This window comes from Phyllostomus discolor, chromosome 3 (genome assembly GCF_004126475.2).
Source record: "Phyllostomus discolor isolate MPI-MPIP mPhyDis1 chromosome 3, mPhyDis1.pri.v3, whole genome shotgun sequence".
Taxonomy (NCBI): Eukaryota; Metazoa; Chordata; class Mammalia; order Chiroptera; family Phyllostomidae; genus Phyllostomus; species Phyllostomus discolor.
The window spans coordinates 121,470,319-121,580,226 of NC_040905.2; the positions used below are offsets into that span (position 1 = coordinate 121,470,319).

The 109,908-nt window shown below is 42.4% G+C and overlaps 1 protein-coding gene and 3 pseudogenes across 5 annotated transcripts; 3 read left to right on the top strand and 1 right to left on the bottom strand.

Moving 5' to 3' along the window:
• The first annotated feature begins 17,418 nt into the window (after positions 1-17,418).
• Positions 17,419-19,011, top strand: LOC114508740 (annotated as a pseudogene).
• Positions 19,012-19,423: 412 nt separating this feature from the next.
• On the top strand, positions 19,424-108,109 carry ARHGAP17 (Rho GTPase activating protein 17). Of its 5 annotated transcripts, XR_004902126.1 has the most exons (22): positions 19,424-19,593; positions 57,456-57,495; positions 61,082-61,186; positions 65,444-65,517; positions 65,681-65,792; positions 66,013-66,089; positions 67,827-67,938; positions 70,839-70,907; positions 71,069-71,150; positions 75,993-76,120; positions 77,468-77,579; positions 78,296-78,377; positions 80,301-80,381; positions 84,253-84,366; positions 86,867-86,958; positions 88,471-88,627; positions 90,275-90,508; positions 92,585-92,760; positions 97,759-98,358; positions 100,694-100,741; positions 102,451-102,499; positions 107,196-107,332. XR_004902126.1 is itself a non-coding variant. In XM_036021370.1 (21 exons), the coding sequence occupies exons 1-20, from the start codon at positions 19,541-19,543 to the stop codon at positions 102,456-102,458; spliced, it is 2,508 nt and encodes an 835-aa protein (XP_035877263.1). In that variant the 5' UTR covers positions 19,424-19,540; the 3' UTR covers positions 102,459-102,499; positions 107,196-107,332. The 5 variants fall into 5 exon arrangements, 4 of the variants coding, with proteins under 4 accessions (XP_035877263.1, XP_035877261.1, XP_028365962.2 ...); XM_036021370.1 differs by lacking the exon at positions 100,694-100,741; XM_036021368.1 differs by lacking the exon at positions 102,451-102,499 and having other exon boundaries at positions 107,196-107,331.
• LOC114513496 lies at positions 45,180-45,389 on the top strand (annotated as a pseudogene).
• Positions 54,288-54,387, bottom strand: LOC114513939 (annotated as a pseudogene).
• Positions 108,110-109,908: the final 1,799 nt, after the last annotated feature.

The following is a 109,908-nucleotide window of genomic DNA, read 5'->3' on the forward strand; positions in this document are numbered from 1 at the left end:
AACAACAACAAAAACCCAATACACATGTCTGGGGCAAGATCAGGTATCAAGTGCTCGCTTTGTATTCAATGGAGGAATAAGAGCTCATTAATACCCAAAGTAGAAATGACAATGGGGAAGGCTGATGTTAGAGAGTTTTGTCAACGGGACTGGTGATACAATGACATACACCACTTTCTTAGAGTGGTCCTCTGCCAAGAGGGTAGTGCAGACCTCTGAACAAACACAGTTTCCTAGCTTGGCAGTGTACAAATTCCATGGATGTAATAAGTGTCAACAGCAAGTTGAATAAGTTGTGGATACAATAGGTGTGGATAGGGAGGATGAGGGTGATTGGAAGAGGATGACAGAAACTCTGACACACCTGTGGTGTTTGGCAAGCAAAGAACACTTCTGTTCCCTGCTGAGCCTTCAACTCAGAAAAAAAAGATGGTGATTCAGAGGACTTTTGTCAGTGTTTCACTCAGGGCCACTCCCAAAGGCTCCCCTTAGGCAGAGCCAGCTCATTGCATTTAAGCTCCTGGTCAAAGGGCTAAAACTTTATGGCACAGGGGTGGAGTCTAGAAAGGGCAAGCTTAGCCATCTAAGGTTGTCAGATGTCTCCAAAATGAGACTACTGAGTGGTTTTGAACAATGTCCCACCCAGAGAGAAGTCACTACCAACTAGTCTCCATCCTTTGACAAGTCAAGAAGAAAGAAACTGGACTTTAAAACCATTGTGCATATTAATATTGTGAGCAAAAAGCTGGGCATTAATGATGAAACTTCTTCCTGAGAGGTTAGAGTGGGCATTTGTTGCTTTGGCTCTCTTGTATTTCTTTTTTTCTGTAACAACAGCTGGAGTTTATTATGGGGAACTATACTCTCCTTTTAGCCCACATGGATCAGGTGAGGTTCCACACCTAATGAGTAGAACCTTACAAAGACCTGGCCAATCACACACAAAATCACATTAGCTACACTCGAGGGTATGTGGGAGTGGTGGTGGTGGTGGTGGCAGGGGTGACCAGGTTGGTCCAATAGGCATGAATCCTAGGGGTTGAATAGGAGTTGCTAAGGCTGGAATAGCTTTCTCTTCTGCTAGACTTGAACCTAGAAGGAGGTCTCTTTGGAAATACTGAGAACCATCTTGCTACCTCATACAGTCTGAGAGTAATGCTAATGGCAAGGCCAATGGAGTCTGGAACACTGTATGCTCACTTAGCAGTGACCTGAGTTTGCAGTATGGAAGCTGATGGGAAAATCACCAGATCCTATGGAGCTGGACAATTAGAAACAGCTGAACTCAGAAAGATGGAAGAAAGTGTCATATAGAGCTTGCAACTTTCATCCTGAGCTGAGCTCAAACTAACCCTACCTCCCATCACCACTTTGTAGTACCTCATTCAAATCACGATCTTCTTTCTTTGCTGGTCCCATTTGCTAAGTTTTTGGCCTGTGACTTCCTCACAAGCTTTAAGTAGCTATATTCCGTTGGAAAAGCTATCTTTCCTCCATTGAATTGGTTTTGCACCTTTGTCAAAAATCAGATATGCATTATTGTTAGGACTATTTCTGGGTTCTTTGTTCTGTTTCATTGATATGTGTCTATCCCTCTGCAGATATTACAGTCTTGGTTTCTGTTGCTCTATGGGTTTTGAAATTGAGTATACTGATTGCTGCAACTTTATCATTATTTTTCAAATTTTTTAGCTGTTGTAATTCATTTGTCTTTCCACATAAATTTTAGAATCTGGTGTACGTCTACAACAGTATCTTACTGGATTTTGGTAGGAATTGCATTAAATCCCCATATCAATTTGGGGAGAATTGACATCTTTACTATGGTGAGTCTTCCAATCCATGAACATAGTATACCTCTCCGTTTATTTAGATAGTTTTATCAGTGGAGTGGAGTTTTCAGCATACAAGTCTTGGCCATGTTTTGTTGGATTAATACTAAATTTTTATTTTTATTAGTGATCATAAATATTTTTGGTGTCCATATGTTCACTGCTAGTATAAAGAAACATAACTAACTTTTATAGGTTCATTTACATCCTGTGACATTGTTAAATTCAATTACTAGTTCCAGAAAGAATTGCTTTTTAATAACTTTCTGTAGTATAAAGCCCAAAATTAAGAATCATTATTGAAAGCTATCGTGACATCTGGCAAAATCAAGGGTGCTTCAAATGGCCTAACAACATGTTCCCCACTCCCTCTCCTTTCAGAGATGACTCCTTCTCACCAAACAACTCTTTCTACCACAGGGACCAGACACAGTGCCTGTTGATTCCCAAGTACCAGGCTTCAGTTCCCTAGCAGCCCACAGAAGTATTAAAGCAAGCCCATCACACCCTCATGTAGAAACTAGGGCTCACCCCATCGTCTTCTTACTACAAAGCTTGCCCCCTACAGCCCCTGCTTGTTCATTCTGTTCCTGAGTGCCAACTCCATATGGCCCTGTCTGGTGTATAGTGTCCTCCCCTGGGTTGTGAGTATATGTGACTAATAAACTGCCATCGATCCCATCTGTCTAATGTCCTGTGTTCAGCCATCCTCGTAAGGATAGATGGGAACCTCTCTCTCACCAGTGGAGAGAAAAGGAGGTGGTATTATAAACAATGGCTTAATCTCAACTGAGGACACCTGGTCAGCTTTAACTAACTGCTTCTTTTTTTTTATTGTACCCATTTTTAATTTTTTTTATTTTAATTGTTGTTCAAGTACAGTTTTCTGTCTTTTACTCCCATGCTTCTTTGATAATTAACTAGTTTCATAAAGTAGCACTTAGTCTCTGGAATGTAACTGCCAATCACTAGCCAGCTTGGGCTTTAGCTCATGTTCTGTTATGTCAAATGGATGTTGCCATCAACCCCCACCCCAGTTCCTCTTTCTTATCAACAAAATGTGAACTGTCATTGATTTATAGATTATCCCAAAGCGAGGTGCCATCGGGTGTAACTGGTGTCTGATAGGTGGTCTCCCAGGCTCCCACCTGAGGGCAGTGACAATGCAACATCTTAATTGACGGGTGCTTGAGTTCCACTTAGTGGGTGAGGGACTAGTGCTTTGGTCACTGTGTCCAACCTGATGACCATCTCAGGCTGTTTTGGAAACTGCACTTCCAGTACAGTTCTGGGGATGACCTGTTGTGTTGATTGTGAAAAGAAAGTGATAGGGGAACTCAAAGGTTATTTTAGCTTTAGTTGATAGGTTTAAGTGATTGATGCATGTGAAAAGCTGTTATTTCAGGAACAGGAATACATGACCTATGTGACTTTAGGAGGTCAACAAGCAATTCAAACTTTGTGCCCCAAGGGTCTGCAAACAATGGAGATGGTGTCTGAGTTTTTGAACAACAGATAAAGTACTCAAAAAAGCACCCCCAGACTGCAACTCTTATCTGATTAACCTTTTCCCCAAAAACCTTATCTACCCTTTCTTCTCCTTATAAAAATATCAGCTTGAGATGAGATGTTAAGATGGTTTTTGAGGGTACATAACCTGCCATCTTCTCAGATCACTGGCATCTGAATAAAGTGCCATAAAGATTCAATCCCTGTCTCTGCTAATTGGTTCTGGTGGTGACAGGCAGCACAGTTGCCAACTTTTCCAGTTTCATATTCTGGCAGCTCTGGTGGGATACCTTCTGGACTCTGGTAAGTCTGGGTTTCTGGCAGGGAGTCCCATTGACAGCCTGGACGGGGGCCCTGGGGTGTGGATTTAGAGACTGCTCAGCAGATGCCAAGTGATTTCACTTAGGGACTCTACTCCTCCAATTCTCAGCATTCCCTAATCCCCTTCACTTTTAATTAAGTCACTGTGCTTTCTGGTTCAGGGTTGCTGTCCCATGTTAATTATAGCACCTTCTGGTTTGTGTGACATTACAGAGCTCTGTCTGGTAGAATTGCAGTCTCAGGTTACAGATTAGAATGGTCATCAGGAATTAAGGTGCCTTCTGGTTTGTCTGATGTTACAGAGCTCTGTGTGGTAGAATCGAGGTGGCAGGGAGCCTCAGTTCCAGGGAACAGCCTGTTGGGGTGAATTCTAGCTGATTGATCAACCTATGCTTATAAGCCTAAGAAAATTGTTTCTTACTGTAACACTGCTCAGTTTATATATAATCTGGACTCAGGAGAATGCTGATCTCTGAACAGGTCTTTAAACTACTATACTATATTGCAATTAGAGTTGTTTTGTCAAAGATCAGGGAAATGGGAAAATGGTCTGGAGAAAAAGAAATTTGCCTGTGGCAGATAGCAGAAGCTCAGAAGAGAGGGACCAGGAAGATGAGGATGGTTGCTGTGGGCATGGTCAGGGTTCCCATGGCCCTTCCAGCCCTGTGCCACCCTCCTCCTTGCTCAGCTGAGGGAGCTGAAGGAGGTGAGCCTGAACTAGTCTCTCCTTCCTGAACCCATCAGGGAGCCAGATTCAGTGGAGGACAAGTCCCTACCAGGACAGCGAAATCATATTGCAAGGGAAAAGGGCACTGGAAAAGTGAGTGCCCCAAGCAAGGGAAAAGGAGGTCAGAGGCTGAGAACTTGGGGAAAACTAAGAGTGAGGAGGCAAGTTGCAGAACTTTTTGGTTGATACTAGAGTGACATATCCCATGGTCTGTAGACCTCTAACTGAACTATAACTGGGTTTTTCTGAAACTCCTGAAAGCAAATTTTTCTTGAAGGTGTTAGAATATACTGTGGGAGATACGGTTTTCCTCTTCTGAGAAGGGACTTGTTGAAAGGACCATTCTCTAGAAGAGGCAGACTGGACTCTATATGCAGCTAGGAGCAGTTACAGGGACAAAAAAAAAAAAAAAAAGCAGAAAGGATGGGTATGCAGTTGTGACTCTTGAAGGAATAGTAAAGGAACAGCCTTACCACCAGAAACCTCTACTCAGAAAACTTACTGCATTGACAAAGGCAGTGGAATTGTTGCATGAAAAGACACTGAATGTATATACCAACTCGAGGTATATTGTCCTAATTTTTCATGCACATGGTGCAGCCTGGAAGGAAAGGGGACATTTAACTTCCAATTAAAAGGAAATTAAGCAGGCAATAGAAATTTTAAAATTATTAGAAACTAGTCAGGTACCTTTACAGGTGGCACTTACACACTGCCCCCAACATCAGAAGGAGGACACTGAAGTGGCTAGAGGAAACAACCTGGCCAATTGAGCAGCGAAAGAGGCTGCTAAAGAAACATTTATAATGTCTTTGCTACCTGTTCTAGATCTGGCACAATTTGAACCTGAATGTTCAACTGCAGACTTAGAGAAAGCTTAAAGCTGGGGTTTTGAACACCTATATGAAACCATGGCTCACATGTCCTGGAGTTTCTAAAGCCATGTGTGCCAGAAGAACAGTCCTAAGGCAGATCCCCATCAGAAAAAAAAAAAAACAAAAACGAAAACAAACAAACAAACAAAAACAGAGAAAATACCTAGGGCAGTGCCTGTTTGAGAACTGGCAAATAGACTTTACCCAGATGCCAAGGGTCCAAGGATGGAAATATTTGTCTTTGTTGATACCTTTTCAGGATGGGTGGAGGCCTATCCCACTAGAATTGAGAAATACTCAGAGGTAATGAAAGCCCTAGTGAAGGAAATACTTCCTCGCTTTGGCCCACCCAGCAGCATCCAGAGTGATAATGGAGCTGATTTTGTTTTAGCAATTACATGGAAGGTTAGTAAATTTTTAGGAATCAAGTGGAGGTTCCACACGGCATGGAGACCTTGGGCTTCTGGGAAGATAGAGAAGATAAATCATACCTTGAAGAAAAATGTAGCTGAACTGTATCAAGACACTCAATCTCCATTGGGATCAAGCTTTACCTATTGCCCTGCCCAGGATAAGGGTGGCTCCTCAAAGTGGGATTCAACTGAGTCTTTATAAAATTGTGTGCAGGTGACCATTTCAGGCTATGATTGGGGTGGGAGACATGTCTATAGATCAAGAAGCGAAGGTAAAGAACTATGTACAACATTTAAGTCCAAAATTAGCTGTGATCAATGACCTTGCTTGTATTAGAGATCTCTCCCCCACAGGTTCACTATATCCCTTTGAGCCTGGAGATAGGTGGTACTCAAGACTTGGAAGACAGGATCCCCAGGAAGCCAACTAGAAGAAAAGTGGACTGGAACCTATGTCGAACAAACTTTCATTTCATGGTAGGCATTTTGTACGCCCCTGGAAAGATAATTGGGGACTTATGGTAATTCTAAAGGACAGAGAAATGTTTTCTTTAAAAACATGAATGTAGCCCCAGCTGGAAAATGTGCAACTTTTGTCAATTGTACTAAAAACCTGTTTTAAATGAATTGCAACACCATCACTAATGCATCTTATGTCTTTAGTCACATCAATTGCCTGCAGGATGATTTCTAATATGAGGAAGGACTATTTATTCAACAGAAAAATGATTATTTCCATATGAAACTGGTCTTATAAAAATAAGATAATTAAAACTAACATTGGGGGAATGATAAGGGAAACTCAAGAATTAAAGATTTTAGCTTTAGTTGATAGGCTTAAGTGATTAATGCATGTGGAAAGCTATTATTCCAAGAACTGGAATTCATGACTCCAGGAGTTTGACAAACAATTCAACCTTTGTGCCCCAGGGGGGTCTCCAAACGATGGAGATGGTATCTGAGTTTTTGATCAACAGATAAAGAAGTACTAGGAAAATTGCTATTCACTTCAGCTCTTACCTGATTACCTACCCTTTCTTCTCCTTATAAAAAGGCCAGCTTGAGATGAGCTGCTAAGATGGTTTTTAAGGGTACATAACCCACTGTCTTCTTGGATAGCTGGCATCTGAATAAATTGTCCATAAAGATTTGATACATGTCTCTCCTTATTGGTTCTGGTAGTGACAGACAGCATGAATGCCAACTTTTCCGGTTTCAAAAGGAGGCCATGACCCCAGAAAGATTTAAAAATGGCTCTGCGGTTGCCTCCTGAATCAGTGTTGTTAAGGCAAAGGTTGTGAGTGACCTTGCTCATTTACTGTGTTGCTGCTTCCCTTGCTGTTGCTACATGCTCTCTTAACCCCTAATGGTTTCAAGGTGCACATCCCTGGGAGCCCATGGTGCAGGCACCAATGAAAAAAAAAAGTAGGGGAGGAACATTTGATATTTAACATCTCTCCTAATGCAAAACTCCTCACCAACGTGCTTGGGCTTTGCTTACTCTTATTGCTTACCAGCAGAACAAAGGACTTATTTTGTGATCAAAGGCCTTGAGACCCTCACCCCAGCCATAGACAAAATAATCTCAGTGGAAGGGGACTCCAACACTGGGAGATTTACTGACATTCCCTGGAGAAAGGGAGAGTCATCAATGGGGCCTACCATGCAAGCTCCCTTTCCCCATGACCACCCTGAAGATCTCATCAGATGTTGATTGGATAGAGACAGAAACAAAACCCCATGACTTTACATGGCTAGAAAACAAATGTATCCTGAGGGGATTTGTAGAGAGGAAAGATGGGGAGGGAAAGCTGTCACACAGGGAAAATGTGGGGCTACAGCAGAAGACAGCTTGATCCATCAGCTTCTGGGTGTAGGCCTACGCTCTCCCACCACAGTACTCTGCAGCCAATAGCTCTGTGCCACAAAATCCTAATCTTTGAACTTATGGGGAAACACCATGACAGCACTGTGGCACTGTGATGGTGTTCATTTAAACCTGCTTGAGCCTGGTGTCTCTAAACCATTCAACCCTTTCCATGAGAGAAGCCCTAACCCTGAAAATACTGATTTGATACTCTCTATGGGGGGAAAAAAACAGATAAATATGAGCAGGGTAAAAAGACACTCCCCCACCCCCATGTATATCCAGTGATAAACAAACCTAGAAAAGGCACGAAAGAAAGAAACTGATACAGGGAGAGGAAACAAAATAATTAAACAAAAATTCACAATTTGACCCAATTAAATGTTCACAACTTGCTAAAGTACTTTATGTGGCAAAAACAAAACAAAACAAAACCCCACAAACTTTGCTGACTGGGTTTTGTGCCTCTACAATGTAGATTTTGAATTAACTTATATATTTATTTACTTATTTATTTTTAGAGAAAGGGAGGGGGAAAGAGAGGAAAAGAGACATTAATGTGCGAAAGAAACATCGATTGGTTGCCTCTCACATGCATGTTCCCAAACATGGACCTGGCCCAAGCATGTGCCCTGACCAGGAATCAAACCAGTGACCTTTTGGTTCACAGGATGATGCTCAATCCACTAAGCCACACCAGCCACGGCTGAATTAACTTTAATACCCACTAAAATGCACCAGTTGGACATGCGTTCCCTTTAAGATTGGGAACAAGAAAGGGATATCTGCTTTTACCTCTCTTGTTCAATATAGTACTGGAAGTCCTAGCCACAGCAATCAGACAAGAAGAAGAAATAAAAGGCATCCAAATTGGAAAGGAAGAAATAACACTGTCATTATTTGCAGATGACACTATACTGTACATAAAGAACCCTAACGATTCTGCCAAGGAACTTCAAGAACTGATAAATGAATTCAGTAAAGTAGCAGGATACAAAATTAATATCCAGAAATCAGTTGCATTTTTATATTTCAATAATGAACTATAACTATCAGAAAGGAAAATTAAGAAAACAAGCCTGTTTATCATACAATTGCTTCAAAAAGAATAAAATATCTAGGAATAAATTTAACCAAGAATGTAAAAAACCTGTACTCAGAAAATTATATGATGCTGAAGATAGAAACTGAAGAAGATACAAGTAAGTGGAAGCATGTACTGTGTTCATGGATCAGAAGAATTAATATCATTAAAATGTCCATACTACCCAAACAACCTACAGATTTAAAGCAATTCCTATCAAGATTCCAATGACATATTTCACAGAGCTAGAACAAATATTCCAAAAATCTATATAGAACCACAAAAGATCCTGAATAGCAATAGTGATCTTGAGAAAAAATAACAAATTTAGAGAAATCACGCTATCTAATGTCGAGCTGTACTATAAGGCCAGAGTAGTCAAACAGCCTGGTACTGGCATAAAAACAGACACATAGATCCATAGAACAGAACAGAGAACCCAGAAATAAACTCACACCCTTATAGTCAATTAATACTTGACAGAGGAAGCAAGCACATACAATGGGCTAAAGGTACTTTATTCAATAAATGGTGTTGGGAAAAATTGGACAGATATACATAGAAAAATGAAAGTAGACCACTTTATTTTGCCACATGCAAGAATGAATTTAAAATGTATTAAAGACTTAAATGTTAGACTCTAAATCATAAAAAGCTGAGAAGAAAACACAGGCATTAAAATCTCAGACATTGCTTGTAAGTTTTTTTCTGATATATATCGTCAGGCCAGGGGAACAAAAGAAAAGATAAATAAATGGAACTACATCACACTAAAAAGTTTTTGCACAGCAAAGGGAATCATCAACAAAATCAAAGACAACCCATTGAATGGGAGAACATATTCACCAATACATCTGATAAAAGGTTATATCAAAAATTTATAAAGAACGTATAATACTCAACACCAAAAAACCAAACAACTCAGTTAAAAAATGGGCAACAGACCTGTATAAACACTTCTCTAAAGAGGACATACAGATGGCCAACAGACATATGAAAGGTGCTCAATGTCACTAATCATCAGAGAGATGCACACTAGAACCACAATTAGATATCACCTCACACCAGTCAGAATGGCCATCATCAATAAATCAACAAACAACAAATTCTGGCAAGGATGTGAAGAGAGGGGAACCCTTTTGCCTGTTGATGGGAATGCAGATTGGTGCAGCCACTGTGGAAAGCAGTACGGAGTTACCTTAAAAAATTAAAAATAGAACTGCCTTATAACTCAGTGATTCTACTTCTAGGAACATATCTAAAGAAACCCAAAACACTAATTCAAAAGAATATAAACACCCCTATGTTTATTGCAGCATTACTTACAATAGCCAAGATTTGGAAGCAGCCCAAGTGTCCATAAGTAGATGAGTGGCTAAAACAACTACGGACATTTACACAGTGGAATTCTACTCAGCTGTAAACAAGCAGAAAATATTACCTTTTCCTAAAGCATGGATGGACCTGAAGAACATTATGGTGAGTGAAGTAAGCCAGTCAGAGAAAGAGAAATACCATTGATTTCACTCATATGTAGAATCTAATGAACAAACCAAACTAACAAGTAAAATAGAGAAAGACTCAGAGAGCAGGATGACAGCTGGTGGGGAGAGGTGGAGAGGAGGGTATTGAACAAGAAGGAAAAAGGACTCATGGACACAGACAACAATGTAGTGATTACAGGAGTGGGGAAGAGGTGGTGGAGGTGCAAGGAGGTGTAAGGGGGATAAATGGTAATGGCAAAAATACAATAAAAATAAACTATTAAAAAGACTGCACCAGCTGGCAAAACCTTCATGGACTTAATACAAGGGTTCACATTATGGTTATACCTAATGTAATAACTGTGTTTTCCAGTTTTTATATTTAATGCTCTGACATCTGAAGCCTTGCTACCTTGGAAGGACTGCCCATGCCAGGATTAGCTAACTTAATTCCTAGAAGTAGTGAACAGCTCACCTGTAAGTATACCTTTCAGACATAGGCTAACCAGTCCAGAGCCCATATCCCCAACCACCTCCTCTATCTGTCTCTTAAACTCTAGGTCACTATTCCCCAGGGACAGGTACCAAATAAGGGACACTATGCCCCAGTTCCCACTGAAACATTTCACATTAGCCAATCCTAAGCCTGTTTACCCTGCTACACAGGCTTGTTCCTTTTCATGGAAACCACAATGAAGGCACTTGCCCACATTTTCCCCCTCACTCCCTCTACCTCCTGACTGACCCTCATGCTTCCCCATGCTATGCCTCCTGTTTCCTGGTATCTGTGGTATAAAAAATTTCTTTCTTCATGACATTTATGTCTACATTTTTGTGTCTTACATAGCTGATTAAAACAAATCCCAGGCACCCTTAAAATATCTGGGATCTCACTAAATTTAAATATGGTAAATAATTTGCTATTATAGTTTTGGCATATATGTTCTATTTAGTGCCTATTTTAACATCAAATTTTACTTAAGTCCATTTATGCTGTAATGTGTAAATTAGCCCACCTTGATAGGGCCTCCCTTCCACAAAAGGCTCTAGAATCTTTTCACATTTAAATCAATAAGCACTCACTCTGGTTAGTGTCCTTAGATTCCTTCAGTGAGGAGACATCAGCAACTTCTCATGCTTCCCGCAGTCTCTGGATCACCTATGAAGTCCGTAAGTTGTCCATGGGCTTCTGATCCATGAGACTGCCCTTCTTGGCCCCGCATTATATACACCATTAACACAGCAACTACTGGACATGCAGTGGGCTCTTTTGGAAATATAGTCTTTCATAGACCCTGAGCCCATTATTTCTTGGGTCAAGGACGCAGTATATCAGAAGTTATGTATGGCTACCAAGGCCTCCTAGGTACACAATAAAGCCAAACTTGAGCCCACTGGCATGTCCCATCTGCACGTTGAGGGGGCTTTACCTGTTATTAGTCCACTCTCTGATGCCTTGGCATTGGAGAAATGTCACCCCTGCCTCCAGCCCCTGGGTGACCTGAGGATTCCCTTAGGATCAACTGAGTGAACATTAATAAGAGTTTATATAACTTTCTTTTTTTTGGTGAGCACCTCTCCCTCCTGGTCTAGTACCAACTTCACCTCCTAAAGAAGTACTTTTCCTATTTCCTAAAAGTCTTGGTCATCACCACGGTTAAAATGGATGTCAGGCCATCAAAAAGTAAGTGTGGTATAAGGCCTGAAATTACGATTCAGCATTAAGTGTTACCTTGATATCTGGTAAAATTGGAGGGACTCAAATGGCCTGCCTGAAACTTGTCTTCCCCCTCTGCTCCCATGGATAAGGTCCCCCAGCCAAACAACCCTCCTCATCACAGGGAGCAGGCACAGTTTATCCATAAGTATCAGGGTCCAGTTTCCTGCTAGCCTGTGAAACTATTCAAGCAAGCCAAGGACATCCTCCTTCAGGAACCAGTGCTCACCCACCCTCTTCTTACTAAAAAGTCTGCTCCCTACAGTCCCTGCCTGTTCACTCTGCTCCCAAGTGTAACCCCCAAGTGGCCCTGCTTGGTGTGTGGTATCCTCCCCTGGGCTGTGAGTATACATGCTAATAAACGTCTGTCGAGCTCATCTGTTCAGCATTTGGCCATCCCTATAACTTGGGTGAAGAGGAGGCAAATTAAATACCTCTGGTCTGCACTTTTTTTTAAGGCATTATCCTGCTATGGTTAGACTCATAGCCTTAAAATTTGGGGGGTTTGCAAGAAGTCACATGTGGCTGGAAGGTGGCCAGTGTGTGCATGACAAATAGCAAAAGCAAGACCTTGGATAGTCTGTTAAAGTTTGGACCTCAGGTAATGGGGAAGCCTAAAGTAATTTAAAGGAGGAAGTACTTTAAGATCTTCTAAGAAAGTTCACTCTTACAGCAGTGTGGAAAATAGATTCAAAGGAGTAAAATCAGCAAGATCAGTAAATAGTCTACAGTACTGGTCCGTGCAAGAAACAGGAAGGGATGGACCAGAGCAGTGGAACAGAAAGGAAGGGAGGAATTAAGATATATGTAGTAGTTAATTAGATATGGAATGCATTTACATTTGCAAAGGTCTCCAAAGGTATAATTTTTTTTAAAAAAAAGCAAGTCAGAGAATAATATACTTCCATCTACACATATTATTTCTAAAGGCCCGAGAGAATACAAATTACCAACAGAGTGGTTTCCTAGGCAATGGAAATAGGCATGAGACTTAATCAGGAAAACTGAACTTTCACTTTTTAAATGTTATGCATTTTGTACTGTTGCACTATTGATCTTTTTTCTTACACAAGAAGTGTGCACCTGTGTATTTGATCTAATTTTTGAACATTAACACAAGTTTGTTTTAATGACCCAAGGTATACATAAATACCTTCTCCATCCATTCAGCTAACACTAACTTCAGGTTAGCTAGTATGTGAGCATACTGCTTTCCTTGTTCCCTAGAGGCAGGAAGCTGTAACACAGTTTCCTGCTTCTCCTGGGTGACAACCTTCAGTTGTTCCTGCAGTATCTCTACCTGCAAACTGGGGTTGATGGCTTGCCTTTTCCATTGCACCAGAAGATGAACATAGTTTTTCCTCCAATACTGCAACTTTCATTTTTAGCTTAGCTGCTCTATATTTTGCAGCCAAAACTTTGTGGACATGAAACACTTCTGATTCTAAAGCATGGTTACAAGATGTCTTCAGCTCCTGGTTTAAAAGTAATTCTGTCAAGGAAATGTTGAACCTCATTCTGTAAGGCACAGTTTTCCATTTGTTTCTGTGACAACATGACTTTTATCTCTCTCCTGTTGAAACATAACTGTCTTTTCCTGCATTGACATAACTGCATTTTTAAAAAGACTTTCCTTATTTACTTTTAGAGAGAGGGGAAAGGAAGAAGAGAAGGAGGAAAAAATCAATATGTGAAATACATTGATCAGTTGCCTCCCACACACCTCCAACTGGGGACCTGGCCCCAGGCCAGGCATCCAACCTGTGACCTGTCAATTTGCAGACCAGCACTCAATCCACTGAGCCACACCAGCCAGGGTGATGTAACTGCATTTAAAAGCTGATTTAAGCCCTGGCTGGCATGGCTAAATTTATTGGGGCATCATTCCATAATCCCTGGTCTACATAGTCCGAGTGTGATCTCCAGGCCTGGTGCTTATGGGAGGCACCCAATCGATGTTTTTCTCGCACACTGATGTTTCTCTGCCTTCCTGTCTCTCTAAAGCAATAATAAAAAAAATGCCCTTGGGTGAGGAGTGAAAAAAAGAAAGGCCTATTTAATTCCCAGTCTTGCCCTATTCTTTTTCTTTCAAAGCAAGAGCCTTCTTCTTCATTGCAACATACTCCAATTCTTTCTCTTTTCTCATCACAGAAAGTTGCATACTTGTGTCTTACAACGATCGCTTTTCTGTTTCTTTTTCCCTAGATATTTCTACTATCTTTTCATTTTCTTGTTTTAGTTTACACATATCCATTTCAAAATTAAATAGCCTGTCTTTCAGGTTTGACTGCCTGCCTCAAAAGTTCATTTTCACTCACTTCATTAATAAAATTCTCACTTAAAGAATGTGATTTATAACCTTTTGCTTTGAGTAAGAGCTCCTTTTACTATAAGTGAGTTTTGGAAAACATCTCATTTCTCCTTTAGCTGCTAATTTCTGAATCACTTTGTTGATGTTGTTTTTTTTTTTTTAGTTCCGGGGTGGCAGCAATAGAGTCAGACATCTCTCATTATCATTCTGGGGAGTTTGTATCTTTTTCTTGACTTGATTTTGTGATCTCGTCTACCTCTTCTTGGAGCAATTTAGAAGATGCACTCGGATCATCAGATTCAATTGTCTTAAAAGAGCCTTCAGACTCTGAAGTAAATGAGCCAGTGGAGGCTTGTAGTGAGAAAAAGTCAAGATCACCTAAAGGAGCATCCTTGGCATTGCAAATGTGTCCTATGCTGAGCTGAATTTGTGCTAAGTCCTCCTTCAAATTTTTGAGCTTGATTTCATTTCCTTTAGAGTTTTGAATCAGGTCAGTAGAGTTCACCTGTAGTTTAGAGTTGTTATCATTGTCAATTAAAACCTGGATCTGAAGTTGTTGAAGTTGTTTCTGAAATTGGGTTGCCTTGCTCTGTGTATTTGGTGCAGTGGTTATCACATGCTTTTTCTTCTCTTCCATGATCTTAACTTGTTGTTTGAATGTATCATGCTCTTGCAGAAGGTCCTTGAGCTGATTCATATTAATGTCTCTAACATCATTACCAGTGCTGAATGTTTGCAAAATTGTCCATAAAGTATGACATTCTGCCCTAATGCATCAATCTTTTTCTTGAATGATACATTATAAACAGAATGGTTTTCTAAACATATCCTGATCAGTACTTTCAAATCTAGGAGACGGGTTTTTTTATTTTCATCTTGCAGTTTCATTGTTGGCATCAATGTATCCATCATTTTGGAATATTCTTTTTAGATTACTATCTTCCATAGTCTTCTTGCTTAAAACAGCCAGTACTTGTTTGCTTTCTAAACCATACACTTGCAATCGCTGCTGGATGTAGGAAGCTAAAGATATTCTAGTATGAAGACCTTGTATCTCTAAATCTTTTTGCTGGAAAAATCTAAGTTAGTTTATCAGTCTCATGTTTGGACAGCTGATCAATCTGTTCAGTCAAAGAGATATTAAGTCAGAAGTTTAATCTCCAGTACTTGTTATTTTTTTCTGTAATTTCTCAGTTTTGGCTTGAGATTAACTCATGCTTTTCACTTCTTTTTTTCTGTATTAAGACTCCAAACTTTTACTTGAAAATGATAAGAATGTTCTGCTTGGAAGTGCTGGGGTGTTGTTTTTTTCCCATGCAGCAACTGGGTTTTGATTTGTTCTATTGTGTTTTGCATATTCTTAATTTCCTCATCCTTCACAGAAAAGAGCTGAGTGTGTTTAATATTCATTTGCTCATGCTGGTATTGAAGATCATCCATTTCCTGTTTCTGCGTTTGTAAAGACTGAGGTAGTTGCTGCTTACTCTGCTTTTGAATTTTAATGATCTTTTAAAAAACATTTTATTTATTTATTTTAGAGAGAGGGGAAGGGAAGGAGAAAGAAAGGGAGAGAAACATCAATACGCAAAAGAAATATCAATTGGTTGCTCTTGCACACCCCCAACTGGAGACCAGGCCCACAACCCAGGCATGTGTCCTGACTGGGAATCGAACTGGTGAACTTTTGGTTTGTGGGATGACATCCAACCCACTGAGCCACACCAATCAGGGCTGAATTTCAATTATCTTTTGATGATGTTTTCTTTCCACCTTGAGACTACCTTTTAAAATTACATTCGGTTGAGTAACAGTATTTAGTAATAGTGTCTGGTGTCTTAGGGTCCTCCATAGGTGCAGTTGGACTCTGTTGTTCTCTCACTTGCTGCAGTTCTTCTTCGACATGACTCTCTTCTTCTTTCATGGATTTTTTGTGTCTTTTTCCTCTATGGTTAGCTGAAAATTTTTATTTTTCCTTAATGCTTGAGCATATTCCTCCTGGAGTCCTAAACTTCCTTTAAGTTTTTCAATAAAAATTTGCTTATTTCTCTAGTCTAGTTCTCTCCTTAAAACATCTCTCTCATTTTCTGCAGACAATTTTTTATTGATATATATAATTCTAACCTCAAGTTCTTCCATCTTATCAGTGGATTCTTCTTTTTCAGTCTGTAGAACTTAAGTAGTTTTTGCAGTCATCAGTTGTTCACATTCCTGAGCCACACTGCTGGAACAGATTTTCCAGTTCTTCAATCCTTTCTTCATAGTCACTTATTTTTTTCTTGCTGCCTACAACTTACTTGTTTTCGAACATTCTACAGTACTGCCACTTCAAATGGATTTGACTCTGTCGAAGTTCCTCGATGGTATTTTGTGGTTTGCAGATTTCATTGTGATCAAAGCTGCTTGTTTCTCATGCTGCCAAAGTCTGAACAAAATGCTTCCAATGGCCAACTTCAGCCTCAAGTCTTAAAACTTCATTGGACAACCTGTTTTTTTTGTGATGAAATAAGGTCAACAGAGTCCATGTCATCTCCCTCACAAGCTGAAGCATGCATGTTGATGTCATAAGCCAATGAAGGTGATGCAGGGGTCAATGGAACAAGGGCAGCTCCAGGATTTACTAAGGGGCTAACTGCAGCTTCAGCAACTGATCCTTTAGCATGACCTGTCTTCCTTTCAGAATTTGGTTTCTGTATCTTTCTGTTGTAGTTGATGTTGGTAATCAGCAGTTGGCTTCTTTATTTAAAGCTCTGATGTCTTATACTTCTAAATCACTACAAAGAGTTTTATGTCTTTCATTCTCTGATCTTAAGTTTGCTTAAACGGCTTCAACATCCTTTCTCTTAGAGTCGGGTGACTCTTCCCCATTTTTGTTCTCCTTTATCAGTGCATCTTTTATGAAATTAGAGATGTGGTCATTGAAGGAAGCTATAATGACACCCAGCCCTAGGCAGTGACCTAAGCCAGAGCCAAGGCCACCAAGCCAGGAGGTCATTGATGAGGGTCACAAGACTGGCCTGGTCTGCTGGCCAAAAGTAGCCAGCCCCTTGTGGGACAACCACCGCCTCCCTTGGAACTGCTGCTCAAGGGACTAAATCACAATGAGGTCTTGCTAGACAACAGTTTGACCCAGGGGGTGGGGGTCCTGGGAACCCTGAGGCCTGGCCTGGGCCCAACACAGGACCCTTGTCCAATGATGTGGCCTATGAGCCTTTGCTGTCCCCTCTGTCTCTGTGACTCTTTCTGCATTGCCCTGCCCCTGCCACCTCCATGCTACTACCATGACAGCTGATGAGGAGGCACTACCTCCAACACTGTTCTTGGGTGTGGGCTAATAGAAAACACATATTGCTTTTGGCTTTCTTGTCACACGGTCCATGTTGTCCTGCAGCTTGGGATATCCATGCCACTATTTTTTACAAAAATTTGAGAAAAAATTCTGAGTTACATGCATTCACTTAAGAGCACCAGTGAGTACATTTGGACAAGTGTCAGCCTGTGCACCAGTGTGACCTGGGGAGAACGGTGAACAGTTCTTCACCTACATCCCCCCCCCCCCCCCCAGGTGTCAGTCAGTCAAGAATCACTGAGTTTAAAGAGAAGGGGGGAGGGGAGCCACGGTGGCCCTGGTATTGCCTGTCGCCAGCCTGTTTCATATTCACTCAGGAGTGAGTGCATGAAAGCGTGAAATATAAAATGACTAAAGGAAAGTGATTTGGGTGGTGAGTGCTCGACAGAGCACATGGCCACCAAGTTACAATGTCCACTTGAAACCTACATATTATTAACCAGTGTCACTGGCAGTACATTTAATGAAAACCCTCAATGGCCACAGCTCAGAAGTAGGGAGGCACTGACCCAGATGTTCATTCCTGGGCACTGTGAAAAGTGGAAGTGCCAGCCCCTGATGCTGGGGAGACAGCCACATATGCTGGCACCAACACTGTGAGTCATCAACACCTTGGACTTAATGAGGCACTTACTTTCACAGCAAATCAAGGAAAACCTCAGCAACCTGATGGACTTTGTCCCCAGTTGGGGTGAACATCTCCTGTCTTCTGTTGACCAGCCACTGAAAATTGCCAGAGACAGGTGGTGGGAAAGGATTACCTTCTGTGTGACTACAGCAGTCACAAGAACTCCTATAGGTCATCATGGAGTAACAAGCATGACCCTCCCTTGGAAGATGGGGTCATGCCTTCTGCTTGGCTGAGAAAGCTGGAGGTGGCAGCCAACAACAATTCCTTTGACCAGGATGGAGACCAGTTATTTTGAAGGCCTCACCTTTCTACCTCTGGCATTGGGATCATGGCTTTGCTGGAGTGATCCTCATAAAGAAGGTTGGAGACAGATCAAAGAAGATCAAAGGCTGCTGGGATTCCATTCACGTGGTGGAAGTACAGGAGAAATGCCCAGGATGATGCTGTGGCTACAAACCAACAAATCCGGCTCTGGCACCATGAACTTCTGAGACAGCCATAGCAGTCAGATGGAGAACGACGAAACTGTGAGCTGCAGCTCACCACACATAGCCAATATAGGCTGTCTGCTTGAGGACCAGGAAAACAAAATGAGAAGTAAGCTGATGAGACCTACTTTGGAAAAATAAAAAATATCCTCAAAGGCTGAGGTCTGTATAGACGTATGCAGACAAATCGAAACACGAAGCTCTTAAGAACGATCTGGTGGAGGCGTTGAAGAGAAAGCAGCAATGTTAAACCTCTGCTTCACACTAACCGGACATGCCATGCACTAACTAGATTCCTTTCTTAGAAAATTCGTTTACTGCTCCCTTCCCTGTTCCTTCCCTCCCAGACAGGTTACACAACAACTTGTGTTACTGACCTGCACAGCACCGTCTCTCCTTGAGAATAAAGGCGCTCAACAACCTTCTAGGCTCCAAAGACCTGCTTCCCACCACATTTTGCTATCAAAACTGTTTCCATAAAGGTCATGTTTGCCGCAGTGCCCTCTCCCCGCTCCCCACAACCATTCATAGGCAGAAAATATACTGTCTGCCTCCCCTCCCCTCCAACCTTTTTGTTACATGGGTACCAAAAAGAAGTGAAACAAAATTTTATGACAAAACTGTGGTGAAAGATAAAAGAAAAACTAAAAAAAATAATAATCAATGGGCGACCCTGGGCGCACGGAGGACACAGCGGCCTCGTGGGCTCGGGGCCCGCCCTGCACGCGTCGGCCTTCCCCGCGGGGCGGAAGAAATCAGCGGCGCTGGCCTGGCTGCCGAGCGCTCCTACCCCTTGGCCTGCGGGCGGCGCCGCTGGAAGTGACGCGCGGGGGCGGGCCCAGGCCGGAGCCGCCGCCGCCCGGCCGGGAAGCGATGTAGGAGCCGCAGCCCGTCTCCTCGAGTCTCGCCGGCAGAGCCCGGGCCCCGCCGCCGCCATGAAGAAGCAGTTCAACCGCATGAAGCAGCTGGCCAACCAGACCGTGGGCAGGCGAGTGCGCTGGGCCGGGGTCAGCGGGGTGGGCCATGCGGGCGGGCGGGCGGGCGGGCCGGCAGCTCCCTGGGCCCGGCCGCGCCTCCCTGTCGGGCCCTGCCGGCTCTCTGCCCGGGGGTCTGGGCCGGCCCGGCGGTCTCTGTCCTCCCCTGAGGCCCGGCCGTCGGGCACCCTACCTGAGACGAGGTCCCAGCCTTCCGAAGACCCGGCTGGGACAACCCTTCACTACATTGCACGGTGGCCCTCAGTAGGAACACGGTCACTGACGCTCGTCGCACTCGCTGAGCAATCTTCACTACGCCCTTTGGGGCACTCAGGGTGCTGCTGGTCTCCAAACCGGAGCGAACGGGCACCAGAGCCTGGCCGCACCTTCTTGACATTAACATGGTGGGAGAAAAGGCTATGGAAACGCCTTGCCCCAATTAAAAAAAAAAGTTGTAAAAAACACTTTCTCACTTTGGATTTGGAAGCATATACTTCTCTATGTGTCTTTGGTTCTGCTTTAATGACAGGCAAGCATTGATTCTTTACAAAATCTAGTCTTTGGAAAAAAGAAAGTGTAACACTTATGCATTTATTTTTTAATTACAGTTGGCATAATTTATATTAGTTTCAGGTGTACAGCATAGTGGTTAGACACTTACAGACCTTAGCAGGTGATTCCCCACCAGAGACCATACATAGTGATTACAGTTATTCTGAAATGACAGAATAGACCAGCAGGCAGTTGGGACAGGAATGGTTTGGTTTGTGGAGCTTCTCCAGGTGATTGTCATGTCCGGCATTTTCTGGGGCAACTATTTCAAGGTCTTCCAGGGCAGTTGCTGTACTGTCCAGATTTACTGTTTATTCTGCGATGAGGTATGAAAGTGTAAAGTTTTCACAGTTTTCACTTTTTTTCAACAGTTAAGCAAAAAGGGGGAGTTCAGTTTGGCCAAAACACATGGGACACTTCTTTCTTTTGTGTGTATGAAAATACTCTTACTTCCTCTTGAATTTTCCAAATTTGCTTTTCACTGTTTCATTTCCCTCAATTTTCTGCTTAGTTTTGTTGCTCAGTTTTTTTGGTACTCCACCCTGTTATCTTGGTGTGTATTTTTCCTATTTCCAAAATTAATCTCTGTCTCATTGATGTGCCTGCTTTCCTGTTGTTTGTAGGAAAGTGATAGATATGAGAGGAAGGTAGACAAAGTAGTAGAGAAGGGTAATGTTTCAACCAAGAATCTGTAAACAAATTGAAAAGTAATTCCTTGCAAGTTTTCTAGCCCCCCCCCTTAGTGTTTTCAGTAACATGCATTGTAAAATTGATATTTAGTGAGGGTCAAGATACATTGATCAGATTTTCATCATGGCCTTTCGGTATATTGTATAAGGCAAACTATGTTTGCTCTTCTTCAGTAAAGTTCTTTTTAGTGCTGCAAAGCCTTCTGGGTCTTTTTGGCCCCCTGCTTCCTCTGTGGCAGCTTCCCTCTTCACACTTGTAAATTCCAACTATACTTGCCTACTTACAGTTTCTACAGGAGGCCTTGCTTTCTCACTAATTAGCCTCTACCTGGAACTCTCTTCAGGAGTCTTTTCAACACACCTGTCCTATAGCTGCCACCTCCTATTCCCTCCTATTCAGTCTTTAGGTCTCCGGGTAAAGGTCTCTGCCCCTGACCTGCCTTCCCTGATGCTCCAACATAGACTGGCTGACCCTGGGTGCTTTCATAACTCCATGTAGCGCCTGCTCTTCTGTAATGTAATTGCTTCTTTACTTGCCCATGTTCTTCATTACACTAAATACTTTGAGAAGCCTTGCTGTGTCTTTCTACTTGGATTCTAGAGTTGGCTGTGCTCCCTACTACACAGTAGATACTCAACAAAATTGTTAATCTATTGTAAATTTAGTTCTTACCTGATTGCCTTGGTGGTGTGGGCCCAAGTATGGGAAAATGAAAACTGGATAGAGTCAATGGTGAGTCATATGAGGACTATAATTCTGGCCCTGACCTTTGACTATTTGAAAATCTTAATTGCTAGATGCCAGTGGAAGCTGCAGCTATTACAGAGCAATTAAGGGTGTGGCAATTTTGCACCCAAAGTCAAAACTTTTTTACAGGGGAACCTGTTGTTTTACTGCTATTGACTTCCTAGATATATTTGTATTTTTTTCCACTTACGTAATGATAAAGGACTAGGGAGGAAAAAAGTGAAGGAAGGGGAGAACCTAGACTTGTTATTGTTTGGAAGCAGATGGTGGGTAGCCATTGAGTCTGGATTCTGGGTATTTTGGGGGCAAGGAGGAGATCAGGAAGCAAAGGAGGTTACCCCCATCCCCAAGAGTGAACTTATAGGTGTGACTGGCATGCCCACTGGGGGGTTATGAATTCATAGAATTCTAGGTGGTATCTGGAAGTAAAGTATTCTCTTCCCAGAATTAGGACCTTGTGAGTAACCCACAGTGAGGTTCCATGGGATGGACATGTGGGAGAATTAGTAATGGCTGGAAGGAGTGAGTTCTCGTGATGCAACTTGTTTATAATGGGAGGATGAGTCTGTTTTAGAAGATGGTTTGTGTATCACAGGGGCAAGGCTTCTGAGGTGGTCTCATGATAGGGACATCCCGAAGTAAAGAATTAGGATGGTTCCTTTGTTCATCTGCCTTTTGTTGATCCATCCATTCAGACACTGTTGAGCTCAAACTATGTGCCACTGGACAAGGTATTAAAGAATCAAGAGTGAAAACTACACAGTTTCTGCCCTTGGGGAGCTCAGTAGATTTGTGAAAGAAAAGAGATTGGCGAGTGAAAAATAATTACATACTATTAGATAAAAGCTTACAGAGGCATGGCTACTTCACAGTGTAAAACCCAGCTCTTATTGGATGGAGGGGAGGTAACAAAAATGGGGGGAAATTTTTTAAAAGACTTTATTTATTTATTTTTAGGGAAAGGGGAAGGGAGGGAGAAAGAGAGGGGGAGAGAGACATCATTGTGGTTGCCTCTTGTGCGCTCTAACTGGGGACCCGGCCTGCAACCCAGACACGTGCCCTGACTGGTAATTGAACCAGTGACCCCTTGGTTAGCAGGCCAGTGTTGAACACTGAGCCACACCAGCCAGGGCTGAAAAAATGGGAGAAAATTTGAGCAGAGCCTTTTTTTTTTTTCCATTTAAAAATTTTCAAGTACTTTTAAAAAATTTCCCGTATTGATTACTTGTCTCTTTTGATTTTAAAACAACCTAGTGTAAATGTCCTTAAGCAAAGATGAGAATTAATTGGCTTATATGTGACCAGAGTCCAAAAATAGTACAGCCGTCCACTGGGCTGGTTCCAGAGGGTCCTGTCTTTATACAGGCTATGTCCACAAGGAGACCCCTGATCTTTTGTCATCCTCCGTTCAAGTCCCAGGGGGAACAGAGAGTACTTGACTCCTAGTCACTGTGCCCAGAAGTCCCAGGACTGATGCTGAGTGTTTCTGACTGGGTCACAGGCCTTTCCCTGGAAATGGGAGTGGAGTGTCAGCCCCATGCATACCGTATGGACTGAGAGTTGGGGAGTGCTGTTCCCCAGGAAAACTACAATGCTGTTACCAGCAGAAAGGGAAGAGGCGTGCTGGTCAGGCTAACAATAGCCATCATGTCATGTCTTTTGTAGTTGTGCTAAAAAAGAAAAGTATTTTGGTTTTGAAAATGCTTCAGGCAGGTACCAGTGGACAGGGTGGTGATACGGGGAGGCGATATCCCGCATTAAGGAAGGTGTACACCAGGATAAGGAACCTGAGCAATGGCTAGTGATGAGGTAGAAATGTCAATGAGAAAAGGATTTCAAGTGACTACATAATTGGGAGACTTTATTATCTAAGGTGAGCTTCTGGATGGGAGTGTCTCAGTGAGTGTTGGCTCCTGCTGTAATGAAGTGCTCTTTGGAGATCCGGAATGCTTTCCCAGAAGTTGTCTTTAGATAAGCCAAGGTCGAAAATGCTGAGAGGGGGCAGGCTAGTGAAATCAGTGAGTGACTTAGGCCAGGGGAGGGCTGGTTGGGGAAGGGAGGACCTGACAGGTACTTCCTATCTCACTAAAAGTTTGTGTGGGAGTATGGGTCCTGTGTGCCCCGATTTGGGGAGTTTTGAGAAAAGCCTACAATTTGGATTTTAATGAAAATCAAATTGAGATGGGATAGTAAGAAGCCGGGAAAATTCCTTGGCAAGTGGAATACGGAAACAGAGACAGTGGCAGAACAATTTACAGCCACATGCAGATTGTCACCAGGGGTGGAAGGCCCCGAGTGCCTGGCAGGGTGCAAAATTGGGAAAACAAGAACCTCACCCACAGGATAACCTTTTCTTCCCAGGCCTTTCCTCCCTGGGGAGAACATCTAGGCCTCAGTTGTAGTTCAGCTCCAGGCCCAGAAGCAGCAAAACCTGGTGCTCTACACCAGGAACAATCGCAAGGACTAAAGAACCCCTGCCAATCAGTGGAGACCATGACCCTGAAAGGGCACACCTAGAGAACTGATTAATATTCTACTGAAACCCTCTCCTGAGACATCCCCTAAGATTCCTGCCTACAAGAGAGAGGTAAAAGTCTCAATCAAGACAAAGGACCCAGCTCACATGCTCACCCTCTGGGGAGCAGCCCCCACCATTCCCTTTTCCTTCTTCCCCACAGGCATGCATCTCCTAAACTGTATGGAAATGGGTAGCTGGCAGCTTGCCCTGGGCTGATCCCCTGAACCTGCCTCCCAAGGCCCCCTGTTCCCTGAATTCCCAGTGAGCTCAGGCAGCTCAGCCTAGGCTCTCCTGTTGCTTCTTCTATGCTAAGCCCTTCCTTGTTTCACTGTCCCCACCTTTAATAAATGTATCCTCATAGTCATCTGAATTCGTGTTGTGAAATCTTTCCTACACAAAGTCAAAAACCCACACACTGCATCGCAGCTGGTCCTAGGCGGACCCACTCAGGTCCAGGCCCCTGTCTGGGAACAAATGGCATTAATGCAAATTAAACAACCAGCATGACACCATATGGGACTAAGCAAAATATCCAGGGCCAGATTTGGCAATTGCTTATGTAGAAGGACCTGGAAGTTAATGATCCCTGTTATTATTTATTGTCTTATACCTTATCCCTTGATAATACTACATTCTCAGTTCTTTGAATTTTTTAAAGAATTGTACTTTCCTTTACAGAAATCTTTAAAAAGATCTGATAAGAAAAATCATCAACATTTCTTCAGTGGTTTAGTTCATACCAGGCGCTATGCCAAACCACCTGGCTTGGTCCTCGCCTGCAGTGGTTGTCACTTCTGTTTTATAAAGAAGGAAGGCTGCCCTGTTAACTTCCCACAACTCCTAAGTGATCGAGGCAGGACGTGGGCTGGTCCAGGGCTTCTGACTGGATCCCATTCCAACTACAGACTCCAGGCTGCCTTTTTCCCAGGAAAGGATTAATGTTTGCTAACGGTCTTTGGTCCATATTAAGCTGCTGGGCTAGGTGCTTTGCATAAATTTTCTCTCTGTATTCTTAAAGCAGCTCTAAGGAGTAATGTTATTTGTTCCTGATTTAATGATGAGGAAGCCACATTAAGAGGTTAATACATGACAGAGCTGGGGGTTTAGTCCCAGGTGTCTGATTCCGAGGCAGCTATAAATCCAGACTTTATGTGGGCCACTCTTACATGAGACACCCCTTGTTCGAGTTATGAGTAACATTTTTATAAAATCCTGGAGGCTAAGAGTTGGGTGTTGTTCTAGTCCAGTGGCTCTGATCAGGCGTGGTTTTGCCCCCCATCAGCAAGGTCTGGAGACATTTTTGACTGTCATGACTTGGTTTTTGGGAGGTGCGCTCTGGCATCTAGTGGGTGAAGGCCAGGATGCCGATGGACATTTTTCAAGGAAAAGGAACCCCCAACCTCCCAACATGGAATGATCTGGTCCCAAATGTCAGAGGTGCTGAGATTGAGATTCCTGGAAGGACCCTGGTCTGGTCCTCCCAGGTTCTGTATATGTTAGTTTTCAAAATCAAAGGTTCACACTGTTTGCTTGCAGGACATAGCTGTGTCCTATTTGGTATGTATATGTATGTATTTTTTACTATCATTTGCCCATATTTTAAAATTTGGAGTTTTCACACAAGAGCCTGGATTTCCAGTTTCTTCTAAAATCTTGGAAGACCTGGCAATACCTAGCATTCTCTACTAGCTGAACAGCAGCTGGCCCACCTGGCTGGGGCACCAGCCACCCAGCTTGTCCCAGGCCCAACCTGGCTTGTTTTAACTCTGTTACTTCCCTTGCCATCCCCTCCCTGATCACAGAAATCAGATAACCTTCTGCAGGAGTAGAAAAAGCAGTTCTTCCTGAGATAGTCTGTTTCATAGGGGCAGCAGGAATCCGCAGATGTGGAGTCAAAATGCATCTCTACCTGCACACCCCAGAGCACCCTTCTGGAGCCAGGATGAACCAACCTTGACTCCTTCATGACAGCCCTTCCAGTATCTAACATCACAAGCCATCTCCTGACTCTAGTAGCATTGAACATCCCTCACCTACTTCTCTGTTTCATCTTATGCCTGAGGATTTCCTCTGCCATTTTTAGAGGAGCTCTGAACAGTGCTTCTGAGAAAGAGGGCAGCTGTGGTTGTCCTCAGTCTGAGTGGATTCCATCCAGCTTCTTCATAGAGCAGGGGTGGAAAGAAACCTGCTGTCTTGCAGTTTCTGAATCTGATCTTCCGTGGTCTTGTTATGCACTTTACGTATTGTGAATCCTAGAGTATAACAAGTGCTAGAACAGTCTATCGTTCACTGAAGAAAAATGAACCTCGAAATGATGTGGTCATATAGCATCACTTTTATATGTGAAGGCAGCATGCTATTCTAATATGGGATTACTTTTGTAGCTGCTGTTCTCTGTGTGTGCACAGCAGACCCCCCCAGAGATTTAACGTTCTGGTGTGAGGCCCTAGAGTCAGCATGTGCACCACACATTCTTCTCAGACTTTGGAGGTTTTGCATATATCATTCTATTTCTGTTTCTCAAATGTAGGTAGATTAAGTAAGTGTAGGCATAGTAATTAGTGAAGTATACATTTGTTAAAAATATCTTTACACTCCTGCTTTGTGTATATACATATATTTTCTTACATGTAGATTTCAAAATGGTAGATAAGGAAGTATGGACCTGTCTTACTCTTGGTAATGTCCCTATTTAGAGTCTGTGAACTCTTTTTTTTTTTTACTTTAAATAATGTTTTCCATACTCTAAAAAGCTGGAAACCATGAATATGTTCTATAAGCAGGGGTCACAAACTCAAGTAAAATTAGTAAGTTGGGTGGGAGACAAGTGCCAGACCACAGGGAGTGGTGAGAACTGTGGAAAGTTAGTGAGTACATGTTCATTGAAAGGGGACAGTACTCTCAGCTGCAGCCACTTGTTGCCATAGTATCATTTAATGACACTCCAGAATGTTGATTTCCAGGTGAAGTTTCTTGATATTTAAACATTGTCAACAAAAAAGGGGAAAAAAACCCTATCGTGTAGGTTAAAGAAAACACATTTGCAAGCTTTATCTGACGTTAGGCTTCCTGCTTTGACTTCTAGTTTAGAGACTAATTCTTGTGGTATGTAAAATTGGGCATTAGTGTTTGGTAATGAACTTCTCCTTGGGATGGGGATGGAGATGGGATGTCTGTTTTATCATCATTCATCCTACTTTCTATGTATATCATATATTTTTTGAGTGTGAAATATCTCATAATTAAAAATAGAACATTAAAAGAGTTGATAGATACTTGAGTTTAGAATTGCTTTATTTTCTAGCCTTTTTTTCTTTTTTACTTTCCTGAAACTAGCGGGAAAGGTTTTTTTCTTTTTCTTTTTTTTTTTATCTATGAATTTGAAACTTTAAAGTTATTTATTTTGGAAAAGGGAATGAAAGCTCCAAGTTAAAATAGGAACCTCTTTTTAAAAAGATTGAGTTAAGGTAGGTTTGATTATAATTCTCCTACCCTTCAGGGCTGTAATGATTCCCAGTGACATTGCATGTCTGCCCTGTATTCAGATGGGGAGGTGTCCTTCTGTCTTCTCAGACCATTCCCCTGGGTGATCTCAGCCTCTTAATACCACCTCGTGACTGATGATTCCCAACTTGATGCCTCTAGCCCTGCCATCTCTTCATCTCTAGATCCTTATCCTGAATGTCTACACTTTAAATGTCCTGTTGAAATTCAATTCATGAACTACATCCTCAAATTGGCCCTTCTTCCCTAGTCTATGGCCTTCAGGCCAAATCCTGCTCACCGCCTGTTTGCAGACAGGGTTTATGGCACATGGCCATGCACTGCGACTGTGGAGTTGAGTATTTGTAGCAGTGACTGTCAGGTCTGCAGAGCCTGTGCTAGTATTGCTGTCTGGCCCTTTACAGAAAGAGTTTGCCACCACATCTGCCCAGGCATGGAATCTAGAGCGGGACAGATTTATGACTTGGTGCAGGTTTGATGCAAGTTTCAGAAGATAAAGCACATTCTGTTGAAAATCTGACCCTGTGATTTATATGAGAAACATTCTTGACTAGGTAGAGTCTACTTGTAGCAAATTATATGAAAACAATACTCAGTTAATGTCAGCCCTCCTTGTTTCCTATGTCTTGATATTTCACTTAATTACAGCTTATTGATTATTTGCATTGGCTACTTCTTTTTGATTAATCAGTTCTAAGATGTTTCTCCCTTCCATCCCCTTCCCACAATTCTTTTTAGGTGTCTTCCTTATCAGAGATACCTTCAGGTCTAATAGTCAACTTGATCTCTCTTTTAATGTTTCATTAGCATTTCTTCTCTGGTTTCTCAGTGTTCTTCCACATTGGTTAGCCAAATTTATGCCTCCAGAGCATTTAAGTCATAAATTATAGACTAAACAGGTACGCAAATGAATGCAAATATTTAAGTAAGTAAATAAATATTTAGAATGGCACAGAAATTTTTCTCAGCCACTACCAGCTACCTGTCACCTGTCAGTATGAACATTTATAAATCTACCCGCTTGAATTTCATGTGGTCATTGGATCCTTTCAGAGACATGGGCTGGAGTGGCCACTTGAACTCATGCCCAGCTGTACCTTGGGGAAAAAGATCAAAGTATTTCTACTTCATGAGATACGGTGAGTGCTCGGATGAAGGGAGCATGGGTATAGGCCTAGGGTTTCTGAGATGTTTGGGGTCCGGGGAAGGCTTCCCTGATGTGTGACACTTGAGCAGTCTTGATAACAGGCAGGTAGAAATGTGGGTAATGGAGAATTCTGTGAGGGAAGAAAAATGCTTAGGGGAAACCTAACACACTGAAAATTTCCTCTTTTAACTTAATATTTTTTGGTTAATAAATTGGGAAGAGACAGCTGTATCTGATTCTTAACTGCAGAAAAACTATCCAGCACTTATTTTTAAATTCATTAGGTAGCGAGTGGGTGTGTGTAGATCCATATGTTCTCAAGTTCAGGCTGAGTGTGGTATTTAAAGTCACAAGCCCCTGGATGCATTTCTATCCAATAGAAGGAGGAAGTCATCCTTCAAAGCTTTAAAAAGTTTTAAAACCAGCATATTCAGTTTTCTTTGCCTGATATAAACTGATGGCCATCTTTCCTGAAAGCAGTTTTATTGTACATTGACAATTTATTGAGGCATCATTTCTCACAGTGTAGCTTTTAGTTTTTATTGTACTTGTTCATCTCCTCTTATAGCCTCTCAGTATTCTCACTGCTTTTTCATTTTTGGACATGGTAGAATTAATAATATTGCCCGTACAACTGCACGATGGCAGGACTCAAATACATGACCACCACTGACGGTGAATACCAACTTTTGGAGATAGGGAGTATTGATGGGGTTTTGCTGTCATCCATGGGAGACCATTGTTAAAAAAGCTTCTGTTCCAGTTTTGGGGGGATCATGGTTTCAAAATCATTGAAGTAGGATTTAGGGGATCCTTATATGCAGAAGGTTGAGAAAATTAAGTTAATACTTTAGGAAGACAACTTTGGTGGTAGGTGGAGTTGGAATTATGGAGGAAGGGAAAGAGGAGAAGGTGAAAGGAACCTGGTGAGAGGCTGTTGCAGCTGAGTAAGGAAGCTCAGACGATGGCACTGCAGATTAGGTTGGGGAATATTTAACACCATAGTGTTTGGGACGAAGAAAAGGGAAAGGGAAGAGCTGAGGAGATTCAGATTATGGTTGGATGTTATTTACTGAAATAGGTAACAGTAATTCTACTGTCTTCCATTGTTTTGTAATGCTTCTCATTTTTTAAACTTATAATTCTTGTATCTACTTTGTTGGTTTTTTTTCTCCCACAGATGAATGGCTTGGAATCTGTGTGTGTATACCAATACTACACTGTTCATCTGAAATATGTTTTCAATCTGGTAGAACTGGTCTCCTTCAGCTTTTCTTTTTGTTATTTTCTCCTATTTTTGTAAAAAAAAAAAAAAAAGAATTTTGGTATCATTTTTCTAGTTCCTAGAAAAAATCACTTAGGAATTTGATTGGTTTGGAGCTCATTCATTCAAATAATATGTTGGGTGCCTGCTATGAGTTAGGCCTGAGGATATAAAAATATTGTAACTAAAACTGAGCAATTATGGTCTGGTAATTTGTACTAAACCATACTCTCCCTACTAAACCATAGGGAGAGTGATACCTTTGCAACATGAACACAGCACATCTCCTTATGTGTGCTTTTATGTGTCTCCAAAGTACTTTGTTTTTGTTGTTGAGAATTGTGCCTAATTAGTTTAGTGGGTAAATATGGGTGATATTAATGTTTATGAATAGACTCATTTATGCTATACCCTATTTAGCTACGATTAATCATTTTGTTACTTCTTGGCTTTTCTGTGTATACGTTATCTATATTTTCCTTCATTTTCTTCTTCCCTGTTATTTACTTCAATGATTTCTTTTTCACCCCTTATTTAATTGGTTAGACTCTCCAATATGTGTAGCTGTATGAAACACCATGAGGAATGTTTGTCCAGTTAAAATGCAAATGTCCTAATCTTAATGGTTCCCAGTTGGAATCCACAAGCATTTTTCTTCACGTTTTGGGATCATACACCTTTTAGTTCATCTGATGTTTGAGTTTTATTGTGTGTTAGTCATAAGATTGGCAGGTGACCTTCAAGGCGGAGTGCTGAATTTGTAGTAGTCTAACGATATGGAGAAAACAGTTGCATTGCACTCGACTGAGAAAGGAATTGGAAGAGAAAGTGGAGAAATGGTGAGAGAATGGCAGTAGTTACACAACCTCTGAAGAAGTGGTTAGCAGTCATCAGGTGATGGACTTATTTACATGCAGTCTGTGAGTCCTAGAGCAGTCTTCAGGAATAGAAACCTTGCTACCATAGATTTAGATGGAGGTTCTAGTAGTCCTCTCCTTAAAAAAATCATCCACACATGCACATTTGCATATAATCTCATGGACTTTTCAGACATCCTCAAGACTATGCCTAAGAAGCATAGGATTAAAGAAAACACACCTATGGTTGGCCGCTCAACAAGTCTAGTTAGTGGGCAGATGCTTAGCTATGATTCACAAGCTGTGAACTGTTCTCTAAAGAAAAAATATTTATAGATGTGCCTCACATGTATGCTTGTGTGTGTCGTTCTGCTGGTCTCCAAAGCCCATATGAGAACCTTCCTCCAAAAAGCAGAAATCTGCTTCTTTCAAAGATGATATTTGGTGATCACATGAGATTGTTTTCCCTTAACAGCTTCAGGGCGGGCAGGGGCGGTGGGGTTGGATGGGGTGGGTGGGCAAAGTAGTTAATTCAGTTGCGGTTTTTAAAACTTTTAGATATGAGCTTAACAAAAAACTGAAACAGCTTTAAGACAGGATAAAGGGTGTACTGAGCTTGAGTCTGAAGACCTGAGACACTCCCCCCCTGGCCCGTGCTGTTGGCTAGCCTTCTCTCTGACCTTCACCAAATCAGCCTCCCTGCTATGTTTCCACACCAGTACATCAGCTCTTGGTACCACATGGAACAAGCCTGGTATGTCGAAGAAGTTGGTGTGTGATAAGGAGGCATCATAAGAGTTGGGAAAATCATCAGGTTAGATACCACCTTACCACTGTAGGCCAAAAGAAATTCCAGACAGATTAAAAGTTTTGTGTAAAAAATAAACCTGTAAAATAAGCAGAAGAAAATATGGAAAGTATTTCATGCTCTGGCATGAAAGTACAGAGAATGAACATTAAAAGATAACCTATAGATTTAACTACATAATAATTTAACTACATAAATAATTAAATGATTAACTGGAAACAGTTGACAATGGCCACAACAGAGGATTAGTATTCTTAATGCATAAAGAAAGCTCTGTCATCAGTTTGAAGAACTCTACAAAGCAGATACCATGAGCAGAAAGATCACAGATGAAAGACAGATGATTAGTAAATATATGAGACACTTCAAAATGACAAACAGTTGAAGAAGCACATAGCTTTGAGACTGCTTTTTACTCACCAAACTAACAAAGTTTAAAATAATGATAACCCTGGCATATGTGGCTCAGTGGATTGAGCACCGGCTTGCAAACTGAGAGGTTGCTAGTTTGATTCCCAGTAAGGACATGTGCCCGGTTTGTGGGTCAGTCCTCAGTTGGGAGTGAGCAAGAGGCAACTGATCCATGTATCTCTCACACATAGATGTTTCTCTCCCTCCTTTTTTCCTTCTCTCTAAAAGTAAATAAAAGTCTTTTTAAAAACTCACATTTAAAATAATGATATGTTACTTCCGGCAAGATGGAGGAATAGGTGGACGCACCGTGCCTCCTCGCACAACCAAGATTACAACAACAATGATTTGCAGACAGAATATCTCTCAGAACTGACAGAGGATTTATCTGAATGGAAGTCGGTGAATGGAAGTCGGACAGCCAAGAAGTTGAAATAGACCCATTTATCCAGACCAGTAGCAGGGGCGGAGACAAGCAGCCGGGCCGGGTCGAGTGGGGGGTCGCGGAATGGAGAACAGGGAGCGTTGGGCGCATAAGGCAACCAGGAGCTCGTAAGGCATCTGGGGTGCACAAGATCGCAGCGGATGGACCCTGAGTAGGCAAGCAGCAGCTGGCAGATGCAGTGAGGTGGCGATTCTGGAGCAGGGAAGAGCGCACAATCAAGGATCCCAGGGAAGGGACCGAAGTCCCACGGGGAATGGAGCTACCGCCATTGTTCCCTCTCGACCCTGCCCTCACATACAACATCACAATCTAGCGACTCGTGTGCCCAGCGCTGGTGAACACCTAAGACTCCACCCCTCACCTTAATGGGAGCTACCAGACCAAAAAAAGAGAGAGAGAGATGGCTCAAACAGAAGAACAAATCAGTGCCCCAGAACTCATCCTTTTGAGCAACCAAGAGATAGCTAACCTATCAGATGCACAGTTCAAAACACTGGTGATCAGGAAGCTCACAGAATTGGTTGATTTTGGTCACAAATTAGATCAAGAAATGCAGGTTACCATAAGAGAAATGAAGGAAAATGAACAGGGAGCCAATAGTGATGGGAAGGAAACAGACTCAAAACAATACAGTGGAACAAAAGTAGAAAGAAACAACCAAACAGGAAAGAATGGAGAAATAAGAATTCAAAAAAACTAGGAGAAGCTTAGGAACCTCCAAGGCATTTTGAAACGTTCCAACATCTGAATTATAGAGGTACCAGAAGGGGAAGAGGTAGAGCAACAGATTGAGCATGTATTTGAACAAATAATAAAGGAGAATTTCCCCATTCTGACAAAGGAAATAGACTTCCAAGAAGTCCACGAAGCTCAGAGAGTCCCAAAGAAGTTGGACCCAAGAAGAAACACACCAAGACACATCATAATTACATTACCCAAGATTAAAAGGAAGGAGAGAACCCTGGAAGCAGCAAGAGCTAGAGAGACACTAACCTACAAAGGAGTTCCCATCAGACTGTCAGCTGATTTCTCAAAAGAGACCTTGCAGGCAAGAAGGGGCTGGAAAGAAGTATTCCAAGTCATGAAAGACAAGGACCTATATCCCAGACTACTCTATCCAGCAAAGCTTTCATTTAGAATGGAAGGGCAGATCAGGTGCTTCTCAGATTAGGTCAAGTTAAAGGAGTTCATCATCACTAAGCCCTTATTTTATGAAATGTTAAAGGGACTTATCTAAGAAAAGGAAGACAATAAAATGTATAGTAAAATGACAACAAACTCACAATTATGAACAACCACACCTAAAGCAAAACCAAAAGAAACTAAGCAAACAACTAGAACAGGAACAGAACCACAGAAATGGAGATCCCATGGAGGGCTAGCAGCAGGGGGGTGGGAGGAGGAGAGGGGGAGAAAAGGTATAGAGAATAAGTAGCACAGAATGTAGGTTGAAAATAGATAGGGGGAGGGCAAGAATAGTACGGGAAATGTAGAAGCTAAAGAACTCATAAGTATGACACATGGACATGAACTAAAGGGGGGGAACATGGGTGGGAGAGGGGGTACAGGGTGGAGGGGAGAGAAGGGGGGAAATGGGACAACTGTAATAGCATAATCAATAAAATGCATTAAAAAATAAAATAATGATATGTTGCTGCCTTGGAAGAGGTGAGGAATGTTGTGTCATATACTGCTGTTGGGAGTATGCACTAGCATTCTTTATTGACCACTATATTTTAGGGACCATTTCTAAAATTAGAGCCCTAATTCTTTGTCCACCATCTCTTACCCTTTTGGATTCCTTTTTTCCCAGTTTCTCCTGACCTTTATTCAGTCCCCTTCCATCTGTGACCTCAGTCAGTCTCCGGTTGACATCACTCTCAGAACTCTGTCCAGCTGACCTTTTTTTTTTTTTCCACCTGTTCTGCAGGGTGTGACCCAGAGAGCATCCAATTTTTCAGGCTACCACTGCCAAAATTTTACAGACTCCAAACTCAGCTGGCCTTTTATTACTGCCTTCTAGTCCTTGGCTGGTATCCCATCCCATTTTCCTAAGTACTTTTCCCAGACTTCTACTTTTCTTAGACCTACTCCACCCTACTCCAGACATACCCACTCTCCTCAGGTGACCTGCCTCATTTCCCAAGAAAAATGGACACAGCCACATTTCCCAGTCCCTGATGCTCCAGTGCACACAATCTTCACAGTCATCATAGCTTCCCATTTGTCACCCCCATTCCCACTTGTGCCACTGTCCCAGGGTTCTCCTTCCCATTTGTCACCCCTCACCCCTGTGCCACTGTCCCGGGGCTCTCCTTCCCATTTGTCATTCCCATTCCCACTTGTGCCACTGTCCCGGGGCTCTCCTTCCCATTTGTCACCCCTCACCCCTGTGCCACTGTCCCGGGGCTCTCCTTCCCATTTGTCACCCCTCACCCCTGTGCCACTGTCCTGGGGCTCTCCTTCATTACTTTCCTGTCTGCTCTCTCCATTGGCTCTTTCTGCTCAGCTGCTAATCAGGTCAGGTTTTTTGTTTTTTTTTTCAGCTTTCTTCTCTCCTCACGTGCCTTTGCGTCTCACTCTCTGCCTATGCCTTGTGTCTTGGTTCCAATAACCATTCTCCTTACAGTTTCCTGTCCTCTCTGCCATGGTTCGCATTTTTTACCAGTCACTGGTTTTTGCTTCACTGACACCACACTCCCAGTTCTTCCCTTCCTGGTGCTCCCTGGGGACTCCTTCTTCATTCCTAGAAGAGCTTTGGCTTTTCATCCATGTGTTCCCAAAGCTCTGCCTTTAGTCTTTATCTTTCCTGCAGTGCCTGCATTCCGAGTGAACTCCCCCAAGTTTGTGTCTGCTGCTGCTACTCACACTCCAAGTGTCCTGCCCAGGTGTCTCTGCGATGTCTCAGAGCCACATAGCCAAACACACACACTGGGCATCTCCATCCTAGTGTCAGCATGTCTGGAGCTTCTCTCATGGACTCACAGATCTTTTCTCCAGGTGAAGAGCCTTATTGTCCAGTTAGTCATTCATGTTGGAAATGTGATCCTGCTAGACTCTTCTTCTCACTGCCCACCCATAGCATGTCCCTAAGTGCTCCTGTTCATTGTACGTTAGTATTGGGTTGGCTGAAAAGCCTGTTAATGTCTTCTTCTGTAGGCTGGCTCTAGTAGTGCTTAGTTATCTGCATCTTTAACTGCATCTGAAACAGTTTCGTTGAGTTGCATTGTGACAGCTGTCATATCAGTGCGTATTTAAGAAGAGCTTATCAAAATTGGTGAATTTTTTCGTAAGTTCTTTATTTTATTTTTTCCATTATCATTTAGTCCCCTTATACCCTCTAAACCTCCCCATGGTGAATTTTTGTGGAGCCATTTTAATATTAAAATGGAAGAAGATACACAACATTTTCAGCATGTTATGCTTTATTACTTCAAGAAAGGTAAAAATGCAACTGGAATACAAAAAATATTTGTGCAGTGTATGGAGAAGGTGCTGTGACTGGGGTGGGGTACCTTCTGAACTTGAATATTTGTGGTTACTTTCTGTTCTGCTTTTAGGATTGTGTATGGTAAAAGGGATGTGCCTGTATGAAATGTTCTTGCTAGTAAGAGCACTTGTGATGATAAGAAAAGACTAGCATCCTATTTGAATCATTTCCAGATGTGATAAAATGCTAGGTTTGCCCACTAATACAGTAGAAATTCCTATAACTGTTTAAAATGCTCCATTTCGACTACTTCCCCTCCTGCCATTGTATTAATTTATTTTATAATTTGAATTTTTGGTAAGTTCTTAGGAACACAGCTATCATAACAACATGTTACAGCACAAGGTTGCACTGTTGTCTTGTCTCCACCATAAGTTCATGAGATTTTTCATGGTAGGAAAATTCTCTGTGAGGGAGGAACTGAAGACATTATGGGAGATAGTTTAATTTAAGAGGCTTAACCAGACACATGGGCTTATTTCTTCTCCCCCATTAAAATTCATTTAAATATTAGGAAAAATATTTTTAAAAAATTTTTGTAAATTAAAAAATGTGATGCTGAAAGTCATTCAGAAAAAGTCTTATTATGTAGTAACTCTATGAATGACTAAAGCAAGTGCAGTTTTATTTGTTCATTTATTGTCAAAGGTAGGACAATAGGATGTAAAAAAATCTTCAGAAAAGCTATTACATCCACTTAACAAAATTTTAAAAAAGCAGTCTACTAGGAAAAAGATAGAGTTCTTGGAAATTAAAAAATATATAATACTGTTACCAATTAACAAAAAGTTTCAAAAAGACTAAAAAGAAAGTCTTTAGAAAGGAAGTAAACTATGTTTTTATTTTCCAGGATATAAGAACCCCCCTTTCCCTCAATTTACATCATCAGGAATAGCACTAATAAAACAAAGAAGAGTCGTTTATCAGGTCATTACAGAATCAGAGGAGGATCCTCCCCTCTTGTTCCAGATCTCCTCTCCATTAACGTGAACACATCATGTCAGTGATTTTCAACCAGTGTGCCACAGGAATGTTTGAAATATGCAGTACCTGACTGTTTCATCAGGAGCACTGCACTGGCCCTTAGATTTGCAAATAAAAAAATGGCAACAGCCAACACAACAATAGCCATGGGTGTGAATGCATTAAAAGTATACCTATTGTCTTGGTCAGATTGGCAAAAAATGTATTTTTGGTGTGTGTGTGCCACAGAATTTTAGTAATTAGTGTGTGTGTGTCTTGAGGTGAAAAGGGTTGAAAATCTCTGCGTTAACGACTGCCATCTTTGTGCCTTTCTGGGACTCATAACGTCCTTTCCATTAACCAGATGGTTCTGAACTGGGGGCAGTTTTGAAGCTCTCCCCCAACCACCACCATTTGATTTGCCAGTATATCCAGACATTTTTTGTTGTCATCACTGGGGTGACCAAAATGTCAATATACAGTGCCAAGGCTGAGAAGTAGTTAACTCTAAATTGCATAGCAGACTTGCAACCCAGACTTTTCCTTTGTGTCCCAACACTTCGGAGACATAGAAGTTAAATTGGAATGCTGAAACTTGGCCATCATCTTTATGTTAAACTGCCTTAATACTTTACTAGAAAGTAGATAAAATCTCCAATTCTTTATTGTGCCCAATCTACCTGCACAATGAAATTTAAGGTGTGACATCAAGAATGACACTTAGTAGGGAAAAAATGTCCACAGTTAGAATGTTTGGGACATCCTTCTGCAGCTTTCTGTCTGGTTCTTTCCCAGGGACTTTGGTGCAGTCTCACCATCCTTTGGCCAAGTTGTGGCTGCCCTGACTAATTGGAGGTGGCATGGGAAGTTAAGCTCTTTGCCACCATTCCCTAAGAGGTCTCCCCACCCCAAACTGTTTCAGTGTAAATGTCATATGCCTCCATGTTTTCCCGCTTCCCTTCCACTCCCTACCACAATATTGCAGTGAGATCTTCAAGAGGTGAAATTCCTTTCAACTTTGTCTCCTCCAAAATGTCTTCATTTTGCCTTTCTTTTTGAGGAATATTGTCATTTGATGTAGATTTGTAGGTTGGCTGTTTTTTCTTTCAGCACATTAAACATCCATTTCCATTGTCATCTGGCCTCGTGTTTTGATGACAAGTCAGCCATCGTTAGTATTGTTCTCCCCTGTATGTGAAATACTCTTTCTCTTCATCTGTCTGCTTTCCATATTTTCTTTTTATGTTTGTTTTTTATCAGTTTGATATTGTATCTTTTTAGATGTGTGTGTGTTTGTGTGTTTGTCCTGCATAGAGTTCTCAGCTTGGATCAGTGGGTTGATATTGTTCATTAATTTTGGAAACTTCTCAGCCATTGCTTTTTCAATATTTCTCCTGCCCAAGTTCTCTCTCTCTCTTTTTTCTGGCACTCTGATTACCTTACATGTATGATATTGACTGCTTGATAGTATCCCATGAATGCTGGAACCTTTGTTTCAGCTTTTTTCTTTTTTGTATTTTAGTCAGGATAATTTATTTCAGTTCTCAAAACTCTGATGAAATCCCTCATCTATTCATGCATTCAGTCCACATTTTTCACTAGGTCCTTGAGCATATTTTATTGTAGTTGTTTTAAAGTCCCCGCAAGATCATTTCAATGTCTTGCCTATCTTTGGATCTAGTTCCACTGACTGCATTCTGTCTTGATGAGGCATCACATTTTCTATTTTTTTCTTGTGGTAAGTTTTGAATGAATGTGAACTGTGTGTAGAAACTGAGTAACGTACTTCTTCTCTTCCAGTATGAGCACTCAAGTCATTCAAGTCTGTCCTTGTGTGAGTCTGGGCTTTGTTGTTACCTTTGACATGTTCAGTTCACCACTGGTTTCAATTTCTTTGAGGTGGAATTAATTAAAACTTTCCTTTTTGCAGGTCTGTTTACCTCAGTTCTCTTGCCTTACCCCCAGACTTCTTCTTTTTAAAAATATTTTATTTATTTATTTTTAGAGAGAGGGGAAGGAAGGGAGAAACACATCAATGCATGGTTGCTTCTTGCACAGCCCCCACTGGGGACCTGGCCTGCAATCCAGGCATGTGCTCTGACTGGGAACCAAACCAGTGACCCTTTGTTTTGCAGGCCGGTACTCAATCCACTGAGCCACACCAGCCGGGGTGCTCCTTCTTTTTTTAGACTGAATAAATATATCTTTATTTAAACAAACAAACAAACAAACAAACCTAGAGAGCACAGTGGAAGGAGAAAAAATTATTTTCCTTTTCTCCCTGGTATTTATTTATTTATTTATTTATTTATTTAAGTTATTATTGACCCTTATAGATGTAGACTTCTTTTTTTTTTTTTTAAGATTTTGTTGATTTTTAGAGAGAGGGGAAAGGAGGGGGAAAGGCACAAAGGAGGGAGCAACATTGGGGAGGAAGGCACAAAGGAGGGAGCAACATTGATGTATGAGAGATAACCTTCAACCCAGGCTTGTGCCCTGACTGGGAATTGAACTATTGACCCTTTGGCTTGCAGGCCACACTTAATTCATTGAGCTACAACAGCCAGGGCTAGATGTAGAGTTCTTAATAGGACTTGTCTAACTGCATCAAGAGACCTTGTCTCAGTCTCCTTGCCCTCCCTATGGTAGAGGACCACTGCCTAATATGCCCAGAGTCCTGCAGGGTTGCCCTCAATTTCTCTGCGCTGCCCTCGGACTTCAGTAGACCCCATGCACCTGAGCTGGGGTGAGGGACAAGGGTTCTCCCTAAGGCATATTACTTTGTGTCCATTCTTATGCTCTGTCTCTCACCTTTGCCCTCACTGCCTTAATGTCCCTTCTGCTAGCCAACACCCACAGTTCTAACTCAACTCATCTATTGGCTCTCAAAAGCCATCACCAGTTTCAGAAAACCTTTCTGGTATCCTGGATCTGCATTAGATGCCCTCCCATCGTCTCTATAACCTTTGGCAAGTTAACTTCTTTGTGCCTAGGTTTCTCATCTCTCAAAGGGGTATAGTAATAGTATTGATCTCCTAGTTATCTTTAGGATTAAATGAGTCAATATGCATAAAGGACCTGAACTCAGAAGTTAACAGGATCTCTGGAGCAAAATTCCCCAGATTGAGAGCCTAGCTGTGCAGCTCTGGGCAAGTCACTTAACTTCTTTGTGCCTCAGTTTTCTCATCTGTAACATGGAGATAATAATGCATAGCCCATGAAGTTACTGCTAACTTTAAAGGAATTTATTTTTGCAAAGCCCCTGGAACACTGCCAAGCACATAGTATGAACTTAGCAAATGTTAGCTATGATGCTGATGATGCCAGCCCACTCCTCAGAGGGCCCTGTGTTCCTCCTGCCAGAGCTCTCACTGCACTAGAGAAGAATCCCTCATTTCCCTCAACAGTCCTTGAGCTCTGTCAGAGCAGGGCCATATCTCTTGTTTATGATGGTTCATGGAAGGGAACCCTGTAGATATTTCCTTAGTGACTAACTGAGTGAAAAGGTTAGTGGCGTAGTCTGCACGACAGCAGCCTGTGGTTCGGGCTGCATAGCTGCATTCAGTTTTTCCATTATTCTGAATTCCTTTTGAGTAAAAGCCTCCTTTAAAAAGGGTTAATTTTCTGTTTTGAATCATCTGCAGTGTCCTTTCATCCGTCAAGCTGTGGTGTTGGAATGCCCCTTTCTTTAACCTTCAGCAAAGGGCAAGTGAAGATTTATGGTGTTCTCCCCCCAGAATTTACCCATCATCTCTTAAAACAGCCTTACCCCAGTTTCCTACATGAATATTTTTTCCCTTGATTTTGTGCACCACTCTAATTATGGAACTTTCTACCCTACATCTGTGACATGTATTCCTTATAGAAACCAAGGGTCCACACTTCTTAGTTTCTCAGCATTATATGCTTTTTAAGAATTGGTAATATTTCTTAGAGATATATGCTTTTGAATATTGGTAATATTTCTTAGGTTATTTATAGAGATACAGCCCTACATTTGCAGGCACAGCTTTGAAGGTTTCAATATATTCTCATTTGCTCTTTTATTGTGGTCTTTTAAAAGTTGCATGAGATTGTTGATGCAAATAGAAATTGAGGTGCAGAGAGGTCAAGGATTACATTTTTAGATCGTACGATTAATTTGTGGTGGAGCTAGGGCCAGCATCGGGCGTGAAAATTAACTAAGAGAGACTCAACCTTGGTCATTAATCTTGAAATCCCTCTCATTCTGAGGGTCCAAAGACTGTGTAATTTATTTAATGGGAGCCTACCTGAGTTTCCACACCCATGAAACAGGGATAAGAAGAATTGCCCCATAAGAGTACATGTAGTAAAATAAAATATGTGAAAGTACTTTCATAAAAGAAAAGAATATACAAATGCAAAGTAATACTTAAGTTTCTTTTCAATGTAGTGTTGGAAATTTGGTGATTAAGTTGGTTATGATTCATGAATTCCAGTTTTTATGATTTATCTTTTGACCAGAGAGCTCCTTATTTTATAATTTTTTTAACTTTCAAAAGTGTTTTTTAAGTTGATAGTTTACAGCCAGTGATTCCGCTACATTCTGTTAAAACAGCAGCATGTAATTATTGACCAGGATTGGACAGTTTGGATTATGAGTCTGTCTGTCCCCTGGATAACTGCAGAGGCCCTCCAGGTATTCTCCCTATCTCCGTCCTATACTCTGCTACCAAAACTGTTATTTTCAAGTTTAAATCTGAGTTTTAGATTTGCCACTCCATTGTCAAGAGACCATCAGTGAGTGGCTCTCCTGTTGCCCACTAGTCCATAGCATGCAAAGCCTTTCTTCTCAGCCAGGTCCCACACTCCCTATTCAGTGCTCCAGTGCAGGGCTCTCTCCAGATCCCCTCTTCTGTGCTCTTTGTGTGTGTCTGTCTTATCTAAGATCTGCTTAGACTGCTTCCCTGTGAAGCTTTTCCTTACACACAGTCTGTCATTCTTGCCTCTGTGCTCCCAGAACTCTGAAGAAGTGATTGTTTATATTCCTGCCTTTCCCATTAGCTCCTCAAGGGTGGGACTGTGGCTCATTTCTCTCCTTTTCTTCTTCCTCAGTTCTTGAGATTCAGTGAGGGCTCCACGAGTACTGGCTAAATGGATGAAGATCTAAATATATTGTAGCAGGTCCATCCTAAGCTGGTTTCTATCTAGCGGGTTCTTTGGCCCCTCTGTGAATGAACATTGCACTTGAGAACCACCAGCACTGGCCTTTTTACAGCCTCATCATCAGCAGTATGAGCACAGCACAGCCACTTAGGATGTTGATTCGTCGATAAAAGGTTTTGCCAACTCACCACATACTCAGTTTCTAAGTTTCTGTGTATAGTGTGCCTATGATTCTCTTTGGTGGCCTCCAACCCACACTGCATTTTCACAACCAGCCCTTTGTTTTAAGTGAACTGCCTGCCCTGCTCTGGCTATACATTTGACACAGCCTCTTATCTTTGTGTGGCCTGTGCTCCACCAAAACTTCTTCCAGAAGAAGCTAGCACTGCTTGAATAACTGCAGGAAAGTCGTTCAGAGATAACACTTGCTGCCTGGCATTTATCTGAAGGTGGTTATTTGTTGTCATTCTTAGAATAGCTGATACTCCATGAATGCTCACTAGGTGCCAGGGACCATATTTAATAAGATAAATAAGATAAATGGGGTAAATGAGATAATGGTGGTTTTTGGACAGCCACTGTGTTGGTGGTATTGTCATCACTCCTATTTTACAGTTAGGGTCATTCCATTTGATGGTGGAGGAATCATAGCTGTAGTTTTTACCAGGCGGCAACACTGGTACTCAAAGTCAGGTCTCTCTAACTACAGAGCCACAACTCCTAGCTCCTACCACATACTGTCTCCTTATTCTTTGCCAAAAATGAAATTTAGAATCTGTAATCTGTCAGCTTCTTATCACTCAGCTTACTCTGCCTATGAAGGCAAGACAGTTAAGCCAACTGTAAAGCATACATGAGACCACATTCTAGGCAGTCTTGGCTTGGAGAAAGGGCACTTACAGCTTATTTTGTTCCTACCCTGTCCTGCTAGTTATGCTGCCACCCAGCAGCTATCAGCACTTAGGACCCTTCCAGTGTAGGGGTTCCCAGTGGGGGCTGCACTTTGGAATGGCACAGGGAGCTTTTATAACAAGCCAGGCCTCCCACTCCGAGAGGTTTTGATTAAGTCATTCTGGGTGGGAGTCCAGGTATTATTCCTTTAACATATTATTTATTTATTTAATTAATTTATTTTTAGAGAGGGCAGGAGAAAGAGGAGGGAAACATCAATGTGTGCCCCCTACTGGGGACCTGACCTAGTCCGCAACCCAGGCATGTGCTCTGACTAGAAATCGGACCTGCAACCCTTTGGTTTGCGGGCTGGCACTCAGTCCACTGAGCTACACCAGCCAGGGTTATCCTTTTTTAAGCGACTTTTTTGAGATATACTTTATCATAAAATTCACTAATTTTAAATGTTCATTTCAGTGATTTTAGTAAATTTGCGGACTTGTGTAACTATCACCACAGTCCAATTTTAGAATTGTTTCATCGTTCCAATAAGATCTGTAGTTAATTCCCATTCCCATCCTTATACTCTGCTAGCCACAAATCTGCTTTCTGACTTTATAGACTTGCTTTTTCTGGCCATTTCATATAAATGGAATCATCTGTGTTATTCTTAAAGCCCCCCCCAAGACTGTCATATGTAGTCCCCTACATTGTGGTTGAGAAACAATGATATCTCCTACATTTTTTTTTTTTTTACTATTGTTGCCTGGGTTTGGAGTGGCTCCTTCTGGGGTTGTCTTTTAAATAAGCTATAAGTACAATGGGTCCTTATAAGCTGGGCTGAGAGCTTAATGATCATTTATAGTCTGCTTTCTATGGGAACGTGCTTTTTAAGGTCCAGATGTGCTGACTTAGGAAGAAGCATTTGGAAGAGAGCCTGCACAACCTGTCTTGAGCTGCAAAGTGCCTCCCTGCCGGCGGCCACAGCACTGAGTCAGAGATGAACCCCCACGCTGTGTGGCCTTGACCTTTACACTTCACTGTAGATTTTCTGTGGGGTTTTGTGGCTCTTGGCCTCTTGCACTGCCTGCCAGGGCAGCAAACTGCCGTCCCACCCACCATGTCCTCCCAGGTCTCAGCTCTACGTGCACTGTCCTCATTGTGACACTTTGCAAAATAAATCTCACATAAATTTGCCTGCTTAAATAAATTCTGAAATCTCAAACTCAGCTGTCTCCAGGCCTAAGCAAAGACTAAACATGACTAGAGCAGGCTGGGGAGGGAGGGACATAGAAGTCCTTGGGTGACCGTTGAGGGGAGTTACACGGTGTGCTGGTGGCCTTGAGATCCCTTTCTGACTTTGCCATAAGCAGGAATCACTGGTGGAGCTTTGAGACTTAGCATGTGGTTTCTGCAGAGCTAGCAAACAGATTCCATTTCATGTGCTGGGGGAAAGCCAGCCGACTGATCAGAAAGCTGCAGGGATGAGCTTACTCGTGTGGGAAAATGATAATGCTCAGGTCCATTTATTCTAAAATGTAACAATCCATCTTTGTCATTGATTGGAATCAAATATTATGGAGACTCAGTTAAGATTGATAACAGTTTTGTTATTGTTTAAAGTAAAAAAAATAATTGTTACTGAGCTGTAAATATGTGGGCAAAATTCCATCATTGGGGGAAATTATTCAGACTATAGAACTTTATATGTTTTTTGCCCATATTATTACCAAATGTTTTCTATTGGACCATTTTCTCCTCTGATAAATACCCTATGTTTTCAGTATTATCCATGAGGATAATTTTTTCTTTTCCCATACTATCTCATTAGAGTAATGTAAACTCTTTTATGACTTTTAAAACTTCTTTGTGGAATGAGTAACAAATAGTATATTTATAAAGTATCACTGGGTCCTTTATTTTTAAAATCCAATTATGTGGATTTCAGATTCCTTCCCAGAAATGTAAGACAACTAATCTAATGAGAAAAAACAGGGAGAATTTATCCTGGCTCTCTATGAAATCAAACATGTGCCTCTGCACTGGGCACCAAGACTCCGGTGGGTTTCATAAGCACCTGTGACAGGAGATGACAGTACTGCAGGAAGTCTGGGTCCCGGCACAGTGAAATGCACCACTTAGCTGTGGCTCTGGCCACTGTCATTTCACTGCACATACAAATTCCTATCTTTTCTCGGCCTTTTGGCTAAGATCAAGTGTAGTATTTGTTCTTACCAGTCTAACAAATTCCTCTGCGGGCAGTGACCAGGTGGTGTTGTTGCCCTATGGACACACTGAAGTTCCTCAGTAGATTGGTCAGAGTTTAACTTACTCATCAAGATGCACCTGGATATTCTGAGGTAACCAGAATTTAAAATCAATGTTTTAAACCTTCTCTCCATGCTCCACTTCTTTTTTTGTTTAAACTGGTGTAGCAAAGTGAATGTGTAAGTAAAAAAAACAACAGAACTATGATGTATACATTTATAGCCCACAACACACAGTGCTGTGATCTTGGGAGTGATGGGGGGCTGTCAGTGTATTTTTGGTGTTGTTAGTATTGGCCCCATGTTTGCCCTTCTGGGTGGAGAATAGCTGTGAGGATTGAAAAGGAGCAGTTTGGTGGGGTCTTAAAAAGCCATCCCCTCTCAATTTCTGAAACCCAGATTGGGACAGCACAGAAATCCCCTTTCAACATCGTAAGAATTTAGAAGTGATTAAAAAGGATTGGCATCTCATGGGAGACTGTATTCCACTTGTACCTAGGTCAGGGGTTGTCACACTCTGGCCAATGGGCCAGATCTGGCTGCAGTGGCTCAGAATGGGTTTTGCATTTTTAAATGGTTGGAAAAAATAAAAAGAAGAATATTTTGTGACATATGACAATTGTGTGAATTCAAATTTCAGTGTCCATAGATAAAGTTTTGGGAGCACAGCAGGTTCATTTCTTTGTTGTCTGTGGCCACTCATTCTCTACCAGCAGAGCTGAGCAGTGTGGCAGAGACCACATGGGTGGGCAGTCAGCCCGAGGTGTTTGGTTTGGTTTTCCAAAAAAGATCTGCTAACACCTGACATAGACAGCTGTATTTATTAGATCTTGTCCTGAAATCTGTTTATAAGTAGGGATAAGACAGAAAACAGTTGTTCTAATGTGTCAGCATTTGGGGGGCACATGGTTAGGTATAAAAGGGTAGGTAAAAGTGGGTAGGTGGAGAAGAGATGTAATTTCTGATTTCTGTCACCAGCATCACCAATGCCGGGCTGTGCCTCCATATTTGGACTCTGTTATCAGAGTCAGCCACCCCCGTTAATTTTGGCAGCAGCTTCTTGCACGTGAGGCAAAATGTCTAGCAAGAGAAAATATACCTCCACAGCAGTCTCGCGTACCAGGCCTTTGAGTGGGGTTTGCGCCACACCTGTGAGAATCACTGGTGCAGACCTGGGAACAGCAGCCTTTTCCTATAAATGGCCAGATTGTAAATATTTTGACTTCTGAATGCCATATGGTCTGCCACGGCAATTCACCTCTGAGGTTGTCCCGTGGAAGTAGCCATAGACAGTACATAAACCAATCAGCCTGTGTGTGCTCCAATAAAACTTTATTTGTGCACACTGAAGTTTGAATTTCATATACCATAATTTTCTGTGTCAAAATATTTATTTCTCTTGATATTTTTCAGCCATTTAAAAATAAAAATTACTCTTCACTGCTGGCCATACAAAAATGGGTGGTGAGCTGGATTTGACCTGCAGGCCTGGTAATATGGCTTACTTTTTGTGTGTTTTGGATTAAAACAGATTAATTTTGGAAGGCAAGATCACATTTTAATTTTAGTCATTGTGGATTTTACTGTGGAACACAATTCTACATATATATGACTGCTCCTCTGCCCAGTGTTCTAGAACCGTTTTCTTGCTACATGTTTTGAAATATAGAATATTTTTTCCAAACCCTTCTCTATCATTGTGATAGCCATTTACTTTTTTATTTATTCATTCGATGTATTATTTGTTAAGCACCTACAGTGTGGCAGGCAGTTGCTAAGCTAAGGTGCTAGGGGAGGAGTGATGATGGCTAAGGTAGGCTTGGCCTCTGTGCCCTCGAAACTCTCTGGCTAGTGGGGAGGAGGTCATTGATGCTCTGCTTAGAAGATCACAGCATGCAGAAGGTGTGGACTTGAGCATTTGTTTCCTTAGCCCCCAGAATCCATACTTTATGCAGATGCGTGTGCCCTAAGTGTACAGTCAGTACCCTGAGAAACAAAATGGTGGTCCACAATAATGGTGTTTGCATTTTAGTGTAGTGGTGGCAGAAACTCCTCTAGAAATTAGTCTAAGTTAGATATGGAAATTGTTAGGCCAGCCAGTTCAAAATTTTCCTTTGACCCTGTCTCCTAGTTTAAGCATTTTCTGATTGACTGCTTTAGATAGGGAATGTTTGTGTTTTCTCCTGGCCAGATGAGTGGGCCGAGAGGTACATCCTGTTAATCATGACTGTGAGGTTGGACATTACTACAGCTAGTGCAGGGGAGGGTGAACATATCAAGGCCAGCACAGAACTGCTGCTTAGGCTTTGGGAATTAATTATGAGGGATAAATCTTATGCTTCACCAAAAAGTGATAAATACATGAAAATTGCTTGATATAAGCCTTGGTTGAATGACTAGTGAAACTGCAATGACTTGCATAGGAAAAAACAAACCCCAGGGTGAAATCGAGAGCGGAAGTGCCTTCCTGCTTGTATTGTTTTTCCAGTTACAGACAGGAAGCATTCAAGTGGAGTGTTTCCAAGCATAGAACACTGGACACAAAGAAGGCTCTGACAAAGCAGAATAAAAAGCTTGTATACAAAATGTTTAGGTCTGTGAGTGAAATGTCTGATTTAAAACCTGGGTAGCAAGCATTATTTTGATTATTGGATAACTTTGTCCACCACTTTATTTTTTTGTCTGTAGGTGCAAATTCAGTATACTGCTCTCCCCTTTACTGATGAATTTAAAAAACTGGTCAAAGACAACACATCTCAGTAAAAACCAGGTTTCTTTGGCTAATGTACTATAAATGCCTTTTGAATGAGTACTTGGGCCAGTATTCTGAACAATGCGGGGATTTTCCTTAGGTAAGAATTCCACATCTCTGGTAAAGATGAACAAAAAGTCCAAAACAATTCAGCGTAAAGGGGCTGAGCCTTCGACCATGACAATGATGAGGGAGATCAGGTCTTCGGGCCACATATTGGGCGAGTTAGAGATGGTGATGATTCTCTAAAATAAGGTAGAGTTGGACAGGCCAGTAAGGATGTCCCATATTCTTGGATTAGAAGAATTAGTATTGTTAAAATATCCATACTGCTCAAGGTGATCTATGGTTTGATATAGTCCTTATGTTGAACTCCAGTGGCATTTTTCACATAAATTAAAAAATGATCTTAAAATTCATATGGAAACACAAAAGACACTGAATAGCCAAAGCAGTCCTGGGTAAGAACAAGGCATCACTTTCTCATTTCAAACTGTATTATGAAGGTGTAGTAATCAAAACAGTATAGTATTGCCATAAAAATAGACACATAGACCAATGGGACAGAATAGAGAGCCCAGAAATAAACCCATACCTACATGGTCGACTAACCTTTGACAAGGGCACTAAGAACTCAGTGGGGAAGGATAAATTCTTTAAAATGGTGCTGGGAAAAATGGATATCCTCGAGCAAAAGATTATAAGTGAGCTCCTGCATTATACCACTCACAAAAGTTAACTCAGAATGGATTAAAGAGTAAAATGTAAGGCCTGAAACCAAAAAACTTCTGGAATAAAATAGGGAAAAAGCTTTTTGAAATTGGTGTTAGCAATAATTTTTTTTAAAGATTTTATTTATTTATTTTTAGAGAGGGAAGGAGGGAGGGAGGGAGAGAGAGAGAGAGAGAGAGAGGGAGAGGGAGAGAAACATCAATGTGCGGTTGCTGGGGTTATGGCCTGCAACCCAGGAATGTACCCTGGCTGGGAATCGAACCTGGGACACTTTGGTTCCCAGCCCATGCTCAATCCACTGAGCTACGCCAGCCAGGGGATGGTGTTAGCAATACTTTAATGGATATGATACCAAAAGCACTGGCAAACAAATAAATAAATAATAAATAAATAAACAAACAGGTGAAACCACATCAAACTAAAATGCTTTAGCACAGCTAAGGGGACAGTCAACAAAATGAAAAGGAAGCTTGTAGAATGGGAGAAAATATTTGTGGATATATCTTTGATAAGGGGCTAATATTCAAGAAATATAGAGATCTCATACAAAGCAATAGCAAGCAAACAAACAAAGAAAACAACCCAAGTAACCTGACTGAAAAATGGGCAAAGGACCTAAGTATGGTCATGCGTTGCTAAACGGCAGAATTTTTCATCATGCAAACATCATGGAGTACACTTAGATAAAGTTAGAGGGCATAGCCTACTGCACACCTAGTTTGTATGGTGCAGCCTATTGCTCCTAGGCTACAAATCTGTTCAGCATCGTACTGTACAAATACTGTAGGGAACTGTGTAACACAATAGTAAGTATTTGTGTGTTTGAAAATATCTACACAGAGGAAAGGTATGGTAAAAATGCAGTATGAAAGATAAAATATGGTACACTTGTATAGGGCACTTACCACCAATGGCATTTGCAGGACTGGGTCACTTCTTTATATCCTTATTCTAGAAGCTATTTTCTGCTTTTGGGGAGAAGCTTAACGTTCTGAAACAGTTTATTAATCAGCGTTTTTCTCTTTAAGATTTTCTTTTACTTTTTAAATTTTTTTGTTAAAAGCTAAGGCACAAACACATTAGCTTAGGCCTTTATAGGGTCGGAATCACCAATATCACTGTGTTCCACTACCACATCTTGCCCACTGGAGGCTCTTCAGTGGTAATAAGATGCATGGAGCTGCCTTCTCCTATGATAACAACACCCTCTTCTGGAACACCTCTGGAAGGACCTGCCTGAGGCTCTTTGTGAGGAGGTGTCACTCTTTTCAGAAATAGGTCCATTGTGGTTTGCTTGGTTTGTTGCTTTTGTTTCCAGCATACATTTGCTTGTTAGAAGGTAATGTACCATGAACATTCCTCTCGGTTAATAAAAACCTTTCAGTGTTGGGATCCATGTTTTTAAAACATTTTAAGGAGCTTGTTGAGGTCTGCAGAAGCTTCTGCTAAACACTTCACTTTGAATTTTCTTGGGGATTCCTTTTCTTCTACCATTTCCTTTTCTCTTGCGTCTTCTTCACCTGTGTTCCTGTTCAGTCCGACAACTCCTCATTGGTCAGTTCCTCATGAAGCAACTCTGGGAGCTCGCTCTCCTGTGTCACCCGCATCCACATACAGGTTTCAGCTGTTTGCCATCTCGACCACAGCCTTGTTGAGTTTTGCAGTCTTCATGCCACTGCATGAAGGCCACAGCATCATAATAGTACAGCATCACTAGGCAATGGGAATTTTTCAGCTTCATTATAATCTTATGGGACATGACTGTAGACATTTTTCTAAAGAAGATATACAAATGACTAACAGGTAAATGAAAAACCAGAATGAGATTTCACCTCACACCTGTTTAGGATGTCTGTTATCAAAAAGGCAAGAGATAACAAATGTTGATGAGAATATGGAGAAATTAGAACCTTTTTACACTGTTGGTATAAATTGGTACAACCATTATGGGAAATAGTATGGAGGTTCCTGAAGAAATTAAATATAGAACTGCCTTATGATCCAGCAGTCCCAGTTTTGGGTATATATTCAAAGGAAATAAAATCAGTACATCAAAGAGATCTGTACTCCTATGTTTATTGCAGCAGCATTCACAGTATAGCCAAGATATGAAAGTGGTCTACCGTGGTATGAATGGACAAAGAGGTAAAACAAACACATATTAGAGTATTACTCAGCCTTAAGAAAGAAGGAAATACTGCCATTTGCAACAAGATGGATGAACTTGGAGGACATTATATTAAGTGAAATATTCCAGACACAGACAAAAACTGTATGGTCTCACTTATATGTGGATTCTAAAAAAAAAAATTGAACTCATAGAAACAGAGTAGAGTGATAGTTGCCAGGGGCAGGGGAGTCGGGGAAATGGGAGAATGTTGGTCAAAGGATTCAAGCCTCAGTTACAAGATGAATAAGTTTTGGGATCAAAAGTACAGCCTGATGACTGCATTTAATAACTCTGTTATGTCCTGGAAATTTATGGAAAGAGTAGATATTAAGCATTTTTACAACAACTAACAAAAAGGGTGACTCTGGGAGGTGATGGATGAGTTCATTAATCCAGTTGTGGTAATCATTTCCAATGTAAAGGAAATCATCACATTGTATACTTTAAATAGATAGTTTTATTTGTCAATGGCACTTCTGTAAGGCTGGGAGAAAAAGTAACCTTTCCTGATTATAGGTCATTTTAAATAATTTCGGTAAACACTAAAATCTGGTTCAGAAGATGCATTGGATGTCTTTCTAAAATTAATTTTATCAGTGTAATATACAGAGTGTCCACAAAGGCAGGAAACCTACTTTAAAGTTATATATGAACAGTATGTTCACATTTTCACATATTTCACATATTTTTCAGCTTCCAGATACCTTTTCAGGCAAAAGGCCTCTAAATTTTTTTAAAAATTATTTTATTGTTGTTCAAATACAGTTGTCTGCATTTAGCCCCCACCCCGCCACCTTGGTTTTGTCCATGTGCCCTTTATAGTTGTTCCTGAAAACCCTTCTCCTCTTCCCCCCCATTATCCCCTCCCACCTCCCCTCTGGTTACTATCAGATTGTTCTTAATTTCAGTTTCTCTGGTTATATTTTGCTTGCTTGTTTTGTTGATTAGGTCCTATTTAAAGGTAAGATCCTATGGTATTTGTCCTGTACCACCAGGCTTATTGCACTTAGCATAATGCTCTTCAGTTCTACCCATCCTGTTGCAAAGGGTAGGAGCTCCTTCTTTGTGCAGCATAGTATTCCATCCTGTAAATGTACCATAGTTTTTTTATCCATTCATTGACCAATGGGCACTTAGGTTGCTTTCAGCACTTGGCTATTGTAAATTTTTGTGTTGCTATGAACACTGGGGTGCATAGGTCCTTCAGATTGGTGTTTCAGGGTTCTTAGGATACAGTCCCAGCAGTCAAATTGCTGGGTCAAAAGGCAGTTAGTTACATTTTTAGTTTTCTGAGGAAATTCCATACTGTCTTCCACAGTGGTTGCACCAGTCCATATTCCCACCAATAGTGCACTATGGTTCCCTTTTCCCCCACATCCTCTCCACTTGTTTGTTGATTTGTTTATAATGGCCATTGTCACCGGTGTGAGTGGTTTCTCACTGTGTTTTTAATGTGCATCTCCCTGATGGCTAGTGAAGCTGAGCATCTTTTCATATGTCTCTGGCTCCTCTGTATGTCCTTCTTAGAGAAGTGTCTGTTCAAGTCTTTTGCCCATTTTTTTATTGGGTTGTTTGTTTTCCTGGAATGGAGTCATGTGAGTTCTTTATATATTTTGGAGATCAAACCCTTGTCCGAGGTATCATTGGCAAATATGTTTTCCTGTATAATTGGTTCTCTTTTCATTTTAATGCCGTTTTCTTTAGTCATGAAGAAGCTTTTTAATTTGATGATATTTCATTTGTTTATTCTTTCCTTTATGTCCCTTGCTCTAGAGGACATATTGGTGAAAATGTTGCTGCATGGAATGTCTGAGATTTTCCTGCCTATGTTTTCCTCTAGGACTTTTATGGTGTCATGGCTTATATTTAAGTCTTTTATCCACCTTGAAATCATTTTTTGTGTATGGTGTAAGTTGGTGACTGAATTTCATTTTTCTGCATGTAGCTGTCCAGCTCTCCCAACACCATTTGTTGAAGAGGATATTTTTACTCCATTTTATGCTTCTGCCCCCTTGTCAAATATCAATTGACTGTAGAGACTTGGGTTTATTTCTGGACTCTCTGTTCTATTCCATTGGTCTATGTGTCTGTTCTTATGCCAGTACCAGGCAGTTTTGATTACCATGGCCTTGTAATACAGTTTGATATCAGGTGTTGCGATCCCTCCTACTTTGTTCTTCTTTCTCAAAATTGCTGCAGCTGTTTGGGGTCATTTATGGTTTCATGTACATTTTTGAAGTGTTTATTCTGTATCTGTGAAATATGTCATTGGTACTTTACTAGGGACTGTGTTGAATCTATAAATTGCTTTGGGTAGTTTGAACATTTTGATTCTGTTAATTTTTCCAATCCATGAACATGGTATATGCTTCCATTTGTTTGTGTCTTCCTTAATTTCTTTCTTCAGTGTTGTGTGGTTTTCTGAGTCTTTCACCTCCTTGGTTAGGTTTATTCCTAGGTTCTTTATTTTTGTTGTTGCTATATCAAATAGGATTTTTTTCCTGGTTTCTGTTTCTGGTATTTCATTGTTGGTATACAAAAATGCATCTGATTTCTGCATATTGACTTTGTATCCTGCTGGTTTTCCAAATTCACTTATTAGGTTGAGTAGTTTTTTGGTGTAGTCCATGGGATTTTCTGTGTATACAACCATGTCATGTGCAAACAATGACAGTTTTGCTTCCTCCTTTCCATTTGGATGCCTTTTATTTGTTTTTCATGTCTGATTGCTGTGGCTAGGACTTCCAATACTATGTTGAATAAGTGTGGTGAAAGTGGACAACCTTGTCTTGTTCCTCATCTTAGTAGGAAAGTTTTTAGTTTTTGCCCATTGAGTATGATGTTGGCTGTAGGTCTCTCATATGTGGCCTTTATTAGACTGAGGAATGCTCCCTGTATTCCCACTTTGCTGAGTGTTTTTATCATAAATGGGTGGTGTACCTTATCAAATGCTTTTTCTGCATCTATTGCTATGATCATGTGATTTTTGTCTTTGCTTTTGTTTATGTAATATATTATGTTTATTGATTTGCAAATATTGTACCATCCTTGCATCCCTGGGATGAATCCCATTTGATCATGGTCTATAATCTTTTTAATGTATTGTTGGATATGGTTTGCCAATATTTTGTTGAAGATTTTAGCATCTATGTTCATCAGTGATACTGGCCTGAAGTTTTCTTTCTTTGTTGTGTCTTTATCTGGTTTTGGGTTTAGGATGATGCTGGCTTCACAAAAAGAGTTTGGGAGTCTTCCATCTTCTTGGATTTTTTGGAATAGTCTGTGAAGGATAGGGGTTAGCCTTTCTTTAAATGCTTTGTAGAATTCTCCTGTGAAACCATCTGGCCCAGGGCTTTTGTGTGTTGGGAGTTTTAAAAATATAGAACACTTCACGAATTTGCATGTCATTCTGTCACAGGGGCCATTCTAATCTCTCTATCATTCCAATTTTAGTATATTTGCTGCTGAAGCAAACACAAAAGGCCTCTAAATTTAAAGCAAAGGGTGCAGTTGTTAATTTTTAGATAGGAAATAAATATGTTGATTTGCCTTGTGTTTGGCTACTTGGCGGTATGTGCTCTGCTGTATTTTGTGTAGGTTGACAGTTGGACACAGTACTTTAGAGTTGGAGTTATGCTTCCCTTGAAGTTATGGATCACTTACAGTCATCAAGCATGCTACTTGAAAATGAAACTAACATAATATTTTTTAAAATTTGAAACTGTATATTCATATAGTTTAAAAAATCAAATAATCATTAAAGGCTTATCACAAAGTAGGGTGGGTTCTCTTCCTCACATACCCCACTCTCCCAGGTGAGATTTCTCCAACCAAAGAGGCAGCTCCTTTCAAATTTTAGCTGTTTATTCTGGCTTCTACTCAAATTCATATTTGTAAATATGTATAAATGCTACCCTTTGAGTTATTAAGTTTAGGTATCATTTATTGACCTCTTATGATACATAAGGGTTAAGGCTCTTGTGTAACCTTTTTCTCTGCTTCTGCTCCCTTATCCTGCCCAATACAGTTATATTACAATTTTTGGATATATTACTATTTGACATTTGCATTATATTATCATATGCAATCAGTTATTTCAAGGTGCACATTGTAGTGTACTATGATTATCTTTCCAATGGACTTTTTGTTTCTTCCTCAAGGTAATACTTGCTTTGCTGTTTTGTGTGTGTGACTGTGGCAGGGCTATGCTCACAGATGTTTTAGCATCTGAATCCCCTCCCACACCCTCAAATGCCTGATTTGTATTGTTTGCACTTGTTTGTATCGTATTGTTTTTTTATTTTAAATTACCAGTGTGAAGTCCTTGAACAAGGTACTAAGAGAAGATGCACTCCAGTGGCTCTCCTGGGCTAGCCCCAGCACACCACTAAACAATCACTCACTCTCACCTGTTAATAGCCCACCCTGAGATTTTAACACAAGTTTGCCTCCTCTTCTGTTACAGTTTTAAAATAATTTCATTTCATAAGAGGACATATTTTCTCTGAATCTCTTTGTTTGAACTTATGAATACAGCTCACCCTGGAACAACATGGGTTTGAACTGCATGGGTCCACTTACACAGGGTTTTTTTTTTTTTTTTTTCAACAAATACTGTATGATGTATTTTCTTTATGATTTTCTTAATAATATTTCCTTTATATTATAAGAATATAGCATATAATACATATTACATACAAAGTATGTGTTAATGGACTGTTTATGTTATTGGTAAGATCAACAGTAGGCTATTCGTAGTTAAGTTTTGGGAGAGCGAAAAGTTATATGTGGATTTTTGACCATGTGGGGATTTGCTGCTCCTAACCCCTGCATTGTTAAAGGGTCAACTATATTAATAGGAATTGGAACTTTCCTGTGTGTATCCTTATACTCACAGAAGGAAGGGTTCTGTCAAGGTATGTAGGGCCCTGTTCAGATCTCTGGGTCTTGGGCATAGAAGACAGAATGAAAGTTCCACAGTCCATGGAGGTGTTTTGCTAGAGGCGGGGCCAGGCTACTGGGGAGTGAGCAGACATCAGGAACCTAGGGCAGTCTCGTGCCAGGTCAGCCCTTGTTAGGTTGACTGTCGGGGTTCTTTTTGATGCCAGTTGCTTGAGCTCACAGTCAGCTGGAGCTCTGCTCCACTTCCCTAACTGGCATGACTACCTATATTTGGCACTTCAGCAGTGCCTGGCCCCTGTGTGCCTAGCGAGCCCTGGACTGGATATTTTGGCCTGCTGTTTTCAGGACCTATTTAGAGAGCTTCCTCGGAAGCTGGGCCCCAGCTCGGAAGCTGGGGAGAAGAGCCTGACGTGGTCTGCAGGCTCTTCTCTCAACCTGGGAGATAGTTGAGTCAGATCAGAGTTCCGGTTTCATACAGAAACCGGTAAGTGAGCCACTCCCATGGGCATCCAAGTTAACTGGGGCACTGCTGTGACAACTGGTATTGGAGTCCTCTGTGGCAATGCCCAGTTTTACTTGACATTCTGGCACCCAATGTGGCCTGGAGATGTGCACTACCATCCTGCTTATAGCTGGTGCTGATCTTGAGCTTAGCAGTGTTTAGAGGTCATTTTTAGGGGTTGCGTTCACTTACTGGTCTAATGGCTTTTCCTTCTCTTGCACTAGTTCATGGGCAAGATCTACAGCCTTCCTTTATGCAATACATCTTATAAAAAGGATTCAAATTTCTTATTCCTAGATGATGTTCCCTTCTTCCCCCAGCCCCCATTGTTGAGGGCCACAACAGACTTTTCCTTTCTTCTCAGAAATATCCTTCCTTATTTCCATGGGAATTTGATAGGGTTGTTAAATGACTTGGCTTAAATCACTATTAGGGTCAAAAGTCCAAATGCAACTTAGATTGTAGTAATTCTGGGCATTATATATATAGTAGCAACATGCTGTCCTTTTGAACTGCCAGAGATAAGTCTTCTTACAAAGTAATTGTGGTTGGCAGCCTGGGCACCAGCAACACCTTTGCTGGCTGTGGCTGCCATGTTGCTTTTTGCAAGGTCCATGGTAATAACAGTAGTTCTAAAGCATAGATGAGAGCAAGTTGTGAAAATAACTTTCTAAAGTAAAGATAAGGAGAAATCTAAAGGAAGGAGCACTGATTGTTACTATCGTGTATCATTGAATACTGCTTCTAGATTTGTGACAAACTCATTTCAGGCTGTGAAACTCGGAACTGATCATTTTAAGAATTGAAGTTTAAGTTTCTCTAGAGCAGTCTGTTCTCATTTGGGTTGCCATGGAACTCTGGGCAGGGTGGAGCTTGTTACAGAAGGAAGCATCTTGCTCCAAAACTACTAAGTTAGAAGCTCCTCCTGAGGTGAGTTTGGTTTGTTATTCTCTGTAAACTTTTGTTCGTTTTTCTTTGGTTTTAGTTAAGTTGCCCTCTGATGTAAAAATTTATAGAATTTCTCCCCTTGTTACATTCACTTCTGCCTGTTTTGTTTTAAATTCTGGGGTAATTAATTGTCCTGACTTGCTTTTCATCTCTGGATCTCTAACTCTGAACTTTTAATTGTTCCAACAGAGCTGAGAAAACAGAAGTCCTCAGTGAAGATCTGTTACAGGTAACAAAATTAAGTTCTTTTGAACTGTTCTGTTTAAAGGCATGTTTAAAAAAAATCCATAGGTAAGAACTAAAGCTTACGTTCTTGTTTTGATTTTGTTTTGTTGTTGTTGTTGTTGTTGTTTTGCCTGAAACAGAATAAAATTGATTAGCATGGTTTGAGCAGGAAAGAACAGCCGTTGAGTTGCTCGGTGATAAAAAGGAGATCTGAAACTTGGGTGTCATGTTGTGAAGTCCAAATGGGGCTAGTCCCACTTTCAAGTACCAGGTGTTGGAGTGGGGGTGGAGGAGGGGCCTGGTTGCCTTGCCAGTTTCTGGCACTGTGGCCTGGTCATGGGTCTTGGGCAGGCTGAGGGACTCTAGTTTACTACTGTGATGGTGCCCTTGATGGGACAGGCCCTGCCAGCTACAGTAGAGGCCCCATTGGCTTTAGCCTAGAGTTTTGACTTCTTGCTCCCTCTTACAGTCTTGTTCCCCGGTTCTGGGCTGAATCGGGTCTTGGGGGACTTAGGGTCTTAGTGACAGTGATTGGATGCATTGGGACCACCGTTGAGGCAATAGGGTAGCCTCAAGGCATTAGCTCCAGCTTTCTTTCCTCTTTGTAGGAAGGGGTGTATCGTGCGCAGGCCCTGAGCCAGGGCCATTCCGCTCCATCCCTCAATAGTTTTCCATAACTTTGGGACAGGGGTTTCTCCCAGAAATCCCTGGACCCTTGATACACATCATTTCCCCCTACCATACTCCAACATAACCCACAGCAAATACTTCAGGAAGGACAAGAGCCTCTTTGGAATAGAGGTTTCTGTTGAGCCTCCTCACCTGTCTCCTTGCCTCTCATTTCCATAACCTGCAGCAGGTGTGCTCCAGTGAGTCCCCAAGGACCAAATACCTGCCCCTGGGTGACTTTCTGCTCTTTCTGTGGAGGAAAGGAGTGTAATTTTTTAAAATGCTGCTTTCACCATATCATGCCATGATATCCTAAATTATGACAGCCATCTGCAGGTAGAATATTTTAAGAACACATTTTTTTTCTTTTTCAGAAGACTAGAAGTTTTTGTTAAGGATTAGAAGGATCCCCCCCTTTAAAGATTTATTAGAGACTCATATTTTCAATTATTTCTTCACTGCTATTTGTCATATATTTAAAACTCATTTTCAGACATTCAGAAATATTGTTTGATCCGGGTAAGCCTTAACTACACTCAGTTTTCACATTAGTATTCTCCTGCCCGCATCCCCCCATCAGTGATAAACATCACTTCATTTACTCCTTGGAGCCTTGAGATGAGGCCAGAGGGCCGAGTTTTCATGGAACACAGGTGGCAGCCATCTGTTCTTGTCCTTTTGCCCAAACATCTGCTGGGGCCTGAAGAGTTTGCCAGTTTCTAGGAACTCCTTATTTTGTGTCACGGACACTTACTCCATGTATACCATAATTGTTACAGATGTTTTCCCGATTTCTGTTGTTTTTGAGAATGTAGAAGGAGAGTAGTGATTTAAAAGTGTGGAGTCTGGTGCCCAGCTACCTGGATTGGAACTCCAGGTTTGCCCTTGCTGGCTTTGTGGCCTCAGGGGTTTACTTAACCTCCCTGTGCCTCAGTTTCCAGTTTTCTACAAGGTAGGTAATAGTTCTATGCCCCTGTAGAGTTGTTGGGGAAGAGGGGGTTAATGAGTTTAACATGGAAAGCACAGAGAATGGAACCCAATACATGGTCAGTGCTAAATGATGATTTGTTTTATTCCCACTCTTACAAGCCACAGAAATGATTTTGTTTCTGTTGTTAAATTTCCCTTAATTGACTCTCTGTTCTCCTGTATCTGTGATTTTCAATCACAGTTAAACTAATTACTAAAATTCTGTGGCACACCAAAAAATATATTTTTTGCCAGTCTGACAAAAAAAAAATAGGTATAATGTTGATTCATTCACACTAGACAGCTATTGTTGTGTTGGCTACTACTACTTTTTATTTGACAGTCTAAGGGAAAAGAGGTCAGTGCCCCTGACTTATAGGTAAAATTCTTGTGGCATACCTGTTGAAAATCACTGTCCTGCATCCTTTCTTAGATCTCCATGAGAGCAGTTTAAGAGACTGTCTTTTTATTTAGCTTGTATGTTGTTTCCTAGGGCAACTGTGATTCCCTGGAGGGCAGGGACCACCATTTATTTCCTAATTCCTTACATAGGGACTTAATAGATATGTGTCCTTTCAACAGATATTAAGTGAATACCCTCCAGTCATGTGCCAGATGGCATTCCAGGCTGTCCAGATCAATCAGTGAGCAGATAGCCCAAGACCTGTGTCCCTATAGGCGTTCCATTCTAGTGGAAATTGGAATAAAAATGAAAGGGGGGGGGCAGTTGTTTGTCCCCCCCCCCCCCCCATGCTTTTATGGCAATGAAGAGAGTGTATTTGTTGTCTAATGTTTTAAAATATGGCCATCCTGAGATTTGGGGAAGCCGATGTGGCATCTGCTCCTAAATATGAATGCGCCAGCTAGACAGGGCCCTGTGATCCGGGCTTCAGTCCGGGCTTGCGTCTGGACTGAAGCTGCTGCTGCCCAGAGGACCTTCTCACTGGGTAAAATATTTTGAGGTAAAAATGAATTCTGCTTTGAATTTGTTGATTTTTCTTTAAAATAGAAAGCATCCCTAGGGGCCTGCTCTCATTCTTAATGAGTCATCAGAGTACACATTTTTGGCATTCCTTCCTATAAAAAGCAGGTCCCTTTGCCATAAACAGCCATAACCCAGCAGTAATATTTTGGGAAGCTAATCATGATGCAGGAGTCCTCTAAGTCAGTGTTTTGTATTGTAGCTACCATTCTGCTTTAGGGGTCTATTTTAAAAAATAAAAACAAAAACTTACCCCTAACCCAATAAGGAATAACTTTGAAAACACTGGTTGGTCCTGAGGTTAGATTGTGGACCATTTATTTTGTTTTTCTGCCTAATGTACTGTGTGAGGAAGGCTGCACTGCCATGTGCAGGAGAGAGCTTCTGAGAGTGCCCTGGGATCTTCCTTCCCTGCAGTGGACCTGAGTCTGGGCCCAGGATATTCATTTGCACCTCTGTAGGTTGCACCTGGCACATTCCTGGTGCTGTGGTATGCAACTGCACTGCCACTGCTCTTTCTCATAGCAAGTTTTAGGTGGGACTCTCCCCTCTCTCTGCAAATAGATTCAGCCTCTATGGGACCTAAAAACTTCAGAGTAAAGGAGGTCTGTGGTTCTCAACCAAAGGTGGTTTTGCCCTCTGAGGGGTTATTTGACATTGTCTGGAGATAGTTTTGGTTGTCACAATTGGTGGCATGGAGTGCTTTTTGTATCCAGTGAGTAGAGGGTAAGAGATGATGCCAAACATACTGTAATGCACAGAACAGTCACGCACAACCCACAGTTATCCAGCCCCAAATGTCAGCAGTGAGAACCCCTAATGTCAGTGAACAGAAACCATTTGCATTTATACCCGAGAGCCAACAAATTTGACTACAGGATGCTTTTACTGCCTAATGTTAGGCACTAACATAAGGGACCAAGTTCATTCTTAAGCCCTGCAAATGGCTCATTGGTCTCTGTTTTGTCAGATCGAACGGCGCCTGGACGCAGTGCGGTCAATGTGCCACCATTCTCACAAGCGGCTGACGGCATGCTTCCAGGGCCAGCATGGTATGGATGCCGAGAGGAGACACGTGAGTATCAGATGTGATTCTGAGTCAGAGATATTGTGTCTTTGAGGGGCTTCTCTCATTTGATCAGCTGGATTTCCCCAAGCAACATCAGCAGATTCACGCTTTATATCCCATTCGTGCTCACAACACCTGCCCTGCCATAACATTCTTTTGTGCTGAAGACATCACTGAGCTGAAAGCCCTGCTCGCTCCAGTGCTTTTGACTCGAGCCACTTGTCATTGATTAGAAAATGGACATGTTGGTTAGGAATCCTTTGATGGCAAAAGGCTGAAGTCTTGTCTGAAATTGACTTAGAAAGTAGAATTTATTGGCTTACTTCTGGAAAAATCCAGAAGTTGGAATGAATTTTAGGTAAGACTTGGTCTAGCATTTCAGTGATGTGACCAGAAGCCCATTGCCTTGCCTTCTCTCACCTTTCCCTTCTTCAGTGTCTGCTTGGCCCCTAAGTCAGCATCCCTCCTTGTTGCAGGTTGGCTGCCAGTAGCTTCCATGGGTGCTCTCTTCCTTGCGTGTATTCCACAGGAGTAGAAAGCTTCTCTTCCAGTGGTTGTCTTAACAGAGTGAGAAACCTTTTTCAATATTGTGTTGTTACCAGGTGTCTCAAAAGGAAGAGCTGCCACACAGATGACCTGTGTTACCCTTTTATAGTTCCTGCAGACATTTATGGGGCATCTCAACAGCTGGGTTATTCTCCCTTGCCTGAGCATTCTGCAGTGTGTATAGCAAAGGGTGGAAGTCTGCATACACTTACAGTCTCAGGAGTGCCTGCTGTAGGTCCCATCCCTCAAAACCAGGCCCAATCCACTGATTCTGCCCCTGCCGCTCCTCCTCCTTTTGCCATGGCTTCTGCCGCCTGCCCTTTGAATATTGTTCCCGAGGGTTCTGTCCTCCTCAGTCTCACAGTCACATTCCTTGGGCCGCCTCCTCTAGTCTCATGGCATCTAACTGATTTCTCCATGCAGGCACTTCTAAACCATTTTCAGCCAAGTAAAGAACTCTCTCTTAGTTATCTGCTTTAGCATGCATAACCAGTTCTTCCTTCGGGGCTGACTCAAATTCCATCCACCCTGTTACACAAGCTAGAAACTTTAGGGTTATTTTATGTCCCCTTTCATCTTATCCTCTCTCTCCTGGAGTGCCTTCATGAGCAAGTCCTGTGATTCTCTGTGAGCACTTTTTGACTTCCTCACCTCCGCTCCAACTCTGCCACCTCACCTTAATGTGAAACCCGATGACCTCTCACTTGGACTGCCACAGGCTCCTCGGGAGTTAAATGTCCTGCCCTAGATTGCCCTCTTTTCAGACTGTCTTCAACCTGATTACCAGAATTGGTCTCCTGGAATACAAATTGATCCTGTCATCCTCCTGCTTAAAAACAAGCAAACAAACAAAAACAAAACTTAGTTGTTCTCAACAGGGAACAGATTACAGTTCTGGAATATTTGGAAATATGCAGAAACATTTCTGGTTGCCATAGACACTGAGGTTCACTACTGAACCCCAGGCATTTGGAAGGTGGGGGACCAAGATGCCAAACATCTGTAGTGTCTGGAAGGACAGTTCTGCACAGGATAGTGACCATAACGCCAGCAGTGTCTACGGGGACATTCCGCTGCCCAGTACCTGGGTTAAAGTCTGAGTTCTTTAGCATGACTTAAGTCCTCGATAATCTGACTGAGTTTTCCCTTACAAGTCTCATTGTCTCTGCTTCCTGTCATTCATGCTATATGCCATTGTTCCTCACACGGTTAGGTATTTGACAAATATTTGTGTTTAGTGAATACATGTGACAGCCAGGCTGTGTCTCAAAACAGACACAGAAGGAACAAGACATACCATGTACAAATGCTGGAGGTATAAAATGAATAACAGGCCACCTCCACCTAGAAGGTGCTCACAGCCTGGTGGGGGAGATATGCACAAATGTATAATTATAAAACAACATGCTAAACAAAATATGCACAAGGTATTTTGAGAGGAACAGGAATGAGCACCTAAGGAGGAGAGAGGTAGTCAGGTGAGGCTTTCTGGAGGAGGTAGTAGTCTAGCTGTAAAGGCAGGAAAGAGTGTCAGGTAATGGGCCTATTCCAGGGAGCCAGGGCAAAGGTTCTCTGGCTCTCCTTTCTAGGTGGTAGTGAGCTTGGGGTTAAGCATACAAGGCTGTATGTCGCCTTCGTTTCTAAAACCTAATGCCTTAGTCTTCCTTTTTTCAAACAAAAGTTCTCAAACAAAATCTCAAACTAAAGTTCCTGAGACAAGGCTCTGAGGAAGTCTGCACTCTGGAAGTCTGCATGTGGGAAGAGTAGTCACCATGGAAATGATAGAGGAGACAACCAGAAGAGGTCTTATAATATGGAGAAAATCACAGCAGTCTCTAAGGCTGTAGGACACATAGGAGGAGACTCCCAAAACCTCACCAGAAACACCCACACATGTGAAGAGGCAAGGACTGAGGACAGAGAGATGGGGCAGATGGCCTTGATGTGGCAGAGCTTATGTTATAGTTCATATCAGATCTGGAAATACTTCTTTTCGTGCAGTTGGCATGCATTTTATAAATTATGACTTTAGAGGTTTTTAAAATGTGTCCTGGTGATAAAAAGCTGTTCTTGCCTAGGAGGCCACGGTGTTCATCTAGGTGATAAAAAGCTGTTCTCTCCACGGTGGAGTTTGATGTTGGTGGACAGTATCTTTGATAATGAGCTCATATGTTAAATAACCAGAATGTCCTTATTTATGGACATTAGAAATATGATTGATGTGGCTTTGGGGTCAGAGCACAGAAACCACAGGCTGTTTATAGCAGGGAGCTGGAATGATACTCATCAAAAAAGACTCCTCTCTTTATGATTTTCCCCCATAGACCTGTAGAGCTCCAGAACTGCACCAGGTATATTTCTCTTGATTATTACATTTACCCTGTATTAAATTCCCTTAGAAAGGATTATCTTCTATTGCGATAAAGTCACACTGCCCATTTTCTCATGTCTTCCAAGCCTAGAAGTGTGGAAGTGGGCAAGGGGGCAAGTGAAGCCTGATACTTATTGAAAATAACTTGGGGAGAGGAGGGATGGGTAAATATAGTAGTTTATTTTTAAATTTCAATGGACTGTTTTGAACATGCTGTACATTTATATGGTCAGACTCCGGAATATACAAAAGGGTCTTTCCCTGTTACCCTCTCCAGAACCACCAGCATTCCTTCAGTAGCCTCTCAGGGGTGTTCTATACAGTACAAGCAAATACAGGTGTGAGTGTGTCAGATGGAGCCCTGTGGAAGCAGGAAAGACAGGTGACATGCCCAAGGTTAAAGCACAAAGCCATAGTGAGGTGCATCCTGTGTCTAATGTGAGTACCTTTTCTAGTAGGAAAAGGCATAGCCGAGTTACATCAGACACTACAACACTGAAAGCACTTTCTGTTAGATCATGGTGGTGTAACCAACACACTTCTTACTTTCCTAATATTCTGAGGTGTGCCATCAGCCAGTGGTGCAAGACTGACTCCGAGGTTCAGGCCACTGGCACTAGGGTCTGGCTCTGCCATCCCTCTCCTGGGTGCCTGGCCATTCCATCTAACCTCCCAGCCTTCAGGTTCCTTGACTATGCAATGAAAACTTAATCAGGTGGTCCTTATGGTCATTTCCAGCTAGAAAAAAAAATCTGTGATAGGAAAATAAGTGACTTTGTGCTTAAAAATCTTAAAGTTTCTTTAGAAATTTAGCTAGTTTTAGATCTGTAGCTAAAGCTTAATCTTTGTGATTACAGCCAATATAAGGATGTGTATTCTAAAAAAAAATAATGTGTATTCTGACAAAAGTTTTTGAAATTGAGCACCTTACTGCATTTATTTGTTGTGACATCAGAGCAAGTCTGTGCCTTGTGTCCATAGTGCCTGAGACATAGTGTGCATCTGTTCATTAATAACAGTAACAGCAACAACAACAACAAAGCATCAGCTAACACTTACTGAGTACCTAACACATCCTCAGTACTTGAGGTTGAATACCCACTTCGATCCACGATAGCCCTGGGACACTCTCACTGTTATCATACCTGTGTTCTAGGTGTACAGAAACTGACCAGAGCTTAAGTCACACAGCTCATACCTTTGAAACCACAGCCAGAGCCCAGACAGGCTGTCTCCTACCCATGTGGTTTGCCTGGAGGAGAAATCAATGAATGATGACCTAAAGCAGGTAACTGACAATGGGTGTCAGTACTCATGAAAAAAACTCACTATCTTTTACCTTCCAGAAAAAGCTCCCTCTGACAGCTCTCGCTCAGAACATGCAAGAGGCAGCAACACAGCTGGAAGACTCTCTCCTGGGGTAAGAGGCACTGTTCTCAGAAAGAGCCAGGGACCCTGGGTCAGTGGAAGTGGATGGTTGGGGTTGGGTGTTCATGGCAGCCATCCGATATACAGAGGGCAGAACTGACTCTCCTTTGTAACTAGGTGCTTGATGTAGTGAACTTGTGTTTGTTGTTTTAAAGGAGGATGCTGGAGACATGTGGAGATGCTGAGAATCAGCTGGCTCTAGAGCTCTCTCAGCACGAGGTCTTCGTGGAGAAGGAGATTGTGGACCCGCTATATAGCATAGCAGAGGTGGGCACTTCTGGTGCAGGCCAGCCGGCAAATGGTGCTTGTGTCTGAAACCTTAACAATAATCAGTGACTTTGACTTCTTTTTGGAAATACAGGGAGTGAATTGACAGTTCACAATTCTTTCCCTAAAAGAAATCTGTAAATAAATATTTCAGTTTTAAATGTTAAGCCAAAACCCCAAAGTTTATCCCAATTGGTGTGAGATCTTATGTTCTTTCTAGGTGGACATTCCCAACATCCAAAAACAGAGGAAACAGCTTGCCAAGTTGGTGTTAGACTGGGACTCGGTCAGAGCCAGGTAAAGTAGAGCTGGAAGAATAACCAATAATGCAGCATCATGCCACCCCCCCCCCCAGTCACCATTCCCATCCCCAACATGGGGGAGAGAAAGACCACTTTATGGACAAATGGAAGTTGTCACATGTTCACCCACCTGAGCTGCTTGTACCTGCTTTTAGGCCTCATTCTCCCAAGAATGGCAGAAGGGATGATTTTAGACCATCCTAATCTTTGTGAACCATTAATGAAAAGAGACAGGAAAGAAAAAAGAAACCTGAGTGCCTTGAAGGGAGAGAAGACTGTTCTAAGAGCATTGCTCTTGGCAAAGTAGAATGTAGGAATAATTAGATCTGTGATCGTAGCTCTTCAGGGTCCCAATGTGGTCAAAGCCCATGTGAGGTTATGATTACCTTCACAATCAAATGCCACACTCAGAAGGGAGGCACTCGGGTATAACTAAGTAACCACCCCAGACAGCTGCTGACTTGTGGGCTGATGTCATATGACTGGTGTAGTGCGTCGTGGCCTGGCCACAGCCGCCTTCTTGATGAGCACGTTTGTATCGGTGACCTACATGGGTTTCTCTTTGGGCCTGAGAGTTGGGAATGGGGAGGCAGCCACCACTGCCAGGTCTTTTCTCCTACTTTATCACAAGGGTTGACAAACTTCATCTGTAAAGGGCTAGATAGTAAAAATGTTTTCATCATTGCAACTCAGATGGTTCCTGTTGCAACTGCTTGGCTCTGCTGCTGTGGCATAAAGGCAGCCCTGGACCATCTGTACATGAATGTGCATCTCTATGTTCCAATAAAACTTTATTTATAAAACTACATGGCTTTGCTGGCACCTACTTGTTAGATCTTAATCCTCACTCTAGTCCCGTGAAGTAGATATGATTATCTATTTGGCAAACATGGCAACACAGCTGTCATTTACTGAGTTTCTTTGTATCAGATTCTTTTATTGCAGACTTGGAAAAGCTGTGACAATGCTGCCTTGTTTCTAAGATGCTGTTGACTATCAGATGCACCACTAATCTACTGTTCACTTTGGATGGGGGGAGAAACACCACTCCATTAAATGTCAAGTTGGTTATCACCTCTACCCCCATGAGCTTCCATGTTATTGCTGTAGTATATATTTTTATTCTGTCATTTTGATTTACTATAAAAGGAACATAATCTAAATTATGTTTAAGATTTGCTGTAGAAGTTGTCTTTAGAATATTTATTCTTACAAGGGTTTTTTTATTCTTAAAGTGCTTTCATAGCTATCAGTTGCTAGATACATGATCAGAGTTCTGGCTTTTACTTGCTGAAAGTCATCACAGGTCAGGATGGAAGTAGGAAGAGTCCTAGGAGTCCTGTGGAACTGACTGCCAGTGGTATAGGGAATATTCAGCTCAGAGCAAGAAGATGGGGTGTTTTATGGCAAGGAATCCTTGCCTAGACACTATAGGAACAGGGTTTTGTGGCTGATTTCTGGCAGTGGGGCTTATGTGAGATAAGACATGGTCAATTCTGCTTGGAGCAGACAGCACCTCCCAGCAGTATAAGATCCTGTCATGGGGAGAAGCTGATGGCTCTTTTTGCCTGATTCCATTCTTAGAGGATAAACATGAGAGAAACTGGCATCCAGGTACTGGTACCTGTCCCAGGTAGAATCAGTTTTGTGGAAGGAGCCTGTCTCTCTCAGGTCCATAAGGTAGAGTATGTACAGCTGGTTCTCAGATACCAACTACCCTTGTATTTTGCAGGTGGAACCAGGCTCACAAATCTTCAGGAACCAACTTTCAGGGGCTTCCATCAAAAATAGATACCCTAAAGGAAGAGATGGATGAAGCTGGAAATAAAGTAGAACAGTGCAAGGTGTGCGAACATGTATTGACATCAACCTTTTCATTTTTGCAAATGATGGGTGAAAGATCAAATTGTTTTTACATAACTCCTATCAGAATACTCTGAATGATATTAAAAGTGGTTTTTATTTTCTTTAGAATAAAACATTTTTAAAAAGTCAAGTAGTGTATTTTAAAAACTCGACAAAAAATGTCTAAGCTTATTTAAAATAAAGGAATAGGTGAAAAAAAAAAGGAGAGAAAAACATAGCAAAACATACCATAAAGTTACAATTAAAACAATGTACAGTTGTTTTAGGCACCAAAATAGATCAGATTTTCTAAAATGGATGCTATTATATTTAAAGATTGAATTTATAATAAAAGGGTCGTTGTATTTCTATAAGGAAGGGAAGAATTATTTTTTTAAGTGTTCCTTGGACAGTTGGTGAACAGAATTTTGTATCTCATAAATTAAATTACAGATTAGATGGGTAAGTGATCTTATTCTCTGTCATGTAACTATGGAAATAGATGTTTATTCCAAAGGTTGTTTGAGGTGGTAAAGACACAGGTCTTCGATGACTTATAGAATGATCAACTTTGACTTTTCCTGCTCTTATTATTCATCCTTTTCCAAAAATGTCCTCTTTCTTCTACTAGATGGTGTTAGGTCTGTTTTATTTTAGTTTATTCAGGATATGCTGTAATTCACTTTTCAGTATAGCAAATCTTGATCAGGTCTAAACTACCAAAGTCATGCCAGAGCCTTGCATTTTAAAAGATGTTATTCAGATAGATGCTTCTGATAAAATAGTCTCACACTAGCGTAATCTTGTTCAGCAGAGGTTTAGCTTTGCCAGTGTCATTCACCCAGCAGTCTTGTGATAACCGAGATCTTGGCTGTTGGCTACTTATTGGACGTAGATTTGGCTAGAGGTTGGGGGAGTCTGAACTGGTACATTATGGGCTGATGTCTCTTGTCTAAGCTTCCATACCATGGCTTGTCATTTCAAATGGTGACAACCTAGGAAAATATTTTCTCTTTCTTTACGCTAACTTCTGGGTAATTTCCTGAGGTCTAAGTTCTGTTTCACTGATTACATTAGCTGTGTCTGATTTGCTGTTTAATTTATGCACATTGAGTTTTAAATTTCATTGACTGTATTTTTTATTTCTAAAGTTTCAGTTCTTCAAGACTGCCTTTTTTGCTATTACATTCTTTTTAGTACTTATTTTTAATTTTTTAAATAATTTTACATATACTTATTTCAATAGTCTTTGGTAAGAGTGGTGGGAGTTTGTTTTACAGTGGTTGTTTTCTCATTATTTTTGTATTGTAATACATTACAAATAAATCTCATAATTTTATACTAGAAGCTCATTTTAAAAGGGACTTCATATGTGGAATTCCTGGAGATTTGGGAATGAGTCTCCCCAGAGAGTATTTATTAGCAGTATGGGCCATTTTTAACTCAGTGTTCTTACTCTGAAGACTCCTGGACCACACATACAGTGACACTCAAACTTATAACCTTCATGAAAGCAGGTCTGTGTTTATGAAATCTCAGGGAGATGTTTTACTGTCCCTGACCCAGAGCCAATCCAAAACAGATATACTCTATTATTTCCATGTCTGCTTCACGGATTTTTTCTGATCTACTCTTTCTTGAGGGTATAGTTTCTCAGAAGTTTTATCTTTATGAGTGATGCACGTGTACCTGTCAGTTACAGTTCTCACCCCACCAAGCCCAAGGCTTCATTTTCTGTCTTCTGACCCCTCTTGACTGCTAGACTCTAACACCTTGACTACCAAAATTATCACATACTCACTCCAGCTCATCTCTAGCTTCTGTTCATGTCAGGCCGGCCTTCCTTGCTTCCTTTTTTTCTTCCTTTCTTCCTGGTTCTCTTCCTCTCTTCTTCCCTCCATCCCTCTCTTTCTTTACCCTTCCTTTGTCCTTTTCCTTCTTTTTCTTTTCTTTCTTCTTTATTTTTTGGCAGGGGGAGAATCCATTAATTCACTTTGTTACTTCCCCAGTTGTTCTAAAAGAATGTCTGTTACTCCTAAGTAGCATTTTTAGATTTTTTTAAATAAACAAGGGACCTTCATGTTAATTTTGTGCACCTTGATGCTAAAAATAGAAGGCAGTACATTAAAAATACATGTATGAAATTCTAATGTGTGTATACATTAAAATTAGCAATATATGTATATTCAGTTGCCTAATCTATCACGTTTTAAAAACTATTTAATTTCTGAAAGTAATTCACTTACATTAGTTCAAAAAATATCAAAAGTCTAAAACATTATACAGTCAAGTTTTCCTTCTACCCTTGTCCCTTTTCTGCCTAATTTCCACTGCCCCCAGCAGGTAGCCACTGTTACTAATTTTCTGTTTTTTATCTAGAGATATTTTTACATAACCATGGCAATAAAAATATATCATTTTTCCTCTCCTTTTGTTAACCCAAGTAATAACATACCATAAGTAGGACTCTATACCTCATTTTTAAAATATTTTATTTATTTATTTTTAGAGAGAGGGGGAGGGAGGAAGAAAGAGAGGGAGAGAAATATCGATGTGTGGTTGCCTCTCACATGGGGACCTGGCCCAGGCATGTGCCCTGACTGGGAATCGTACCAGCGATCCTTTGGCTCACAGCCTGTGCTCAGTCCACTGAGCTGCACCAGCCAGGGCTATACCTCACTTCTTAACAACTTACCTTAGAGATCTTTCCACGTCCATCTGTAATAAGCTTCCTGTTTGCTTTCCCTGTCCCCATACTGGGTTGTGCCAGTCAGCTGATGGATGCTTCATTGGCTCTGTTTCCATCCCATTTTGCGCTCAGAGCTCCCAGAAGTTAATTCCAGATGCTATTTTCTTTCAGCTCTGTCTTTCACAGTGCTGTGTCTTCTTTCTTACTCAGGATCAGCTTGCAGCAGATATGTACAACTTCATGGCCAAAGAAGGGGAGTATGGCAAGTTCTTTGTCACGGTAAGCACTGGGGCCTTGACACAATGTTAAAGCATTATGAAAATTGAGTAATTTTAGCTTTTTTTGCAAAAGATTTCATTTTTAGTTTTGCTCAGCCATGTGTGTGTGTGTCCATCCAGTGCTAACATTACTTTTGTTTTTGAATGTGGGTCTGTTCTCAGTTATTAGAAGCCCAAGCAGATTACCATAGAAAAGCATTAGCAGTCTTAGAAAAGGCCCTTCCCGAAATGCAAGCCCATCAAGGTAACGTAACTGCGTGCTGCTACTGCCTCCTCTGCCGCCTCTGCCTCTGTCCTTCCCTGACCCCTGCATGCATTTCCTGTGGATGCAGTCTCTCTGCTGGGAGGGCTTGTTTCTCAGCATAATTTCATCTTTTCTTGATGCATTCCCAAGTTTCTTCCAAACCCAATTAACATACTAATAGAACATTTAGAGAATCTTCTGGAATCCTTTGGGGAAGTTCCTGTATATTTTTTCTCTTCTAAATAGGCTTGAAAAATTCTAGCCTTTAACAATCTTTTCCCAAATCAGTTATTTGTCCCCCGGGCTTGATTCTGGCCCTGTGACTCCATGAGCACACATTCTAGGGAAAATGCTTTGGACTTTACAAAAGGAATTTAGAAGCCAGTCCTTGTGCCCCATCATCAGGCACTTAGTCGGTGACTGAATTGCAAGCCCATGACCACGTCCTTCAGGTCTCCTCTTGTCTGGACACAAGGCTCTTGTGCATGTCGGCACTGGTATTTCGCCCGCCTCATTCAAGCACATTGCAGATACTGCCCACCGTCATGAGTGGACTGAACTTTACCTGATGTTTAGTTTTATAGTTTTATTTGAACATTTCAGCTTTTGGTTCTGATTCTCTATGACTTGTCATCAGAGCATTTACCAACAGAGAGATCGACCAGTAAACATTGCGAAGCAGAAGTTGCTGTGTCTTCTTTGGATCTATTTTACTGTTTTGCTTGAGATATGGATCTGATATTTGGAGCTTAGGTTCTCCCTGAAAAACTGTCATTGAACTAACTGAAAGAGGATGAAGCCAGATGCTGAGTGCGGTTACTGGCTATAAAGATAGCGAGCAGGTATGTGAGTAGGGGTTGTGTTGTTGGGTGTGCACACACACTGGCACCCTCAAGAGTACCACTTCTCCACTAAATTTTAGGTCCCAGCAGGTTCTGGCTTTGTGGCTGGAAGTTTATAGGTTATGGAATTGGGAAATTCTGTACCCTGGTGACCACAGAGTCAGCTCGTTAGCAGTCCCCAAGTGCAGTGTGACTGATGCGCCTGGCCGTTCTTCCCAGGACAGGTGCCCTCGCTGTTCTGAGTGATCCATTTCCTGGTTCAAGGGTGATGCCACTGAGCACGGTGCAAAGAAGCTGCTGGTGAACATCCAGTCTCAAACGAGGCAGAGGCAGACTTGCAGGCCAAGTTCAGAGCACAGAGAACGTGTGTTTATGGGATACCTGCTGTGTTCAGGGCCCTGCACAGGACAAAGTAGTAAACACCATTTTAGCCTCTGCACGGCTTAAAGTCTTGTTGGGAAGAGTTGATTGACACGCACAAAAAAGAGATTAATTCAGCAGTCTTTCCTTTTTAAACTTCTGTGCTGTTTTTCTCCCAAGCCTATTTTTCCTAGAGAAGTATGTCAGAAAGTCATGGAGAAGAGGGAGGGGGCAGGGAAGGAGTTGAGGATGGAATAAGGAAAGCTGTTGTTGGGGGTGGGGCAGCCAGTAAAGGAAATGTGATTCACCTTTTTCCCTTTCTGAGGTTGCTGCCTTCACCTCAGCCTTGGAATTCAGCCTCTTCCACCTTTGCCTGTCCTGATATATGCCTCTCATCTTCCTCCTGTCTCCTTCTTTCTTCTTCTTCTTCTCTGTTTTCAATAAGACCCTGAGTGTCCCTGTGGTGGAAAAATAACTTTACTCCCCTGCCCGCAGGGCCCTGTGTGCCCTGATCTCCCGCTCCTGGTCTCTGACACAGTGTCCCATTTAACCTCGTTCTCCTTCATTTTTCTGGTGAGCTCCTTGAATGACTCATCTCCACCTGCCACTTGCACCTTCTTACTACCTTCCCACTTTGCAGTCTGGTTTCTACTCTCAATTACTCTGCTGTTAAAAAAACAACAACAACATTATAATTCCCAAAGGAGTAGTGATGTCTTAATTGTCACATCCTGGCATTTGACCCAGCTTGGGCCATCTCTTTCTTGTTAAAGTTTTTTCCCTCATTTCACCCAGTTGTTTTCTTTTACTATTAGGACTGTGTTTTCTCCATTTCTGTCCCCTTGCCAGAAGGCAGCCTTTGCCAAAGTGCTGTCCTTGCTATGGTGTCTGTCCCTCCCTCCCTTGTCCTCTTCCCCTAGAAACTCTTGTGTGACAGCCTCAGCTCTCACCTGGATTACTGGCTGTCACCTTAAACTGACTCCCCCTCACACCCACTGTCATTTTCTCCAGACAGTCCAGGTTTGAAGTCTTCAAGGTATCTCCTCTTTCCTTTCTCATCACTCTGGTCAATTCTGTCCATTGTCCCCCTGTGGCACCTTTCCTCTCCATTCCTATTGTCTGTCTGTGCTTCGTGTCCTTGTCCCCTTGTACATGGACTATGAGATGAAATGTCAGTTTCTGGACTCAAGTTTCCAGTCTTTTCTCAGGCTTTCTTCCCGGTCTTTCAAATTCTTGTCTGTCTTCTAAGGCCCCCTCAAGCTCCCCTCCTTGCAAGGTCTTCTCTTACAACTGAAGCTAACAGTGAGCACTGTCTCCTGAATTGCTCTAGCATCTATAGTCTACACCAGAAATTGTAGACTGGCACATCTCATTAAAAAAGTTTTTTTAAAAAGTAGTTGCTGCTCTGGCTGGTGTGGCTTAGTGGATTGAGTGCTGGCCTGAAAACCAAAGGGTCGTTGGTTCAATTCCCAGTCAGGGCACATGCCTTGCTTGCGGGCCAAGTTCCCAGTAGGGGGCTCCTGAGAGGCAGCCACACATTGATATTTCCCTCTCTGTCTTCCTCCCTTCCCTTTTCTAAAAATAAGTAAAATCTTAAAAAAAAAGCTAGTTGCCATCATTTAAAAACTATACTTTTTTCCATACAATCCTAATTTCTGGCCTCCCATGAAAGTTCAGAAGGTCTAGTGACCCAGGGTTTGCTTCCCCATGTAGCAACATTGGTGTGGCTCCAAGGGGCAGCTGTGGCCTTTTGGGAGGTACTGTGCCCCTTCGCCTGATTCAGCACTGACAGGACCACCCAGCCTACCCAGTCCCTGTAGACAGACACCATGCTCTGTGACACTGTCTGCACCATCTTTATGCCCTACTCAGCAAACATGTCGTGTTGTGTTCATTGCTGTTGTGTGTTTACATGTGTGTCCTGTATTTTCTTCATGATTAGACTGCTCACACACTGAGGGTGGGAGTCTCTGTGAACTTGGGTGCTGCTGTGGTGCCTGGCACATAATAGGTGTGTTGTTTGAGAGGCCAGCAACATCGGTGGAGTTTGCCCCAGGAATTGTCTCTAGGTCAGTGGTTCTCACATGTGAGCAAGTTGGGGAGTAGGGCACAATCTCTACTGTTTACTAGAAAGTTGCAGCAGGGGTTGGAGCCTGCCGTCTCTCAGCATCAGGCATGTGCTGGAGGAGATGACAAGGGGCTATTGGCCCCACTTTCCTGGGTGGTCCTGATGTATCGCCCCAGCAGAAGCATCAGGTGGCCGTGTTCTGCCCATGTCAAGAATCATTGCTTTAGATAAAAGGGACAAAGTATTCAAGGTAAGAGCTGGCCTCTAAGGAGCCGTCACAGAGCCCTGTGCCTGAGAAGGGCCAGGCCCCTGGCTGCTTACTTGGTTAGGAATTCCACTGGCCAGGGCTGTACCAGACATGGGGGGGCTCCAGGCACTTCTGAGAATGGCCTACTCTCTGATTTTGTCTACCACCCTCTCCCTTCACCTCATCCTTCAGCCTCTGCCCACCTATTCTTTCTGCTGAATTTTAACTTTTCACAAGTGCTCGGATCCATGGTTTTGTGGGGTTTCACTTCTTTCCCCTCCCTATGTGCAGCCCATGCGATGGGCCCTGTATGTGCTCTTGCATGTGGGCAGGTGTAGGAGGACACAGAGAACACTGCCTGCTTTGAGCCAAGATTCAAACAGTAAATGCCCATTAACAATGTGAGAGGCAGGGGAGCCCTTCCTAACACTGGAAAAAACTGAGTGCTCCTCACGGGGAGTTTTCACCAGCTGGTTTCCTGCTGTGCTTCCAGGAGCCTCTCAGAGAGTGCTTGATCCCTGCAGCCCGCCCACAGGCCAGACCCCAACCCCCCACTGCCTGTTCTGACTTAGTACAGCCCTTTCCTGTGTTCCTCCGTCCGTTTTCCTCCTTTCTTGTGTGTATTTCTGCCAAACTGCCTCAAATTTTTTGTGGTCCAAAGCAGAGTCTATGACCTGAACATAAAGTAAACAATTGCCTTTCTGCTGTTAGCATAGTTCCCAGCCTCGTGCTGTAGGGCTGCAGGTGCTGCCTTCTTTCCTGCTTAGTTGTTGGACCTGCTGGGAATGGCACTTGAAGGCATTGCCTGCCATGGGGTGTCACATCTGAATTCACACCAGCATTTCCGGTCCTGTGTGACCATGCTTGACTTGTGTTTAAAATTTGAAGAAGTTATTTCTTTTTCACATTGAAGGGGTCTTCTCTATTTCTTGTCTTCTAGGTGAAAGTCAGTACTTTTTTCCATGGCTAGAATAAATTTCTTTTTCAGGAATACAGTATTCCGTGTATCCTCCGTTTAGCCAAGTCTGCCCACCAGTCATATGTTTATGTGGAGGTGATGCCGGGTGTGGGAGCCCCTTCTCCCAGGCAGCTGCCTTTGGGTGCTATGTAGACATGCTTCTGCCCCATAAGGCCCCTCCTGGACTGTTGCATTTTTATGTTGTTAGTCAGTGGTAGACAATGAAAGTTAATGGAGCAGATGTTCCCCCTTCCCAAAGCCCCAGCTACCTGTCTGCTAAAAATAATCCCCTGTGGTAGCTTGGGGAGGCGATAGGTTGGTGATACCGCAAGGTTGTCAGGTCTTACTGACCGGTTTGCTGCTGTAGATAAGTGGGCAGAGAAGCCAGCCTTCGGGACTCCATTGGAAGAACACTTGAAGCGGAGCGGCCGGGAGATCGCGCTGCCCATCGAAGCATGTGTGATGCTGCTGCTGGAGACCGGCATGAAGGAGGAGGTGAGGGCACCTCGGGCCTCTGTGAGCCCCCCACTTGCCCCTGCATCCGTCTTCGTCACACAGTCCCATCAGGAGGGGCAGAGCAGCGGCCTTCCCACTTTTCTCACCATGACCCAGCTGTAAATTGAGATCTGTCACAGACAGGATAACTGGGGCTGAGGTTTCCCAGGACAGTCTTTACTGTCCTGCCTTGTGGCTCACTCCAATTTTGTTGTCCTATTTGATCCATTTGACTCTGTGGTTGTGCTTTGTGAGAATGAATTCCTTCACACAATAAGGGACCAGTGCTTCCATACGCTTCAGTTTTTACAGCAAGAGTCTCATTTGTGTAGTGCTATTCAGTTTTCGGGTGCAGGGTGCACATTTACATACTGTATTTTCTGAAGTCCTTACCCCAAGAAACCCCTTGAACCCAGCAGGGCTGGTCGCATTGCTCCTGTTGTGTAGATAGGAATTCAGTGTGCAGGGAGTTCACTTGGGCAGAGCCAGGATCAAAACCCAAGTCTTTGTTTCCTTCTAAAAGCTTTATTGACATATAATGGACATACAAAACGTGTATGTATTGTGCAAACAACTTGATAAATTCTCACAAACTGAGCCACACATCTAATCAGCACACAGGTCAAGAAGCACCCCAGGAATGCTCATGGTGTTTGCTTCTAGTCACCACCTACCCCTCAAATGATGTAGCCCCAACTTCTAATAGCCTAGATCAGTACTTTTCCTCCAGGGCCCATTGTGTCCCCCTCAGGAGACATTTGGCAAGGTCTGGGGACATTTTTGGTTGTCACAGCTTAGCGGGGTGAAGGGAGTTGCCACTGTCATCCAGAGAGTAGAGACCAGGGATGCTACTAAACATCCTACAGCACACAGGACTGCCCCACAGGAAAGGGTCATCTGTCCTGAAACGCCAGTACTGCCGAGGTTCAGAAATCAGACTAGATTAATTTTGCTTAAAACCCAAGTCATAACTCCTGGCCCAAAGTCTGGCCTGCCTCACTTGCTGACCCTTCGTGTCAACAAGTTTTCTCTCTGCTCTAAGTGATATTTAGGGCAGTAAAAGTGACCAGCAGTTCAGTCTAACAATTTTTCTTGAGATGTCCATTTTAAAAAATATTCTTAACTTAAAAAATCTGTAGCATCACCCTTGTGGAAATATAAAACATTGCTTTTAAATAGATTTCTAGTAGGCATGGGTATTTTAGCAACAGGGCAGGGCAAGGACTATTGGGTTGGCAGTGTAACCCTTCCGCAGGTGAGGTACACTAGAATTTGGGGCCAGATGGGTGCTGCTCAGTGCAGGCTGGCAACTTGAACTTGATGCTAATGGCTTTTCATCATCTTTAGGGCCTTTTCCGAATTGGGGCTGGGGCCTCCAAGTTAAAGAAACTAAAAGCTGCTTTAGACTGTTCTACTTCTCACCTGGATGAGTTTTATTCAGACCCCCACGCCGTAGCAGGTGAGCTCCAAGGAGTGCCCTCCAGGTGGTGGGGCGACTTCTGTCTCAGCCAGTTTATCAATGTTGATTTAGTTTTAAGTGAAATGGTCTCCTTATAGGCTCAAGTGACAAAATGGAAAAAAGACACACACACACACACACACACACACACACACCCCTTTTCTATTCCTGTTCTCCCCCTCCCCCTGAATATTACATAAATGGGAAGATGGCTTATGATCCAAATATGTGAAGAGGTGCTTGTATTTTCTTCCCATCTTTCACCTCCAACGTGTCCATCTGCCTGGGAGAGTGATGTATGTTAAGAAGATGGCTTGGAAGCTGATTTGATTTTCTGTTGATCTCTGAGTGTGCAGGGTAGGGCAAAAGCAGGTTTGCAGTTGTGAGTATGTGGAACACAGTTTATTCTTTTTTGTATTTTTATTTCACTGTTGTTCTATCACAGTTGTCCCAGTTTCCCCCATTCTTGTATTATTACTTATTAATTGTTCTATTATTTTTCATGCAAACAACTCTAAACCTACTTTTGCCCTACCCTGTGTGTTGCAAGGGATGGAAATTTTTAGGAGCGTTTTTTCTTTAACCACTCCCACCAAGTCATGATTTGTTCTATATATTTGGAAGATTGTAATTGAGATCATTTCAATTTGCAAAATAATATGTCCTCAGAGTCCTAGCCTTCCCCCTTTTCATACTCAGAGTGTTAATAATTTCAGGTGCTTTAAAGTCCTACTTACGAGAATTGCCTGAACCTTTGATGACTTTTAATCTGTATGAAGAATGGACACAAGTTGCCAGGTAAGTTTAGAGAACACTGAGTTTTAAAAGTTAAAGGAAATGATGTAATATTGTGTCCCATTGTAAATCGTCTTATTCTCCTGGATAAGAAAAATAACATTAGATTAGCATATTTGTTAAACAGTCTATGCCTCAGTTCTTCAGTTGATGGTGAAGATAGTGAGTGTTATAATTATTAGTGTGAGAAGTCTACCACTTGTGCATTGGCTTAAATGTGTGTCATTTAAGTGAATGAAGACATACATACCCACGTTATGGATGGGCTGATCAAATCCCCTTTTATACTGAAGAAAGTCCTGCCACTGGGGATAAGTGTTGTACCAGCCAATGTGCCTGTTGAGTTGCATGGAAACTCAGGTGTGCAATAATGTAATGTTGACATGCTTAAGCTTACTAGGCATTTACTATATTCTGAGTACTGTACTAATCTTATACCATTCACCTGTAACCATAGTTAATAGCCTAAACAACAGATGTTACTATGATCATTTTACAGATGAGGAAACTGAGGCGTGGGAAGGAACAGGGCCAAGACAGTAGCAAGTAATTGGCAGAGCTGTAATTCAAACCAGTGGGACCTGGAGATTGTGCTCCCATTCTTTATCTTATCCCTCTGCCCCACTGTCAGTCTGTCTAGGAGTGGTTGGTTTTAGCAGAGCAGAAGTGTTCCCTTCCTCTGAAAGGTGCCTAATTCCTTAGCCCTAAGGGAAGAGAAACAAACTTCACCCTCCATCTCCTCCCTCCATCTTTAGACACTATCACCCGCTCCCTTAGAAATAAGACATTTGCTCTGATCAGTTCCAGTAGGGGGGTGTGAGACCTTCCTCCTTACTTCAACTAGGCATTTGTATTTGAACTTCTGTCACTGTGGAGTGAGACTGTGTTCCTGGTAGACAGTGAGGATTTTAAATTCAGAGCAAGTTCCTAGTCATGGTTGTCTCCTCGGAACCCAGCACGGGGCTCAGCCTGATGTAAATATCCTTATGCATGGGACTGAGGAATGGAACCTGACCATCTGTCAGGTAGGGGAGAGCTCCGGGGTTCTTTTATTGGGTAGCCTTTTCCATTGCTCCTAAACCTTGACTCCCCCACCCTCCCGCCCCCACTTTTGATGCTTACATTTGTCCCTATGAGGATATGCACTTTTAAAGTATGTCTGTCTTTTGGTATATTGATTCTGTGCTTGAGAATTATCAACACAGGCCACCATTCCATCCCAGGGACATATCATCTGGCCTCTGGAGTAGAATTAAGTTTAATCTCTACCCATGACTCTCCAGGCTGGCTCAGTGCTGAAGGATGTTTTAAGTTTTAGGGTGTATTGTATTGGCAGCTTCTGATGCTGTCTCCCACTGGTAGGCAGAGTGGACTCTGCTCTACACAATGTGGACTGGCCCTTTTTGTGTCTGTGAAAGTTAGCACATTGAAACTGTGTAGCAGAAGAGCTCCTGGAATTGCTTCACAGCAGGATGGAGGAAAGGAAAGACGGCCTGGGAGCCTGCAGCTGGGCCAGCTCACCTCTACTGGCTGTGTTTAGGACAAGAGACCTGGGCTCCATGAAGCCCTAGAGGAATATACACATTTTCTAGGCAGAATTTCCAGTGGTGTCTTGTTTCCCGTGTGCCAGGTATCGATTGGTCAAGGTGGGTTCACATGGTTATACCTCTAAGACCTCAGTCACTCAGCAGAATCAACTCTCTTACTTCAGGCCAGCCTATCAGGAGATTGCTGGTGAGGTTAACTGACTGCTCCGAGTTAAATAGTTTGTTGCTCTATGACTACAGATCTGTTTATTTCTTAAGTCTGTGCTGGTTTTCAACTGCTTTCTCCATCACTGGAGGTGACACTGTTAATACAGCATATGAACACCAGGATTTCTAATACCTGTTTTAATAAATGGTATGGGTAAAATTTTTTTCTTAGTGTGCAGGATCAAGACAAAAAACTTCAAGATTTATGGAGAATATGTCAGAAGTTGCCACCACCAAATTTTGTTAACTTTAGGTATGTATGATTGACATTCTGGAAATAAAGCCACCAAGCTACAGTGACTCAAGAGTGAAAATAGATTTAATCCCCAGCAGAGAGCCTGTTTAATTCAAACATGCTTGGCATACTCAGAAGTGCTGTGGGGGTCACTTAGGGCTGCTGGGAGGAATGGAATTTGACACTAGGTTGTTGTGATCCATCTGAAGCATGTAGGCATTCACAGGTAAGCTCCCCAGTCATTTTACCACTGCATCTACTAGGAAACATTATATGAAAAGTTTGGTTAACTGTATGTGGGATTTGTGGTCTAAGTTGTTCTATATGTAAAAGGTAAAAATTAATCAATAGTTGTACTTTCTGTAATATCTTTCATATATGCTACATACTTAATTTTAAATAGAGCATAAATCATCCTACTAAATAAAATTTCCAGAAACTGGGCATTGTATATTACTTTATGGAATAACTGTGTTTCTAAGAAAATTTACCAAGAATAAATTTCTGGAGTTTAACCTTTATTTTTTCCTTTAACTTAAAATTTGATTTCAAAGAAGCATGGAGAGAAGAGGAAAGGGTGGCTGTTGGTAACTAAATTATTTAAAATAAAGCCCTGGTTGGTGTGGCTCGTGGATCGAGCGCTGGCCTGGGAACCAAAGGGTTGCCTGTTCAATTCCTAGTCAGGGCACATGCCTGGGTTGCACGCCAGGTCCTCAGTAGGGGGGTGCACAAGAGACAACCACACATTGATGTTTCTCTCCCTCTCTTTCTCCCTTCCCCTCTGTCTAAAAATAAATGAATAAAATCTTTAAAAATACAATAAAATAATAAATAATTTTTTTAAAAAAATTGTAAGAGGATTTGATCTAAAATGGCCAATATTTTCCTGGTGAAAGTATTGGTGAAATACCTAGCATGTTACCTAACTTTTAATTCAGTCTTGGACTGTATCACTAAGCTAAAGGAAATGTTCTGTCTTTATACCTTATGTGTCAACCTTGTCTTTTGAGAACATTACTATTTATAACATCCCTCACGGATTCATTGAACACATCCACCTTGGCATTGCACATGTTCTTTTTTAAAATATATTTTATTGATTATGCTATTACAGTTGTCCTATTTCCCTACTCCCCTCCACCCTGCACACCCCCTCCCACCCACATCCCCCCCCTTTAGTTCATGTCCATGACTAAATATTATACATATTTAGTCCTTTGTCGTACATGTAAGTTCTTTGGCTTCTACATTCTCTATACTGTTCTTAACTTCCCTCTGTCTATTTTCTACCCACCATTTATGCTACTTATTCTCTGTACCTTTTTGCCCTCTCTCCCCCTCCCCTGCTGATAAACCTCCATGTGATCTCCATTTCTATGATTCTCTTCCTGTTCTAGTTGTTTGCTTAGTTTGCTTTTGTTTTTGTTTTTAGGTTTGGTTGTTAATAGCTGTGTGTTTGTTGTCATTTTACTGTTCATATTTTTTATCTTCTTTTTCTTAGATAAATCCCTTTAACATTTCTTATAATAAGGGCTTGGTGATAATGAACTCCTTTAACTTGACCTTATGTGGAAAGCACTTTACCTGCCCTTCCATTCTAAATCACAGCTTTGCTGGATAGAGTAATCTTGGATGTAAGTCCTTGCCTTTCATGACTTGGAATACTTCTTTCCAGCCCCTTCTTACCTGCAAGATTTCCTTTGAGAAATCAGCTGACAGTCTTACGGGCACTCCTTTGTAAGTAACCATCTCCTTTTCTCTTGCTGTTTTTAAGATTCTTTACTTATCTTTAATCTTGGCTAATGTAATTATGATGTGCCTTTGTGTGTTCCTCCTTGGGTCCAACACTTTGGGACCCTCTGAGCTTCCTGGACTTCCTGGAAGTCTATTTCCTTTGCCAGATTGGGGAAGTTCTTCATTATTTGTTCAAATAAGTTTTCAATTTCTTGCTCTTCCTTTTTTCCTTCTGGCACCCCTATGATTCAGATGTTGGAACACTTAAAGATGTCCTGGAGGTTCCTAAGCCTCTCCTAATTTTTTTGAATTCTTGTTTCTCCCTTCTGCTCCAAACCGTTGATTTGAATCCCAGTTTCCTTCCCATCACTGTTGGTTCCCTGTACATTTTCCTTTATTTCACTTAGCATAGCCTTCATTTTTTCATCTAATTTGTGACCATATTCAACCAATTCTGTGAGCATCCTGATTACCAGTGTTTTGAACTGTGCCTCTTATAGGTTGGCTGTCTCTTCATTGCTTAGTTGTATTTCTTCTGGAGCTTTGATCTGTTCTTTCATTTTGGACCATTTTTTTTAGTCTCAGCCCACCTGTTACTTAGTAAGGGGCTAGCCTAAGGTTTTCACCAGGGAGGGGCAACACAGGTCACTGTGTTGTGACACTATATGTGGAGGAGGTATCTGAGGAGGTATCTGAGTGCTGCTTGCTCCATTCTCTGCTGGTTTTCAGTCACTTCCCCTGCTATCCACAATCAAATTGGGCCCTTCTAGTGCTGATTCCCAGGTGGGTAGGTTTGTGTACGTTCTAGGATCCTGTGGGTCTCTCCAACAAATTCTTCCTGTGAAGCTGGGAATTTCTCCCACTGCTGCCTCAACCCCCATAGGTGTTTTCAGTTAGAGGCTTTGAGGCTTTATTTTCCCGCATTGGAACCCTGGGTTGCTTGGTCTGTCTTGCTCCCCAGTCATTTCTCCCAGTTTCTCTGCACGTGAATGTGCCACCGCCTTGCTGTGAGTCCTCTCCACCCTCCTAGGGGTCTGGATGAATGTTTCTTCTTTAACTCCTTGGTTGTCAGACTTCCATACAGTTTGATTTTCTGTCAGTTCTGGTTGTTTGTTTGTTTTTTAATTTGTTGTCCCTGTTTTGGCTGTGCAAGGAAGCACAGTGTGCAAATGTTCTTTATCTGTTCAGTGTCTGATGGTGGGAACCGGATCCCTGTTCTTGGTACTTTGGGATTTGACCTTTTATTTTACTTGATCATTTTTACCAGTTTTGTATTAGGGAATATGTTTCCATGGTTCAAAATTCATAAGGTGTACAGTGAAAAATATGTCTCTGTTCCTGTCCCGCAGCCACCTCGTCCCCCTCCTGAGACACAAGCAATGGCTTTGGTTTCTTGTGTAGCCTCTCAGTGAGAGTTGGTGCATGTGTGAGCAGATACGTGCATGCATAAGTCCATACACTTTCTTCTCTCTCACAACCCCAGTTTTTTTCAAAACCAAATGATGGTGTATACTGGATACATCATTCTTCTCCTTGCCTTTTTTGCTTAATATACACCTTGGAGATTTTTACACATCAGTAGATACAGTTTTTCATGGCCACACAGTACTCCAGTGTGTGGATATATGGTGATTTCTTTAACTAGCCCCTACTGGCAAATAGTAAGGTTGTTCTTAATTTTTTATTTTATAGTGCAAGAGAACACAATTATATGATACATTGGGTATTTTTATGATTACAACATAAAGCATTTTCAAATACTTTTTTTAGCAACATATCTACACTTCGGTCTTACTACATTTGTATGTACTCTTTTGTTTTACTGAGATAGTTTGTACTATGTTTGTATATATTGAGCCCACTGTTAATCACTTTGTAATTTATTTAGGAGAGGAGGGCATAAAGGAGAAATGGATTAGAAATATACAGCAAATAGAGGCTGAATCCTTGAGGGAGACCTTTGAGGTGTTTCAAGCCCTGGAGTTGTCTGTTTTCTGAAACAAAGAACACATGGAATTTGTAAAATGTTTAACCTGGGCTGCATTCTGAGTTAGTCATACCCTGAGCATTCTGGGCCTGGGAATCTAATCAGGAAGATAATATTTCTGCAACTATTTCAGAGTAGATGTTTTTCTGTTTCTCATTTGTTCCATAGGTATTTAATCAAGTTCCTTGCAAAGCTTGCGCAGACCAGCGACATTAATAAGATGACTCCCAGCAACATTGCCATTGTATTAGGCCCTAACCTGTTATGGGCCAAAAATGAAGGGTAAGTAATCTTTTCCCGTATCATGTTATCTTTATTTCTTTGTTCCACCTGACGGGGAGACTAGAACTATATAACTCAAGATACGCATTTTAGTTTAAGATGCACTTAGGCAAGTTCTGAAGTTGATCTTTCCATGCGGCTGACATTCTAAGAATCCTGTGTGATCTCTCCCACATCTGGCCACAGAATGATGTGAGAGACACTGGCCCAGTCCTCAGAGGGCACAGATCTTGGGCAGCTGGGCAGATGAGGGGCTATTGGGATCAGTGCTGCCCGCACATCTGTGTGTAGATACTACAGACATTACAAAGTGTGATAGCACTGGTACTTGTTGAGGGGACACAATTCAGGCTGAGAAGTTCACAGAGATCTCTGCCCTGGAAATGCCACTTCAGCAGTACCTTGGTAAATAGCTCCCTACAGGTAGGACCTGAAAGAGCAAAGGTGTTGCAGGCATGGACGTACCGGGTATCTAATGCTAGGAGGCGCTGCATGGTTTTGTATAACTTGGGCACAGGGGACATGAAGTTGTGACTGGGGTTAATGAAGCCAGAACCAGGGTACAAAGGGCCTCATGTATCTTGCATAGGTATTTGAAACTTAATTTTATGGGTCATAGAGAGAGGGTGACCATCAGGATTTCTAAGCACAAGAGTGACTTGATCAGATTGCATTTAAAAGGCTAATTTTGTTGGCATTGAGAAGCATAGACTGAATAGGGGAGTGGATCAGGGAGATCAGTTAGAAAGTTGGGAGATCACTAGCGTTGATGTTTACTCTGATGGTGGCATTAAGATGATCTCATTTAATCCTCGCAAATAACCTTTTGAAGGAGATGCTATTATCCTCCTTTTTACAATGAGGAGCCTGACGCTTAGAAAGGGTAAGACTGCACAGCAGAGAAGTGGCAGAGCCCAGGTGCTGGCTACAGTCTGTGTCCCTAAGCTTTACTGCCCTGTCCTGTCTCCCGTCACTGCTGCCAGCTTCATAAAACCGCAGTGGTTCAGGTCTGCATTAAGAAGTGCAATGATGTTCTGGATCAAAGTCTCTCTTTTTACCTTTTATTTATTCATACTCATGTGTGCCCAGTCTTGTTTCAGAAAGTATTTATGAGCTTATATACAAAGATCTAACATCATAAAGCAAAGTGAAAGATGAGTAGATAAACAAAGTTAACTACATAAATTGTATCTTATAGCAAGTAAATACCCTGTACACCAAGGAGTTAAACATAAAAAGTGATGCCATAAAGGTAAATACTTACTAGATTTTGAGATAGAGCAGAATTTTCCAAACAGAAAAACAATGCAAGAAACAACTTAAAAATTGATAGATTTGGCTCTAGGTACAGCTGGAAACTTCTGTATGTCAGAAAGCTCCTTAAACTAATGACAGTTTACAAACTAGGAAGGAGTTCCTCCGGAAGTATCCAGGGTAAGTAAAAGGTTTTGCAAATCAATAGACAAATAGCACCTTCTCAAAAAGAACATGAGTGAACAGTTCCTCCCTAGTCCAATGGGACCCTAAGGCTGGAGAATGACTCGAATCCAGATGGGAGGAGGGGGTGTAGGAAAGGGGTGGAGAATTTGCAGGCAGAGCTTGCCTTTTAAGCTGGGATTTGAAAGGAGCTGGAACTTTGGCTTGGTTGGAAATTGGGGTGAAAATGCTCTTCTTGCCTGGGGGAAGAAAGTTCCAAGTGGTAATAGAAGATAGATAGGTTTGGGGCAGTCAGACCTGGGACCCAGCTTTTCGGGAGTACAGCATCTTCTATGATAAAATAAAATACCAAGATGCAATACAACGTAACAGTCCCCGTGTGGAAAAAAGTGAGTTAAATAAAATGAAGAACCTAAAGCACTGATTCACAGTAGGTGCTCAGTGAATGTTGGGCCTTTGCACCTTGTTTGCTTTCATGGTGTCCTGATCCCAGGAATATGAGCTTGACAAACAGAGAGAATGATTCTCATTTATAGTTTTCCTTTTGAGCTCTGGCATTCAGACACTTTCAGCTTCTGAACACACATCTTGGGACCAATTCATGTACTATATGACAACCTTTATTATATGTATAAACGCAAGGGGCTCAGAGTTTGTGACGTGTTAAAAGGACACTGAAACAATCGTGCTCTTGGCTGTCTTCTTGGCAGGCTTGGTTCATGCTGATGCTGAGTCTCACAGTGGCTGCCATGGGTTGTACTGTCCCAGTGGGAAGGCGTCCCTATCCCAAGCCAATGTGAAACCAGCACGTGACGCACAGCGGTCCACAGGGCCCCCGAACAGTGCTGTCATCACACTCCAGACAACAGAGCGATAGCCCAGAGGGGTCACTTGTCTTCCTGGGTGGTCCCATATATACATAGGCCAGGGCCTTGTGGATTTAATTTTTGCATTACTCTCAAACATTTTATCCTTTAAAAGTAATTGAATGGCCCTGAGTCAGCCAACAGAAATAAGAGGCTGCCCCGGGGAAGCACTTGAGCTCTGTGGACTTCTTTTGCAGGACGCTGGCTGAGATGGCAGCCGCCACCTCTGTGCATGTGGTCGCGGTGATCGAGCCCATCATTCAGCACGCCAACTGGTTCTTCCCTGAAGGTAATTAGCTTTGTGGCTCCACTCTCTGCCAAAGCAACACAATAGTATAACAGTGTAAAAACTCTTTTTAAAGGAGAAAATGCATCAGTAATCACTTTATGATTGCATAATTGGTATCACTTTTTCACGTTTCTTTCCAGGCTGTTGATTTGTATTCATATTTTGACATAATGGTAACCACATTATTTTGTATTTTATTTTGTTTCACTTAATACCAGAATCATTCATTTTCAGCATATAGTGGATGCCCACTAGGTACCATATATTTGCCGTCTTCCCTGGAGGAACTTGGGCCACTGGCAAAGAGGCCACATAAACAGAGAAATTGTAATACATGGCAAATTAGAAAGATAGGTGGATGAACTATGATTTGACAAACTCAGATGTTAGGAAGGGAGCCAGGGATTGCTTTGTAGAAGAGGTGACATTAAATAGGCAGGAGTTTCTTCTTGGAAGCAGGCCTTTTGTTTCTCCAGGCAGACAGTTGACTGTGCAAAGGTGTAGACAAACAGAAAAGGTTGATTGGGGTCTATTTGTGAAGGCCTGAACAGACTGTCAGAGAGTTAGGATTTCATTCTACAGGTAATAAATTTTCAAACTACACCTGTTGTAGTCCTGGGCTCCTTAGGGGCTCCATGTCCCCCTTTGAGGGTACTGGTTGGGCAAGTATTGGATGGTTGGTCCAAATCTGGACCTCCTGTCCCTTCATTGCCCAGAGCAGCCCTGTCGTCACATCCCCTGGCATGTAAGTCACATGATGCCAGGACCATACTCGTTTTTTCTTCACCAGTCTTCTTCAGGATGTGATGGTGAATGAATGAATATGGACATTCTGCTACAGATTTCCTTCGAGAAAAAGACTCATGCAAAAACTGCTACAGGCAGTATGGAGTTGATGTTGCATTGTATTTCTTTTTTTTTTTTTTTTTGAAGTCTTAATTTTTTTTAAGATTTTATTTATTTACCTTTAGGGAGGGGGAGAGAGAGAGAGAGGGAGAGAGAGAGAGAGAGGGAGAGAGAGAGAGAGAAAGATCAATGTGCGGTTGCTGGGGGTTATGGCCTGCAACCCAGGAATGTACCTTGGCTGGGAATCGAACCTGGGACACTTTGGTTCCCAGCCCACGCTCAATCCACTGAGCTACGCCAGCCAGGGCTGCGTTTTATTTCTTTTTTATATCAAACTAAATAAAATCACATTTTTATGATTCAAATAAGTAATCCACGCTCCTTGTTCTTTTTTGTATTTGTGTTTGTTTGTCTACAAAAAAGACAATAGAGGAGTTGTGTACCATATTTTGAATCATGCCCTTTCCCCCTGCTCGAGTTCCATCTTGCCTCCCCCTGGTATCATAAGCCATTCTTAAGATGATGAGAGTATCTGAGGCTTCTTCCTATGCAGTAGGGAGGGCTCACGGACTGAAGAATGAAGCTCCTATTCCAGTGGGGTGTCTTAAAACTCTCTCAACCCCTGCACTCTGTCTCATATTTACTTGTTCCTTTTTCTTCTTGCAGAGGTGGAATTTAATGTATCAGAAGCATTTGTACCTCTTGCTCCCCCAAATTCCAATCATTCATCCCACACTGGAAATGACTGTGACTCGGGGACGCTGGAGAGGAAGCGACCTGCCAGCATGGCAGTGATGGAAGGGGACTTGGTCAAGAAGGAGAGGTGTGTTTAGAGCTGATCACTTTCAGATGGCCATTGTTAAGCCCTCGGTGTCTAGTGTGGTCTCTGTGGTCTTGTCATGGAAGAGCAGCCCACTATGGACCAGGACTGTCAGAGTTCAGATAGTTTTGGGAATTCTGCTTTAGTTCACTGCAGACATTACTGTGACCATAAAGTAGGTATGCAGCTACATTTGTACTGTATGCATTCATGCTTTCCTTGCTGGTCTGGCATACATCCTGCTGTGGACTGGCCTCTTATACTTGTTACAAATTCACCTAAATACTGGGCTGGGGGGAGATTAAGAAAAAAGTTAAATATTGTGGACTTATTTCCAAGAGTGAACATGGCAGCAACTTACCTCTCATGGTAAGTTGTGTGACTAGTGTTTAAAGAGGCACATTTTTTGGTATAACTTGGCCCCTCAGTAGAACCAACCACTGAATCTGATGTGCAGCTTAGAAGCCTCAGTATTTCCTAATTCTGAAAGAGAAAAATATCTGTGTTGACTTAGCGTGGGACAGCACATCTCTATATGAGGCATGGGGAATTTGTAGGGTCCTCAAAGGTAGTTAGGGCTATTGTGACTTTTGTTGTCAGATGCCAGCCTGTCTGGTATATGTGATGCAGGGCCACTGTGCTCACCAGCAGTGCTCAGGGTTAGAGATGCCCATTCAGCAATGTGCTTTGTTTTGTATACATGTGGTAATATCACTCAAAGTAGTTTTACATTAAAATTAAACAAGGTCTTATTTTAGTTGCCCAATCTTACCGTGAGATTTATTTTTTCTGCTTTTTTTTTAACCCATTGCGAGGGAAAATGCTTTACTTTTCTATTTTCTCTCTCAGAAATACACATTTATTATGTGCAGAAGTTTTACATTCACACATCCGGTAATGCTTCATGAAGACAAAAGTGCCCAGAGCAAAACCTGCCTTCCTGTATTTTAAGTTGCAAAAATGCAGTGTTAGTGTTCCAGTTAGCACACAGTAAGCAGTTCCCAGTCATCTTCCTGGGGGGATTATCCCCTCCAGAAACACAAGCTCAGTGAGCCATAAATTTTGTTTATTTTTTGAACTGAAAAAAAAGTTTTAAAGTTTATACACCAGTGAGCTTAAGTGAAAAGTGAGCCTTTCTCCTGTCCTGTTCTGCTCCAGAGCAACTTTTTCCCAGTCTTATGCTTTCAGATGTATTCTTTGCATAGCATACCCTATGTCTCTGCATCGTGGCTGGAGGCAGTGTGGTGTGAGACCTTTCATTGCCTCTGTTGGGACTCCTGCACTCAGCTTTCACCTTGCACCCTAAACACACAGATTTGAGACAATGGGCTTGTATGTAGTAAGATGGACCTACGCAGACTCATGTGATGTCTGTTACTCACAGTGAGGCCTGCCAATGTGCCTTTAGCTGCTCTCAGCCAGATTGAGAACACTACCTGGTCAGTACCAGGCCCATTGGCTCTCTCAGGGGTAAAGCTGAGTTGCTGCCCTGGTAATTGGGATGACCATCCGTGTGGGCCTTGCCGCTTCACTGCATGCTGGGCAACTTGGGTGGCTGTACCGTGTGGGTTTTAACATGCTCAGACTTATGGGCTTCTGTGTCAGTCGTCAGCTCGCATGGTGTGTTGACTGTTTCTTCTCTCTGTGTAGCTTTGGTGTGAAGCTTATGGACTTCCAGGCCTACCGGCGGGGTGGTACCCTAAATAGAAAGCACATATCCCCTGCTTTCCAGCCACCACTCCCGCCTACAGATGGCAGCACTCTGGCTCCAGCAGGCCCAGAGCCCCCTTCCCAGAGCTCTAGGGCTGAAAGCAGCGCAGAGGGTGGGCCTGTCCCCTCCTCTGGGGGCATACTGGAGCAGGGGCTGAGCCCTGGCGACAGCAGGTAAGGAGGCTGGCTTCTGCTGGCAGTAGGTACTGGGCACCCTTGCCTTCTTGCAGGTACTGGCCTGCAGGCACAGAGTCTTGCCCTGAGAATCACCCAGCATGCAGCGAACCAATTTTGCCTTCAGTCCTCTGGTGGGCAAAGGATGGGAAAAAAACACTGTAAATTGCTTGCTTCCTTTCCTGTTTTCAAAAGAAAAGAATGCATATTTGTTTGCATTCTTTATCATACTGCTTTGGTGCTGAGAGGTAGAAGCCAGTAGGTGTCTAGCAGTATTATAAATTTCTTTCACCTCTTTGAAGCATACTTAGTGTTTGTGTACCATTTGCTTATTGTCATCTAATATGCTAACTAGTAAACATTTTAATGTAGCAAGTTAGTTAGGTTATAATATACCTGGCATTCATTCATTCACCATCTCTCCATCCATCCATCCATCCATCCATCCATCCACCCACCTACTCACTCACTCACTCATCCACCCGCCCATCCACCCCATACATCCATCCACTCACCCATCCACCCACCCATCCATCCACTCAGATTTACTAAATAAGTGAGTACTGAGTTGTCTATGCCAGGCACTATATTAGGCCTGCTAGGTGACAAAGGTCCCCCCAACTGCCTGGCTTTCAGTCTTGTAGGGAGTTGATATATAAGGTATAAAATATGATGATAGATTTTCTTAAAAGCCTCTTCTGTTGCTTAACCTTTTGCTTAGTCACCTGAAATAGACTACAAATGTAGACTTCAAAAAAAAACTTCAAGAAAGAGTACCTTTGAACTTGAGAGTTTTATTTAATTTGCCTGAATTTAGTTCTTCACTCTGACCTGGGAAGATGACCACCAGAGTCCACTTCAGGTGGTTCAGAGTAGGCAGCAGCTGTAAAAGATGAGCAAGGTGCTAACCTGTCATCATTTGCTATACTTTGGCCACCTATAAAGCACCAAATGATCATATAGAAGAGAAAGCTTATTAACCTAATAAATACATAAAACAAGGATAGCCTGTTGATCCACAGGGGATTTTTTCCCCACACAAGATGTATTTGCCTTGGGAGAACTCTCACCTTATCATCTTTGGGTGGGAACAAGTGCCTCGTAATGTGTGGTGCTGCTTAAGAGATAAGAAACTCTTGAATTCCTTTCTGCTTACACTTTTTGGTTAAAAATAAGTATCTTCAAATTTCCTAGGGCTTCATATACACATCATAAGTTCCACGTGAGCTTGTCAGTTATTGCCACTCCTTATATGTGTTTGCTTTGGTTCAGTTATTTTTGTTTGAGAAAAAAAGCATTAGTGAATTCACACAATTTCATTTAGCATAGCATTCCATTGGCTTAATCAAGGTTAAATATTTTATTTAAGATACTAATGAGTCCTCACTACAGGGCAGATGGAATGTCAGTCATTAATGTGCTCTTTGGCTTTTATGTTTTAGAGATTTTTGTGTACATTTCACTAATGGCGTTCATTCTTTGGCAACTGTGACAAAAAATGAAAAGTTCAATATTAAAAAAAGTTCTGAGCCAGGACACAGAGAACGTAACTTCTTATTTCCACCTGCTGCTCCCCAGGGCTGAACTTTGATCACTTGGCTCCTCAGAGTTTCTCTTTCCTCAGTTCACATTATTGACAATAACTGAGCATTTTATAACTCAGATCCTTGTATTTTGCTATAGCTTTTGCTTTGTTTTATATAATGTGTATGTCAAAATTACCCTATTTTGAAGTCCAGGAGCCCTTTCACGGTTTTTTATTAATATTGCCCAATTTAAGTACAACAAACCAGAACTTATAATTTCTTGTGGTCACTGTGATGTGGTCTCTATCATGATGTCTGAGTGGCCACAGTAATTTGAAGACAGTCTGATGCAATGAGTCTCATAAAATAAGTAGTCCTGTGTGGCACCAAAAATTGTTATCTTTCTAGGCTCAGTGTGAACTATTTAAGTTTCAGATCACTTCTTTGCCTGCTGAGGTGAAAACTCTGGTGGTAATCTTGTATATGTTAATGTGTTTAGCTTTTCTGGCTGGGCATGTCTGCCATCTAACTGGATTTTTACTCCCCTCAGTCCTCCCAAAGTCAAGGACTCTGCAGCTGCAGCTGTGCCCACACCTGCTCCAGGGAGAACTAGCAGTCAGGTGGCCACTGGCCAAAGCCAGGGGCAAACAGTTGCCAGTTCCCATCAGCTCTCTGTCAGCCCAGCGCATGGGTCCACTGGCTCTAGCCCTCATACATTGCGCCGAGGTAAGTAGCCACCTTTTCTCTGTGCCTTTGCTGGGGGTGTGCACAACACCTGAGGTGAGTGCAGAGAGGGTTGCCAGACTTTCCAACAGGTCATTCCCACGTCTCTTGAAAAATGGCAAGCAGAAAAATCAGTCATTAACCAGAAAAATCATTAAAGGGAGATGAAAAATTGAGAGCTGAAAAGTATTCATTTAAGGATATATTTGGATATCATTAAGGATATATTTGTTATGTCATTAAGGATATAACAAAAAGTCATTTATTTCTTTAAAATATATTTTATTGATTACACTATTGTAGTTATCCTATTTTCTTTCTCCCTTTTATTCCCCTTGGCCTTGCATCCCCCTCCCACCTGTATCTCCCCTCCCCTTAGTTCATGTCCATGAGTCGTACATATAAGTTCTTTGACTTCTCCATTTACTGTCCTTAACCTCCCCCTGTCTATTTTGTACCTATCAATTATGCTTCTTATCCCCCGCACCTTTCCCCATTCTCCCCCTCCCCCACCCCACTGATTACCCTCCATGTGATCTCCATTTTTGTGACTCTGTTCCTGTTCCAGTTGTCTGGTTTGTTTGTTTGTTTGTTTAGGTTCAGTTGTTGATAATTGTGAGTTTATTGTCATTTTACAGTTTGTATTTTTTATCTTTTTCTTAGATAAGTCCTTTTAACATTTCATATAATAAGGGCTTGGTGATGATGAACTCCTCTAACTTGACCTTATCTGGGAAGCACTTTATCTGTCATTCCATTCTAAATGAAAGCTTTGCTGGATAGAGTAATCTTGGATGTTGGTCCTTGCCTTTCATGACTTAGAATACTTCTTTCCAGCCCCTTCTTGCCTGCAAGGTTTCTTTTGAGAAATCAGCTGATAGCCATATGGGAACTCCTTTGTAGGTAACTGTCTCCTTTTCTCTTGCTGCTTTTAAGATGCTCTCCTTATCTCCAATCTTGGGTAATATAATTATGATGTGCCTTGGTGTATGATGTGCATTGGAACTGCCACAGCTTCTGTACTGGCCGGGCTGTGTGGGTCTGTGAACCACTGTAGCCTCTGGGTTGGGGTCAGGACTTGCTGGGCCCTAATTAACATAAAACCTGAACTTGCTTGGGGGAGGACCATCTCTGTCCCCTGTGATCCTCCCCACAGCAGCCAGGGAATTGCTTTAAAACACAAAGCAGATCATGTCAGCTCTTGGTGAGACCCCCCAGTGGCTTTCATGCCCCACGTGGTCTGGTTGGGACCTGCTGGGAGCCCAGCCCGCTCCTCCCGGTCCTCTTTCTGCACTGCAGCAACATGGGTCTGCTCTCTGCTTTTGGAGCCTCTAAGCTCATTCCCTCTTTAGAGCTTCCACACTCGTTTTCTCTTTCAGAACTTTCTGATTCATATCTTCACCTGTTTTTTTCTTTTCTTTAAATGTTGTGATAAGAACACTTAACATGAGATCTACTGTCTTACAATTTTAAGTGTACAGTACAGTATTATAGGCATAACCTACAGCTGATTTCTAGGACTTATTTTTCTCTTATGATTGAAACTTTTTATGCCTGTTGATGGTGACATCCCAGCACTCTCTTCCCCGAGGCCCTGGCAACTACCATTCCACTCTCTGACTCTGTGAATTTGACCATTTTAAATTTCTTATATAAGCAGAATCTTGTAGCACCTGTCCTTCTGTGAGTGGCTTATTTCACTTAAGGGTCCTTAAAATTCATCCATGTTGTCACATATTGCATAATTTCCTTCTTTTTAAAGTTAAATAATAGTCCATTGCATGTAAATACCACTTTTTGTTTATCCAGTCATCCATGGATGGGCATTTAGGTTGTTCCCACAACTTGGCTATTGTGATTAGTGCGGCAGTGAACATAGGAATGTTAATATCTCTTTGAGATGGTTATTTCAATTTAGTTTGGGTAAATAACCCAGATATTTTGGATAAATATCTCTCATTGAACTTGAGCCATATACAGGGAAGTGGTGTCTCTTACTCCACAGGCGAGGCCTTAGATCACCAATTGGTATGAGCAGGACCTCTCTCAGGAATCTCTGGGTGCCATCAGAGGCTCGGTGTGTCTAGGTATTTTCCTAATAGATCTCAATTCCTCAGTTGTTGACTTGAGTTTAGAGGAATGCAATAAAAAAGTGTATATTCAGCGAGAATAAAAAATGATCTCAGCATGGGGGATGCCCACACTCAGAGCTGTGTGGAATATGACTGGCTCAGGAAGGAAGCAGCAGTGACAGCCCCACCTCCCACACATTCCTTGACTTGGGTTCTTTCTGGCTGAGCTTCTGTTGTCTCTCACATGTGAATGCATGTTACTCATAACTGCACTCTAATGGGGAATAGTAAAGACATTGGTCCCACTGCCTGAGGTCTATTGAGAAGCAAAGGACGGTAGGTCAGGCAGGGCAGTGGTGGATGTCCTGTGGTGCCAGGGGACAGGAACAGGACCGATGAGCAATGGGGAGTCCTAACTAGAGTGTAGTGGGTATCACAACAGGGTTTTCAGAAGGTTGACTTGGCCATAGTGCAAGCCACACTATTGCAGTGAAGCCTACAGAGTGATGAGGCCCCACCTCAAGGTATGGCTCTGGCCACAGGAAGGGACAAATTCAGGATAGTTGGGTAGTCTTCCATGGATTGGTTAATGCTGGTCGTAATGACAGGCAATTGTGACTCAAAATTTGAGTTCTAGCCTTTGCATAAAGTCATGTGGCTGGATAAAGGCTGCTAATTCAGCCTTTCCTAACTTAATTCCTACAAATGTAAAGTAGAAGTAAAATGTCATCTTAAGGGGGGTATTGTGGGGATTAAATGAGATGTGTCTGTCTATAAAAGTACTATCTTCATAAAGCACTACACAATGTTAGATGCGTCTTTATAAGGTGCAGCCAGGGAGACAGACTCAGGTACACTGCTTGGTAACAGACCCACCCTCCTCTCCGAAGGCTGTTCTCTCTCTGAGATGCATTGTTTTCATAGTATCCCAGTTGATGCTTGAGGAGGATTCTCTTCTCTACCTGGATTCCAGGTATAACCCTGCTTGCAGATTGAGACTTGACTTCTGAGCCACATTAGGGATCTTTCCTAATTCCTACTTCTGCAATCTTAGATCTCAGGCTTCCTCGAAGGAAGTTTGATCCTTTCTGCCCTTCCCCCGCCCCAGCCTGCCAGCTTCTAGGTGGTCTTAGACAAGGCCTGTCTTTCTCCCTCCCAGCCTGGCCTCCGTGTGGGACTAGGGCCTGTCACCTTGTTACGCCACTCTCATGCTTCGTCTCTGAATTCCCTCTGCACCCTTAACTGTCAGGAATGACCTTACTCAGCCTGAGCTTACAGTTTGTATAGCTTAGAACAGAAAACTAGAAATTTTCATTTTTTAGTTGCTTATGGTAAACACAGTACAGCTAATATTACAGACTCCTTCCTTTGTGAGCTGGTTGGTTGTTTCTGTGGGAAAAGGTCTTCTGAGTTCCTTGGGTCAAAAGTTTTAGGCCAGGAGAGCAGAGCAAACTTTATCCCCTTTCATCCCTGAATTTGGGCCCTATGAGCAGCAAGCCAGGCACTATAGGAATGAGGAAGAGGAATAAAGAGTCCAAGGCCACAGGTATGGGCCTCTGTCCTTCCACATAATAGCTGTGTGACCTGTCACAATACTTGGCCTCTCTGAGCCTCAGTTTTCTCCACTGTGAAATGGAGTGGAGAACTCTCTTGCAACTACAACAGTGCCTGCCTTGCAGTGAGCTTGTGAGACTAGGTGAGACAGTTTATGCAAAGGGCCTGTCTTGGTGCTGTTGGTGTGTTAGGTGAGCAACACATGGACATTTCTTTCTTACGTTTCCCTCTCCCTTTGGGGAGGATTGGTAGAATCTCAGCAGAATTTGAAAAATACTGAAGTCTCTCCTTTCCACCATCCCTCCCAACCCCAAACCGGGATTCCATATCCACATTTTCCATCCCATCCTCCTGGGTACCAAATTCCCACCCGTTAGTGATGCTGATCCGACTGGTATCTAGAAGGGAGGCATGTGATTCAGCTCTCCCTAGAGAAGTAATTCTAAGACCATCTGCCAGGTTTACTTTACTTTTAGCTAGAATTATCTCATAGCTCAGATGATTCTGGAATTGGTAGAATTTCCATTATTAAAAAAAAAAAATCAAGTCCTCTTAGAGAAGAGGGCCTAGAGCAAGTGTCTATGGTGTGTACAGCAGACCGTTGTGCTCGGAGGCTGCCCCTGAGCTCTTCTTGCTTGGCTCCTTTCTTCCCACGCTCTCAGGCCCTGTGAGCAGGGCACTGACAAGTGGGTGCTGAGTGGCTTAGAGCAGCGACTTCTTGTGGGCTGGGTGGCTGCTGGGTGTTCTTGTTGAATTTGTAAAATGACAGGTCTTTAAAGGCCTATAAATGCATCGTGTACTTCATAAAAATAAACTTTTTTATTTTGGAATAATTTTAGTTTTACAGAAAAGTTGCAAAGATGGGGCTAAGAGTCCCTTTCCAGAATGCCCTTGTTAACATCTTACATCATTTATCACAGCTAGAAACCAACTGGTACATTGCTATTAACTAAAGTCTGTCTTTTGTTCAAATGTCCCCAGTTTTTCCACTGATGGCCTTTCCTGTTCCAGGCTTGCTCCCAGCCAGGGGGCCACATTGCATTAGTCATCCTTTCTGCATGTTCTTCTCTGGTCTGTGACAGTTCTTGGTTTTCCCTTGATTTTTCATGGCTTTGGCTATTTGGGGTAGCACCAGTCAGGCATTTTGAAGAAAATCTCTCAGTTTGCCTTTCTCAGATGTTTTTTCTCACAGTTGAGACTGGGACTCTGGGTTTTGAAAAGAAGACCACAGAGGTAAAGTGCCCCCTGATCACATCCCATCAGGAATCATAACACCAGCAGAGCCTAAGCAGTGGGGTGGTGACTGCTCCCTAGGTCAGTGGGTGTTCGCTGTCACCATGCTGTTCCTTCTGAAAGGTGTTTCCCCTTTGTGCAGCTGTCAAGAAACCTGCTCCAGCACCCCCGAAACCAGGAAATCCACCTCCTGGCCATCCGGGGAGCCAGAGTTCCCCAGGGACAGCGCAGCAGGCACCCAGCTTGTCACTGAAGCCGGCCACTGGAAGTCCATCTCCTCCCAGCCAGCATGCAGGCCCAGCCCATGGGCAGCCATCGGCCTCCTCGCAGCAGTGTGCACCCCGCAGATCCTCAGGCAGCCTGGCTCCTATGCACGCGCCCAGTCACCCCCCGCCGCAGCCCCCCACGCAGGCCCCGCAGGCCCACACCAGGCCAGGCGGCCAGGGTCTGCCGGCTGAGCAGGCACTGGAGCAGTCCTCGCACACCCCGCCCAGGACGCCCACGCCCCCCAGCACTCCTCCCTTAGCAAAGCAGAGCCCCGGCCTGCAGGCCTCCCTGCCCCCCTCGGTGGGCCACCCTGAGACTGCGCAGCCGCATGCTGGGACCTTACCCCGACCGAGGCCAGTACCAAAGCCCAGGAACCGACCCAACGTGCCCCCACCCCCTCACCCTCCTGGTGCCCACCAAGTGGGGGATGGCAGCCTCTCCAGTGCAGTGCCCACTGCCTCCAAAATAGTAACGGGTGAGTAGGAACTCTGTGCGGGGCCTCTCTACCACCCCCTGCATTTACACTATGATCTGCAGCTGGGTCTGTAAGTGAGGCCAAGTCCCAGCCCAGCCTGTTTGTGTCAATTTCCTTTTATTGGAAAACAGCCACACCTATTTGTTTACCTGCTGCCTCAGGCTGCTTTTGTGCTGAAGGAGCTGAATTGTTTGTGAAGTCACATGGTTGGCACAGCCTTCAAACGGACTAGAGGTCTTTGAAATTGCTGACTCAAGATTTATAGTTTTATTGTATGTTCAGGATCCTGCTATATGTATTGGGTTGGCCAAAAAGCTTCTTCAGTTTTTAAGTAAAAACAAAGGACACATTATTCATTTTCACCAATAACTTTATTGAACAATGTATTCGCCATTTTGTTCCACTACCTTCTGCCATCTTTCAGGCAACTTCATAATTGCATCTTCTTAAAACTTTTTATGTTTTTGAGCAAAGAAGTGTCCCAGGTACCTTTTGTTGTCTTTCAGGGAATTGAAATTTTTTCCATTAAGCAAATTTTGGAAATCTGAAGGTACAATGTCTGGTGAATACAGCAGATGAATCAGGACCTCCCAGCCAAGCTGTAACAGTTTTTGCCTGGTCCTCAAAGAAACATGCAGTCTTGTGTTGCCCTGATGGAAGAATATGGGTTTTCTGTTGGCTAATTCTGGACACTTTTTGTGGAGCGCTGCCTTCAGTTGGTCCGACTGGGAGCGCAGTAAAGGACTCACTTCCAATCCCACTGTGTGCACATCACCTTCTTTGGATGAAGGCCACACTTTGGAGTGGTTGCTGTTAGTTCATTTGGTTTGCCCCACGCTCTCTCGTTTTCCACATTATTGTAAAGTATCCACTTTTCATTGGCCATCACAGTTTGTTTTTAAAATGCAATGTTTTTGATATGTTTAAGTAGAGAATCACATTCGGAAATACCATCAGAAAGGTTTATTTCTCTTAAATTTATGTGGAACCCAAACATCAAACTGATTAACATAACCAAGCTGGTGCAGATTTTTTTCAACACTTGATTTGGGGATTTTGAGTATGTCAGCCCTATCCTGTGTGGTATAATGTTGATTGTTTTCAATTAATGTGTTAATTTGATCACTGTCAACTTCAACTGGTCTTCTGCCTGACCATTGAGTATCATCTAGCAAGAAATCTTCAGCACAAAACTTTGCAAACCACTTTTGACATGTCTGATCAGTCACAGCACCTTCTCTCCATACACTGCACAAATCTTTTTTTGTGTTTCATTGCATTTTTACCCTTCTTGAAATAATAAAGCATAATACGCTGAAAATGTTCCGTATCTTCTTCCATCTCCAGTATTAAAATGGCTGCACAAAAATTCGCCAGTTTTAATGTTTTTTAAAAAAATGCTTGCTGATATGACAGCTGTCAATACAGTCTAGCAAATTTTTTTCAAAGGAAGTTAAAGACAACTAAGTGCTACTAGAGTCATCTTATGGGGAAACGAAAGGGACTTTTTGGCCAACCCAATACATTTGTCTAAGAAGTTATTTGAGCGTGAAATTCATTTTTTAGTGAATTCCTCATTAAAATGCTTATTTTCCTTCTAAGAATAAAAATGTTTGTAGTAAATGAAGCATTTCAGGTATAACTTAAAAACAACCACATTTTGTGCCAAATTGGATGCTCAGGGAAGAGAGATCTCTGGATCACATGAGAGTAGGCGAGTTGAGATTTTTCTTATGATTCTAATTCCATGGAAACCTATTTGGTGTGTTGGTGACTATACATATTTTAATGGACTACCTGACAGGACTTTTTTCATAGGCAATCTAGAGCATGACTATTTTTATTTAATTATGACTTTAAAATGAAATTTCCACCCGAAGTGCTTTAATTCACTATTTGATTTAAGGGTAGGATGAATGGATTTTTCTCTAAGTGTGTTTTTTGGTAATCCAGAGCTTTGAATTATTTTTTACAACAGCTGAATTTTAAATTTTTCTCAATGGAGCTATTTGTATTTATAGTTTTTTAATTTTGATTTTTTGTTGTTGTTTTAGTGGAGCTATTATTAGAGAAGAAACTGAAATATATCTCTAGGGTTGCCTACCATATGAGTGACTTCTCAACTGAAAATGAACTAAGGGGCACCCCAAACTGGTACCCCAAATGATGAAGGCTAGCTGATTAGTCTGTCTTTTGATAATACATTTTTCCGGGAATATAATGTGTAATTTGCATGTGCTGTAAGTGTGGTTAATAACTTTTTTCTGATGACACGTCTGCTTTTTTGAGAAAAACAAAGCCACATGTGGTTTGTTGTTTGTTTGTTTCCCAATAGATGCCCTCCCTAGCGCCCTCACAGGTGGGGAAGGTGAACAGGACTAAGGTTTGTAGCTGCCCAGCAGCTTGCCCCAGTGCCCCTGCTTAGCCTTGTTCTGCGTGTGTGCTTTTGAGCTTGTGCTCAGGAGCAGTCATCTGCCCCCATGCCATTTGTCCTGCAGCACGTAGACGTCACTTTTGTTTTGATCAGAAGCACTTGGAGCTGCACTGCTCCAAATTCAAGAGCTATATGTTAGCAGATTGAGAGCCCAGTTTCAAGTTGGTCAGATAAGATACTAAGAATGTCTTCTTTCTTTTTGGTAAGCCTTTTGCAAGCAGTCTGCTCTGCTGGCATGATTTACCTGTCATTGATTGGCTCGTCACACCCAGCCAAGGAGGACTTGGGTGCAGTCAGCATGGGAAATTGGGTCCCTTGTGTCTTGAGCTTTAATATTTAATTTTATAAAACTTAATTTTAGGTGCAAGTTAACTGCATGGAGCTGCTTAATTGGATGTTTAAAATTTTCAGGACAAAAAAAATCTTCATCCAAAAATTACACACTAAATCCCTTTACATTCTAGCATGCTTACATTTGCTTTCTTAAACCACATGAGCTCTTAAAAGGCGCTGTGAGGCTCATCTGAATCTTTGCCTTTTGGTCCACATTTGTATGGCTTAAGGCTCTCATGGGTACCATGGCTCTTATCAGCTGATCTGAGCAGTAAGCCTTTAGTGGGCTACTTAGCCAGAGTGTTCACAGCTTGGGTCTGAGTAAGACTTTTTATAGAAAACAGGAGCCCAACATCTAAGACATGGAGGAGGGCACAGATACGGTTCCACCTTCCAGACTCCTCAGAGATGAGCCCAAAGGAGATGGGCTGCCCAGTTGTGGAAGTCAAAGAATGAAGGGACTGAATCCTAATTAAGGGTGAGCCTCTAACACTTCAGTTTTTGTGACACATCAAAATTTAGTTCCCAGACCTTTCCTTTTCTTTAGGTGAAACACTGCGAACCAGAACTACATCTGTTCTTTAATACCATTGTTACTTAAGATGTATTTATTCCAGAAGATTATTTTATTGATCTTCTTCAGCACTGTATTGTTGTGTACTTTACAATTATCAGATAACAGAAAAATTGTAGTAAAACTACTTTTCCTTAGGGTATTAACTAAATATTTGAAAACCAGTCCATTTTATGAAATTCAAGAAATTCTAGGTCACCACAATTAGCTTTGTATTACAGAATTAACTTTTAATTTCTTAAAGTCCTCTGGACTGCAGTTCGAAGCACATAGGCCAGTGTTCAGAACATATGAGCCCGTGAGTATTGGCGATGCTGCTGCGCACTGTTCTTGGGTGCAGCCACTGGCCGTTTCCAGGAGGAAAGAGGACCTTCCGTTGATAGGCAGTCCTTTGTTGTGACATTCGGGTTCACTTGGAAAACTTTACATGGACAAACTTCTGAAAACCCAGTGTTTGTTTGGAGCATTTACTCTTAAAAAGTTGAATTAAGGCCTGGAGATTAAGATAAGCTCTTGGGAGAGGCTGTTGTTGCCAAGCAGGTGTGGCTGCAGCTCTTGGCTGCCCAGTGCCAGCACCTGGGAGGGGGCGACTCTGCTGCCATCTAAGGCTCTTCTTCCTTGTCTTCACTGTTACTCTAAAAAGCAGCAGGATGTTAGCTTCCTAATGGAAATAGTTCACATCTGGCTGTTTTTAAAGTCATAGACTTTAGCAAAGAGTTTTCTAATTTAAACATTTTATTAAATAATTTAGATGTATGACCTGCCATAATCAGTCAGAACTGAAATTGGAATATTTAATGGTAAGGAAAAGGCACCTGATTGGCCAAAGCATTTTTGCTACTTGATGATCATATTTGTGCACTAATGCCTGACACTAATCAGTCACTCTAACCCTGCCTGCTTGCATCTCCACTAACAGTGCATGCACTAAAGGAGGTCGGCTTCATTTGTTCATGCTTGCTTCAATCTTCTGAATAATAAGTGTGCTCACAGGTGTGTGACGGGGTCACAGGGTGGTGTTGGTACTTTTTGAGTTTCCATTCTTCTTCGTATGAGGCAGGCTAGAGGTGCAATGGGGAGGGCACACACTGAGTTGGACATGCCTGAGTTTGAATTTCAGCTCTCTCTGCAGTATCAGGCGGAGTGCAGCCTGGGTGATCTGTAAAGTGGCGATGTTCGTGAGAATTGGTGTTGAGAGATTGCGCTAGATAAAATGGGAAAAGCAGCTGATGCTTCTTAATACACAGTGGGTCCAAGTAAATGGTAACTATTAATTTTACCTAGGAAATACAGATAATCAGAGTTTTGTCATATGCCAACATTTTAAAACTTACATGCCCACCTAGTCTACTAGGACCCAGACACAGGAAGTCTGGAGCCCAGGTGTCCACAGTTTGATTCTAGGGCACCATTTGGTGGCAGGTTAAAAAGACAAGACTCAGGCCCTGACTGGTGTGGCTCAGTTGGCTGGGCGTTGCAAAAGGTCACAGGTCCTATTCCCAGTCAGGGCATATGCTTGGGCTGCAGGTTCAGTTCCCTGTCGAGGCAAGAGATTGATTGATGTTTCTCCCCCTTTCCTTTTCCCTTCCTTCCCCTCTCTCTAAAAATAAATAAATAAGATCCCTTTTTAAAAGTCTCAGGAATAGAAGATATTTCTTAACTTCCTGAGCCTGAGAATCACGGTGAGTCACTTGCCCACTTTGTGGTGGTGCAAGCAGTCTCTGTCAAGGTGGTCATTAAACACTGGACACTTTGCTGGCTCTCATGGTGTTCTCTTGCTAAAATTAAGGTCTTTTTATAGCATGAAAGTAATGCATTAAAAAATAAGCATAGCTGTTAAAGCAAATTGGGGGACTAGAATAATAAGAAATCACCCTTCTATAATTGAAGAAGTCCAGTATTTATATTCTGTTCTTTTTCCTGCTAGTTGTTTTTCCCTAAAAGGCAAGAGAGTACATAATAATTATTTGTCATATACAAACTTCACATTTTACTTTACATCAAATGCTCTTTCCCATGTTATAATGTAGTTTTTATAACCATATTTTCGGTGGCCACATAATATTTTGTGAAGCAGATATGTATTATGGCCAGTAGTTGGACATTTAAGTGGCTTCTGTCTACAGTTTATTTTTATCAATAGATATGAGTCATGTCACAGTAAACATCCAGTGAGACTTGGACAGAAGTTCTCTTTTGATTAAAATGACAAAAGGTTGACTCAAAGTCTGTTATAGACTGAAAGCCTCTCACAGCCCTGGAAAACTGAAGAAGAGTAGAAAGGAGTCGTTCCCTCAGACTCTAGTTTAGGGAAGAGGGATGAATGGTCGGGAGGGGGTTGACTGACAGGCAGTTGTTTAATTTCAAAAATGTGTTTAGGTTCTGTAGCTGCTGAAGTGACTATCAAATAACCTTGGAGATTTGGAGGGTGGGTGTACAACCTAAGCACATAATGAAAATTGTTAAAGTGATAGATAACTGTAGATAAAGTGACAGACAGGGCCACACCCTAAATCACAGAGAACAGTCCTGGCCCTGAGCGCCCACTTGCTGAATTAAGATAAAAAAGGGAAGGACCTGGTTATTTGTCTGAGCCCCAGATTGGTGGTGAACCACATCACATGCTGCCTGAGCAGAGGCTCCTCCTGGGCCTCCCTCTCTTTCTCTGTCCTTTTATTTTTGTTTTGTTAATGTAATATCATGAACACAGCTTCAAGGAGCCTGTGCTCAAAGAGCAGCTTTCTTTGGAATGCCAGTATGAAAAGCGGTGCCTTATGTAAATTCATAGCCAGAACATTTTAGAAGTATTTAAAAATCTTCTAAAATGACCTTTTTACTACAATGAATCACACTGCTTCAGACTTAACCCATTGTCTCCTCAGATACTGTCTTCTCTCCCAAGACGCTCACCAAAGGACATACAGACCCCTTTGGAGAGGAGGGAGCATGTTACGCTGATAAGAATCAGACTCCAAAGTCCAACCAATCTGGCTCTGGGGAGGCTCTGTCCAGCACTGGCCTTGTCACCCAAGTGAGGATTGAGCCTCTGGAGTCCCCCTTCCTTATTGTGAGGGTGGCATCAGTGCTGCTTGGGGGTTCAGTGAGGATATGAGGCAGTGTGCTCATTTAGCACCGTCCCTGACAGAGAGCACTGATGCTGTCAGCTGTCGTGATGGAGATCAGTCTCCTTCTGAAGGTGGCTCTGCACACATGCTGCAGTTCTTACTGCTTGTGTGTAAATAGACTTGTTGTTTTCTTTTAAGAAATAATTCAGGAAAGAGAGAGGGGCTGGGGAAAGGCACCTACCTGCCAACCTCAGGTAAACCAGACAGAGCTTGCAGGAGGAGAGGAAAGGAACTTTTGAATATATAAGTAATGTGCTCATCATAAATAGCTAGAGACATTCAGAAAAGTACAAATTGAGAATTTATTATGTCATATAAAAAAAGAGCAAGCTTGTCCTCTGAAGACAGCTGTGGCTGATAGGTATTGAATTTGCATGTAAATACAGTTACTAACATACAGAAATCTAAACAGTGTGTGCACTCCCCTTGCATTGCGCATCCCACTAGGCATGTCCCTGCCGCAGTCCCTTGTCTTACTGGGTTAGGGAAAGGGGATTGAATTTGCGGTGGATTTCTTCTACCAGTGTTGCCTTTTAGATATAGCTACTTACTTACCTGTGGAAGGAGAGGATTGGAAAGATGGTTGGACTAGATGATTCTTTGTCCATTATTTTGTTCCGTTGTCCATCCACTCATTCATCCAGACAGCCAGCCAGCTACAAAATTTATTGAGCATCTGCTAGTAACTGGTTACTCTTTTAGGCACTGTGAATAAGGTAGACATGGTCCCTGCCCTGTTGACTTTCCTTCTGCTGAGGACAAATTCAAGACGTTCTTTATTCTGTGCACTATACCACCCTTGACTATACCATTGGATGGTGCAATTCAACACAATCCAGTTGGTTTTACAGTTATCATCAGACCATATCATCTGAAATGGCATTAAGCACCTGAACTCTTTAATACCTTGTCACCTTCCTAAATCTAGAAATTTCTCTGAGTTGTGGTACTTACACCTTGAGGGACAGGTCTGCCAAGCCAGAATTCCATGTGAGAAAAGGGACACTTCAGGAAGTATAGGGGCAGGAACCAGTCTCAAAGCAGTAGGCTTCCCAGAAGTGTGCCCGCATTGCCAGCTCTGCCTGTGTGGGTGAGGAGCAGGTGGGACAGAAGTACTGCCCAAAGCAGCTCCCTGCAGGGTCAGACGTGGTGAAACTGCACCACTGCAAGGACAGAAAGCAACTCTTGAGCGTAAAGGTGGGACTCCACAGCATACCCACCTCCCACTCTAGTTCTCTCCTTGCTCCCTATATGACTAGCCCTAACTCAGCAAAGTGAAACTACAGCAGATTTGAACACCTCCCTTCTTGCTGGCCCCAGCCCCCAAATCTCTAACATGGCTCTTGTCATTTGCTGGCACCTACAGTTACTGGAGAAACAAATCCTCTCTCTTGATCAGGGCACCCGCCAGACCATGGGCTTCATTAAAGCTGTGTCTGGCTTGCTCACTGCTGTGACTTCAGGTAGAACTGTGCCTGGAACATGACAGGTGCTCAGTAAGTATCTGTGCACAAATGGATGAATGGAGACACATCACCTCACTAGGAAGAGGGCTGTGATTAGTTAAGGTGTCTGGTGAGCATGGGAGTGAGGGACAGTGGCTCATGGACCATATATTTGCCACCTTGATAAAGGAGTTCCAGCCAACATAAGGCATGAAAAAAAGTAGAAATATAAGATTTAGACACAGAAGAGAAAATTACTGTTTGTAGGAGATTTGACCATCTACCTTAGCAATTGCCAACCAGGGGTAATTGTGCCCCTCAGGGGACATTCAGCCCTATCTGGAGACATCTTTGATTGTCACAGTCGGGGAAAGAGGGCTTTGTGTCATGAGCATCTAGTGGGTAGAGGGCAGGGATGCTGCTATACATCCTACAGTGCACAGCACAGCCCCCACAAACCAAAGTGACATGTCTCAGCATGTCACCAGTGCTGAGGTTGAGGGTATAGCATTAACAGTAAGAACACTTATCAGCCTTAGAAGAGGGAGTGTTTCCCAGTGAAGCTCACCTATTCCTGCAGCCCACATGTTGTCAGGAGGTTTCAGTTAGCGCATTAGTTGGCACTGGTAAGAACAAGATTTCTTTTCCTCCATCGGAACAAGCGGGTCCTTCACAGGTTGCTTCTCAGGACTGCCATGGGCTCACAAAAGGGACCAGCAAGGTCAGGAGGTGGGGCTGCCACATGTCTGCCCCTGGGGTCTTAAAGGCTTGACTCAACTTCTAAGGGCTAACGGTGCCTCTAGTAAGGTAATGTTTGTGTGCATGAGCTGACTCAATCTGTCCAGCTTCTCTTCCTCTCATAATACCCTTGGGTGGCCTCTTGGACGTGACCATGCATTGATAACATATCTCATGTTTTTGTCCAGACACCAATTCTAGAGTGTCAGAACCACTTCGCAGTGTCTTTCCTGAAACGCATCCAGACTCGGCAAGCAAAGACCTGCCTGGCCGCGTTCTATTGGATATGGACAACGATACAGAAAGTACTGCCCTTTGAAGAAAGCCACCACAGCACGTGACTCCTTCCACCCTTGTGAATGGAATGGGGCAGGCAGACATTGACCTCTGCAGACCAAACAGTGAGCAGCTTTCAGTGGAGGGAAGGAGGAAGCCTGACCACACAGAACTTTGCCTTCTCTCAGCCCAGCAACAGAGTGGAGGCTGACACTTAAAGCTGAATGACCTGTGTCCTCAAGAAGCTGGCTTTCTTTGTATAGGAAAGAAATCACTCCAAACAAAACGAAACAGAAACCTGGAGTGGAAAAAGTATAATTGTGGAGCTTTGTCACTGCCATCACTGCAGGTGCACCAACAGCAATTTGGAATGAATGAAAACAGCAACATGTTACTCTCTATTTAATAAAACCCATTCATTATGCAACTTGCCTCCTTCCTGCTACTTGGACTTCATTCTTCTGCAGAGTCATTTTTTATGAAGTGCAGTCTGTGTCTCCCTGACCCTTCCCAGCCGTGAGCATCTGTGGTGACTGCTGGATCTGCCACCACAGCAAACTGGATGTAACTTGTGCCTTGTTGAATTGTCAGAATGTAGAAAGAAATGGACTGTTCTTTTTTTAAAAACCATGTAATTGCTACTTGATAAGGACTGAACATTATTCTAGTTTCATGTTTAATTTGAATTAAATATATTCTGTGGTTTATATGAAAACTTTATCATTCTTGGAGGAAAAACTGGTTGTGTGTATGTGTGTGCATGCACATTCACTTAACCAAATAGAATTGTGGCTGAGCCACCCAGGGGTCTAAATGTGACTGTAGATGGTTGAAAGAATAGAGAACAAGGTCACAGCAGTGACACCAGCCAACAGGTGCTCCAGAAACCTCCTGACCGACTGTCCCTCAGTGAATGTTCCAAGGGTAAGGCCCTCCCTTTGGTCTTACCAGTCCTATCCCCCTTTCCTGTCCATCTAAACACACTTAGACTCTTGTGGCCGCCCTGCAGCCCCACAGGCCTCGCGCGGAAGTCAGAGCCATTACTTTCCATAGGAGTTCCGGTTCCTAGTGACTGGAAGGCACTTCTTTCGCAGGACTGAACTACTTGGGAAGAGCTGATGGGGAATTGGAATAAAGTGAGGTCAGCAGACAGGATGGCTGTTCCGATGGTAGCCCTCCCCTTGGCCCCAATTCGGCCATCTTCTCTCAGGAAGAAAGAGGAGCATGCCACTAGTGTTGTTTGCTGGGCTTATGATCTGTCCCAGCAGACACTGGACCCTCTTCCACTATGAATTAACTCAGCAAGTTTAACTTGAAAAGGGCAATTCTTTTTTCTTCTCTTAACTCAATGTTCCCTGTGCCTTGAAGTACTCCGTACATTAATTACACTGAGAATATGGACCTATCTGCCCATTTCACCCATCTCTTTGTATTTGCCTAAGGCTCACTCTTTCCCTCCTCCTACACCATCCATGTGTGATCTTTCTGTGCACCCCTTTAGCTGTAGAACAAACCCTGTAGAGAAAGCAAAGGTCTCAACATTGCTCATCTGTTGTTGAGCTCCTTCTACAGGGAGCCCAGATGTCCACAATCTGACACCTGCAGCACCTCAGAGATGCCTCCACCATGATGCCTGAGCTCCCACTCAGGAGGAAGCTGGGATGCGGTTCCTGGTGCCTAGGGACAGAAAGGTCTGTGGTGAACATCCTCCTGGAATGCAGCATGTGTTTTGTTAATGCTGATTCTGAAATACTAGCCATACCCTCGTTATCTTAAGAATGCTGTTCAGTTTTCACTGTCCCATTGTTTATTACAACCTCCCTACCTCAACAGCTACAATCTAAAGAAAAATTACTTGACTCCACACAGGTGTTCACAAACCAGGTCTGTGTGTATATGTGTCAGAAGTCAATACCAAATCAAGGCTACTGTCTCTCTTGATGGGTGAGTCACAGCATGAGGGCCAGTCGTATATTTGGAGTTGCAGAGGCATCGTGGTGGGAGCATCTCCAAGATGCTGCAGAGATGTGACTGCCCTTGCTGGGGGGGCTGCCACATTTGTCTCCTGGCACTACACACAGCGGAGCTCCTTGGGCAGATTTCTGTCTTCCCACACTGTTCCCGGCCCGACTCCACCTTCCCATCCACACAGGTGTTCACAAACCATATGCAGTGTCAGTTATCTCCTGCTACATGACACACATCCACAAACTTAGTGGCTTAGAAGAACACACATTTATGATCTCATAGTTACTGTGGGTCAGGAGTCCCAGAACAGCTTAGCTGAGTCCTCTCTAGGTAGTAGTCAAAGTGTCAGCCAGGGATAGGGTCCCATCCGGAGGTTTGACTACGGAAGGATCCACCCCTGAGTTCCTTCAGGTTGTTGTCAGAACTCACATTGAGCCCTGACTGGTGTAGCTCAGTGGATTGAGCGCAGGCCTTCGAACCAAAGGGTCATGGTTTGATTCCCAGTCAGGGTACGTGCCTGGGTTGCAAGCCAGGTCCCCAGCAGGGGGTGTCCCCAGCAGAGAGGCAACCACACATTGATGTTTCACTCTCTCTCTCCTTCCCTTCCCCTCTCTAAAAATAAATAAATAAAATCCTAAAAAATAAAAAGAAAAAAGT

Bases quoted from the DNA above. Each gene is read 5' to 3' on its own strand.
- ARHGAP17 (XM_028510161.2), top strand. From the start codon at position 19,541: ATGAAGAAGCAGTTCAACCGCATGAAGCAGCTGGCCAACCAGACCGTG. The intron at 61,187-65,443 runs GTGAGTATCAGA...TTTACCTTCCAG, and splicing joins TGGATGCCGAGAGGAGACAC to AAAAAGCTCCCTCTGACAGC. The intron at 78,378-80,300 runs GTAAGTTTAGAG...TTTTTTTCTTAG, and splicing joins GAATGGACACAAGTTGCCAG to TGTGCAGGATCAAGACAAAA.